Source organism: Amblyomma mixtum, chromosome 10 (genome assembly GCF_055824585.1).
Source record: "Amblyomma mixtum isolate Tamu chromosome 10, ASM5582458v1, whole genome shotgun sequence".
NCBI lineage: Eukaryota > Metazoa > Arthropoda > Arachnida > Ixodida > Ixodidae > Amblyomma > Amblyomma mixtum.
In genome coordinates, this window is record NC_143021.1 from 142177778 (window position 1) to 142296098 (window position 118321).

Here is a 118321-nt window from a genome sequence, read left to right on the forward strand (position 1 = left end):
ACGATGTCACCCGGTGGACCATTCACGGCAGTGACGGCGGCATATAGAGCACTTTACAGGAAGCAACCACACTCACCCAAAATTACGCACGGACCATTCGACTGCCTTGCTCTCCAGAGAAGTCCGAACTGCTCCTCATCCGCCCTAAGAACCACCGCTGCCCCCGCTCCCCCATTGCCATTGAACTGAATGGTGACCCGGTACCTGAGGTTGGCACCCTCCATGTATTGGGCCTGCACATTCAGAACGATGACAAGAACAGCACTACCCTGAAGAAACTTAGGCAGGTTGTAGGCGCGATATCGCGCCTCATCCGCAGGGTTTCGGGACATCATAGAGGCATGAAGGAGCGTGACCTATGTCGTCTCATTCACGCCTTTGTCCTGAGCCGTGTGCTGTACACTACCCCATACTTACAACTATTCAAACATGACCTAAACGCTTTGGATGCTTTGATTCGCAAGGCATTCAAAGTAGCACTTCATCTTCCCCTCAGCACACCCACACACAGATAACTAGGCCTGGGCCTCCACAACACGATCGGTGAACTGGTGGAGGCCCCCGACAGGCCCAATACATCAGGCTCACACAAACCTCCACAGGTCGGTATATCCTGGACTCACTCGGAATCAGAATGCCGGCCAACGACCCAACCCTCCTCGCCATCCCACGACCCCTTCCCCGGGAGCTCCTCATCAGGCCGCTCCCGAGGAATATGCACCCGTCCCACCATTAGCAGCGCCGCAGAGCCCGCGCGAAGGCACTCCATCGAGCGTGCGGCTCTGAGCCGGACGCTGTGTGGGTGGACGCTGCCTGCACGGGTGATGAAGCGACAGCAGCTGCGGTGGACTCCTCTTTATCCACCCTCCTCACAGTACCTCCCCCTCCACACACCTCCCCAGAGGCTGCATAGGAAGCCGCCATTCCACTTGCTATCACCCGCATGGAAACCCGGTACATTTTAAGTGACTCTAAAACTGCGATTCTAAATTTTGCTCGAGGCCGACTGCATGTCCCTGCTTTTGGCATACTGGACTCGCCCGATGCACCCCCACCCCGCAAAGTGGATCTGATATGGGTGCTTGTGCACTCCAGCAATCCCGGAAACGAGACCGCCAACCTTTTAGCCCCAGGTTTTTTAAACGGGGATCAGGTGGCCTCAGATGGGGGATTCACGAAGGAGCGCATGAACACATTCAGCGAGCTGACGTAGGCCTAGAGAGCCTCACGCCAGCTCTATTCCCCGCCGCACCCCTCCCTAGATAACAAACAAGCAACACTCTGGCGCAGACTACAGACACTCTCTCCCCTCACCCCTTACACTAGCCCGCTATCATCCCTCCTTCCCCAATCCGACATGCGCCCTATGCCCAGAACCCTTCGCCTCTTCCCTCCACATCCTTTCCCTCTGCCCGGCGCACCCTCCCCCGCGGGACCTAGAGAACCTCAAGACCTCGGAGGTCTGGGAGCCCCTGCTGCACTCGGAGGACCCGGCCGTGCAGACTATCGCCATCGGCCGGGCTGCCAGTGTTATGGACCTTAGGAACATAAACACTTGAGTGCAGTGGGGTCGTGCGGAGACCCTGGGGCGTGCCCCGAATTCCTTGTACAACAAATTTTTTTCTCTCTCTCGTGGGTCCCTGGGCATGCCTCGATCCCCGATAATCAGCGCGTTCATGCTCTGGCCCGAGAATTCTCCTCCCGGACTCCGGAAGATCAGGCACCCAACCCTGCGAAAGAGGCCCCATCGTTCCTCACTTATCAAATCGCAACATCGTACAAACTCAGCCGCATGACACTGCCAGCAACCCACAGTACCTTGTCGCCCTCATCCAGCGCCACATGGCGAAAATTACAGACAGGCTGTTTTATTTCTCGCCACCGTCTCTCATGCTTGCACCCCACCTTTCCTCCTGATTGTACCACCTCTCGCGTGCCCAGATGCACACTTTTCAACTACCTTTGGGAATGTCCTTCTCCAAAGGCAGTACCCCCCATCCCCAATCCCACTCATTCTTCCTGGGAGGCTACTTTACGGACCGCTCAGCCCGCCGGCGAGAAATGGCTGGTGGTTTGGGCTTTACGTGAAGCACAAGCCCGTGGACTCCTGGACCAGTAGGGGACCACCCTGGAAGATTTTTTTTTTGTGTGTAATAAAGTTGTTTCCATCCTTCGTGCTTTAAGCTACGTGGCGGTAGTGACAGATGTGCGCTGCATGCTTTGGCATTGGCAACGGTGTGCAAAAACGCTGCCATCTGCCAGGTTGGTAGGATGGGCGGAGACTTTAATGGAGATATAAAGACAAGCGGGAATTTTTTAACACTTATACGGGAGAACAACCCGTTCCTCTCGCTCGTAACGGCTCCCACAGCGGTGACAACTTCGCGAAATACTTGCGCAGACCTCGTCTTTGAGAACCAGGCATTGATGCAGCAAGTCGAGCATATATCCATCTATTTCTCCGTCTACAAAGCTTCTTTCATGACAATAAAAGAACTGTTAGTGGAGTGTTTCTAGAAGAACGAATATGTGTGAAAAATAACATGTTGTCTGTACTTGTACACAGATGTCCTGCTTGAATTCCTTGCCTCAATCTATCGAAGAGCTGAAACAGCTGATGAGCTGCTCTCAAATTTCGCATTAGGAAGTAACGTAATCGTCGCAATTTTTTGCTTCCGCTGAGAAGGGGAGAGGGGCGCTATCGCAGCCATCTCAAAACTCGACGCAACGATACGTCGAGCCTCCATCATCAGAACCTCCTCCACGACACAACATGCCTCCATCTTCACGCAATACACGGGTCTCTAGAATTTCGCCTCCACCGAAAATTTTGCTGGTGAAGAACATGTGAAATTGCACTGTTACTTCTTGGCTGTTTTTGTTCTAGGTTTTTTTTGCTTCTTCTGTATCAATTGTTTTGTTTATTGCTTTGTGCGAAGGAGTAACTTTGGCTGCGCGTCTGGTTGTGTCTCTATGTCTATACTCTGTCTATCTTCATGTATTTATGTTATGTCACGCCGTGTTTCTACCGTGACACCTATGCAACACTTATGTTTCAAGACTTCTTTCCAGCAGGAGATGGAACTGTTCATTGCGTCCAGCGTATGCGATGGTTACAATTGTGATCTCTGGTCTATGCTTGACGCGTAACGTGAGCAGGCATCGTCAGCTGCGAATGCGATAGTGTATCTGCGCTCATGTGATACGACCGTATAAAAGCTGAGTGCGATAATAAAGCGGGGCTTCTTTCTTCATCTGGGAACACGGTGTCTGGGCTGGTTCCTCGGACAGCGCTCAGGCGCGCGTTCGGCAGCGCCCGGCTTCACACGACAGTCACGAGGCCATATCAGGCATCATGTGGACGGCTTTTGCCTCGGGTATCTCACCAGATACTCCTATTCTGCTGAAAGAAATTTCTTCGTGTTGTTCTTCACGTTAGTTTCTGTACAACTGTACAACTGTTTCTCACAACTGGTTTGGAAAAATACCAATTAACGCACCACTCTAAGATTATGTTCAGGTCTTCCCAATTATTTCAACGCCGCGATCACAGATGACAACTCTATAAAGAACGAAGTCATCCGCAAAAAAACGCATTTGAGACCCTATTCCACCAGTAATGTCATTCACATAGAGAAGAACAAAACTGGCCCTAACACGGAGCCCTCGGAAACACCAAGACAACCTGCATCCTGTTCGTGCTGTGCACCACTTACAACAACAAACTGCGGCCGTAACCGCAGGTAATCCGTTACTCATGACATCACTTGAGGGTTAATGTAGGCTGTGCACCACTTACAACAACAAACTGCGGCCGTAACCGCAGGTAATTCGTTACTCATGACATCACTTGAGGGTTAATGTAGGCCACTTTATTATTTAATAAACGATGCCTCACGGTGCGAAAGAAATTTTTGAAATCCGGAAACACTGTCCATGTTCAGACGCGCGGTATCAGTGCAACCGTCAGGCTGCGGCAAATTCTGTCAACTGCGTAGTACACTCTCTCCAACACCGAACTTGAGAGAAGAATCCGGGTTTGGATAGTGCGGACTGGACTTTGCTTCTGCACACTTGGTGCGATCTTACCAAAACTATTGCCACTAGCTGCATACGAGAAGCAACTTCAAAAACATGCTGTTGTCAACGTTCAATAGCATATAGAACGATGGCCTTCAACAGTTTTCAAGTGATCTGTCGGTGTGCTTTTGTGGGTTCGGTATGGTGCGACCAGCACTGAATGTAGGAGGTAGCAGTCCAATGTCATAAGTAGTATCGAAAATTTCGTACAATGTATGTGATAGGCAAGGCAAAAAACGTCATATAAAAGTCGCGTTAACACGTTTTGGCGGGCTAGTTGGTTAAGCATCTTGAATAAACAGCGCGAACGAAGACGAGCACAAAAGACAGCGCTGTGTCGTCCATTTTCTTGTCTTTTGTGCTCGTCTTCGTTCGCGCTGTTTATTCAAGATATAAAAGTCACTACTAAGAAAATCAGGGTCAGGATGTTTCTGGCCCTGTAGAGCAGAAACCGTCAATTTGACCTCCAATGGAATAAGATGACATTGGATGACTGTACGCTGGTGATCTTGAAGTCGCGGAAACGCTTCTTTTAAGAAACTTAAATTTGACCCACTAATACGATTACTACAACCCTCTTAGACCCGATTATAATAGAAAAAAAGTCACCAAGGTGCCTGTCGTGCAGGTATCGCTTCAGTATCAAATTTCGAAAAGTGCATTGGAAAGAGCGACCTGCCTTTTATTATTAAGCTTGCGGTGAGAGGGTTGATCATTGACCCTCCGTATTTACGACCTAATCAAGGCAACCTGATAACACTTTTGGCGCAATTCATTCTAGCTCATGTAGGCTTATTTCCCAATTCATGAAGGTAAACAAGCTTCAAGGATGAGATGCGTGATGATTCATTGGCCAAATTCTTAACTTCCTGCTAACGAGGTCTTAAAGGCGCACTGAAGAGGTTTCTGAACTTGTCTTTTTGCCGCGGCAACTCGATCTACACGTTCCTAGCAATCTTATAAACTGCGACTTATTGCCCTGTGTGGCCGATTTCCCGCATTAAATCGAATTAACGTCCGGCTCCCGCCTTTATTTTTTGAATTCTCCTCGTACGTTGGGGGAGTCTACCAACGGGTGAAGTGCCTTTCAGTCAGCTCCGTGGAGGCTGTGATTTCGCTTTATTTAGTTTTTTAGGCTTCCATAAATAAATAGTTTCATTCGCAGATAATATAGCCGCAAAACAAGCCCGCAGAAATAAAAATACCCGCGGACTATTTGCTACTACGGACTACTACGTATTACTCCGCCGATGGCAGAGCGGCAAGCCGCCACGGGAGTGGGTGAAAGGCACTCTACGCGTTGGTTCACTCCGCCCACCGTACGGGGGAGAATTAATACCCCATGTAATACCCCCTCATGTAATACCCCATTCCTGGGGCATTTGAGGTATTGATAATAAAAAAAAGGCGGAAGCGGGACGTTAATTCGATTTAATTAGGGAAATCGGCCACACAGGGCAATAAATCGACGTTTCTAAGAAAGCTCGGAACGTGTAGTTTGAGTTCCCGCGGTAAAAAGACAAGTTCAGACTCCTCTTCAGTGCACCTCCGTGCTCGTGCGGTTCACGTCAGCAAGCCGAATTCCCAGTGAAGCCTCAACAACAACAAAACAGTTGATGATATAGCTGTGCGCATAATATATTTTAGGCGTCCCATAAAACAGCGTTGAGGGATTTCTTCACTGCAGCCAGGAACCAACAACTGTGGCTGTTGAGTGGCCGTGAATCTTACGTCTCAAAAGGAGCGTAGTCCAGTGCATCAAATTTCTGAGGGCCCTGCGCATGAGCAGGAAAGTTTGAAAACTCAATTAATTATTCCCGGCATGATAGCGGGAAATGTCAGTAAACGCACTCCAAGCGGGGAGAAGTCCGGAAGCCGTAAGCCGTGTCTTGAACAAACGATGCACGCTTGCTTTCACGAAAAAGTCCGTCGGTGAAAAAAATCTAGATCAGCTCGAATTCAAGGCGAAACTTTTCACAGAAAATCTACGTTATGGCATGGGCAAACAAATTACGCCAAGGCCTAAAATAAGAATGCATGCGTCTATCCAATAACGTCCGCGTAGCAAAATCAGCTAACCACTAAGGTCTGCGCTAAGTGTCTACGAGTGCCACTTTGACGAGATTGAAGGCCATGTCATTCGTGGGGCCCCGTGCTTTCTTATTCAGGGCTTTTGTTTACGGGGCCCTTCTTTTTCGCTCTTCCCCGCTTTCTCTTTGGCGTTCTTCTTCTTGGCTGCGCTCCTGTCCTGCCGCGACGCAGCGTCGGCGTCCGCCTTCTGCCCCTGGCTTTCCGGCCTAGCCTCGGCGGGGCCGGCGGTTTGCTTGCGGATAATGCGCGGCGGCCTCTTTGGAGCCGCCGCTTCGTCAGCCGGTGCCTTTGAGCGGTCACTGCCGCCCACGGTGCTGACCTCGGCGGTAACCAAGGGCGTCGACGCCTGCATCGTCTCGCTCTTCAAGGATGAGGCGCGGCTGTAATAGTCCGATGCCGCAGAAGCTGTCGAGGCCCTCTCGGCGCGTTCCGCGGCCGCTTTGTCGTACACGTCGTGGACTATGGCCACCATACACTGCGCAAAAATCAGCGCGGAAGAGGCAGCGTCAGCCAATGTAAAATGGTATGGTATTCTTGCTTAACGGTCGTGAAGCCGCACATGGGCAATGAGGGGCGACGTAGGAAAACGGTACCGATTGATTTCAAATGCAGAGAAGTATTGATCACGGTGTGCCTTCGCTAAGAACATGGGACCTTTTTGCGTTTGGCCTTTATCAATGTGCGGCCCCCTCAACCTAGATGTAAACCAAAAAATCAGGACGGAGCAACCGAGAGTCATGGCACCATAGCCACAGCAGCAGGTGTCTATGAACAGACTTTGTCAAAAGTAAACAGTCCAAAGTGTTTTCTTCAAAGCATTGCTGTGGGGCTCTTGTAACATCCTTACAAGTAGCAAGATTTTTACGCGCGAGGTCAGTTCCTATCACGTTCAACAGTTTTTTTAATGCTAGCTATGCTTACGAACCCATATTGTAAGGCCAAGAATAAAACCAATTGCGCTGAATACTTTCGACAAACGATATAGATGTGCATAGGGCCTAATTCCGTTCAGGGCTGCACCGATTAATGACGGCAGCGGTTTAGAGAAAGAATGAAGGTAAGGAAAGTGGTATCAAAGCATGCCTAAATCGAAAACTGTAGCGCTAAACGCCATAAAAGAGATTTGTCGAGTGCCGCTTACACAGAAATGAAGCGCAAGCAGGGCCCTTCGCAACCCTGACCAAGATCTGAAATGCCGAACGCTGTTTTAGTTAAGCCAGCCAGTCTACTGTGAGCTTGACTAGTTTAACTCATTTTCTGATTAAACAGACCTAGGGAGTATGATCGGCGCTGCTGGTGGACCTCAACTCAATGCGAAATGGTGATTAATGGACGAGAAACCTTCAGCGCAGTTTACATCCCTTATTTCCCCCAAAGTAAATAGTGGTAACTGGAGGGAATTCCTGGAAGTTCCACTTCTAGAACCGCATGTTTTTTTTTTTCGACAGAATTTGCATTTTATCAAAGCTTTTATCCTATGGTATTATCCGCGGTTGTTGTGCGAAACGAAAAAAAAATCAGAAAAATTTAACGACATGATTCATGATCAAAACGCTCCACGGGCGACAAAAGAAACAAAGTACAAAAGAAACAAACCGCAGGGAAATGCTAACTACCTTCTTGAAGGCGGTGCGGGTGAAAAAGGAAATAAAAAGAGAGAAAGCGGCGGGGACAAAACGATACAAAAAACGAGGGATACTGTGCGTTCATCAGATATAAGTTATGTCACGGGAAAGAGACGGAAATAAAAAAAATCATAGTAGTATAACCTTAGCACGCCATAAATCATAGCAAACTAGACGAAGCACACACGAGAAAGCATGCACCACAAGCGGTAACTCGCAAGTGAGGGTTTAATAAAAAATCCGAAGGAATAAATACAGGCAACCACCGGAAACTGGGCACGTCACGACCACGTGGAGCCAGGTAAAACACATGCAAAGAAAAAGAACCCTTGAGTAGTAAAAAAATTCGGCAGAGGTCCTTCAGAATGCTTACGTTCCAAAATGCGAAAGCATTAAAATGCTGAGTTATGCTACGTGTCACCATGACTATGAGTCATAACGGTGAGTATGAGGCATCACCATGGTTTATGTTTCTAAAGTTTTAAAGAAACTCTCACACAGCTTCCACTCTCGCCGTTCGTTGACGTTCTACGTCACATCAGCGGTAACTCAGGACGTGCTACGTCCGCCGCTTAAGAGCGTGGGTGGCGCTGGTGAACACTCTAAAGGTTAGGTTATTTGTAAACATAAATACCCCCGAAAGCAGAATTGACAGCGGTCGCCGTAGCTCAGCGGTAGAGCACCGGACGCGTAATTCGGAGGTCGTGGGTTCGGACCCCACCGGCGGCATGTGGTTGTTTTTTCTTCTGCTTTTCTATCAATTAGCTTTAAGCGATAACATATTCACTAATATTCTATATCGAAAAACAGCACAAAATAAATAAATTAAAAATCCCTCGTGTCCCTTGGTTTCTGTGGCTGTTGGCTTCTCTCACATTTGTACCCCTACGTTACCATACTTGTAAAGTACATTTCAGAATGATCATTAGTCGTGACTATGGCTACAAAGCAGAACAAGGCATATTGCTTGTGCAACTCTATACACGGTACATTGTGTCAGTTGCAGAGTGCTGAGTAATGCTGCTGAGTGATGCGTCATGACTGACTGCGCTAAGGTCTGAGTCATGCTACGTCGCAAATGGAAACCGCTAAGTCTTGCTATGTTGCGGAACCATTATTTACCTCGAGGAATTACTGACTAGGCGTCATGACTACGCATGGATTGTACAAACTCTATGGATACACCTGAAATTACGTTACTTGTAAAGCGCTGACGTAAGACAGTCTGACGGGCTAATTGGTTCATGATCTATTTTGAAAGATTGTGCGCTAAACAAACGTTCGCAAGAAAAAGTATATACGACAGAAACGAATCGCATAGACTGAAGACATAGCACAGAGCCCGTAGCAGACGATATGCGCGCAAGTAAGACTTTTGACGTGCTATTTAGCAAGCGAGCTTTTTCGAAAGGCTGCGCGCTAAGCAGACGTTCAGAGGAAAAAGTAGAGACGACAAGACAGAAGCGCGTTTCTGTCCGCTCATCTCTACTTTTTTTTCCTGTGAACGTCTCCCTTACAAAAATGCACACTGAGATGCAATTAACTGTTTATAGAGTATTTATTGAGTCAATAAAAAGTCTATTATTACTCAAATCCTAATGACTTTGGTCTATAAAAAGTCAATATGTTCTTGACTGGTATGACGCAATATAAATTTAATTGACTACAAGTGAATTAAAACTCAAGCACTAAAATTTCAATTTACAGCCCATTTCTCACCGTGTCATTAAAAAGTCAATAAGTTCTTGACTGATATGACCCAATATAAATTTAATTGACTTCAAGTGAATTAAAACTCAAGCAACAAAAATTCCATTTACAGGCCATTTCTCACGACTCATTAAAAAGTCAATATGTTATTGACTGATATGACCCAATATAAAATTAATTGAGTGCAAGTGAATTAAATCTCAAGCAAGAAAGAATCCATTTACAGACGATTTCTCACGAGTCATTAAAAAGTCAATATGTTATTGACTGATATGAGCAAATATCTATACAACTGACTACAAGTGAATTAAAACTTTAGCAACAAAAATTAAATTTGCAACAGATTTCTCACCAATTATGGAACCAACCGCAACAACAGCTCAAACGATTCCCATTTCAGCTGAACAGCCTTTATTCATATTATATCTGCTATGGGAGAGGTCATGATGTTGGAGTTGGTTGTAGGTTGTGGCTCGGAAAAACACTGCTCATGAGGTCGCCTCGCAGTGTAAAATTTAACGTACAACTGAACACAGTATTCTTTTTTTTTTGGTACCAAGTGAGAAATGTGGTATGAAACTCTCTTTAGGTTGGAATTAAATTGCACAATGTAAGGGAGAGCTAACTTGAGTTACTGATTCATAAATGTGACAGCATAATGGTGCGGAGGCAGCATTACCTGAATACCGGGCATTTCAGGACCACTTTCAAAAATTTTCAAAAATAGGCTTTTTGGGGCAAAATATCGTTTGTGCTATCACCAGTGTTTGCGGACACCAGAAAGCCGGTAAATTGTCTTAAGTAAGCTGGTTTACTAATTTTTAATAACTTTTTAACCAGTAGAGTTAGACGCCTAGTTGCAATCAGAAATTTGTAGCTGGTCGTAATAGCCATATCAGTTTTTAGACTTTGGAAAACGCGATTACCCTTGGGGCTGCGGCTCGACAAAATTTGGCTTTTTCGACTAGTTACATGCACTGGACGGCTTGCTTTGCCTGCATGCTTTCGAAAGCGAATGTATTGTCGCACGATGCAGCCAAATTTTGTCAAGCCAGAGCAGCGAGTGTAATCGCGTTTTAGAAATTCTAAGAACTGATATGGCTACTACTAACGACCGGCTACAAATCTCTAATTGCAACGAATTGCCTATCTCTGATAGTTAAAACGTTAGAAATTAGTTTACGATCTTACTACCTAAGACAATTAACCGGCTTCCCGGTGTCCAGTGATACTGGTATTAATGTGCCGCAGAAGCCATATTTTTACCCCAAAAGGCCTATTTTTGAAAATTTTTGAGTCTTCCCTGAAAAACCTGATATTTATTTTGATTGAAGATACTGTCAATCCAATTGGGGATTTTTACAGCTGTGGGTTATAAGGGCCCGTACACATTTGCTCACATAGGGAGCTTTCACACATATTGTACACGAGGGTAACTAAAGACTATTACAACAAAAAGGAGGCAAACGCATGAAATAAAATGGCATCATCTTGATTGGACCATAGAGTACAAGCATATACAGGCTGTTGAAATGCCTCGTGAGACCAGTATTCAACACACCTATTGAGAAACCAATATACAGCATATGTACCTTGCGCCCGCGCCGCGCAGACTTGCTAACGCCGTTCAAATCATGCGCGCAGGCTGGCAGGTCACGTGACAAGACGAACACATCCGGGCACCACGCGACCACGCGGGTCGTTCCGGCGTGCTGCCGATTGTGCTCGCCGCTCGGTCGTTCGGACATGTTTTGTGTTGTATTGATTTCAAAATCGCTGCTTCAAACTCGTGTTTGGGTTGACTTGGGATCGTAGCTTTCGGCACCGCTGGCAGTACAATTTCCAGCCCTTCATGTGCTTCGTGAAAAAGTGACCACGCCGGGAAACCTGCTGGCTTTTCGTCATGACAGCACGTTGGACTTCACTGATGGAAGCTGCTGCGTCTTTTATCTACCGGAACCGCCTTACAAAAGAAGAAAGCGGTTACTGGAAGGCGTCGAGTCTTCGTTTTCAGGTAAGACCTGTAATAATGCGCAGGAATACGCGCAATTTGCCACCACGCAAGTTAACCACCTAGCACTAAGGCGGGAAGAAACGGAAGAGATGAGGCGCTGCCTCCTTTGTTGACCCCCCCCCCCCCCCCCCCCGACATTGTGCACGGTTATTTCTGCGGTGGCAAAATGCACTCTACATTGAGTCACTAACTAGCTGTCCTGTCTGTGTTCACACTGTATCTGTTGCGACGCGAACGCCGTGAAAATAATCTAAAATCATTGTTCGACGTGGTTCTGCATTGCTGCCTGCACGCATGTTTTTCGTCGCTATCCGCTCGCAGCGGTTTGGCGATAGTGCACGCAACTTGACCTGTTTAGCGTTTCATTTTGTGCTGCTCGTACACACGTCGATACAATTTCTTGAAGTGCCTTCGTAATCTTTGAACACACCTATGCGAGACGATTAAACCTGCTGTCGAGCTCTAGGGGTATGCTGTGTTCGCTCTGCGTTCGACGCAGCTAACCCATAGCTGCCCGCCTTGGTGGCCGGTAGTGCGCGTCATTCGGTCTCTGGCGCTGCATACTGCGCTACGCGAGTACGCGTCAGGGCTCGGCATTTGATATACTCTGCTCGATCCGACATCGAGTCGTGTTCGCTGCAGCGGACTGTGCGGCACCAGACCCGCCGCGGTGGCTCAGTGGTTGCGGCGCTCGGCTGCGGACCCGATAGACGCGGGTTCGATACCGGCCGCGGCGCCCGAATTTCGATGGAGGCGAAATTCTAGAGGCCTGTGTACTGTGCGATGTCAGGGCACGTTAAAGACCGCAGGTGGTCGAAATTTCCGGAGCCCTTCACTACGGCGTCCCTTATAGCCTGAGTCGGTTCCCCAATAAACCAAACCAGACCAAGCGATACGCGCTACGGGCCACTGTGGCGGGCGGTTAATCGCGTTGGAATCAAAAGCAGACTGAATACGTCGTCCTCCAAGGCTGAACTCTCGGTGCTATCGCCTCGCAGTCGTGTCTTACAAGCTCAAAAAGCCACATCCAGTAACAGGCTGTATGAACGCGTATTCGCGTAAATAGAGGAGTGATGCGGCTTCCCCAATGAGAAAACTGCCTGTTCGAGCATTAGTGTAGCCGTAAAGTGCTTTTATTGGCAGGCGACCGTGAAGAAAAATCATTGTTAAATGTTGAAGAATAACCAGTCCAAAAATAGGCTCGAGCGCTTTGCAGCCTTTTCATACAGCCCTTTCAGATTAAATATTTCTGAAGAACCCTAAACAGTGGAGAGCTTATCGTGGATTCAAGTATGAGCAAGTTAACTTTTGTCTGTTTAAACTTTGCCTTGTGTTTGTGTGAAACTGGCAATACGAATTCTTACCCATTAACACAGTCATTTTGGGTACTTCATCTTCCATAGATTGGAAAGGTGAAATTCAAATTATGATGTTATGCAGGTGAAGTGCCTGCTGTCCAATGGTGAAAAGGTCTGAAGAGCGCTGTCACTGAAAAGGATGTCTCCGCTGTCCAACTGTGGGGCTGTCTTCCTTGTCTGTGCCCGTTCAATGTGTATTGCAGAACACATGTAAGTACTGAGTTTTCTAAAGTGGTTTGTTGACGGCCTGTGCTGACGGCATATGTTGGCATTTCCCTTTGAAATAGTACATGTGTGTTTCTTCTGAATAAGGCGTCATCCAATACTGGAACTTTGATTCTGGATTTGAAGTGGCGGGCTACAGAGCAGCATTTTAAGGCAATATTACAGCAGGAGGAGAGCCTTGTTATCCTTCTACTGTAATACCTGTGTCACATAGCACTCCTCCTAAACAGTTGTAGCAGTAGGATAACTTTCGTTCTTCTACTGTAACGCCAGTGTCGCATGACACTCCTCAGAGACCCATTCTAAGAGGCTGCGCAAAAGAAACCAGGATGAAAGGGAAGACACGTATACCAAAGGACGAGCGCTGAAGTACCGACTGGTAGTTCAGCGCTCGCCCAACTACCAGTTGGTAGTTCAACGCTCGTCCTGTGGTATATGTGTCCACTTTCGTCCTGGTTTCTTTTGCGCGGCCTCTTACAACGATGTTTAACCGACTAGCCCACACGAAGTTATTGATCCTCAGAGACCTTTCCAGCGAAGGCATCTGATTTCACTTGAGGGGAAAAATATGAAAGGCATTATAGTGCAGCTGAAATAGTAATTTAACTTTAAATCTTAAGATTTTTGCCATTTCAGTGAGTATACTTGCTCTAATTCACATATATTTGTCTAGGAGATTGTAGCGACCTGGTTGACTCAGATTTTTGGCTTGCTACCTGATGGCATAGCTAAACAACTCAAAAAGAATAGGATATAAGACATAAATGCATGCTGCACTAACAACTGTTTACATTATCAGTTTTCCACATTATATGGGTTGCACTGTACATACTCAGAAATAGAAAGGAGCCAAGTACAAAGAAAAGCAAACCAAACAACAAGGAGGTAAAATGCGAAATGTTACCCTCTTTTTCTGATGCACTTAGCAGCAATAGTCATAGTGAAAAATGGCATAGCAATAAAGAAGCACTTGGCTTGTAACATGCACACCTTTTTGGAAATATTAGAGTGTAGTTGTGCTTTTGCCACTCTAAGAAACTGGCTTGTCTTGCATGGCTCTGCATCTTGATGTGACTATTTGCATCATGTTTTGTTATGAAGGCTAGTGCGTTTTAGTGCTGGTTATTGCATTACTATTTCTACTTGCTTTGTCTACTAGTGAGTCGTCAATTTGTGTTACACTTCCTTCTTTATCACATTTAAATTTTTTAGGTATTGCACATTTCAGTGTTGTGTCAAGGGCATGTTGAAGAGCTGGAATAACAGAATTGCTCTTAGCAGGCCCAGCCTCTTGTGTGATATACAGGCAGTGCTCCTACGGTTGCATACTATCTTTATTTTTGAATATTTGCTATTACACACACTAATGTGTGATTTTCATCAGCATGAAATCATTTTCCTAAATGATTTGTGCAGTTAACGTTATAAAAAGGCAAATCGGAACCTACTACTATTGCATGACACCATCATTGTGAAGGTGTAAGTTTTGTGTTTATTTTAAACAACTACATGATTTCTGACTTGCATGCTTCAACAGGCATGAAAGCATAGTACCATATGACACTATGCAATCAACAAATGCAATTCGATCTTGGCCGCGCCGGTGTAATGTCGATGGAGGCAAAATCTAGAGGCCCGTGTACTGTGCGATGTCTGTGCACGTTAAAGAACCCGAGGTGGCCAAAATTTCTGGAGCCCTTCACTGCGGTGTTCCTCAAAGCCTGAGTCGCTTTGACGTTAAACCCGCAATTAACGTTTCATTCCTGGCTGTGACTATATCATAGAAATTTTATTCCTGTGTTCTGTTTCCTGCAGGTGCATTCATTTATTGTTTCGAGATTGAAAAGGCTGTGTACAAACTTTGGACGGAATCCAGAAGGATGCAATATTTCTGAAGCGGGCCACCACAACTGTGTGGTGAAAAGAAGCAATGGTACAGCGCCACTTCATTGGCAACTGCTCAGGAGGAGGATATTGGAAGGCAAGGAAAAGGCTCTACAGAAGGCACTCACGCAAGTGAAAATGGATGCACTCACAGGTGATTAATGGTTTTAGCTGGATTTAGCACAGAAGTATATATTCACTCCGTCAATTTATTCGAGAATTGCAACTCAGGATTTGTTGGTGGTTTATAAGGAAGCACAAAACAAAGGATAATAACAAATGTACGGGATGGAAGCTAGTGAACAATTCACTGTAGGTATGACATCATGTGAAGGTTTGTGTACAAGAGGTTAATTGATGGGCATAGTTCGTAGCTCATGTGAGGGACAGTATAAACAGCTTAAATGGCGAGGTTCTGTGAGCAATGGGGCAGTGCATGAGCAGAAAAACTAGCCAGGAATTAGCAACTTTTCATGAATGCTCAGCTGTCATGCTTTAGAAATAAGGCTGTTGGTATTTGGCAGCCATGTGCTGTGAAGCTCGGTATTTTAAAAGTGTTGAGGCCTAAGGGATTCTGATTCAGCGTTGGCATTCATGGGTGCTGTCACATTAGCCCTCCTCCTTTAATGCAAATAGCAGCATTTGCTAGTTGTCTTTGCAATGGGAGCATTATAGCAGTGTATATCATAATAAATATATAATTTTCTCGCTTAATCTTCAGGCACTATCGCTACACACAAATGGATTCAAGCTGCCATCAAGGCAATGAAAGATATTCGACTTTCTCGGAAAAGATGCACGCTATGACGCGAGGGGCCTCCAGTGTGACTCATTCGCTGCTTTTGTCTACTAATAAAGCTAAGGATGCTCTTAGGCGAATGTGAGCGTTTTTTTTTGCCTTATGTGATCTTCGCTTTGCCTTATGTGACCTTCACATATAATTCTTCACGGCATGACACCACGTGCTATTCCCTTTTCTACATTTTGTTTAGTAGGCACCCCACCTTGTTTTTGCACACTGCAATGCCACCTTCTCCTGTCTCCCCCGCCGCGTTAAAGAACCCCAGGCGGTCGAAATTTCCGGAGCCCTCCACTACGGCGTCTCTCATAACCTTAGTCGCTTTGGGACGTTAAACACCATAAAGCAAATCAAACCAAACCGCATACGCCCGTGATGCGATCGATCAAACCACTAAGGCGCGCCAAATAGCCCGCCATCGGGTCCAAGCATCTCTAGCGTCCAAGGAGACCGCCTACCACCGCCGACTCCGTGAAGCCAACTGCGACCCTGGATCACTCCTCCTGCTGTGGTCGCCTTCGCGTCGCGTTGGTCTCACCAAGAAACATCTTTCCCACAACAGTGGCCCTTACCGTGTGGTGCGTAGAGTGACTGACGTCAGCTATAAAATCGCTGCCCATGCGTCCTCATCATCGTCCTCTCGCCCTGTCGCCGACCTCATTCACGTCCGCCGCCTTAAACCCTACCACGTCGCTGACACTTCGGCCCGTAACGCCCGAATGGTGGTTCTGCAGCCAGGGTAATTGTAGCGGGTGACGACGACAATAAAGAGCTGCACTATGCCACGAGTAGACGAGGGAACAAAACGAAAAGAGAGAGAGAGACAGGAATTTTAATGAGGGAAAGGTGGAGAGGTTGGCCGGTGGTAACATGGCCCTGGCCTGCTACTCCACACAGGGGAAAGGGAAGAGGAGGAAAAGGAAAGTGCGAATGAAGGCTGATGATGGCATAATACAATGAGTTTTACGGGTGATGCCTACACACACACACACACCACACTGGCTGGCACTCGCATCGCGGTTAGTAGACGCACATAAAACTCATAAAACTGGTGTCTGCAACACAAACACCGACACATGTCATTAACCATGTAGGTTGTGCACTGACAGTCACAGACGAGTATTCAGGCCTGTTTCACACAAAAGTTGAGCAGAGCCTTTATCACACGCCACCAATCAGAACGTCTCGTCCTGGCGCCCAGAAGAGTTTCGTCAGAGAGAGGGCGAGAGTCCAGTTGTTTCACGGTCACCTCCAATGTTCTTCTTGCAGCAGTATAGTTCGGGGACTCGCAAAGAAGGTGTCCAATAGTCTCTGGAGTGTGGCACTCTGCGCAATTTGGGTTACTTTCGATGCCGATCTTGTGAAGATAGTGTTTGGTGTAGGCAACGCCAAGCCGTAGCCGGTGGAGTAAAGTCCCATGACGTCGCACCACCATACATGGCAAATGTAATCATGAGCCAGCGTCAAGCTTACAGACGCGGTCCTGTTGATGACTCGAATCATGCCAGTGCAACTGCATTGCCGCTTGCATTAAATGCGCCAACAAGTCTCCAATGTCTGATCTAGAAAAGGCTATCTCAATGAAAGCACCATCACTATGTTCCATTGTCACAAAATTCGGCGCATTTTTGAAGCAAACAAAGAAAAAAATTGCGCCGCGCGGACGCGTCACGCCGGCGCGGGCGGAACGGGAGAGGAGGAAACCCCGCGGAGCGCCTAGCCTGTGTGCGTGTGCTGCCTCTCCCCTCCACCACCGCTCACCGACGCGGCGTTCGCCGAGGAAATGAGTCATCCACGCCGAAGATTTCTCTCGAACATGCGAGTCGGTTCTTCTGTTAACCGGGGGAAGAGGGGGAAGTCTTGCGTGCGCTAAGACATGTCCCCCTCCTCTGCACTCGGACGTCGGCGACGCCGCCACGATGGCGCCACGCCAGAATACGCTCGAAACTTCGAGATGCGGCCCCCGACCTCTGGCCAAAGGGGACGCGCGGCCGGTGAGAAGACGGAAGGGAGACAGCACTGCCGATGCTGAGTGTATGTGCGCGCCTACTCTGGCGCGTAGAACAAACAGACGTGGAAGCGAGCCTATAAAAGAAGGCGTTGACCGCTGTCAGTCAGTCCGGACCGCCGTTTAAGCTTCATCGAAGCGCGCCCGTTCGACTCCCGGGAAAACACCACTCGGCCAGCATCGGACCAACGAGGCAACGGTCGCCAGTCTGCGGGACTGCATCGTCGTGGAACTCTGGTCGTCGGACTGCCGCAGTGCCCGGTGAACAAATTGTGTTTTGTCTGTTTGTCTCTCTCTCTTGTGTTAGTGCACTTTAGGTGCAATATTGCCTTTGTACTGTATTCTCTCTCGAGTTTAACTTTGCACGAGTTGCATTGTTCTGTTAATCACTTTGTATGTGTTTGTACTAGTGATTGTGAAATCCTCTGTATCGTCTCTTTGCTGTATAAACCTTGTTTTGTTTTGTAAACCTTTGGCTCCGACCCATTCTCTGGCTTGCGACCAGCGAAAGCTGGGCATCGAACGCCCAAAAACCTCTTGTCACTTGGTGGCTGGTCTCCGCTGAGTTTGCCACGCTGAGTCGAGGGCATCTCCTTCGAGTCCGAGGCCGCTACCCCCACCCGCTCTAAGGGTGTCTGGGAGCTTCCCACGTAAAAGTGCGCGAAGTGTGGGTGACATCCATCCGAGCCTCGGTGTCAGCACGCTCGTTTCCCGCTATGCCGCAATGGCTCGGTATCCATTGAAAGTTTATGATATGGCCGCGGTGGAAAGCTTCGGCTAACAAAAGCACAATCTGTTGAACCGGCTGCTCGCATGCACTTGGTTTTAGATAAGTTTGTACGACCTGCAACGCCGATCTCGAGTCGCAGAATATAGTCCATTGCTGCGCTGGCTGGTGACCAATATAAAGGACGGCTTCTCGTATGGCTGCCAATTCGGTTGCCGTAGAGGACGTTTTTTGCATGAGCCTGAAACGGTGACATGAGGCATTTCCTGGCACTATCACCGCTGCAGCTGAAGAAGTGGTCGTCACGGATCCGTTCACGAAAACATGCTGGGTGTTAGTATACATAGATGTAATGTATGACAGCGCCAGCTGTTTCAGTCCGACTGTTGGAATGTGCGTCTTCTTTGTTATCCCTGGGATTGTTGTCCGTATAGATGGTTTTGGTACTGCCCAAAGTGGCACCTCCGCAATCTGGTGTGGCGCGTAGTTCGAAGGCACCGCATTGCGCTGCATCCAAAGGGCTCTGGAAAAGGCTGCATCTGGACGCACCGCACTAATGTTGGTCAGGGGGTGATGACGATGCCTGGTCAGATGCCGCAAATGCACACGAAGTGGCTCCTGTTGAAAATAAATTCGTGCTGAGAAGGCGCGCGCCTCATAAAATGTGCCCCATGTAGAAGTTTTACATGGCAAACCCAGGCATAATCTTAAAGCACGAGCCTGCGCGCTTTCAAACACACGCAGGCCTGATAGTCTGACCCCCGAGAGAACGGGTGCACTGTATCTGACAAGACCGACTACCAGCGCTGGTACACGTGTAGTAAAGATCGCTCAGAGGGACCCCAACATTTTCCTACCATACACCGCACAATGCTTGCAAAGCTGTCGAGCTTTTTCTTGAACACAGAAATGTGCTTCGTCCAGCACAGGTCACGGTCTATCGTAACACCTAAGAATTTGTGATGTGTTACGTATGGAACAATTTGCCCGTCGATTGTGACCGGATACCACGCCATTAACTTGCGTGTGAAAGCCAATGTTACGCTTTTAGTTGGCGAAAGTTCAAGCCCCTGACGGCGCAAGTACGCAGACGTAATGGAAACCGAACGCTGCATTCTTGCTTGCCCTTGGGGACGCGTGACACTTGATGTCCATATGCAAATATCGTCTGCGTAGACGGATATCGAAACAGTCTTCGGTAGTTGTTTGAAAAGGCCAATGAGCACGAGATTGAAACACGTTGGACTGAGCACTCCTCCCTGAGAAACACCACAAGCAACATGATGATCTGCTGTGTCTCCTTCAAGAGTCTCCATGTAGAAAGTCCGGTTTGTCAAATAGCTTGCAATCCAATTGTGTAGACGTCCGCCTATACCACATTCATCGAGTGCATTTAGTACTGCATCATGCTGAACATTATCGAATGCGCCCTTGATGTCGAGGAAAAGAGCAGCAGTCAACCTGTGACGGCGTTTTTCATGTATACCGTTGACGCGGGATCAATTACACTGTCGATGGCAGACCGGCCTTTGCGGAAACCCGTCATTGTGGAAGGGTATAGTCCACGTTTTTCAAGGAACCATTCTAGACGGGTTAGCACCATACGCTCCATCGTCTTGCCAATACAACTTGCCAGAGCTACTGGTCTGTAGGATGTTAAGTCGAGTGGCGATTTCCCTGGTTTGAGCAAGGCCACAATGCGCCTTCTTTTCCACTGCTGTGGAACAGTGTCAGAGACCCAAGAGTGATTGAACAATGTTAAGATGGCTTCCATTACCTGTGGGCCTAGATGACGAAGCGCATTGTATGTTATTCCATCAGGTCCTGGGAACGAAGGATGCGTACAAGCAGAAAGAGCTGCTTTCAGTTCTTGAATTGTGTTGTGTCCCCTTATTGCTTTTGTGTGTGTGTTACCCCTGCAGTGTCCCGTCCGAACGGCCACTTGCCCCCCTCTTGTGTGTTACCCCTGCAGTGTCCCGTCCGAACGGCCACTTGCCCCCCTCTTGTGTGTTACCAGTGCAGTGCTCCGTCCTAACGACCACTTGCCCCCCTCTTGTGTGTTACCAGTGCAGTGCTCCGTCCTAACGACCACTTGCCCCTCGTCGCACGCTGTCGCCAGATGCCCCCCATGGTGCGCCCCCGCATCCTCCTCCTGTTTTGGGAAGCCACTCCCTCCCGTGGACGCTTGTCCGCTCCCTCCTTTCTTCGGGCGGCCAGTTCGGCTCCTGCCTCGGTCGACGCTGGTCGCACCCTCATCAGCTTTAAATAAACAAAGTCTTAAAAGTACCGTGTGCGTCTTTCGCTGCATTGAACACAGCGACCGGACACGACAGTGGCGACGAGAAAGTGGATTCGACCCGCGCTACGCAACGCTATTGACAAGCCATGGCTACGCGAGGGTTTCGCAATCAGATACTAGAATTCAACGGCTCATCGTGGTCATCGTGGGTTGGGCGCCTTCAGTTCTACTTTGAAGCTAACAACATCACAGACCCAGCCTTGAAGAGGGCCAACCTGCTGACGCTGTGCGGGGAGCAGACCTACGATACTGTCTGCGCCCTTATTCAGCCAAGCACACCAGCGGCAGTGTCTTACGACGACATCGTATCAGCACTGCAAAAGCACTACGACCCAAGGCCATCCGAGGTCTACAGCCGGGCTCGCTTCCAACGACGAGATCAACTGGGAGGAGAAACTGTGAGCGCCTACGTAGCCGCGCTCAAGAAGCTCGCTGCCGACTGCAATTTTGGAACGCTGTCGACAACAGCTACCGGGCAGGAGGGAGGCGCAGCTTCTTCTGCTAACACCACCATGCTTCCCTTGGACGTGATGTTACGCGGCAGATTTGTGTGCGGACTGAGTGACGAGTCACTGCAGGAGCGCCTGTTCGCTGAGAAGGACCTCACATTCAGCAAAGCTTACGACATCGCCGTTCGAGCGGAGAGCGCCAGTCACCAGCGGAGAGGGATTCGCCGGAACACCGAGCCGGTACACCAGACAAGCAACCAGGTGCGCAAGCCTTCTGTTGTTGTAAACTCGGTCAAAAAGGCACAACGCTGCTGGCGGTGTGACGACCAACACAACCCCCAGGGATGTCGATTCCAGTCAGCCACGTGTAATTTTTGCCACAAGCGAGGGCATATCGAAAGACCATGCATTACGAAACGGAGACTTGCCAAGATAAAGTCACCTTCCCAGCCTAATCACAGCGTCAACGCCTCAGAGAATACGCCGCTATCTGATCTCCATGGAACAACATCAGCAACACCATCTGTGTTGTACGACCTGAACACCATGAATCTCGGCACGCGACCGAAGATTTTTACAGAAGTAAGCGTACATCACCAGCTGATTAAGTTCGAGGTGGACTCCGGCGCAGCCTGTACTCTGATCAGTGAGGACACGTTCCGAACTTCATGGCCATCTGACGCACCAGCCCTGCAACAAGACGACACGCACCTGCGAACGTGGTCAGGACAGAATCTGCCACTATTGGGTTCTGCCAACGTGCAGGTTAACTACAACGGCCAGACCCATACGCTACCTCTGCTTGTTGTGAAGGGCACAGGATCAAGCCTTCTAGGGAGAAATTGGTTTTCTCCACTAGGCGTGATGATATGCGGCATACACCAGACGCCGAGCCAGAACATGGTTGAGCAACTGCAAGAGAAATACGAAAGAGTATTCTCGGAAGAGATTCCAGGAAACGAAGGGCCCCCAGTCACACTGGAGTTGTTGGACAACGCGCAACCCAAATTTCTGAAGGCCAGGCCGGTGCCGTTTGCTCTCCGAGATTCAGTTGAAAAAGAGTTGGACAAACTGGAGCAGCAAGGTGTCATCGAGCCGACGCAGCATTCAGAATGGGCCACACCACTTGTCGTAGTTCGCAAGAAGAACGGAACCATACGCCTCTGCGGAGACTACCGGAGCACCGTCAATCTTGCGACTAAAGCGTCCTCTTACCCGCTACCGACACCTGAAGAAGTATTCAGTGTACTGCGTGGCGCAAGAGTCTTCAGCACATTGGACCTCACCCAGGCGTATCAGCAGCTGAAGGTGAGCGAGTCAACTGCTGAATTATTGGCAATTAATACACTGAAAGGCTTGTACAAAGTCAAGCGACTGCCTTTTGGCGTAGCTGCAGCCCCGGCCATATTTCAAAAATTCATGGAGACAGTGCTTCAGGGCCTCCCAGGAGTTTGTGTCTACCTTGATGATGTCATCATCAGTGGCACTTCCACTGAAGAGCATGCAGTCCGCCTAGAGCTCGTTCTCGAAAGGCTAGCAAACGCAAATTTGCGCATAAGCAAAGCGAAATGCTGTTTTGCGGTGCCAGAGGTGCAATTTCTGGGACACAGAATTGATGCAGAAGGCATTCACCCTACCGAGGACAAAGTGCGAGCGATCACAGAAGCACGAGCTCCAACAAACAAGCAGGAGCTACAGGCTTTTCTCGGACTCTTGACGTTCTACGACCGGTTCTTGGAACAAAGAGCTACCGTGGCCAACGACTTATACCAACTCCTTCGGAAAGATGTGACATGGACATGGTCGCCACGCCATCAGCAGTCATTCGATGCCCTGAAAGACCTGATTCGAAGATGTACAGTCCTCCGCCACTACGACGAAAGCAAGCCTCTGCTTTTGGCTTGCGACGCATCACCGTACGGAGTCGGCGCGGTTCTATCGCAAACTGACGAGCAAGGAAGGGAAGCTCCCATCGCCTTCGCCTCACGTACGTTGTCGCAAGCAGAACGCAACTACGCGCAACTTGACAAAGAAGGGCTAGCCATCGTCTACGCGGCGACACATTTTCACCAGTACATTGCCGGCCGAAAGGTGACCTTTATAACCGATCACCGACCGCTATTGGGCATTCTGGGACCACAAAGGCCTATGCCACCAACTTTGCCTCCGCGAATGACACGTTGGTGCATCAAACTCTCAGCGTACGACTACGCTCTGGTCTACCGCAATGGGAGTAAACATCAAAACGCCGATTCGCTAAGCCGTCTGCCACTAGACGCAACTGTTGACGAACCATTTCCACCAGGAGACGTTCTGATGTTCGAAGCACTGCCAGAACCTCCGCTTACAGCAGGCACAGTTGCAGCATCTACGCAGAAGTGCGCAGCTCTCCGGCTAGTTTACACAGCTGTTCAACAAGGCAACGTGCACAAACTCAAAGGGGACAACTTCGACGCTTACCGCAGGCGAGCTACAGAGTTGAGCACCCATCGCGGCTGTATCATATTTGGGTTCCGAGTTGTGATTCCGAGAGAACTACGCGCACAAGCTATGTCTCTCATCCACGCCAGACATCGGGGCATCGTTGCAATGAAAAAGTGTGCCAGAAGCTACATGTGGTGGCCTGGCATTGACAACGACATCGAAACAGTGGTGCGAGAATGCAAGCCTTGCCGGAGCAGCCGGGGCGCCCCGTCGAAAGCTCCTGTCCCAGAATGGGAAAAGCCAGACACACCCTGGCACACATTGCACATTGATTTTGCAGAACCAATTGAGGGCTGCACTTTCCTTGTGGTCGTAGACGCCTACACAAAGTGGCTTGAGATAAGGCAAATGGGACAGACGACTTCGGCAGCAGTCATTGACAAACTCCGATCACTATTTGCAACGTTCGGCCTGCCACGCAAGGTAGTATCGGACAACGGAACACCGTTTGTGTCTGTAGAGATTCTCAAGTTTTATCGCGACAACGGGATCTCCTCAGTTACATCGGCCCCCTACCACCCAGCGACAAACGGACAAGCCGAGCGCTACGTAGCCGAGCTAAAACGCGCCCTTGAAAGAGATCAGACAGGCTCGCTGCAGCGCCGCCTTGCGCGCTTTCTTTTCAAGCAGCACACGACGGTTCAGAGCACAACAGGCGAGACCCCCTCGAAAATGATGTTCGAGCGTGAAATGTGAACCCAGCTCACAGCCATCCTCCCCGAGCCAAAGGCAGAGACGTTCCGGGAAGAAAAAGCAATTCCGCGCTGCGGCACGCTTAATGAGGGGCAGCGCGTCCTCGCCCGACAGTTTCTGAAAACGCCACGCTGGGAGGAAGCTACAATTGTCAGACGCATAGGCCTGCGCTCTTGGCTCGTCAACATACATGGCACAGTAGCACGCCGACATCTCAACCAGCTGCGTAGATTTACGACGCCGTCTGAGAGCTGTCCGCCAGCGGAGAGAACACATGCACCATCTTCCCACATAGCCTGGCACCTCTCCCCGGAAGAAGAGACTTCGCCCAGGACAGACCTAGGAGACACAGCGAACAACAGCCAGCCTACAAGTGTTTCTCCCCCGAGCGCACAAAGCCAGCGCGCCTCCACGCGTGAGCGCCGACCCCCTGCACGATACCAGGCAACTTTCTAAGGGGGAAGGAAGTGTTGTGTCCCCTTATTGCTTTTGTGTGTGTGTTACCCCTGCAGTGTCCCGTCCGAACGGCCACTTGCCCCCCTCTTGTGTGTTACCCCTGCAGTGTCCCGTCCGAACGGCCACTTGCCCCCCTCTTGTGTGTTACCAGTGCAGTGCTCCGTCCTAACGACCACTTGCCCCTCGTCGCACGCTGTCGCCAGATGCCCCCCATGGTGCGCCCCCGCATCCTCCTCCTGTTTTGGGAAGCCACTCCCTCCCGTGGACGCTTCTCCGCTTCCTCCTTTCTTCGGGCGGCCAGTTCGGCTCCTGCCTCGGTCGACGCTGGTCGCACCCTCATCAGCTTTAAATAAACAAAGTCTTAAAAGTACCGTGTGCGTCTTTCGCTGCATTGAACACAGCGACCGGACACGACAAATTGTGAAGGGGATGTCCAGTCGATCGTCCATCGTGGGGGGAGCACATCGATGCTGCCGAGGTGAAGAAGCGCTTCCGGTAATTCTCGAGCAGAAATCCTCCGCCACCTCTAGTTCTTGCCGTCTTTCATAAAGTGCCAATGCACGGAAAGGGTGTTTCTGCTGGGGAAATGTTGGCAGTGCTCGAACGACGAGCCAGATTTTGGAGAGTGGTTTGCGGGGATCCAATCTGCTGCAAAATGACCGCCACCGTTATTTGCCTAGGTTCTCCAAATAGCGCTGTATTGGCTTCTGGGCACGTCGAGAGGCACGGAGATCCGAGACATTCTTTGTCCTCCGGTATTTTCTTTCTGCGCGCCGACGAATCGCCCGAAGCTGCGCGTAGATCACATCCACTGGAGCTGTGGAATTGGGTGCTCAGATGTTGCGCGTTATATCTTGCATGGCCGAAATAATACGCTGTTCCACATCTGTTGGATCAGTGAGGTTCCCACAGATTTTTTCTAGAACAATGCGGAAAGCAGCAAAAACGAAAACGAAAAAGATCTCTCGGTCGGTCCGGCTGGCGCTGCTCTCAGCTATCCTGGCTGCTCGTCTATGTCTCCCTGTAAATACCTGTAAATATATTCTTCCCTGCTACAATATTCTTCTGGAACGCGATTTCGGGAGCATAGAATTTCGAGTCCTTGGCGATACACACACGCCGCGTACTTTAAAAGGAATCGGAAATTAGTAGGAAAAAGGAAAACAACACCATAGTATCGAGTCACCATAGTATCGAGTCATTTGTGCAAGTTACCTTGCACAAATGAGTGCCCCCAAAGTTATCTTGCATTGCTGCATTACAAACAGCACTTGTGCAACATGCCGGCCCCATATAAGACTATTTCCTTTTATTTTCTCTATTCATTCAATAGTGGCAGCGTGATTCTTGGCGCACTTCTCCGTCGAGCGTCGTTCATCGGAAGTAGCTACCCATATTGACTAAGCTAGGAAACTGGGACGTGAGCACTGACCTTTGCCGCCATGAGGCGCCCATTTAAAATCATGGCTTCTTGCGCCTGAAGCGCCCGTCCTGAGCACACGTAGCTTTCTCAGCCACTAATCGCCTCGATGGAGAAGGAAAAGCTGGAAAGTTATTTTCGTGCCGGGCAGAAAATGTTGTCTCATGGCACAGCACGTATCTTCCGGCAGTGTAACTTGCACATGGCAGCAGCACGCAAAGAACCACTTTTCAGATGTAATATGCTTTTGACAAGTCGAATAGACCTGTTCGTCATGCTTGATAACTTTACCGTCCGTTTTCATTCTCTTGTATTTTGCCCCTTAGCAAATGCTTTTTCTGCGATAAGTGCTTCGGTATTGTTAAGGACCCAAAACTTGAGAGCCACACGTTGCAAAAAGATCGAGTGCCGCTGCATAATTTCGTTAGAACACTGTGCAGTGAAAAATTTTCTAGCCTTTCATTGAAACATGCCAATGCTAAATACGCTGCAATTAAAAGAGTATGCTCTGAACCACCGTTGCCACCTATACTACTTCTGAAGCTACCGAAGCCTCCCGTTTAGTTGCCTGATACAGAAACAACGGTGCTAGTGAACGCCTCATCAACAGGGCTGCGCATTTCCACGCATCGTCACGATGTCATTTCAGCAACGCCGCTTTTCCATGAACCCAACAGCGGTTCACAAACAGCTTTTAAATCTGCACGTTTTACTGACAGGTTTCAATCCAGCGCAAAGAAACTGTCTCGACGACGAGAACGCGCTGTGGCTACCGCGGCTGCGGGAACTTCCGCCGTCCGACGTCCGCCGTGCCATCTGTCAGGCTGCTCAGTCGGATGTGGACGACGATTACTGTCTCCGGCGCATAGCGTGGCTGCACTGCTGCCTGGTACCACAGCAGTGCCTTGAGACATGGCGGCACTACCGCTTCACGGATGCGCCGTCTTGGGCGGAGTGTACCAGAGTCATCAGGCGTATTTTAGCCGCGCTGCAGTGTGGTAACCAAGGTGCAACGGTCGCTTGGAAAGTGCGCAAGGGTGCAGTTATCGTTTGTTTCTTGGTGGAAGAGCCGGAGATTCCCTCCCTGGAGCACAGTGTCGTGTACATGGTCCTCAGGCCAGGACATCCTTTGCTGGCTCTTCATTTCCTCGGGATCGCCATTCAGCAGCGAGTGATGGGCGCTCTGCACACGGCACTGGGTTACGACCCTTGGAGTCTACGCAGCGTGCTTGAAGACGACATCGACGAGGCCTTCCGCGCCGCAGACCGTGTCCTGTGGGAGCCATTGGCGCAGCTAAACCTCTCAAGTCGACTCCGACGGAACCCACATTTTTTGACGGATGCCCAGAATAGAAGTTCCGTGGCTTCTTCGGTCGAAGCAGGTAAGTATACCCTTGTAACGGAGATTTCATTCATCTGGAGGATCTTTCGGTCTTCGAAACTACTTTGAAAGTAGGCGTTTTAATATATCGCCCTTATTGCTAGAAGCGCGTTCAAATTACCATTTTTCGCTCAATTAACATTGCAGTGCCTGTCGATAAACCACCTGTAAACTTCTGGGAACTGTCCTATGAAACATTTAAGGCATAAAAGAAACATGAACGTCCAGTGCCAAATTGTGCACACAGAAGGGGATTTCAAGCTCGTCCCTTCTACAAACACATAAAAGCTTTATATCTGGGTGCATTCACTAACTTCAAGCACTACCCCGCCGCGGTGGCTCAGTGGTTACGGCGCTCGGCTGCTGGCTCGAAAGACGCGGGTTCGATCCCGGCCGCGGCGGCTGAATTTCGATGAAGGCGAAATTCTAGAGGCCCATGTGCTGCGCGATGTCAGTGCACGTTAAAGAACCCCAGGTGGTCGAAATTTCCGGAGCCCTTCACTACGGCATCCCTCATCAAACCAACCAAACTTGAAGCACTGGCAGCCTTACAATAATTTCTATGAAGCTGAATTTTTTTTTAACCTTCATAACCATTTGAATACACGCACATCCCGTAGCTACTTTTCGGCATGCAGACTGTTGCTCGTCGACGGTGAAAATCGAATTTCAAGCTGCCATTGTAAATGGCGGTGACATTTCTTCAACCCATGAACTGAACGCATTCGACAAACTCCATCGTGTGACGGCATTCATAGGATAATTAGAGAAAAGGTTCTGATCACAGAATTTCGCCATCATAATTTCTTGAGTAATTAAAAAAAAAGGAACTTGGTGTGAGCTTCTGGATTTTTATATTCTTCGCTGCTATTCAACTAGCTAACTTCGCCAGGTGTTACCCAGCCTAAAAACGAGATCTCTGTCAGAAATGTAAGAGAATGATTGGGAATTTTTTCGTGATAAGATTTTTCTGTTGTTTTGCTTTTTGCTGCAGCAGTGCAGAATTTATTTTTGTAGTTCGTTTCTGTGTCTGCAGTTCTTTAGTATCGTTTTGTAATCAGTAAACAAATTTCTGTTGTTACTACAAGTTCACACTCGAAAACGTTCAAGAAAATCTGTTGTGATGGCAAAAACTATACTGTTGTGTTTATCGACCAGGCATCAGGTAAGTTACAGAGATAGAAAAGAGCTTAGCGACAGTGATGAACAGCAGCAGGAGCAGCAAAACACTCACAAATGGTGCCCTGGTTGGTCCCGAGTACACCGATGGGGGGGTTGTCTCAGCCATTTCAGCATTTAAATAAGGGAACGAGGCGCAGGATAAGAGCGCAATACCGGACAGCCTCACAGCTTTTGCGAAAATGCTTTGACGAACAGCAGACTTCGCACAGGATGAGTCATCGTACAAGGCTAAGGTTTGTTATTTTGTGAATGCTCAGTATCCCTGGGTTCGAGTGTGTAATGTCTGCTCGTATTACGGTTGTTATACAAAAATGCTTAGCGCTTTGCAGGCGAAACTGGTGAAGCATGAGATTCTGGTCGGCACAGATTTCTTAGATCTGGTATCACTTTTCTAGCTGGCTTAAAAATGGTTGCTGCTCTTTAGCTGATGTCTAGCGTTTTTCCCGTCCGTATCTTTCTGCTGTCGCTTGCCTTTTTCTAGCGCTAGTAACCATGCTTTAGGCAGTGAATCGAAAACATTAACTGTCCCGTCTTTGTTTAATCATGCACTTTTCTCGGTTTGGCGTGTCGTATTTGGGGCGTTACGGTGACACACTGAATATAAAAGTAAGCAAGATAAGAATCTGGGGGAACAATCTGACGTGGGCTGTGACAGTACGAGCGCTTCTCGAATGGCTTCCATCTATCAACCTCGCCTCTGCACCGATGATGAGAGTGATCGCTAGTCTCGCCGCCAGTATTCATTCTTTGCAATAACGTCTCGTGTCGCCCTGTCTCTGGGCTGACAGGGCGTCAGTTGTCCTAATTATTTTCGTGCACTCTGTAATTTGAGCAGTAGCGGGACAGTGTGTGTGATTCCATGGCGCAGTTGTGGAAACTGTCGCGTAAACGGCGTGCGTAGCACAAGAAATTAATATTCGTGGCAAGAAGTCTAGAGCGCTAACAGTATGAAGAGCCAGAAAATTTTGTCAATATCTCGAGAAAGTGAATCAGCTGGTGCGTCAGCGCTTTGTAACGTAACAGAGCGGATAAACATACGAGATTAGGGGCGTTTAGAAAGGGCTCCACGCTTTCAGGGTCATTTTAAAGGGACCAACCACTTACCAAAACTTGTCATGAGATTACGTCGGTGATGAAAAGACCGTTTCTCGTATTGTAAGAACATAGTGTACTGTAAGAATGAAGCCGCCTCTTCATTCAGCTGCCCTGTTATTAGACGAACGCATGACCAACGTTTGAGCAGAGTTCTCGGTTGCTCCCGTGCATTCACCATTGAAACATCGAGATAAAAAAAAGTAACGATCATACGGATCAGTTTCGAACAAACATATATATTTCTGTATTTAATTCACCTGCAGAGGAAGCCCCAGCGTGCGCACTTGTCATGTGTGAAAACTGCGGCGTGGCCTTCTCGTCGCCGCAACAGCTGGACTGGCACCGGTGGACGAAGCATCCTGACGAAAATTTGCTGGATCGGTGCCATAGTGCTGGGAACGAGCAGTACTAGTTGAACTGTACTGGTGAGAAACAAGTGCAAAAGGTTTCTCGACACCTGTATTCAAACTCACTTTAGTATGCCACCAGTCTTTTTTACTGAATGTGACGATGATTTTTGTCTAATAAAGCTATTTTAATACCGCAACAAACAATGCCGACGTATACTCATACTTGAACATTGTACAGTGGTGAGCAGCCTTGTCTAGAGCGCTCGGGCGGTGCACTTCCTTGCCAACAAATCCAGATTTTGTGGCAGCCTCTATGGTCCAGCTGCAACGCTTGCACGAAAGTAGCGCCAGATAGCCTCGTAAACAAAGCAGGCACGAAAACTTAGCCCTGTAGTGAGGGGCTGCTCTCTAATTTCGGTTTCTGTTACCAAGTGCGCACTGCTCAAGCGCTCTAGACAAGGCTGCTCACCGCTGTACCAGCCCGCAAATAAAAGTTACACTCGACGAGGCTGACGACTTTTTACTTTCACTGCTAAATGCAAGATGCCCACAGTGTGAGTGAGAACCTTGCTCGCATCTTTTCAGATTATGACATTCATGTGGCCCACGTTCCGTCGTGCAAACTTCAGCAACGACTCTTGCGAGTCAAGGACCCTCTTGACATCGATATCTTTCTAGGGGTGGTCTACAAGATCCCCTGTCGTGATTGTGACGCTTCCTATATCCGAGAAACAGGCAAATTCACGACAAGGCTCAAGCAGCACCAAAATGACGTCGCCAAAGGAAAATCTAACTCAAACGCTTTGGCGCAACATCATCAAGAAACTGGCCATACCATCGACTGGGACGCAGCAAAGGAAAAATCATTACCGAAACGCCTTCTCATAGAATCATTGTGCATTCAATCCACGCCAAACACGATTAACCGGACCCGTGGCAATCTCCCAGAGATATACCTGCGCACCCTTCAAAAAAAAAAAAAAACCGCCCATATATAGCTCACCTGCCCGTCCTTCGCTTCTTTGTGATCAAGGCACCCGTACTAGCGCCGAAACGTCAATTCATTCTCATTTTTCTTTGAACCTTGGCGAGTGTATGTTTTCTTCGTCAGTATGAATTTTCCTCGCCAGACGGGATTCCGTCGAACCCTAGACTTCAGTATAAATGCAAGATACGTTGGATATCTGTGTTCCTTTTTCTAACATTAAAGGGCACCAGAAACCTTATAAAAATTATTTTTAATTTTAAGGCCCGTTTAGCTTGGTAACAGTGATTTAAAACTGAAGCATTTTGAATATTGCCCAAGAATTTTAAGTTCATTTCAAACGAATCATTTCTTTCATAAGATTGGATCCTGGCGATCGTGAAGAAATAAAATGCCTCCGAGAAAAACTTTCACATTTCTGCTCAGTCAGCGTTGGACTCTGACTACGTCCTGAGTGGCGACAAAACATCCATTCGATTCGAAGTGCTCGGTAGCAGCAACGTCGTTGGGTCTAGAAGGCAGCAGTGGTAACGGATTGTTTTTTGGTTACGGAAGTTAAAATCCAAAAAAAATAAAAGACTTCAGTTCGTACAATGCGCTTAAAAGCTGTTCTCTTTCGTAGTTAAATGTGTCCGTGTAATTCCAAAATGTGCCTCGCTTCACCAATGCTATTCCTCGCAAATCATGACAGAGTCAGCGTTCTAACGAACAGTTGGTATGCATATGTATAAATCCAACCTCTTCGTCTTTGCACCTTTCCTCGCCATACAAACAGAAATATATCTCTAGAAGGCAGCCACTGAGGAACTGCTCGTCTTCCAAGACGTCTCTCATTCGATTTGTCCTGCCTAAATAATCTAATTAAATAACTGTCAGAAATTTTTTACGGGTAAAAAAAATTCGCTGTGGCTTAGCTTGGTTAAGCCCGGTAATTGCGAAAGCAGTATCCGTACCTACGCCATGGTTCAGCTGGTAGTGTAGCTGGTGGTGGTGCTTGTGGTTAGACTTGTGGCGATGCATCTGTTATGCAATCCAATCCAATTCAATCCAATGCAATCCGATCCAATCCAATGCAATGCAATCTAATCTAATCTAATCTAATCTAATCCAATCCAATCCAATCCAGTACAGTACAATCCAGTCCAGTCAGGCCGCCGTTTCTGTGCACCGCCGTCGCACACGGACGGCGCGAGATCGCGAAGCAATGTTAAGCCGCTGGTGGTTGGCACAGCTACAGCATTCTAGCTACGTGAGTCGAGCCTAACCTCTTCAGAGCGCAGGAGTTAGGCGCCGGTGGTGGCACCGCCGCAGCTTGCGACGGCGCGAGTCAGTCGCCCTTCTCTTCAGCGTGATGTCACACATGACGTCACACAGAGGTCAACTAAAGGTCAATTGTGGCACCGCCGCGCCACGGCAAAGGCTGAAAGCGCAAGTAGTAAAGCTTTCGCTTTAAAAGACGCGACTGACTATCTCACTCGATGGACCTGCGAACCGCGATACTCGGCAAAGGATGAAAGCAGGTAGTGTAATGATATGGAAAAAATGCAGGCAATGTAGTGTGGGAGGCGCTTTGGTTTATTATCGAACATCTGTATCCTTTCTAGTGCGCTGAGGTCACACGACAACCTCCCATCGGAGGTGTTTGATCCGTGCTGTCAATGAACGTTCCACCTTAGGCTTACTTTACCGCGCAAACCCTGATGGAAACGAAGCCGATCAGACTGTTTCTGCCCTATTACGCCTTACCTGTTTAAGTTCCTCGCCCACGATATTTAATGGCCGCAGTCTCCACATCTATTCTCCGTGAGAAGTGGTGGATAGAGCGAATCACGAACTTTCGAAAAGTCGCAAATAACAGGACAGCGGCAATGAAGGCCTATGTCAGCTTTTATTTACTTGGCGGTTGAACTTTCGAGGAATACGAAAAAAAGAAAAAAAAACACAACAACTGAGTGCACAATGACCTTCAACGGTTTGAAGGACACATGCTTAGCCATGCTATTAGAAAAGCAAGATTAGCGCTATATTGTTGAGTCTCCATTAATCTTAGGCAAAAATAATTTTTCATAAAAGAAACATCAAGAATGCATTCCACCATAGCGTATGAAAAACTAATCTCATCCCTAAGTAATAAGTGGAGAGGTTTGCTAATCTTCCCAGAAATACGCCGCAAGGAAAGCGATTGGAGACAAAGCAGGTTTCGCCAGCCGCTTGATATGTTAAAGCGCAAACCTTTTTTGTGCCAATATTATAACAAACTTCTCAGGTTTTGAATAGCAGTGCAGACATCGAGTTGAGCCGCCTCTGCTATGGCTACTTTGGCCAGCTGGCTGTTTACTGTCGGCAACAGAAGTTTACGGCTCGCGCGTTATTGGAAAACAGCTTACTGTCGCTTTGCGTCGGGACCGACTGACCTGGAATTCTTTGCCATCGGATAGAGAATACAAGTGGCATTTCGCCTTCAGTCATTTCAAGCGATCGACTTATATGACTAACCTATATAATTTTTTTTTCTCCACGCCCGCGTCCAAATAAATGTTTGATACCGATTGTACGAGTGTAGGTACTAAGTAGTCGTGAGCCAGTGCTTCACGGCTGAAAGCCGGTCGTCGCACGGAGCCGTACCACGCAAAGTCTACGAGGTACCTCTACACTCGCTGTTGCTCCCAAGCAGGTAGCAGCAAAACTTATACTCACATCCTCTCTGACATATTATAATTGAAGCGTGGCACTGAGCAGCCCTAAGGGATTTAATAAGGTTCCATATGGTGCCTCTTGAGCAGCTCTGAACTTTCAGCGCAACCGGTCAAGTGGTAAGAGCCCCGGATATCGAATAGATTTTTGCATGTGCAGGAAAAGTTGACAGTTCTGTTCTATAATCCCGCCACTCTCAATGAAGGCTTTGAATAGAAACAAAAGTCCCAGAACGCTGCAGTCACGGATGATTTATACCACACATACGATACACGCTTGCTTTTGCGAAAAAATCCGTCTGAGAAAAAAATAACTATACATTTAGGGTATCAAGGCGCAATGTGTAATACAATACGCACGCTACGCCATCTGCAAACAAATTCTGCGCAACGACCTTAAGCACGAACCTACGCTGGTGCCTATTAGCGTTAGCAAGACGAGATCAGTACATATCGTAGGTAAGCGCCGAGTTTACGGGCGCCGCTGTAGCGATAACCACCCTGATATGATGCGCTGAAGTCCCGTGCCCTTTTTTTTCATGGCTTTTGTTTCCTAAGGATGGTCTTCTTCTTTCGCGGGGCCTTCCCTTTGGAGCTTTTGTCCTCGGCTGCGCTCCTCTCCTGCAGCAACACAGCGTCGGCGTCCACACCTCGCTCCTCGGTTCTCGAACTGTCCATTGAAGGGCCGGCGCTTTGCTTGCGTATAATGCGTGGCGATCTCTGCAAGCTTCTGGCCGTCAGCCGCAGGCTTGCAGCCGTTTGCCGCAGGCTTTGTCAGTGACGTTAGCATCACATCGTCCAAGACCGTTGTGGTGCGGCTGTAATTCTCTGACGCAGCCGTAGAGGCAATCGAGGCCTTTTCGGCGCGTTCCGCGGCAGCCTTGTCGTACACGTCCTTGATAATCGCCACCATGCACTGCACGTAAGGCGGCAAAGGAAAAGAATGCGTGAGCCGGTGCAAAATGGTGGGGTATGTGGGGTTTAAGTTCGTGAAGTTGACACCGGCTATGATAGACGTCGTACTGGAGCGTTCGAGATTAACGTATGGCACCTAGAGTTCTTGAAGAAGCACTCAAACAGCCCCCCGCCAACATTCGTTGTGTTTTGCCTCCAGATAAACTTAAAGGTGACATTGATCTATTCACAAAAGGCACCTGAAACACCAACAGCCATCTCAAAAGACGTGAATGTTGAATGTTTTGGAGCGCTCCGGTCTCATAGCGATGTAAAAGGGCAACGCGTCGCCAGCGATTAACAGGGTGCGTCACCAATGAACCATATAAGAAACAAGATAACTCTTCAGGAAATGTCTTCCACTAAAGAGCTATCGTTTCCGAAATTGGCACTGACAACAAAGGTCAGCGAAAGAAGTAAGAATGCAAATAATGAACGTTCCTTTCACGATTTGCGAGCATTATCATTGAAGATTTCGATCATTGATATCGCCACTTATGTTTTCATCCCATGTACCAAAAAGGGTGGCGCAAACTCCCTTTATATTTCACGTACTGTGCGATTTGTGTCCTCATTCTAATATGCTTTTGTGCCAGTTCATGCCACTCATCTTTACGATGTGCCACTCTGGCTCCTGCCAAACCAAAACCGACGAGGAACTGTCGGTTGGTGACATTGTTTGCGAGCAACTTGTCCCTCGCAACCCTGTCTAGCAATTTCTATGCATTCCAAGAACAAAAATTGAACCACGTGATAACTGGCGCGAAATCGAAGCCCGTCAAATAGTTTTTTTTTATACCTAGCACACAAACCGTGAATTGCATTACCTGTCCCCAGTTGCCTTGTTTGCGTTGATATGAGAGGTAGGGCAAAAAGACAATTTCAAAATTACCTGGACTTTAACGAAAATGCTCTACCGGTGGCGAACGTCCGGATGACGGAACTTAATCACAGAAGTCCTGCCCTTGTCTTTTCCTGACACGTATTAAAGAAAGAACTGTTTTTACCTATCATCGAGCCACATTACGAAGAATAACGTCCGGAACCTGCTGTGAAGCTCACGCCGCCGAAAGATCAGCAAATTTGCGATGTGCGCGAGGCGAAAGCCTTTCCACGCAACTTTGGCTGCTAACGAGACGACGGCTGCAGGCACACACGAGGCGGCTATGGGGCGACTTGGATCGGCTACTCATGGCTAACTCATGGCTAAGTTAGTCATGACTAACTTTCCATGATTACTTAATGACTAACTAGTCATGATTGACTAATGATTAAGTTACCATTTTTGGTTAATGACTAACTAGTCACGATTAATTACCTGGCTGATTAAAGGCCTGTTAGTCATGAATAATTAGTTAATGACTAACTAGTAATGGCTGGTTAATGACTAACTACTTATGGCTGGTCAGTGAGTAGTTAATCATGACTGGGTAATAAATAACTAGCTATGGTTGTTTAAAGACTACCTTGCATGACTGATTAGGTTACGGCTGGTTAATGAGTAGTTCGTCGGGACTAATCAGTTGACGGCTGGTTAATGACTTGTGACTATGACTAGCTATCACTTTCACTTCAGATGTAACGGGCGGACAGAGTCATGGCCGCGATTATGAGCCATTAAAGGCTTTCGCCTTAGCATTCAATCCGATTTATATCCGATTGTAAGAGATCTGCATTCCAGCGTCTCGAGGCGGACCCAAGCATACGTCGGCGAAATTAGCACAGGTCCACTTCGCGACAGGTCATACACTGAACCATAGATTGTTTGAAAAGTAAATAAAAGCTTGTTACGCCAAAATATATGTATTTTTTTTCGCACCTAATCTGCCTTGAATCCTAATCTCCCGGTTGAACTGGCATCACTATGCAGCAGCCTCAGTACACTTCGAACCTTCTGCGCACCAGGCTGCCAGAAGCTGCGTGTTTTGTTCAGACCCCTATCATGTGCGCCGATGACGTAGGCCAGTAAAGCTGTAATGGTACTGCAGTGTACTGCGGCAAGGAGAGACGAGGACTAAAACCAGTCAGGCCGCAACCAAATTTTCCGAGCGTTCCTACAGAACCTGACGACAAAGACGTTTCGCATTAAGGCTCATATATTATTTAGGCGTCCCCTCACTGGCAAGCGAGTATATGAGCTTTCGTCTGCAATTTTGTTCAATTTAGTTATTTTTATGCCACGAAAGTATTCGAACCCCGCCCCCCCGTCCATCCCCCCCCCCCCCCTCGCTTCTAGCTCTTTGCGAGAGCTCACTATGAACATCGTGGCGGCGTACCTACATTTTGTGCGTTAATGACGCCACCAAAAGGAGCCTTTTTTTTTCTCCACTACAGAAGAAAAAGCCCCCCCTTTTCTTGGTATCACGTTGCCACATCAGCAAAGTTCCTCCCACATGCTTCTGGGGATTAATTTCCTAGAGTTTACGTTGCTTTTTTGGCCTCTTTTTGGTGACAGATGCAGGGATGAGAGCTTGTGTGTCCTGCTGACTCGTCCACGTCTTTCGGCACTCTTTACGTCGAACGCGGTTTTCCAACTAGCCCAGACCCATACCCCAATAAGAAATCTATTACCTTGCCCGGCTACTTCTGATTGAGACCACAAGCCAGCGTCTTTTGGAAACTGGACCATGCGGTTCTGCGGAAGCGAGGAAGGCGGCCCGCGTTGCTCTGACTCCCTTTTTTAGTTTAGCTTTGCAGGGATAATGGCATTAAAACGAAGTGGTTATCAGAGGCTGCTTTTTTGAGGTTACTTCGTGAATCGGTCGCTTTTGATGATTTTTGTTTCTTGAAGTTTTCAAAAGAAAACTAAATGTGACAGTTCAATTTATCCTGGAATAAGGCTACTTAGCAATTACGAATGAGCAAAAATCGCCTCACCGTATTATAAATCTACATACAGTCAACACTATTCAGAGAAAAACTCAACCGTCTGCATGTTTATTCTGCGGAACAAGTAGTTTACACAGTATGACCCATAGGTTCAAGACATGTTACAGCTGTACACCTCAGAGCACTGTGGGGACGCACTGTTTGGAAGAGAAATTTGCCATTAATGCGTAGAATTCTCCGCATATGGAATAAGATAAAGGGATCCCAAAGAATATTGAAAAAGGGGCTGTTAACTATGAAGATATAGTTATATTTCGTAGGTCATCCTCCACGCTGCTGGCCTACCCGAGACAATTAGCGCGCTGTAAACAATCCTTACGCATGCACAACAAATGCAGCATAACTCTACTGAATTCGGTGACCATGACACTCAAAATTGCAATGACGAATGAGCACCAATTAACTGCTGTCCTTTTTCATGAGGGTAGCTGATTGGGCAAGTTGGCTGTTCATAATGGAGCCAGCAGCGCCTGCTAGTTGTGCCTGCGAAGGACGGTTGGGTGTGTACACCCCGCTCCATTTCACGCGTACCTCGGGGTGCTTGTTTTATGAATTACTGGGCTTCATGAAACAGCTTCTCCGGTTGTTCGCTGTGTGGTTCTTCGCGCTGCGGCGCGGAGGCAGTCTGTGCTTCTGGTGGTAGCAGCAGCCAGGTATAGCCACAGTGATGGTCTTCAGCACCGGGGTGGGAAGTGAAACCTGTATGTGCCGAGACAGCAGTGTGTGTGCAGACATGCCCACTAGCAAGGCTCTAGATTCCCCAAGCCGCTGTCGCTTCCGCTGCGATGTAAGGGAGAATACCTGCGCCACGGCTCGTTGTGGCCGGGTCGTTCTGGCCATAGCGAGCAGTGTCCCCGTCCTGCGCGGACTAACCTTCCTGAACTACGCCACTTCATGCCCCATGTGACATCTATATCCTCGTTTCATTCTTCTTCCATACCCCTAAGTGCGCGAAATGTGTTACTACGTTGAATTACTGTAAAGCGTGCTGAAACTGTACAGTATGCTACACTGGGCAACATCCCGCAGTGTTGAGAACCGGCCAGAATCGAAGACGCCAAAGCACGCAAAGTTAGTGCGGAAAGTCGAGCCAGCTTCGCCTTGTCTGCTTCGACGCTTTCCTGGCACTTGGCTTGCGGAGGAGAAAATGCTGAATGCGAGCGCTATACTACAAAATAAGAAGCAATTTTTCTAGCAGCTATATAACATTGCAGTATTTCTGTGATATATTACCCTTTGGTTTGCAATTCCGCTTAAACAATCTTTTCCCGGATGGAAAAGTAATGCTCGGGAGACGTCTCTTCTAGTTCTGTCGACTTCCTATTCTAAACACATGGAAACCAGCGGGCGATTATTCAGCGAAAGCATAAAAAGACTATCGAGGCGTTTTCCCCGCTTTGAGCGTCATTGTATCGCAGTGACACTCGGTCGATGCTGGTTGTATTTGTATAGAAATCGAAGCATGCGTTATCACATTCGCATGCCACGTGAATCATGGTCGTCGATGATCATGTCCTGACATGATCGTCGTCGTGATATGAGGCGTCACGTTCATATTTGCTCGTGATTGTTTTGTATAGCTGCCGTTGCCGTGTGTAACGACGACTGCGTGCATGAGCATTACAAAGTATGCTAAGCATGACACATGATGTGTGACCACGACAAGCGTGTGATGTCATGACTCATAACAGAGCGTGACATCACTTACAGGTGACGCCACCGAGCTGGAAGTGACGTTACTAAACGTCAAAAGACGCCCGGAAGTTAGCCTTTGAGCCATGAGTAGCAACAGGAAGTGTCGCCGCCAAGCCGGATGTGACGTCAACGAACCATGAGTGGCGAAGTGAAGCTACGTTGTCGAACCACAAGAGACGTTACCGAAACGGAACTGTTGCGAGGACCGTTGGACGAGTACCTTGTTTTTATTATTATTATTTACATATACTGCAGGCCAATGTTTTGGCCCGAACAGGATGGGCATACAAATTTAGAACACAAGAAGAACATATACAATGCGAGAAAGAACACATGGGAATCAACGCATTTTTTAAAAGAACAACTATATGATAAAACTAATATTGGGTAATAAATGCCAACAACACATCTCATTTATGATAAGAATGCGAATTAATGCATGACAAATAACTCTTTTGGAACGAAAACATGATATGTTAAGTACGGAAAATATGGCTTTCTAGACCTTTCACAAAATCTTTGCTTTTAAAAATGTTGCGTGGTAAAGAATTCCATTCAGTCATCGTGCGGGGGAAAAAACTATATTTAAATGTGTTAGTGCGAGCGAAGATTGGGGCTAAGGATTGTTCGTGATTATGCCGCGTTGTCCTTGTACTAGCATGTTTAACAGATTCTGGTATGGTTAAAGGGGCTGCGAAACACTGCTTGGGGGGATACCAGCTACACTCCAGGTGGATTCTTTATGTCACACAGAAGCTGACTTAAAAAGAATTACAGGAATCGATGCACAAGAACGGGAGTTATTCAATGAAGAAATTTCAAAATACAAGCAAACAAGACGCTGCCCTAAACTCGATTTTGGCGGGGCTTCCCACCCCTATTTCGCTCTCCCGATGACGGCACCTGGCGCAACCAATCAAAATAGCCTGCCAGAGCACGTCGCGGAAGTTTGCACTCCACGGTTGCCTGCTCTCTGTAACTCGTTCTTGCTGAGACTGGCAGCGTCATTTCCATGCCAGAGCCCCTGGTGGTGTATTTTTATTTTACTTGCTTTGCAGGGCTTTTATCTAAGACAAACAAGTTGTTTTTGTTGATCTAATATAAAACATACACAGGTGACAAAACGTTTCTATATTTATTCACACAATTTGCAGTATATTTACTGTTTGTACAATCATCAAGCTCGCGCCAGGTGATGTCATATCCGCTGCTGAAACCCGCCACTCTGTGGGGACACCATCAGAGCCATGAATTTGTTTTTGAAAGGACATTAAAATATTAAAAAACGGAATATACGCGGTATTACCGACGCTAATACCACCATTGTAACTTACTTTATGCGATCAATAGGCAAAATAGTCAACTAAGATAGTGTTTCGGGGCCCCTTTAACTTGAACTTTCCGGAAAGACCATTATAAAGAAATGCAAGACGGCTAACTTGCCTTCGCGCTGCGAATGTAGGGATATTATTGAGCTTCATTAAATTATAAGTGGAGTCTAAGCGTTTATATTTTCAAAAAATAAATCTAACTATCTAACTAACTTGTTGTTGTTTATTGGGTTTTATGGCACATAGGCAACTGAGGCCATCATGCGCCAAGCTCGGGGTATGAACTAACTTGTGGTATCGAAAGCAAGCCTGAGCATTGTCCGGGGTCCGTTATTTTTAACGCGATGGCTCAACGAACCCGCAGAGGCATTGCCAAAATTATTCCGGTTGCGTGACGTCACTTCCGATCACACTTTCAATTTAGTTAGGCCACTTCCTGGCTGGCGACAATAGGGAGTTTGCACGAACGCTGGCGACGCTATGCATTTTGGGTAGTCCGCCATCTTGTCGTCCTAGGCAGCAGTCGACGTAGTCACCGCACGCGCAATGCCGCCAAGTTTATACGGTCGTGTAGTGCATGCAAACGGTGCTGGCATGATGGTGTACTGTTGTGTCATGAGCTTTAACAGCCTAACCCAAAGCAAGAAAGGACGGGCAAGAAAGGAATAAGAAAGGACGGGCACATTGCGGGCTCTTCAGGATACCGAAGATACGCCTGCACGAGTGTGAGAAGGAAAACCAGCTCTCAAGGCGACGCCTACGCGAATGGCTCGCATGGATTAACAGACGCGAGATCGACGCCAGCCTGGACAAGTGCAAAGTCTGTTCATGCCACTTCGTGTCATGTGCGTAAACTATTTACGACATATGGAGAGTTTGATAGTCGATTTTTGTGCGAAGCATATTACTAGAGCTACACTACAGCCCGTCGAGCGCGGCGGTGGAGCTACCATTGACCTTTAGCGTGACCACGTGACACCACGTGACATGACGTCACAGCAGAGGAGAGATGGGCTACCGGCTCGCGCGGTCGGCTGCGGCGGTGGAGGCTCCACATCAGAGGCGCGGCAACTGACCACGTGACAACATGACGTCACAGCAGAGGAGAGATGGGCTGCCGGCTCGCGCGGTCGGCCGCGGCGGTGGAGGCTCCACATCAGAGGCGCTGCAGCTGACCACGTGACGCTACAGCAGCGGTATAAAGCTGAGCTTGCCTCGCTCTCCGGGCACTCACGAGGCGGACAGGTGTTGGGATGCCGCCTAGAAGCAGGGCTGATTTGAACGAGAAGCGAAAGCTTCAGCGTGCCACAGAGACCGATGAAGAGCGGGATGAACGTCTGGCTAAGCGGCGTGCTCAATATGCGGCTCGGCGACAACGTTCTACAACAACTGAAGAACAAAGCGAGGAACTTTACCAAGCCTAGCCATCAATATGCTTCGCATCTGACTAGGCTTAACCTTAGCTAAGCCTCAGCCATTTTTTTACAGCAGCCCCTGCGTTGTATGCTTCACAAGGCAGGTACCTGGCGACGCGTCTACCTAGATTTCGAGCCACTTGCACCGCGAATGTATACTTAAAATTTGAGAATTGCTGCCCACACCGAACATCTCTTGTTACGCGCATACATTTCTTAGATCAACCGTCGAAACGTTTCGACGATTGCAACCCCGACTGGGCCCCACCGCAGCACCTGCGCTCTGCTTCGAAATCCCCAAATCAGACGCGCTATCATCGTTGCAAAGGACGATCCCATCGCTGGCCAGCAACCAAAGTTAGTGCTGTCTATGAACGACTGTTTTTGACGTGCGTGCAAGCCATACTTTACATAAAAATGCAAGGTAGCAACATGCATGAGAACTTCGCCGTTGCCGTCCATGCAGATACAGTGCGCTGAGGAAATGCCGCCGTCGCTTTCGCGAGGACCCACACGCACACGAGTTGCTTGTTCATATTTTGCGAGTGGTTCACCTGGGCTTAAATCACAACGGCAACAAAAGGAATTTGTATCTAAGTCAATAGTATCCTTGCCTGTGTTTTGAGGATCACGGTCTCGGCCGCATCCACTGGTGAGAATGCTATGGCCTTCCAAAGCTTCCTTGTCCTTAAGTTGCTGATGAGTGACAAGACTAGTTCTCCGAACTAGAAATTCATGACTGCGGACGACGTCGACGGGTGGCCACGTGTCCAAATCCATAGTGATCCATAGTGCAGTCGTCGGCGCGTAGTGTGAATGGTTTGGTTTGGTTCATGGGAGTCTAACGTCCCAAAGCGACTCAGGCTATGAGGGACGGCGTAGTGAAGGGCTCCGGAAATTTTGACCACCTGGGGTTTTTTCACGTGCACTGACATCGCACAATACACGGGCCTCTAGAATTTCGCCTCCATCGAAATTCAGCCGCCGCGGCCGGGATCGCACCCGCGTCTTACAGCCCAGCAGCCGAGCGCCATAACCACTGAGCCACCACGACGGGGCCGTAGTGTGAATGGGTCCACGCTGCATTGCTTTGCCTTTTCCTCGTAGCGCGCCCAATCTTTTGGGCAGAGCTGCACACAACAATCTGGAACAGAAACTGCTATCTTCTATGCACGTCGGGGTGGCACACGAGCAACCCCGTGTTTGTTTGGTTGACTGTCGAAGACGACGCGGCTCTCGGTCAGTTCACTGAAGCTTGCCTGTGCGGCGTCGACTGCTGCCTAGGACGGCAAGATGGCGGATTACTCAGAATGCATAGCGCCGCTGGCATTCGTGCAAGCTCCCTATATTATGCAACTTCACACTCGCTCAGCATGCCAAGTTATGTTATGCTTGTTACGGCCCGGCATCACGTGTCATGTTAGTACTTCATGAAAGACGCAAACACCTCTTCCCAACGCCAATACAATGGCTTCCATACAAGCAGATGAGCGGCTATAATTGAATCATTTTGACTCATGCCTTTACGTGATGTCTCTCCCACACCTCATTTGTATTGTGGAAAAATTGCTTCAAAGGTTCTAAAAGTAAGTAACTATATCAGAAATATTAGTTTTTATGCCACTGGTAGAAAAATGTACTTTTTATTTTTAGGTAAGTAGATCAACAATATTATTGATTCATGAGAGAATCAAGTGAGGGGCAGAGGGGGGAAGGGGAAGCAGAACAACGTATGGCCCCCGGGGTGCTCTAGATGTCGGGCACTTTTTTATGCTTCCGCGATCTCTCGGCAATTCAGAATGATTTTTAGTGCCCAATTCGCATTACAGATATTCACCTGCGCAAGCCAAGCTCCAGGACAGTGCCGTAGCAAAACACGCGAGGCTGACTCCATCGCCCACCCTCCCGGTGCATGCGCCTAGTGTCGCCGATTCCCGCCGGTTATCGACGGCGGGCTTCGTGGAGCGTGGCGGCCACGCTGCAGGATGTTCCCCTTAATAGTGGACCGTACTGTGCAATGCATCATGTGCACTGCAATAAAATGCTTGCTTAGTATGACATCGCGTCTTGGGCTTGGGCAGGGCATTTAATGCGAAGTTACGATAACGGCTGATCCTTAAGGGTAACGGAGGGGATTCCAAGAGAAGGCAAGCGTAGTAGGGGGTGGCAGGAAGTTAGGAGGGCGGATGAGATGTAAGAAGTTTTGCGGGAATACGGTGGTCGCGACTGGCAAAGGACAGGGCTAATTAGAGAGACATGGGAGAGGTCATTACCCTGCAGGGGGCATAGTCATGGCGATGATGATGAGGCTCCCACACTGAAGCAGGTTCAAGAAAACCTCCAACAAAACGTGAACTTCCAAATATTTACGTTCCTTAGTGAGTAAACAAATTCCGACAATCCTCAGAAAAGTACCTAAAAGGTTGTAAATTAATTCCCAGAGGCTACCTTCAAATCCTCTCTGTGTGCACGAAAAACATTCCCTCAGCGCCTCGTACCAGTTCCTTGAAGGAACTAAGAAATATTTACATCGAGCCAGGGAAAATATCCTTGGCGGGCAAAAATTATACCCTATTGAAGGAATAAAGTGAATTTCCGAAATTGAATGCTCTAGAGGACAAGCGAGTTCATCCACATCTGGGCATATACCAGGTACGTTCGTGCTTAGTGCGTAGGTGGTTGTTATGCGCCGGATCTCGCAAGGTGTCGACTTGAATGTCATACCGCTAAGCTGCTCAGTTTGCGCTCCTAGTCATGCAGAGTGCGTGTTGATGGGCTTAAGATTTTCCAGGTATGCTAGGGCTTCCTTTGCGAAGCGTGTTACCCGGAGGTATGTTCTGTATACATTTTTTGTAGTGCGTATGCCATATACGCCGCTATTGGTAGTTAGCAACAGCTTACAAGATCGGCGACATGGCGTGTAAGGAAATGGGATGATTATGCTGGGCCTAGACGTCGCCTCTCAAAAAATGCACTTGACACGTGGAGTTATCTGGAAGCCGATATGGGAACACCGGCGATATGGAAAGTCGAAGGGGGCACACCGGCCGTTTATTTTGTGATTCGCAGCTGGTCGAAATCTCACAGGATTCTCCTCCACAGAGAAAATTGATTCCATGCACTACGAAAGATCGCGCGTTTTTATATAGGTCTTGACGCATACTCGTCCTTCTTATGCATTTTTCGCGAAAGCAATAGGAAGAGCTTTGCTGAGTAAGTTCTTAAATCTATAAACGGCTTCAGGACCTCGAAGAATATTCGGAATCTGCGCCATGTTAGAGCGGCACGAGGAACAGAGTTTTCTTTGTGCTCTACAGCGCGGTAGCATGATTCTCTGCAACCGCAAGTTGCAGTCCAAATGTGTTCCGTGGACCTAAGGTCGCCTTATTTTCTGCGCTTATGAACCATTTAGTATTAAATAACCAAAGCCACAAATTACTTCTGCGTTCAAGTTTCGTTCCAGTGGCTTCAACAACACCATGTCCCAACTGTACGGCTCCTCTCTGGTATTGTTTTGTTGGTCGGAACTTCTAGTTCTAATGTGTTGCTTTTCTATTCTATGCTGCGCGTGGTCGCGTCAGAAGTGTCAAACTCCACACAGTATTGTCGGATGCGCAGGTTCGCAGTGTAACTAGAGCCGAATGTATTATACCCCTGCCACACGGCAAATTTAATGTCATTCTCATCGAATGACATTTGTTCGACTTAATGTCATTTTTTCTGCGCGCTGCTACACGGCAAGAACTAACGTCTTTTGCAAATGATGGCGATTACGATGGAAAGAGAGGCCTTAGGTAGATCTTTGGTGTGCTTATTCTGTACGCTTAGGCACCATTTGTTACAAGTTACTCGGAGTAAAAAAATTCCTTCAAGTGCGAGTGCAGTTGACATGGCTCCTACAATCCAATTTCTGCATGATACTGCTTCTTTCAGACTTTACTTGCCCGTCAGCACTGGTCAATGATTATAGCTGCAGCGGCAGGCAAGCCATATAGTACAGCCTACATGATCCTTGAATAAATTATACGAGTTCTAGTCTCTTGTTCTTTCCGCTATATACCTCTGCCATAGCATATTCGCGTCAGAAAATGTAGGCATCGTTCAGCTGAAGGAGCAGTGCAGGCTGGAAGCTAAGCGGAGCCAAATGGGTTACTCACTGCGAAGAACTTCCACCAGGCCTCGACGGCAGCTGGCGTCATGTGCCGTTCATCTCTGGCCTGCATCGTATCCACCACAACCTCGCCCATCACATCAAAGTGGAGCGGCTTGACCCCCTTAGGGCGCATGTGCTCGGTGGCGTTGCGCCGCACCAGTATCTCGAAGGTGTCCGGGTCGCGCAAGCTCTCTACCATGGAGGTGATGTGGTATCCGATGGCACACCCGTGCGCCCTGAACGTTGGGTCTTCCTTGAGCGCTCCGACGGGCCTACCGCGGAAGGGCCTAAACAGTTGGATGTACTCGGGGTGCTTGAGGAACATGGAGAGGAAAAGGAGCACGCCGTACTCGGGGTTCTCGCTGCTGAATTTGTGCCATGTCTGCTGGACGAGCTGCACCTCGTGTTCAGTCAAGCCTGTGAGCTCGTCCGGCAACTCGCCAGTCTTGCGATGGATGTTGCCCATGCGCTCTTCGAAGGCTTTACGTGAAGAAAATATAAAGCCGCTGAGATTGTTGGCATGGACTGTGCGGTGCGACCAGAAGAGCGCGGTTGTTGTTGTTGTTGTTGTTGCCTTGGTGGCATGGCACATACCCACGACGGGGGATTGGCCAGGGTTCAGTGAGGAGAGCCCAAAAAAGGCAAATTGGTACCAAGCTAATGGATTACCTTTTGGGGCCAAGCTAATGATTAACTTTGGGTACGTATTGCGAGGAATTAAAGATGGAATTATGGATAAAAAGAAATTACGGGAAGAAATGAATGAAAAAAAAAAAAACCGGCATAAAGATTAGAGAACTGAATACCAGAAAAATTCTGAAGGATTTTGCAATGCGGACATTTTGGGTACCATTAGCAAGGGAACCTGCCGGTAGCAATTATGTAATTGTGGAGGAAATCGCAAACTTGATGCAATGCAAAACCTCTGGCGCTAGCACCGAAGGACAGAAGAAGCGGAACCGACAAAGTGAGTCCCATTCGAGAAATTGGAATTTCGAGATACGTCCTTCTCTGAAGTGCAAACCTCCGGCAAAAGAGTAGGAAATGCTCCAGTGTTTCCACCTCTCCGCAAGTGAACACCGATTAGGGCTTCTTCGTCTTCTTCTTCTTCTTCTGGATAAAGCGCACGGCTAGAAATTCATGCTCGCACCAAAAATGTTAAGGATTTTTTGATCCATCTCAGGAAGAAGGCACCCTTCACTGCTGTTCAGTGTAGGAGCAGGTATACCGTCGTTCTGTATTCACTGTGAGCATCATGCATGAGGCAGCACGTTTCCTCAGGAATGATATGAGATAGATATGAGTAGTTTCCTTTTTGTAGTTACCGCAAACCAGGAGCTGAAACTACATGAGAATTATTTGCAATGCAAAGAAATTGAGATACTTTAATTTCCTAAGACAAACCCAAGTTTTTACTACACAGTCCTGTACAAGTCATTGCTTTACATAAGAACACAGCACGTTATAAGCAACAGCTTGGGTACCACTAAGTTTCACTAAGTTTTATGCGAATAACAAATTTGCGCGTTTTTCCTATTTCCTCTTTAGGTGGATTTGGTTCATATCGAAAAGGAGCTGTTCAATGTTTGTTACACTAACAGTAAGTCTACGTGATTTTGCGAGTTATGATTTTATCCACATACAACGCGAGCAGAAGAAAAAGAAAAAATTAGGCTGAGCGATTGCCATCCAAATGTACTGAAAATGTTTGCTAATACTTCCGTGATATATTTTTATTTACCCCTTAGGGCAATATCCTGTAATAATCTTTTTATTTTCGAAATATTTTTGCATCATTTCAGGTTTCTTCACCAAAAAAATTCTTCACTGCCCTTGAAATACGTATAATACATTTGGCGCGCAGCGCACAGCGGCAGTGCGCCAGAAGAGCCCAAAAGACCTTGCTGCGCCGGCTTTTTATGTGCAGCGGACAGGCTCACTTTTAAGTTTTCGTGCACGGCCTTTTCTAGGAATCATGCTACATACAGTGAAGTCGTGAGTCTCCGAATCACGCATGTTAAAAAGGTTGACAGCCAATTACTGCATCGAGGAGTTCGGTTTTGTGCTCTCTGGCAAGTTATCATAGAATGAACAAGAATTTTCTGCAAGAGGTACACTGCAAACCATTTTAAGGCGGATGCCTTAATGCCTCATCGTTGTAAGCAGGAGTTGTCGACAGAAATGTCACGCTTTTCAATTGGTCTAAATGGTTGTTACGTCATAGTGCGCGAATTTATCTTACTTATCTAACCGACAGCAGTTTGTTAGTATTGACGACCATTATTCACACAGCCTGCCTGTCTCTTCTGGTGTTCCCCAAGGAAGTGTCCTCGGTCCCCTGTTATTTTTAATATATGTGAATGACATTGTAAAAGTAGTTACTCATCCCGTTCAAATCCGGCTGTTTGCAGATGACTGTGTTTTGTTTAATGTAATTACATGTCGTGAAGACCAACTATTACTCAATTTAAACCTAAACAATATTCTGGATTGGTGCAACCAGTGGGACATGAAAGTTAACGCTCAGAAAACCGTATTTATGAGATTAACCAAGAAAAAAAACAACCTTTTATACCCTTACGCTCTTCCATCATTTCCACTTTCGGAGGTAACTGAATATAAATATCTTGGCGTGACGATAACTAATAATCTAAGCTGGAACAAACACATAAGTAACGTATGTGCATCAGGGTTTCGTAAACTTTGTGTCCTCAAGCACAAACTGAAGAATGCTCCTGCGGACTTGAAATTTTTAGCCTATTCATCATTAATCAGACCCAAGTTAGAATACGCTTGCATTGTCTAGGACCCATTTATTAAAACTAACATTCAAGCGCTTGAAATGATCCAGCGCAAGGCCATTCGATTCATCTTTTCAAAATACCGTTCAACCGACTCACCTACTGCCATAATGCGAGCAAACCGAATTCAAACATGGCAGGTAAGACGTAAAATTCTATGATTAAAATTTATTTTCCTTCTCAAACATAACAAGTTGTCAATGTGCCCGGATCCCTACGTCAAGCTATTTTCCGCTCCACGACCAACAAGACATCGCCACTCTGATTCACTAACTCCATTCACCGCCAGAACTAACCTATTTAAATACTCCTTCTTCCCCCGCACCGTAACTGAATGGAATGCTTTACCTTTAACAGCACTCTGTGACATTGACTCCATTGAAGAAATAGAAGATTGACGCCATCTAACTTATTTGCTTTGTATTTCGAATTTTCTTTCATTGTTTTATTTTGTATATTCATTTTGCACTGTATTGCCCCTCCTGCTAGGGCCCAGAAGGGCCTGCAGTATTCTGTAAATAAAATAATAAAAATTTCAAACGGGGCCAATTGTACTTTGGCTAGTAATGGTTGGTTTATGGGATTTAACGCCCCAAACCTACTAAGGCTATGAGAGACGCCGTAGTGGAGGGCTCCGGAAATTTCGACCACCTGGGGTTATTTAACGTGCACTGACATCGCACAGTACACGGGCCTCTAGAATTTCTTCCAAAGAAATTCAACCGCCGCGGCCGGGATTGAACCCGCGTCTTTCTTGTCAGCAGCCGAGCACCATAACCATTGAGCCACCGCGGCGGCGCAATTCGGCTAGTAATCACGCAACCAATTAAAGGGATAGTATAGTGATGCTACCAGTGAATAAATAACTAAACAAAACCGAGCAGGAAATTGGTCAAGTTGGGGAATCGAACCAGGGTCCCCGGAGTGCGACACGAGCACGCTAACCACTCCTCCATGCCAGCTCGATGGTTTGGAATGAACAAAGGCCCGTGTAGTGAATACGATGTCTTCGTTCACTCCCATCTTCCTCTCTTTCCTTACGGCGAGGTTCGGGTGTCCACCGAGATAGGCGAGACAGATAATTTCCTTTCCTCAAAAACCAATTTACCGACAAGCGAGGCGTAGAGCCGAATGGGCGATGGCGTTCTGTGGACTCCCTGGCAGCGTTGCAAGACGCTGTAGCGTTCAACTCTTAGAGGCGAAGCTTAACACCTTAACCGCATATCAGTTACACAAGCAGCAACACCACGCTTAAGGCTTTCGACTCACCGCACTTTAGGTCAACAAAGTGCCCCCTGAATTTTTGAACCCTTAAGGGCAGAATGTCATCTATAAACCCTTAGAACACCCATGATTTTCGTGAAAAGGGTGTGGCCATAAGGTACCATCAGGGGTGTAAAATTTGTAGTTTTTTTTGCGTAGATACACCCCTTGAGATCGTTGAGGTGCAAAGTATGTGTTCAGTTTACTCACAAAAAGCAATAAACATTATAGTCATTTACCCGCAGGGTACGACCAGTATTCAGTTCGCGCCGAGCCTCGCTGCTACCTAGGTTGCGGTTGCGACTGTTAGAAGGATGAAAAGGAAAGTGCACGGGCCTGCCAACTGGCTCAAGCCGAGCCACCACCGCTGCCACGTGCAGATAGATGAGAGTTGAAAGATAAGAGGACAGAGTAAAAGACAGAGTAAAGACGCGCGTCGCAACAACCGCGTCCGCCACCTAAGCGGGCTCCACCATATGCACTGAACTGTCTCAGAACAAACAGAAGTCTGTACTGCGCACAGTGCATTGTCTGGGTTACGGCCTCTGATCTGCATTCCGTCGCCGAAGTTTGCCTTCACTCGAGAGCTGAGACCAAGTTATAGAGGTCATCCCTCGATCTGGCAGCTCAGTAGATCAGTAGGTAAGCGGGCCCCCTAGCACCCGTGGGTGGCTACTACAGATTTGTTTTGCGGAAAACGAATACGATAGAGAAGGGCTAGTATAAATTCTTTCAAAATTGCCGCTTGAGATTATTGTCATAAAGACCATTGCTGACCCTGCCAGAGCAGGCATGCGTGACTACTCCGCAACACACCTGTAGCACAGTACATTGCCTTCATCATCAGCCTCACAACGGGCACTGCAGGGAAAAGGCCTCTCCCACATCTATCCTCTTAACCCTGCCCTGTCGGCTTCCTATCGCGACACAGTTCTTAGTCTCATCCGCCCACCTAACTTTCTGTTACTCCCTGTAACACTTGCCTTCCTTGGAATCCATTCCCTCACTCTCATGGACGATCCGTTACTTTGCCTTCGCATTACACGCCTGCCCACGCCCATTTCTTCTTGATTTCGAATAGGATATTATTATCTCCCTTGAGTTCCCTGATCTTGTCCTCTTTCCCTGTCTTAACTTACACCAGTCATTCTCTGTTCAATAGCTAGCTGCGTGGTAAAAAGTTCAAGTTGAACCCTTTTCGTTATCCTCATGTTTCTGCTCAGTAGATGAGTACCGGTATGGCATAGCTTTTGTACACTTATCTCTATTTGGGTATTCGTAAACTACCATTCATGAGCTCAAAAAACCTGTCAAATGCGTTCAATTCCATCCTTGTTCTTCTCGGCATTTCCATCTCATGATCCGGATCAGCGGCCGCTGCCTGCCCTAAGTCGTCTTATACCCTTGCCGCCTCCAGCACCTCTCTACCAATTGGGAAGTATTGTTCCCTTGCTACTGTTGAAAATTACTTTGGCTTTCTCCATGTCATTTTAAAGACGTATCGTTCTCCTCTGCTTGTATAACGCATTGATCAAGCATTGCAGTTCAACTCCAGAGTGACTTAACAAGGCAATGTCAGCAGATAATAACAGAATACTGAGGTATTCCCCTTTAACTCTTAATCCCAACTGTTCCCAATCCAGCCCTCCGAATACTAAACCTGATGGCGCCACTTGAAATCAGGGGTGACGTAAACGCCAAATGCTTAGATTAAAACAACTGTTCCAACGCAGTATTCTTCCTAACTTAGGAGTGCATGTCCGCAATATAATATATTCTCCAAATACATCATGGCAGTGTTATTGGGGTAGCGAGACTTAAAAAGAAACTCTAAATAAGTACTAAAAAAAGCTATGAAAAGGAGTTGGCTGTTTTTGCAAGTATTAACTTATATCTGCGCTCCCGCTTTCAACTGTACATTTAGCGCGGTGTCACACTCTGAATACTTCTTGTTTGGTTTGCTTTTGCCGCTGTGTGCCGGTGAAGAACATTCTCAATTGTACTGTTACTTCTCGGCTGTATTTGTTCTAGGTTTTTTTTGCTTTATTCGAATCACTTGTTTTATTTATTTCTGTGTGCGAAGGAGTAGCCTTGTCTCGCTGCGCGTCTGGCTGTGTGTCTATGTCCATCGTCATGTATTTATGTTATGTCATGCCGTGTTCCTACCGTGACACTTATGCAACACTTACGTTTCGAGACTCCTTTCCAGCAAAAGATGGAACTGTTCATTGCGTGCAGCGTATGCGACGGTTACAGTGCTGGGATCTTTGGTCCATGCTAGACGCGTGACGTGAGCAGGCATCGACAGCTGCGGCTGCAATAGTGGATCTGCGGTCATGTGACACTACTGTATAGAAGCTGAGCGCGATAATAAAGGCGGGCTTCTTTCATAACCTGGGAGCACGGTGTTCGGACTTCTTCCTCGGGCAGCGCTCAGGCGTGCGTTCGGCAACGCCCACCGGCTCAACAAGACAGTTACGAGGCCATGTCAGGCGTCACGTGGGCGTCTTTTGCCTCCGATATTTCACCAAATACTCCCGTTCTGCTGAAATAAAATGTTTTGTCTTCTTCGTCGTCTTAGTTTCCTGTGAAGTTCGCATAACCGTTTTGAAAAAATTCCAATTCATGTTCCAATTAATGCACTACTCTAAGATTCTGTTCATGTCTTCCCAAACATTTCAACGCTGCGATCACAGATGAGAACTCTATAAAGAACGAAGTCATCCGAAAATAACCGTATTTGAGACCCTATTCCACCAGTAATGTCATTCACATAGAGAAGAACAAAAGTGGCCCTAACACGGAGCCCTCGTGAGCGCCACTTACAACCACAAACTGCGGTCATAACTAAAGGTAATCAGTTACCCATGACATCACTTGAGGGTTAATGTTGTAAACGGCCACTTTTTTATTTAATAAACGTTGTCTCACGGTGTGAAAGACTTTTTTGAAATCCTCAAACACTCTCTCCACGTTCACACGCCGGTCCCAGTGCCACCGTCAGGTCGTGGCAAATTCAGTCAACTGCGTAGTACACTCTCTCCAACGCCGAACTTGTGAGACTATTGTGGGTTTGGATACTTCGGGCTGGACTTTGCTTCTGTACACTTGGTGCGATCTTACCAAAACTATTGCCACTAGCTGCAGACGAGAAGAAACTTCAAAAACATGCTGCAGTCAACGTTCAAAAAGCATATCGAGCGATGCCCTTCCACAGTTTGCAACTGATCTGGAGGTGTGCTTTTGTGGGTTCAGTATGGTGAGACCAGCACTGAATGTAGGAGGTATAGAAAGCCCCCTTCATAAGCAGCACCGAAAATTTCCAACAACGCATGTGCTAGGCAAGGCAAAAAACGTCATATAAAACTCACTATTAAGACAATCAGGGTCAGGATGTTTCTGGCCCTGTAGAACAGAAACCGACAATTTGACCTGCAGTGAAATAAGAGGACCTTGCATGACTGTACGCTGCCAGTCTTCAGGTCGCGGAAACGCTCCTTTTAAGAAACTTAAATTTGACCCACTAACCTGATTACCAGTACTCTCTGAGACCCGATTATAATAGGAAAAAGTCACCAAGGTGCCTGTCGTGCAGGTAGCTTCTGTATCAAATTTCTAAAAGTCAGTTGGAAAGAGCGACCTGCCTTTTAGCATTAAATTTGCGGTGAGATGGTTGGTTATTAACGACCCTCCGTGTTTACGACCTAGTCATGGCAACCTGATATTTTATTCTGCGCTGAAGTGCTGTATCTGCATTGGCATTGTTGTCGCTAATAATGATTTAGGTGCAATTCTTCCCAGCTCATTTAGGCTTCTTTACTAATTCACGAATTTAAAGACGCTTCAGGGATGAGATGAGTGATGATGATTTAGTAGCCAAATTCTTAACTTCCTGCTAACGAGGTCTTAAGCACTCGCGCTGTTGCAGTTCATGTCAGCAAGCCGGTTTCCCAGTGAAGCCTCAACAACAACAGCAACAAAAAATGTATGAGGTAGCTCTGCGCCTAATATAATCCAGGTGTCCCATAAAACAGCGTTGAGGGGTTTCTTCACTGCAGCCAGGAACCAACAACTGCGGCTGTTGTGGCTGTGAATCTTACGTCTGAAAAGGAGCATAGTCCAGTGCATCAAATTTCTAAGGGCCCAGCGCATGAGTAGGAAAGTTTGGAAATTCAATTATATATTCCAGGCATGATAGCGGGAATTGTCACTAAACCCACTCCAAGCGGGGAGAAGTCCGTAAGCCGTAAGCATGTATGATTTATTTCGAACAAACGATACACCCTTGCTTTCACCAAAAAATCCGTCGATGAAAAAAATCTAGACTAACTCGAATTCGAGGCGAAACTTTGCACCGAAAATCTACGTAACGGAATGGGCAAACAAATTACGCCAAGGAATCAAATAGGAATCCATGCGTCTATCCAATAACGTCCGACGAGCAAAATCAGCACATCACAAAGATCTGTGCTGGCGTCTACGAGTGCCACTTCGACGAGATTGAAGCCGTGCGTGGTTCCCCGCGCTTCCTTATTCAGGGCTTTTGTTTGCGGGGCCCTTCTTTTCCACTCTTCCCCGCTTTCTCTTTGGCGCTCTTCTTCTTGGCTGCGCCCCTGTCCTGCCGCGACGCAGCGTCCGCCTTCTGCCCCTCGCTTCCCGGCCTGGCCTCGGTGGGGCCGGCGGTTTGCTTGCGGATAATGCGCGGCGGCCTCTTTGGAGCCGCCGCTTCGTCAACCGGTGCCTTTGAGCGATCACTGCCGCCCCCGGTGCTCACCGCGGCGGTAACCAAGGGCGTCGACGCCTGCATCGTCTCGCTCTTCAAGGATGAGGCGCGGCTGTAATAGTCCGATGCCGCAGAAGCAGTCGAGGCCCTCTCGGCGCGTTCCGCGGCCGCTTTGTCGTACACGTCCTGGACTATGGCCACCATGCACTGCGCGAAGATCAGAGCGGAAGAGGCAGCGTGAGCCAATGTAAAATGATATGGTATTTTGCCTTAACGGTCGTGAAGCCGCACATGGGCAATGAGGGGCGACGTAGGAAAACGGTACCGATTGATTTCAAACGCAGAGAGGTATTGATCACGGGCTCCCTTCGCTAAGAACATGGGACCTTTTTGCGTTTCGCCTTTATCAATGTGCGGCCCCCTCAACCTAGGTTTAAACCAACGAATCAGGGCGGAGCAACCGAGAGTCATACCACCATAGCCACAGCAGCAGGTGTCTATGAACAGCCTTTGTCAAAAGCAAACAGTCCAAAGTGTTTTCTTCAAAGCAGTGCTGTGGGGCTCTTGTAGCATTCTTGCAAGTAGCAAGATTTTTACGCCCGACGTCACTTCCTACCACCTTCAATAGTTTTTTTTTTAATGCTAGCAATGCTTACGAACCCACATTGTAAGGCCAAGAATAAAACCAATTGCGCTGAATACTTTCGACAAATGATATAGATGTGCAGCGGGCCTAATTCCGTTCAGGGCTGCACCGATTAACGACGGCAGCGGCTTTAGAGAAACAATGAAGGTAGGGAAAGTGGTATCAAAGCATGATTAAAGCGAAAACTCTAGTACTCAAAGCCATACACGAGATTTCTTGAGTGCCGCTCACGCAGAAATGAAGCGCAAGCAACTCGCAACTCTGTCCAAGATTTGAATAGCCGAACGCTGTTTTAGTTAAGCCAGCCAGTCTACTGTGAGCTTGACTAGTAAAAATAATTTTCTGATTACACAGGCCTAGAGAGTATGATCGGCGCTACTGGTGGACCACAACTCAATGCGAAATGGTTATTAATGGACGAGAAACCTTAAGCGCAGTTTACATCCCTTATTTCCCCCAAAGTAAATAGTGGTAACTGGAGAGAATTCCTGGAAGTTCCACTTCTAGAACCGCATTTTTTTTTCCGACAGAATTGGCATTTTATCTATGTTTTATCCTATGGTATCATCCGCGGTTTTTGTGCGAAACGAAAAAAAAATCAGAAAAATTTCACGACATGATTCATGATCAAAACGCTCCACGGGCAACAGAGTGCAAAAGAAACAAACCGCAGGCAAATGCTAACTATCTTCTTGAAGGTGGTGCGGGTGGAAAAGGAAATAAACAGAGAGAAAGCGGCGGGGACAAAACGATATAAAAAACTAGGGATACTGTGCCTTCATCAGATACAAATTATGTCATGTGAAAGAGATGGAAATAAAAAAAATCATAGCAATAAAACCTTAGCACGCCATAAATCATAGCAAACTAGACGAAGCACACACGAGAAAGCATGCACCACAAGCGGTAACTCGCAAGTGAGGGTTTAATAAAAAATCCGAAGGAATAAATACAGTCAACCACCGGAAACTGGGCACGTCACAACCACGTGGAGGCAGGTGAAACACGTGCAAAGAAAAAGCACCCTTGAGTAGTAAAAAAATTCGGCGGAGGCCCTTAAGACTGCTTACGTTCCAAAATGCGAAAGCATTAAAATGCTGAGTTATGCTACTTGTCACCATGACTATGAGTCATAACGGTGAGTATGAGGCATCACCCTGCATTATGTTTCTAAAGTTTTAAATAAACTCTGTACCCCTACTTTACCTAACTTGTAAAGTACATTTCAGAATGATCATTAGTAGTGACTATGGCCACAAAGCAGAAAAATGCATATTGTTTGTACAACTCTATACCGGTACATTGTGTCACTTGTAGAGTGCTGAGTAATACTGCTGAGTGATGCGTCATGACTGACTGTGCTTCCTGCAAGGTCTGAGTCATGCTACGTCGCAAATGGAAACCGCTAAGTCGTGCTATGTTGCGGAACCATTATTTACCTTGGGGAATGACTGACTAGGCGTCATGACTGCGCATGCATTGTACAAAATCTATGGATAAATTACGTTGCTTGTAAAGCGCTGACGTAAGACAGTCTGACGGGCTAATTGGTTCATGATCTATTTTGAAAGGCTGTGCGCTAAACACACGTTCGCAGTTAGAAAGTATATACGACAGAAACGAATCGCATAGGCTGAAGGCATAGCAAAGAGCCCGTAGCAGACGATATGTCCGCAAGTAAAACTTTTGAAGTGCTATTGAGTAAGCGATCTTTTTCGAAAGGGTGTGGGCTAAGTAGACGTTCAGAGGAAAAAGTAAAGACGACAAGACAGAAGCGCGTTTCTGTCCGCTCATCTCTAGTTTGCCCCGCTGCGGTGGCTGAGTGGTTACGGCGCTCGGCTGCTGACCCGAAAGACGAGGGTTCGATCCCGGCCGCGGCGGCTGAATTTCTTGAAAGCGAAATTCTAGAGGCCCGTGTGCTGTGCAATGTCAGTGCAGGTTAAAGAACCCCAGGTGGTCGAAATTTCCGGAGCCCTTCACTACGGCGTCTCTCATAGCCTCAGTCGCTTTGGGGCGTTAAACCCCAATAAACCAAACCATCTGTAGTTTTTTTTTTCCAGTGAACGTCTAAATAGCACATAGCCTTTCAAAGAAGGTCTTGTAAAGTCCTGAGTAGTGATACGTTTCACAATGACTCTGAGTGATGAATAACTACGAGTTATGAACATCACAGGTAGCAACAGGTTGCGCTTCATCGTTCATGATTTTGCACGCTCGCTTACATATCTTGTGACATCGCACACCGCCGTTGGGCATCGTCCTAGATTTGTTCGGAAGACCGCGCGGCAATTCGTGCAACGCACGGCGGCAGACGCCGGCTTTTCTGCTAATGGGACATGCAATGCTATCGCAATACTTACGAAAACAAAACATACACTCAGAAGCAGGACAGTATGAACAAAAAGAAATGTTTAGTTTAATTTAGTTTATGGGTTTTAACGTCCCTAAGTGACTCAGGCTTTCGGACGTCGTAGTGAAAGCCTTCGGAATTATCGACCACCTGGGGTTCTTTAACGTGCACTGACATTGCACAGCACACGCGCCTCTAGCATAAATAGAAACGTAACTAAAGCGAGCAAGGGTTTTTAAAGAGAAAACAGGTCATTTTGTGAACAAACGAAACAAAGCTATTACAAAGATGATTACACGATTACTTCCAGACAGACGAGCTAAGCTTAACTAGCATAAAATACAGCAGGCACGTTAGAGGATGAAATTCACTCTGGAGTGCTATTCAATAAGTGAATTGGGTGAGCTAGTGCAGTAACAGAAAAAAAAATATTCATCAGGAGACAACCAAAGCAGCAGCTTGAGCTTGTTGGTCATTCATCGTCAAGTAACAGCGCAAAAACAAAGTCGGGACGTATAGAACTAGAACACACAACGAGCGCTCGTTGTGGGGTCCAGTCCTATGCGTCCCGTTTTTGTTCTTGCGCTGTTACTTGAAGGAGACTTAAGTAGCCTTAAGAGTGTAATCTGATAGCGTCGATATACGATATCAGCTGGCTGCAGTGAACCCCTAAGCTAATGGACTGAATGGAAGTTCGCCGGTGGCAAAGGGTTAGCGCACCCGGCTTGCGACCCATGGGCAGCGTTCTAGTACGGCCCTACTGAAAAATCCGGTATGAATTTTAAACCGGAACCGCATACCGGGTTATTGTACAGGATTTGCGATACCGGATTACCGGAATATCCTGTATAAAACAGGACAGTCCTGTATAATACAGGACTCTCCTGTTTTGTACAGGATACTCCGGTAATCCGGTATCGCAAATCCTGTACAATAACCCGGTATGCGGTTCCGGCTTAAAATTCATACCGGATTACAGGACAGTCCTGTATTCTACAGGCTAGGCCCGTATTATACAGGAGGGCCCTGTATCACAGGACAAAGGCAGTAATAAAATGCTTCAAATATATTCCACTTGGACTAAATCTGCCCAAAAACTGGGGCCATAAGTGTACATGCCAAATGCTGCAATATACAGAGCCTCAGAAACTGGTAATCTGCGATTATCAGCGACTCGTATTGCAGTCGATGTGCAATTGTGTTATTTGCTCCCAGCTTTTACCAAGTATTGGTAGCTTGGTGAGTGTTGGTGAGGTAGCTTGCATCAAAAACTCCAAAAGATGTTTATTTTTTTCGCATGTCTTAAACCAGCTCACTGAGGTAATAATTTAACTCTTTGCGACGATCTACCGGCGCTGGGGTCTCCACAGGGTGCTGGCCAATGAAGTAGTGAAAAGCACCTGCAGAAAAGAAAATATGATTGGTAGTACATAAAGCCCCCACCTTATCATTTAAATGGGCACTGACACACAACATAATGCATTGAGCACTGTGACATGCAACTTACGGCCAATGGCTTGTAGCTTTTCAGGGGTCATTGGCTTCCTGCCCACTGTCGAGGCTTCTGACTTCAGGTTCCGATGGCAAGCTTGCCCTGTAACGCTCCTTTCCAGGACTTGTGGAGTCGTCCAAAGGCTGCGTCCTTGCAGAAACGCGAATCTTTGGGTGCCACCATAACTGCTGCCCACGTTGCCGAAGGAATAAAAATTCCATTCCCGAGGTGGACCTGTATGCAATAAATACAAATGCATATATGCATTTGCACAAACGGTAGCACAAACGGGGCTCTGAATTGCGGGCCCTCGTGGGCCCAGACAAGCCACAGACAAGCAAGGCGTCTCAAGACGCCAGGCCCTGAGCATTGGCAATGCTCAGTATCGTGAATGCACCTCACGCCTTCCATATTTGAATCAATAATGTATTGAAAATCTGCGTCGTAACATTGTTGGTGTGTAAACAGGTTGCGCGGACGATTCCGATGCTTGCGTGGTCATCCTCCATTATTTACTGCACATACCGCAGCATCGATGCGATGCTTGATGTTTGTTCAAGGGCTTGAGCCGCTCCCCCTCAGGACGCTTATCGATGATTGATGTCGCACGTGTACACCACATGCCTCTGTAAAGAAAGAATACAAACTATAAAACTAATTTTAGTCGTGTTATCATGAAGGACAAGCAATTTCGGTATGTAACTGAAAGAAAATTTTGCGCTATTCCGTCCCTCTACGCTGTGCAATCTACAAAGTTTTAGTTAAAAAGACACTGGACAGTTAGAACGTTTCTGTTGACGCCGAGCATATCCCCGAGACGGAGGCAGTAATTAAAGAACAGAGTGATTTAAAATGCGTACTTACGTCCTAGCAGCACGACGTCGCCGTCATAAAATCCGCCTTCACCGCCGTAGCCTCCACCGGTCAAATGTTCACCACTCACGTCTTTCGGAGCGAAGTCATTCATCACTGAGACAAGGATGATAGGGTTCCACCATATTTGCACTGGACGTACGCATGAAAGGCGATGTCATCTTTGATCATGGATTGATCAAGGCAACACGAAGAAAGGCGCAAAAAATTGTATAACACAAATTCAACGCCAACGAGCGAGTGCCAGCGTGTTTTCGCAGCTACCTTCATCGCTTGACACTCAATTTCCCAGCCGCAGGAGAGAAAAACCTGTTCCAAACAAACGCAGGAAAGGCGGGGGAGGACTTCTGCATAAAGTCACCGCGCTGCGACCGGGCACAGTGAACAAGCAGAATCGGAACCTCCTCGCCACTTCATGAAAGCCTCGCGGGTAGCGTGGTCGGGAGGGCGGCTTAAAATGCTCGGTCGTGGGTTGTAGAGTGAGCGCCTCCGCGCCGCTTCGGGGAACGGCACTGGAAGGGACAGGACAGAAAAGCCAGGAATGCGCAGGTTTTTTTGTTTTTTTTGCGACCGGACCCAGGAAAAGCAAAGGCGGTGAGGAGAGAAAAGAAAAAAGCTTTTAAAAAAAAATTGCGCAAAGACGGGTTACTCGTGTAAGGTTTCTACAGGTGGTTTTTGTTTTTATTTTGTTCTCTCGAGCGCTGTATCTTTTAGCTAGCACGAAGCGTCGCCCTTAAGGGAACACCCCAAGCTGCCGGCTCCGTTGAATTAACCTTTTCTTGTTCGTCGATAGAAATGTTCTGGGCGATTTGTGATTAGTATATGTTCCTGATAGAGTGAAGAGTGGGGCTGCTCGCGATGACGCTTGGACAAGTTGCGTTATCAGTGGGCGATCACTTGAAGAAGAAGTGCAAAGAATTCCTGCACGAAAACCAAGAATTTTCTTTCTTCATCGATGCGTCGCTAGAGGCTGCCGCTAGCGAACATTAAGAAAGCTGCTGCAATGAACGCGACAAACCTTTTTGAGCCTCTGGCGCAGTCACCGGAGGCTCGCCATGTTTATCAGCCAGTCTTGAAGTTCTGCACTGTGAAATCCAGAGTAATCTTCGAAGGACTTACGAAGGCTGCTGGCGGATATGTACTAGCCGGTTGCCCGCACACAGCCGCCCTGGCTTTGTCAGGGTGCTGCACGGGAAGCAGCCCCCGCCTTTCATGCACAAACTGCATGTTTTGCCACTGCGAAGCTCACGCTTAGCCCTTTTTTTTCCCTAGACCTTTCAACAAAACCGTGTATGTGTTGATTATCGCACTTATGCGCACGCTGCCCCCCCCCCCCCCCCCCCTTCCCCTAAAAAATATCTGCTGGCGTACAACAGTCAATCTGCAGACCAAGCACCAGAACCGCAGCACATATCGCTCTGAATACAGGCTGGTATGTCCGGTTTGAGCTCCGTACCGGACTCGTCTGTCCGATTTGAGCTTCGAACCGGGAATGGACTGCCCGGTATGAGCCCCGTACCGGAGCGGTCTGTCCGGTTTGGGATCGATACCGGACCGGTATGAACCGGTATAGCCATCAAACCGGACGGGTCTCGCCGGTATGAGAGTGATACCGGACCGGTATGAAACCGATATGTTCCGGTAAAATCCGGTTTGCCGCGATACCGGATTTTTCAATAGGGGGGCTCGACCATGTTTGTTTTCAGCGCAATTGTTTTCCTTTCTATTGCGAAAGCATTATAAGTGCAATCGGCACAAAAGCCGACGTCCATCGACGTGGCAGATGAGAGGATACGGCGGGTTCAGAGATCGCAACGGTTTCCCCATCCGCTCAAGGCACGACGGCTGGAAGTGGCTTCACTAAAAACAGTGGCTGGTAGGCGTGCAGTCGATGCCTCAATACGGTTTTCATCACGGTGAAGTGAACGTTTTATACAATTTTGCACTGTAATGGACAGCGACGCCTTAGTTCGATGAAAGTCAACACTCACGACAGAGCAGGCCAGGAAATGAAAACATTACCCAAATGGGCCTCTAGGCCAAGGTCGTAAACACCTCTTATTTACGTCGCGCGAGCTGTATAGAATTATACGATGTACAGCTTTGGTCGGCTGAGGGGCGAGAGGGGGGGGGGGGGGGGTGAGCTCTATCATGGAAATGGTAAAAAGAGCAAACGTTTTAGTGCGGCAGCCTGCTAGCCGCGATTTCGGGCATACAAGCCGGATTGTGGGCAACCTGCCGGGTGTGTACACCTTCCAGCAAACCATCTGGGTGAAGACCTTGAAAGTAAATATTTGCCTTTAGGGCAGGCGCATTTGTGGGACAGGCTTTTTGTCGAAGGCCGTATCTTAAAGATCTTAAAGGGCTTCAAGGGGAAGGTCTTCACTGTAAATCCATTCCGAAAAAAGGTCTTTAACGTAAACGGCTAAGGTTATTAACTTTTAGCACTTAAGGACCTTAATTGCCAACCGTAAGCAGTGATACTGCACGATGCTGGGCCGCCGTGCTAAAATTTCTTTCTTCGCCATCGAAAATTGATTCATATAATTTAAAGTCCACATATCTTTACAAGGCTGTTGAGCCACTCGGTCTTGTTCAAACCTTTCTCACTGAAGTATACCGAAAAACATTAGTGAATGAATTCATGGAATCGCAAAGTGGCTTCTAGGCCTTCCTTGTTAATTCTTTAAAATTTGTGACGCGCAGAAATGGCCGAGGACACTTAATAGCGTTTTCACTCTGCAGCCAAGTGTCGTTACTTCTAAGTATCCTGGTTTCACAAATCGGAGGTCTTTGGTGTGCTTATTCTGCACGCTTAGGAACCATTTGTAACAAGTTACTCTGAGTAACAAAATTCCTTCCAGTGCGAGTGCAGTTGACATGGCTTCTACAATCCAATTTCTGGATGATACCGCTTCTTTCAGACTTTACTTGCCCGTCAGCACTGGTCAATGTTTATAGCTGCAGCGGCAGGCAAGCCATATAGTACAGCCTACATGATCCTTGAATAAATTATACGAGTTCTAGTCTGTTGTTCTTTCGTAGCTCATTCGCGTCAGAAAATGTCGGCATCGTTCAGCTGAAGGAGCAGTGCTGGCTGGAAGCTAAGCGGAGCCAAATGGGTTACTCACTGCGAAGAACTTCCGCCAGGCCTCGACGGCAGCTGGCGTCATGTGGCGTTCATCTCTGGCCTGCATCGTATCCACCACAACCTCGCCCATCACATCAAAGTGGAGCGGCTTGACCCCCTTACGGCGCATGTGCTCGGTGGCGTTGCGCCGCACCAGTATCTCGAAGGTGTCCGGGTCGCGCAAGCTCTCTACCATGGAGGTGATGTGGTATCCGATGGCACACCCGTGCGCCCTGAACGTTGGGTCTTCCTTGAGCGCTCCGACGGGCCTACCGCGAAAGGGGTTGAACAGTTGAATGTACTCGGGGTGCCTGATGAACAAGGAGACGAAAAGGAGTACGCCGTAATCGGGGTTCTCTCTGGTGAATTTGCGCCACGTCTGCTGGACGAGCTGCACCTCGTGTTCCGTCAAGCCTGTGAGTTCATCCGGCAACTCGCCAGTCTTGCGGTGGATGTTGCCCATTCCCTCGTCGAAGGCTTTACGTGAAGAAAAGGCAGGCTCGCTGCCCCGGCTGGCAAGGACTGCGTTGTCTGAGAAGAGGGACGTGGTTGAAATGGCGTCTCGCGGCTTCTTCTTCAAAACAAAGAGCACTGCTAGGAGATCCATGTTGTTGTTATGCGCCAACAATGTTGCGGATTTTTTGCCCTACCCAAAAAGCATGTAGTCATAACACCAGATATTTTTCGGCGCGTGATCATCCTTTCTTTTCTCTACTGGCGCGCGAAATTGCGACAATACTTTTGACAAGAGGGGAGATCAAAAAATGATTTACTGAAAGAAGTCCATGAAGGAAGAATAAGATGGCGCTTTTTCATGTGGACAAGAAGAAGAAGAAGAAGATGAAGAGCAGTTATTTTTATTTTCTCGGGCCAGTTGACTGTGCCTCCAATAGTGATCACCTTACGATCAGTTTCCAAGTTATGTGCCAGTTGACATCTCCTAACAGCACACGGCGCACATTCATAAATTACGGCAGTCTCAAAAATGCCCTCAAAGCAGACCTTCAGGAATTATCTCATTCCAACAGTGGAGGTAATGCCATCCGCATTTGTTCAATTTTGGATGGAGCTCGTAAAAAAATTGGAGTTCTTGGTTCAGGCACATAAGGGAACATCGCCGTGCCTTTGGTGGAACCCAGAGTGCACTCGAGATTATAGGCGCCGAAAGGCTGCTTGGAAGAAACCTCTCCACAATCAGTGTCCCAGAAACTGTATCGATTATAAGTTTGTTGCAGCTACGTTTAAGCGCACCGTATCTCGTGCAAAGGAGTTGCACGATACTGAACGCTACGAATTCCTTTCAAAATCTGGTAATAGGCGCGCTTTATTCAATTACCTGAAATCCAGGAAACTAATCTCGTCCACCATGAACGCTGTCTCCCTAGTTCAGTCACCGGCTGAACTTGCACAGTCCCTGGAAGATATAGGCAGAGGCCTTGAGCGCCGGTTTACGGCTCTTCTTCCTTCTCCTCAGAGATTTCTTGCCACATTGGGCGATTTCGAGGAAGCCACCCTCACTGAGCTCTCGAACACTGTATCCCGCCTTCCACCCGCGGCCTCTGGCCCTGATGGTGTGACATCTTCTATGATTAAAATTTTGTTCGAGGAATCTCCCACCGACTTACTGGCACTTATAAATTACTCTCTTAAGGGGCCATGGATTCCAAATGAGTGGCGTCTAGCAAAGATTATCCCGTTGCTTAAAAAGCAGGGAGATGGTTATGTGTTAGACAATATAAGGCCAATTTTTTTAACTTCGAATCTCGTTAAGTTAATTGAGAGGGTGTTGCATGGTAGAATAATATCCGTTATTTCAGAGACTGGGTTGTTGAACCCTTGCCAGGTTGGTTTCAGACCAGGATGCTCTATATGGTGTGCCCATACCGATCTGGAGAGCCGCATACAGTTAGCTCGTCGCCGAAAGCAATACGCAGCGCTTGTTACTTTAGATGTATCTAAAGCTTATGACAGCGTTGAGCACAGGACGCTCTTGCAAAGACTACAGGCAGTAGGACTTCCGAGATACTTTGTGGCTTGCGTTGCTGAATTCCTTGCTTACAGGGAATTTTACTGCTTCCAGAACGGTGTTTCATCAAGCAAATTTCGACAAGCGAGAGGAGTGCCCCAAGGGGCGGTCCTCTCCCCTTTGCTTTTCAACATCTTACTCAGCGGTATTACCTGCAGTCCTCAGGTGTCCACCTATGTGTATGCTGATGACATCGCCTTTTTTGCTTCAGAGAACGACATTTCCTCTTTGTTCCAGTCCTTACAGTCCTACCTGAATGTCCTAGACCAATGGTTAGGAGACATTAATCTGTCCTTTAATGTCAATAAATGTGCTTTATTGGTTTTTCCGCTCTCTTGTCCAGTTAATATATCTATTGTTTACCGGCACCAGACAAAGTGACAAATACCCTCAAGTGCAAAGTGACAAATACCCTTGAGTAATTAACGATCCTTCTCTTTCCTGGGGGGCCCATATCGAGCAGATCACTGCGAAAGGAGTCCGAGCAGTCGGTATGCTGCGCAGGCTGAGCAGTGTTCGTTCTGGCATGAGAAGGCACTCACTTCTTATTATTTATAGAATGTACGTCCGTCCAGTCTTAGAGTTAGGTTGTGTTTTATTCTCTGGTGCGCCAGCGTATAAACTTGGCCCCTTGATTCTCTTGGAGCGGGAGGCGTTGCGCCTTTGGTTGGGCCTTCCAAAATTTGTGGCGAATTCCGTTTTGTACCTGGAAGCGCGTATTCCATCATTGGCTTCTAGATTTCGGCTCTTAACAGTGAAAACGTTCGTAAGAATGTGCGATTCTTCGCTTCATGCCTCCAATTTGATCTTCCTTCGTCAGCCTCGGCCATTTTTCAACGAAACCTGGTCTCGTTTCCGTACCCCTCAGATATGTTTTGTGCAATCCCTCTTTGACCCCTTAAACGTCCGCATTTCGGAAATCCGTCCGGTATGCACCAACTCTTCATCTATTCAGATTGTCTTCGATGACATCTTTCCAAAACATGCAAAGTTAACGCCTTTTCATTTGCTCAGCGGTTTATTGCAGGATTACCTGCTGTGCTTTAAATCTCATGTGCTCAGAGCGACAGATGCCTCACAGTGTGAAGCAAAGGCCGGTGTTGGCATTTTCTCCATCTCCCTTGACTGGTCATTCTCACTCCGCCTTCCCGATTACACCCCTATTTATTTGGCCGAATTTCTAGCAGTAGCCTAAGCGTTGCGCCAATTAAACAGCTCCTTGTCTTCTGTCATAATTATGACGGATTCATTATCGTTGTGTTCCTCTGTCACCGCGCCTACAACATGTCAGGCACTTCGGTTACTCAAATGCTTGGTTCCACCCCTCGTGTGTTCATTACGGTTGGTCGGGGTGCCTGCGCACAGAGGAATCCATATGAATGAGGTTGCCGATACCCTGGCGAAGGCATCTCTTCAAGGCCCAGTCGTATCTGTGCTTCCACCCAGCGCATATATTACGGCGGCCAGGTTTCCCAGGTATCTGCTCTTGAAAGAATTCGCAGCATCAGCTCTCACCTCCTCTCCCGAATTTCGGCATTTCCTTTACCCGTGGTGCAGTAAAGGATGGCGATCACGCAAGCTTGAGGTTTCCTTCACGCGTCTACGTTGTCGCGTGCCTCACTTAAACTTCTACATTTATAGATCTGGTCTGGCGGTCTCCCCATTGTGCCCGTTCTGCGGAGAACCCGAAACGATAGATCATTTCTTGTTGACCTGCCGCCGTTTCTCCTCTTTACGGAGCCGCCTGCTGGAGCTTCGTTAAGACAGCTAGGTCTAAGTCTGTCAGCTGGGGTTTCTCTGTCTCTTGGGGCTTCCTCCCTTGGGCACAGCAACTGGAATGTGCTCTCCGCCATGCAAAACTTTCTTACAGACACTAAACGGCTGCCGTCTTAAGCTCTGCTCTTTCTCATGATCAATATTTCTCTGGAACGAAAGCTTTCTGAAACATGGAATATTTAGCCCCGTTCTCTATTTCAGTCACCGATCTCACAGCATTTGTTTAGCCTATTTCAATTACACACCTGAGTTTCTTTCATTTATTTCCTAATTGCTATTATTATCATAATTATTTTATTTTTCCCCACCATTATTTTCTTGTTTAACATTTTCTGCACCTATCAGTTGCCGCATGTGTCTTGGCCAATCCCCCGCAGTGGGTACGCGCCATTATCTAGAGGACAACAACAACAACAACAACGACCACCGCAGCGCGAGGTACTGCTGTAGTACTGCAATGGGGACGCCCAGACCTCCCTGGTAATCCCCACCATGCGGAAGACTTTCTGCAGGTTTTGAGTTCAATAATCGATTAGAGTGGAATTAATTGCATCTGGCAGTTTCATATGTCGCATGGTTGATTGGAAATCATTGCTTGGAAAGACAAAACTTGTTAATGCAGCAGAACTGCAGGGAAAAACCATCCTTGCATCGTAATTGACCCAGAGCCAAAGGTAGCCAAGATGAAACTGCTCTGACCATCTGAAGGATGTGGACGTTCATTCGGAACGACCTATGATCTTCCGACAGAGTGGCATCACCCGCGGCTGGAAACTTGAGGGTGACGAAAATGGAGGAATAGCGGTCCTTGAATTGGGGGATCGGTAGACACTGGCTCATGGTGTCACTGTCAGCGATGTTGCCCATCTTTTAGTGAGTGTGGAATTTAGTGTTTTATTGAGATTACTGGAAGGCTATCATTGTTTCTACGGGCCACAAAGCGGGTCATGCTTCTTGTCGCTGCCCTACATCACTGTTATCATTGCTTATGTTTTGGCCACTCTGTGTAGAAGTGCGCAGTGTCCCATTCTGACAAACTGCAGGATGGTACCCATACGACGGATTACACCCTGTAGGAACATTGCGTGAATGCAACCGAAGCTCTCGATGCGTATGGCGCGCTTCAGCCCCTATACCTATCGAAAGAAGAAATGATATTTGTCGTACGACGATAGCACGGTTTCTGACTCTCAGCCTGTTGCGCATGCGCTTGCTGTGCCTCAGTGTGCTCGGAGAGAGCAGCTGCCTGCCTACATCGAGCCTACAGCTGATACCTCTGTAGACGAAGTGCCTGTCGCGCGCACTTTCCCAAAAACACATCGGGATTCAGAGTGATGGCTTTGTGGCTACCAAGACGTTCCATAGCGCTTGTCCTGCAGACGAAGATGCTGGCGTGAGTGGGTATGCCGTGTAACACCCAAAGGGCCATTGTCTGTTCCACATCCAGGCTAGCGTACACGTGCTGGGCAGGCATGGTTGCCAACGGCTGCACAGAGCCTAGTTCTGTGTCATCCGAGGAGATGGAGAAGGTTCTTTGGGAAAGGTGGTAGAAGTTTTCGCTGGCAGGGCAATTTCTTGTTAATAAATGCATGAAAAATCGCTTATGTTTTGACACAAGAGTTACTGAAAAATAGCCAAAAAGGTTAAGGGGGGCACTTTGCTGACTTAAAGTGAGGTGAGGCAAAAGCCTATAGCGCGGTGCTCATACTTGTGTCACTGATGTGTGGTTAAGATGTTAATTAAGTACACAATTGTTTCTGAATCTTAAATGCTGGAGACACTGGAGGGCGTTTGATAGGCACCCGTCCAACTCGAAGCCTTTCTGCAAACACTCTCCAGCGTCCTAGACAAGAAGCACGCATTCATCGGCAGGAAGTAGCGCAGCCAGTAGCATGCTCGGCTGCGGAACGAAAGGATGGTGGTTCAAATCCCATCGTGCACAAAGGTTTTTCTTGTGGTCTAACTACAAAAAGCGTGACACCTTTGCTCATAACCTCCTGAAAACCTTCTCTCGACAACGATGAGGAATTAAAGGCTTTCGCCTTAGAAACAAAAACGTGTATTCGGTATCAAATAAATGCTAACAATACAGCAGATGTAATCACAGTTGAACACTGTCTTGAACATCAAGGAATCTAAATACGATGTAAAAATATATATAGTGTCAGAAAAGACACGAACAGTGGGAACACAAAAATGTAAAGAGTAGTACACGAAAAGCTCTCTTTATAATTTTGCATATCGCTCGGCATCCATGCGTTCAGCATCACACATACCAGCCAAGAAATAAGATGACATGAAATAAGGATAAATAATTTATTCACGCAGTATATTTAGTACACGGCTAAATGATAACACACGGCACTAATTAATGTTGGCAGGTATTAGAGAAACCATGACTGTTTGTTTGCAATTATTAGTGCGCGAATTTGGTCTGCGCTGCAAAGTTGGTGATATTATCAATATTAACCAAGCTGACAGCAGGGATTTCATTTATTGTTATATTTTTGCGTTAACGTTTTACAGGGCTTTCTTAGCACACTTTTGTCATTTTAGGGGATGAAATGACGTTGGAGCCCCTACGGTGCCTGATAGGCTCTACACTTCCCTGTCGTCCAGCACCTTAGCTTCTTCAAGCGTCGGTGAAACCGCATAAACGCGGCCAGGTTGTTCAGTTTGTTCTGCTCTTGACGTGTTTCAGTCGGTTGTGAGCGAAGGTCGTCCTTCCTCTCGCGTGTGGTATCATCGCTAGTGCTGCTGCTGCTACTCTCCAGACTGTGACTATGTTCGCAGCGGTGCGTAAGCACCAGACTTTTTGCATTGCTTGCTGTAAACGCTAGCGCAAATCTTCTCAGCCACCGCATCCTCAGTATGCGTCCGCATCCGTGAACAAAAAATCTCGGATTTTTCTATTTCTGTCGGAGACGATAGTGTGTGTCATCCTCTTACGCTTACGTCGGCGCTTGCTTTTCGTCAGTGTCCAGCCGGATTTCCTCTCCGCCATGCTCTGCAACACCTCCCGGTTTTGGCACGCTAGAAGATTCGCTTTCCGATAACTCTACTCGGATTATAATGGGCGAGACCGCGGTAATTGCATCTTTCGATGCAGCGGCTACCGCAACCGAAGATACAGGTACCGTTTCCTTACTTGGCGGACGAGGGGCATCTTCCCCTGTCAGAACACTATCTGCATAAGCAAATGACGAGCTATCTTCCTCCGTGGCTCAAGGACAGAGCTGCTTCGCAGCTACGCATTTTACCACCGTGTCTACAACGTCTGCGGCTTCCTCACTGTCAAGCCAGTCGAAAATATCGGCTTTCAGCTAATAGCGCATAGCTAAGTGCGAATGTTGACTCTTCTTTTCGCACTGGCTATATTTCTTTTATCTCCATACGTGATAGGCGATACATGCTAAAAACAATACCTTTGAGCTCATCCTAGATGCCTACACCACCGTCTAACATGTTCTTTATCACATAAAACGCTTCCCTAGAAAGGAGGGTTAGCAACGACTGTGCCTAACAAACCTGCTTGACGCACTTTCTCTCACAGACTCGATCTAACTCGGCTAGGTATCGGGTCATATCCTCAGCGACGAAAGGCGGCCGACGTTTGTCCCGTAATGTGGGACCGTTAGCCTGGAGTATAGCAATTAATGCTTAACGCCTCTCTAAATCAATCTATTAGTGAAAAAAATGGATTGAAAGCACTGAATCAGTCAAGCCATGAAGAATGACGTTTCGGAACCGCTACGGGTTCCTTGTTCACAATGAGGCGGACAAAGCAAGTACGCGTAATTTAAGCGCGAAATTTGTGACGTAATGACTGGTAATAGGTTAGTGGCAAGCTTCCTGCAGTGCGGTACATGGTCCCAGTTGTCAAATGGAAGAATGATAGTTCAAGGGGAAGCCGCGTTGTCAATTTTCGTTTTTTTTGGGTAAAATTGCTGTGTTGTCCCAGTCGATCTGATGTCCTGACTCGTGTGCGCGCTCAGGAAGTGCACTGGAAGCGATATCCTCGTTTTTGATTTCGCGCTGGTGCTCCTTGAGTCACCGCGTGAACTTGCCCGTCTCGCCGACGTAGGCCTGGCTGCAGCCGCCACAGGAATCCGGTAAACAACACCAAGGCAGTTGATAACTAGTAGCCGGTCTTTAACATTGACGAGCATGTTGCGTAGCTTGCTGGTTGGCACGTGCCCAATGCGCAAATCATACTTTGCAAATACGCCGGACAGAACTTCGCTTATCCCGCGAACATATGCAATGCCTGCGCTGGCGGAATTTTTTTTTTTTGAAGAAGTGCCCTCGTTTGCAATGCTTTCCTTTCAATTATTGCAAAAAAAATGGGCAGGGCAGCCATTTCCCAGAAGTTCCCGCCACACCACTTTAAGCAGGGATTCTAGGCGCTCTTTCTCAGTGCAGATCCGCGTGGCACGTGTCAATAGAGACGAAGTAACCGACTTCTTGTGAGCCGCAGGATGATTTGATTTAAAATCAAGGTAACGGCCAGTGTTTGTAGGGTTGCGGTACACGGTGCATGAGGACATTAAGTAAAGGCAGGCAGTCTTCTTTTTCAATCTCCACAGTGAATTCCAAACTGGGGTTTACCGCATTCAGTTCTTGTAGAAGCTTAGATGTGTCTTCTCTTTGTGAAATACAAAAACCTACATCCACATACCGGCTTAATTTCCAGGCTCTTGGTGTGAAACCTGCGAGGACTTTCGCTTCCAGAGCCTCTATTACCAGGCTGCCAGTTGCGACCATATGAACGCGCCCATCTCACCTTCAACCAGACTTGCGAGATGGAAAACTTGGTTCCAAAGTTTCTTCATCTCAAGACACCCACGCGGTTTCGTGGGGCCATCAGGTCGTGCGACAAGCCGAGAAGAAGCTAGTACAAGGTCGTGTACAGGAGTGCCGCCACAAGATCAAGAGTTTTGAGATGGATGCATTTTTTTCCGTCGCCAGATAGAATATGTCGTCCAAAACTATTTCGTGGACGTACATCTACGCGCTAACTTCACTGCAAGCGTAAGGGAGCGACAGTGCAAAGCGTCCCAAGAAAGCAAGCTTCAAGCTTTACGCCCGAACGGAACAACAAATGTCAGAATGAATCTGGTAAACTTGTCTTCCTACCCGCCCACACCCACTGAGGTCACGGTCCTTTCCCGCGGGTTGAATTTCAACGTGGATCGTGCACCGGACAAGAGGAAGGCTATTTGCGCCGTAGAAAAGGCCGTCCATCAGCTGCCACAGCCTCTACGGGAAGAAGCACGTACCAGGGCCACCGGAGTGCTGTCAGGATGGCGAAATGAAGCTAGGCTGCCTGCATTAGAAAGGCGAGCCATAAGGAGCCTGCGCTGTGACGAATACGTTGCGGTTCTGCCTGCCGACAAAGGGAACGCAACCTTGCTACTTGACAGAGGCGACTATGATCGGAAAATGTTGGACTTGCTGGAAGACCAGAAGACCTACGTTCCTTTGTCTTACGATCCGACCAGCAGGCTGCAAAGGAAACTCCAAGAACTTCTGGCCGACCTGTTCAAGCTCTTTCCCCCGGAAAAGAAGAGGTTGTAATACCACCTTCTCAGCACCAACGGCTCAGCCCCCGCAATTTAGGGCTTACCCTAGATCCATAAGACCGGCGTACCCTTGCGACCCATAGTGGACTCCACATGTCTCCACTTCCCAAATTATCAGGATATCTGCAAGGAGTACTGAGCCACTCATCCGGCAAATCGGGTACGCATGTTGCAAATTCTTCGGACTTTGTTGATAAGCTCCGCAACCTGAAATTGGATTCAGGAGACGTGATGGTGTCGTTGGACGTCGTGTTGCTGTTCACCAGTGTTCCCATCGACCTTGCCGTCAGCACGTGTGAAGATGTCTTAAAAGGGACCCTGCTCTCGCTGGAATAACGCCGTTTGACGTTGGTGACATTTGCACGTTGCTGCAATTTATAATTTATAAGCAATTTATAAGCAGACACACGGCACCGCTATGGGAGCGCCCATATCGTCACAACTTCCAACCTGGTAATGAGGGCTCTGGAAGTGAAAGTCTTCGCAGGTTTAACATCAAGACCCTAGAAATTGTACCGGTATGTGGACATCTGTTTTTGTATTTTACAAAGAGAAGACACATCTAGGCTTCTACAGGAGCTGAATGCGGTAAATCCCAGATTGCAATTAACTGTGGAGGTTGAAAAAGACGACTGCCTGCCGTTTCTTGACGTCCTCGTGCACCGCAAAGGGAGCGACCTGTACTTCACATTGTACCGCAAGCCTACACACACAGGCCGCTACCTTTGTTTTAAATGAAATCATCCTTTGGCTCACAAGAATTCGGTTGCTTCGTCTCTACTGACACGTGCCACGCGGATCTGCCCTGAGAAAGAGCGCCTAGAATCCGAGCTTAAAGTGATGAGCGGGGAACTTTCGGGAAATGATTACCTGGCCCATTTTGTTGCAAGAATTGAAAAGAAAGCATTGCAAACGAGGGCAACTATTGGAAAAAGTTTTGCGCCAGCGCAGTTACGCACATGTTCGCAGGATAAGCGATGTTCTGTCCTGCGTACTTGCAAAGTATGATTTGCGCATTGGGCACGTGCCAACCGGGAAACTATGGAATATGATCATCAACGTTAAGGACCAGCTACCACGTATCAACTTCCCTGGTGTTGTTGATTGCGACCAAGCATTCCTTCAAGAGACCCTTAACCGCATTCGAGCGTGGTGTAATGGCTAGTTGAGGACCCTAAAGCCCACTAAATGCACGCTCATGACTTCTCATCCTTGTCGCAACCCGTATTTATTGATGAAGACAATTTTTGATCTTCCTATTGCACTTGTTCGATCATATACATACCTAAGCATCGCTATCAGAAGTGATCTGTCATGGCGCAAGCATGTAACAAATCTTACCTCATCTCCCAATAAAAAACTGGACTTCCTTCAACGTCACCTGCACCACGCTCCTCAAGACGTAAAGCTGCTTGCTTACAAATCATTATTCCAGTCGAAACTTGGGTACGCATCCGCTCTTTGGAACCAACTGCAAGCATACCCGATTGAATCTTTAGAAGCGGTGCAAAACAGAGCTGTCTGTTTCATTCATTGCTCATGCTCATACGATATCAACGTCTCATCTCTCAAACAGCAGTCCTAATTACCAAGCCTTTCCGTCCATCTCCACATTTCTAGCCTGTGCCTGTTTCATAAATTTTTGTTATTCCGATCTCAAGCAGCAACCGTACATCTGCGTACCACCATTACGCACGTCTCACCGCACCGGTCATCCCTTCGAAGTTTAATGCCAACGTGCTTGTATGACTACTCTTTCGAAGCAATTTCTCCTGCAAACAGCAAGTCACTGGAACAACCTTCCCCACGAAATCACAGCCATCACCTGTCCATCATCATTCCTAGACGAAGTCACTTCGCACTTGCCATCTTGATAGTATGTTATATGCACTTATCTTAACCCTACCCTTATGTAACAGCCCCCGAAGGGCGAAGGGGGTCTTCAAGGAAATAAAAGTGAAATGAAATGAAATGCACGAGTAACAGAAGACAGGGACAACCCTTTCGCGCCACCAACAGAGGAAAGTTATGGCATGAGTGAGAAAAAAATTGTACTCTAGTTGTACCTGAGGACTATCAGGACTAGTGTGGCTTGTTTTGGTGTATGTGGGGTATATTTGTAGTGTTGCTGGAGGTACGCCCCTTGTATGGTATGGCAGGTCAAGATAGATTCTTGTAAAATAACGCCATCTACGAGGCACTAGAACAAAAAGCAGACGGGATAGCGCTCGTCCCGTGTCCTTGCTTTCATCCCTCGTAGTTCATGCTCTATTACAAGAATACGAACCCCCCCCCCCCCCCCCCCCTAATTGAAAGTTCTGCTTGGCAGGTCAAGGCATGCGACATCATTTACTGAGACCATACAGTCACGGAATCTTAACTTGACGATGGTGGTGAAGTCTCTCTTAGTTTGGCAATACTCTCGCAGTGCCAGGTCTGGACTTATGAAGAGATATGAGTTTTATGAAGCCCTGCAAGCTATTTCTTCATTCACTGCGTTGAAAGTGCCAAAAGTAACTTTTTAAAAGTTTCGTGGCGCCGACTGTCATGACCTAAACATACAGTTCTAGCAGGGAAGAGGTTTTATTACGTGCCACACAAAGCTCCTGCTGCGAATCTTTAAAAAAACAGGCAACACGAATAAATAATTCACAAGACGCGAATCATGGAGATCGCCTAGATTGAAAACACGGTTTCGGGTTTTTTACTATGCCACAAATTCAGATAGACTAAAAAATTTTTCTGTGTAGGCTCATCTTATGCTGCTTGAATGCTTCAAGAGAAGCAAGCTTTCCGCATATAAAAAAAAAACAAAATTTTCATTTATTCGGCCAAGAGTAAACGTATGGAAAGAGCTCACTTCGTCGTCTGTAACATGTAAGTCGTCAGGTACCCGGTTATAGAGATGCACCTCTTGGCAAAGCAGACCTGTTGAAACAAGAGCAAAGTAATATTTTAGCTTTCTACGGAATATGCATCCTTGCGTTATAGCCAATGAATAATTTTTTATAGTTTTACGCAAATAAGAAGTCTATGAAAACAACGGCGTTTAGCACAGGCCTCGGGAGGAGCTCTTTATCATTTTTATAAAACTATGATGCTGCTTCTGCACCCCTGTCAAAGGGTGTTTCAGGGCGCAAAGCTCTGAACACGCATTTTATGAGGCAGTGGCGCAATAATTTTATTGGTCGAGTACAGATGAATGGCGTAACAAAACAGCCGTGGTGGACAAGCACTCGTGGCCGAAAACGGATGGAATACAAGAGATAGATATTCGATATCATTTTCGATTGCACCGCGTGTGAGTCTTGACAGCATAAAATATATTGCATGCAGCACTAAACTTATGCACCTTACTTCGCTATACAAGGTGTTGTAAGATTTATAGTAGATTTCTAATCGGGTTTGCAATCGCATTTCAACAGCGAACTAGTCATGCTATCAAATACCGGAAATATTTGTGTTCAGGATGTCATGGTGTCTAAAAGCAAAGGTGATACAGCAGATTTAGTTACTCGGCTATATCTGCTATGTATTATTGAGTATAGTGCAACGCTATAAAACGTTCCTGAGTTATCGTGGCTTCTAGTTATCTGCTAAAAGTACAGGACAATGCATATGGTAATCGCAAGGACATGGCAATGGCAAGAACTAGCGGTCTGTGATGTATGAACTGATATATAGGAATAAAAATGCAAATAATCTAAAAGGGGACCAAGCACAAAATGAATACAAAAAAAGGAGTTAGCGAAAAAAAAGGCAGTGGTTTAGCTCTGGTTAAACCTGGAGGATTGCGAAAGCAACCAGGAGAGAGAGAGAGAGAGGTGATGGAGAGCGCGCGGCGGCGGCCCCGGCACGCCAGCTATGAGCCGCTACTGCGCATGCGCTATTGGCGATCGCGGCGGCGGCACCTCTGAGTCACCAGCGCAGCGACGGCGGCAGCGCCCCAGCTGTGCGCGGTGTGATGTCGCTGCTCGTCGCGCATGCGCAGAATGGCCTTTCATCAGCTCGGCGAAATGGCTCGGCGACTCGCGTGGTGTTGAACAAAAATCCCCACTCTGCCTTCAACGGCGCACAAACTATCCGTTTCGCATTCTTTGTTGCAGTGATACATTTTGAAGTTCCGCCTGAAGTTTAGTGAAACACTCTGTGTGGGTTTAGTGTTTAGTGAAACACTCTGTGTGGGATCTATGGTAACAATACGGTTCTACAACCGCGAAAGGAAAATTAATGCTTTCTATATATTCGTCAAGGTGAGTACCGGTAAGATACAGCTGTTGTATACTTTTTTCTTGAGGGATATTGGTAAACTACCATTCAGGATCTGAGAGAACCTGCCATATGCGCTCCACCCCATTTTATTCTTCTAGTTATTTCCCTCTCATGATCCGGATCTGCGGTTACCACCTGCCCTAAGTAGATATATTATCTTGCTACTTCCCTGACCTCGCTACCAACTGCGAACTGCTGTTCCCTTGCTAGGCTGTTGATTATTACTTTGGTTTTCTGCTCCTATTATCTCTCGTTATCTGATTTTGGCTCCTAGAGTAGGATACATCTTAAAACAACAGCAGTTGCTACAATTGGGCCGTGGCGTCCTGTATTACTCCGCTGGCCAGTCGCAACAGTAAACGAAACCAGCTTTTTAATGTTTGGCTATATCAAACAATCCACGCATCAAAATTCTAGAGCTCGTAATTTTTTTCTTGTGATAATCTTCTTGTTTACAAAAAAAGAAACGCTTAAGCAGTGGACTACTTTTTTGTCGTAGATGATTTCTCTGCGCGGAGGCTCAGTGTAGTCGGAGCTTCACTGCAGACTTAATTTGTGTCCGACTTTACCCACCACCGCTGTCCTTTGAACCAGGGTGTGCATTCTTTCCAGTTCCTACAATGCAGAGAAAGATTTACTTGGCGTAAATTTCTTCGGCGTAGATTTTCCACTTTAGTACTGAGTTCTCGGAGCCGATCGTTATGGTAAGGGCCCGTTTGTACAATGCAGCATTACGCGCAGCTTAACGGGGTTTCATAGAAAACACTTTTGGTACATGTTACGAAAGAAGATTGGTGTTTTTTGATGCATTATGTTCTCTGTACACAGTATTTATTTATTTATGTCAAAATACTGCAGGCCTATGTGGCCCAAGCAAGAGGGGCAAACAACATGACAACACACAAAAGAAACGAAAAAACAACACACAGCATCATTCGGCGATAAAAAAGGGAAGATAAAAAGAACAGCATTAAAAAAATACAAAATGAGACAGCTTAACCAAAGAAATGTTCTTCCAATGCGTTGCTAAAATTACTATTTTGAAAAACGGATTCTGGGAGCAAGTTCCAATCGGAGATTGTTCGGGGGAAGAAGCTATACTTGAATGAATTTGTTCGTGCAAAGATAGGCGGCAGTGCGTGTTCCTTAGTGTGTCGTGCACGCCTGGTGGTAGAAGGTTGAACATAGCTAGGCATTGGAATGTTTACCTCGTGTGAAAGTATCTTACGAAGGAACAAAATTCGGTTTATTTTGAGGTGGTCTGAAAGAAATGGGATTTTATTTTCTGCCGCTAGCTTTGTGGGAGAATCAAATCTGCTGTATTTGCGGAAAATAAACCTGTCTGCTTTCCTTTTAATGATTTCAAGGGAGTTAATGTTCTTTTTCGTATGCGGACCCTAAATGATGGATATTCGAGCTTCGTCTGAAGAAAAGTGTTATATGCCGAAAGCCTAATATTAGAGGGAGCGGAACTGAGTTTTCGTTTTAGGAAAAAATATTTGAGTAAACAGAGTTTCCATGTTTTAGCTGTGTTGACCCTCCTGAAGAACGCATCTTGGAATAAAACAGTCTAGTATTCCTCGGACAGCTACTGGCATTAGTCTCTTGGGGAACGGTCCGCAATTAAAGCATATATCTACGCTGGCACATCACCAGCGGGGACAAGTATCGAAGTTTAGAGCTTACTGCATGGCGTTACTGCACTTTAAGATAAGCTGAGCGCCAGCCCATGGGAAAGCTTGTACACGTTAGAAAACTGGTGGGCACTAGGCGGCACTGGGGACCAAACCCCTACGTCTCGTATGCGAGGCGCATGACCAAACTGCAGGGAGCTACGGGACGTTTCAAGGCGCTCCGTTCTACCAAACAGGCAGGGACCTCCTCCGCCCTTTCCCTTTGTCGCAGGGCAGCAATAAGTAGACCATAGTTTCTACAGACAATTGGACTCACTAAGATGAGACAAAGGCGAACCCTCGTCGCACAGCTTCCGATGGCGCGGAGTTTTTAAGGCTGAAACCTTTAATGCCTCATCGTTGTAAGCAGGCGTTGTCGACAACCATGTCACGCTTGGTTTCCTCTCCTGATGCGCTGTATATCCTTGCCGGCCTTTTTGTTCTGTTATGTTTTCTATCAAGTTTGTGCCACGTAGCGCCTACCTAGGTGCTCTGTAAATAGTTTCTTTTGTGTGTATACACACACGCACATATACATAACCATGTAGAATAACCATGTAGTACAATAAATACCAAGAAAGAAAAAAAAAAACCGGGCGTACCATAGTGGTTAGAACGCTCGGTTATGGAATGGAAGAATGGTGGTTGGATTCTCGCCGTGCACAAGATTTTAGAATTTTTTTTCTGGTTAATGACTAATTAGTCATGACTTGTGACTAGTAATGACTTTCACTTCAGATGTGACGGAGAGACAGACAGAGTCATGGCCGCGAGCCATTAAAGGTTTTCGCCTTGAAAACTGAGGAGGGTGCGTGACGCTAGGGTCTCTAGCATAGTCCTAGAAATACTAGTCTGGCGTCCGCCGCAGTGGCGCTGCGAGCAACCGGTGCGCCATGCCAGCAGTAAACGCCTGCAGTAGACGCGCGCGTTTCGCCCAGTGAAACGAATTGGTTGCGCGTTATCAGATGTCTTGCGATTGCACTCTTTTTTTAGAGCGCAGCTCTTTGGCGTCCGTTCCTGGGTTTCGCGTCGTCGTCGGCGTCGGCCTCGTAACCAGCTCCGCCCCCAATGTCACGCTTTTCAATTGGTCGAAATGCTCGTGACGTCACAGTGCGCGAATTTCAAATGGGGCCAATTGTACTTTGGCTATTAACCATGCAACCAATGAAAGGGATCGTATAGTGATGCTACAACTAAGTTGGACTGAGTGTAGTTAATTGCTTAATTTATCAATTAGCCTAATTAATATAGAGGAGAATGAAGAGGTCAGAAGAAAAGAAAAGAAAGACGCGCGCCGCAGCGACAACAGCGTCCGCGGAAAAAGACGCTGCTGAAAAAAACATAAGTACGAAGCCGCGTTCCCTCCACCACCACGCACTTCCCCACTCAGTAAGACGTTGCTCGTTTCATATACGTTGTGTCGAACATCCTAGACAGTTCAAACAATTGACAGGTTAATGACAGAACACGATGGATAGAAATGCAATAATATAAATATGAAATAGCCTAATTAACCTTTCTAGTTAGACCGCATAAATCAATAAAACCGAGAACGAAATTGGTCGAGTTGGGGAATCGAACCAGGGTCTCCGGAGTGCGATACGAGCACGCTAGCCAATCCGTAATGCCGCTGAATGGTTTGAAATGAACAAAGGCGCGTCTAGCTAATACGGCGTCTTCGTTCACTCCCATCTTCCCCCTTTCCCTTACGGCGAGGTGCAGGTGTCCACCTAGATATGCGAGAGAGATACATTTCCTTTCCTCAAAAAATAAATTTACCGTCCAGCAAGGCGTACAGCTGAATTGGCGATGGCGTTCTGTGGACTCCCTGGCAGCGTTGCAAGACGCTGTCGCGTTCCACTCTTACAGGCGAAGCTTAACATGTTAACCACACATCAGTAACACACGCAGACAGCCAATGGACGCGTCATTCGCTGGCAGCACTTGATTCATCATTCACAACCACATTCTTAACGTACGCTCCCTTGCCGCACATGCCAAGGACGTACACAACGATCACATTCTGCGCCATTCCTCTGTACTTTGCTTTGCTGAAACCTGGATGGATCCCGAAGAGCCTCTCCAAATCATACATTTCCTATACTGCTGTGGTGCTCGCAGAGACCACAACAGAGCGGCGGGAGTCGCTATCTACTTGCGCACAGGTCTCTCTGCAATACCAGTCGAAATGTTTGGCACGTCACATGAAGTTGGCGAACTGTGCGCCGCAAAGTTGCCCAACGGCTTGGCTTGCTGGTAGTAGCTGCCTACTTCGCCCCTACCGCACTCACGAAAGACGTCGTGCACTTCCTGCAACTCGCATTAACCGTCCATCGATCCACACCGATGTTAGTAGTGGGGGACTTTAATGTTGACATAAAGACAAACATCAATTTCCTAACACTTATGCGGGAGAACATCCCGTTCCTCTCGCTCGTAACGCGTCCCACGGCTGTGACAACCTCGCGAGGCACTTGTATAAATCTCGTCTTTGACAATCAAGCATTGGTGTACCAAGTCGAACATATATCAGTCTATTTCTCCGACCACAAAGCTTCCTTCATGACTGTCAAGAACTGTTAGTGGAATCTTTGTTAAAGGAATACGTGTGAAAAATAAAAAAAACTCTGTGATAGCGCATACATGTGTTGCTCGATTTCTTTGCCTCAATCTATCGAAAAGGTGAAACAGCTTATTTGCTGCGCTCAAATTTCGAATTAGGAAGTAGCGTAATCATCGGTAAATTTTTCTTTAATTTAGGTTAGTCATGGTATTTCAATAACCACCTCAGCTATCAACGTAGCGACGCAAACATTTTTTTTTTTTTTGCGAACGAATTTTATGCACCTGCTGCCGAGTCGAAGGCGAAACAACCCGTTTATTTTTGTTGCGAAAGCAGCACTACGCCCACCGTTTCGCCTCTTCAGCGCGGCCGCATTTCCACCATGGCGGCGACTCCACGAATGACCTTGAGAGAGAGACAGAGAGAAAAGCTTTATTTGAAGAGGAATTCGGGGCACGCCCCAGGGTCCCCGCAGGACCCCACTGCACTCAAGTGTTTATGTTCCCGAGGTCCATAACACTGGCAGCCCGGCCGGTGGCGATGGTCTGCACGGCCAGGTCCTCCGAGCGCAGCAGGCTCTCCCAGTCCTCCCAGGTCTTCTAGGTTCTCTAGGTCCCGCGGGGGAGGGTCCGCCGGGCAGCGTGAAAGGATGTGGAGGGAAGAGGCGAAGGGTTCTGGGCATAGGGCGCATGCCGGATTGGGGAAGGATGGATTATAGTGGGCTAGGGTAAGGGGTGAGGGGAGAGAGTGTGTCTGTAGTCTGCGCCAGAGTGTTGCTTGTTTGTTAACTATGAGGGAGGGGTGCGGCGGGGGGTAGAGCTGGCGTGAGGCTCTGTAGGCCTGCGTCAGCTCGCTGAATGAGTGCATGCGCTCCTTCGTGAATCCCCGATCCGAGGCCACCTGAGCCCGGTTTAAAGAACCTCGGGCTAAAAGGTTGGCGGCCTCGTTTCCGGGATTCCCGGAGTGCGCAGGCACCCACATCAGCTCCACTTACCTTGAGCCGGCGCTCGCTTCGCCAGTTGTACGCAGTAGAGGGGGGGGGGGAGGTGTCGCCTAACCACAAGCGACTCCTAAGCGTAGCCAGACAGCCGTTGCTTTCGCAACGCAACCAGGTTTAACCAGAGCTCAACCACTGCCATTTTATACCCTATTCTCCTCTCTGAATACTGCCGTCATGCCCTATCGTAATACCGTCTACTGAGAAATTTTAATAAAAACACTCTTGCATCAAGAACATTACCCTAGGTTATTCTAAACCCCACGACCATGTATGTGCAACAGCAGCGTTTTCATTCATGCTATTAACCTCATCTCAACTTCTACACACTTTGAATGAAGGTAGAACACAGACTGAACACTGGAAACTTCTAGATGCACGCACAGTTAAAGCATACAAGATGAGAACCTGAGGCCTGTAAATCACAATGTGCTTTAGGCGCACTGCGGGTATGCATTCTTTAGTGCTCAAGCAACCGAGTTATCGAAGTAATGAACGCAATCATGCATTCTAAGTAGCTTCTTTGAATTCCGTGCTGGGTAAAATAGCATCATTAAGGCGTAAGCATTTAATGTCTCATCGTTGTAAGCAGCAGTTGTTGACAGAAAATGTCACGCTTTTCAATTGGTGGAAACAGTCGTGACGTCACAGTGCACGAATTTCAAACGGGGCGAATTGTACTTTGGCTAGTAACCATGCAGCCAATTGATGCTCCAAGTAAGTGGGACTGAGCTTAGTTAATTGCTTAATTACCCAATTAGCCTAATTAGCTTTACTAGTCAGGCCATACAAATAAATAAAACCGATTAAGAAATTGATCGAGCTCAGGAATCGAACCCCGGTCTTCGGCGTGAGAGACGAGCATGCTATCCACTCCGCCATGCCAGCTCGATGGTTTGGAATGAACAAAGGCGCATCTAGTGAATACGGTGTCTTCACTCACTCTCATCCTCCTCCATTCCCTTCCGGCGAGGTTTAGGTGTCCACCGACAAATGAGAGACAGATACATTTCCTTTCCTCAAAAACCAATTTACCGACGAGCGAGGCGTAGAACCGAATGACCGATGGCGTTCTATGGACTCCTTGGCAGCGTTGCAAGACGTTGTCGCGTTCCACTCTTAGGGGCGAAGCTTAACATCTTAACCACACATCAGTGACCACACTTAGGTCAAAAAAGTGCCCCTCTGAATTTTGTGACACAGTTACTGCGGATTTCCTTTCCTCAAATACAATTTTCATTTTCTTCATTTAGGCTCCTCTTTATCTATCTTCTTTCACTCCCACTTCCTCCCTTCCTCTACGGTGTGGTTCGGGTGTCCACCGAGATGACAGAGAATTACTGCACCATTTCCTTTCCTCAAAAAGCGTTGCGTTCAAAGGGCAAGGCATCGCGCCGAACGGGTGGTGGCGTTCCGTGGACTCCCTGGCAGCACTACAACGCGCTGTCGCGTTCCACTCCTAAAGGCGAAGCTTAAGCGTCATTAATTAGCAGTTAATTAGTATTCAAGTATTAATCACTAATTAACCATTAATTAGTGATTTGTCATCACTTAATAATTAGTACTCAATTACATGTGACGTCACCAGTGCCACAGAAACAGCGAAGGTGGTGCGGAAAACGCTTCCGCCTCTACCCACTTTAGACAGTCAAAGTGCCCCCTGAATTTTTTTTAGCGCTTGCAATGTAGATCACACGTACGGTCAGGGGAAAAGTACCGAAGGATCAGGAATTTGTGGCATCAAATAAAAACCGTTGTTAGCCACATTCATTTCCGTTACTTTGCACTTAGTGTTAGGCTGCTCACATTTTTTTTGCAACACCTACTGGCATGTTCTCATATCTTTACCTGCTTCAGCTGCTCCTTCTTGGCAGCCCTCTCAACATTGATTGACGTCGCTTAGAATCGCAGGCGAAGCATAATGTATAGATTTCAATTATGCAATTAACAATTTCACTCCAGCCGCCGCAGTGGCTCAGTGGTTATGGTGCTCGGTTTCTGGCCCGAAAGACGCGGGTTCGATCTTCGCAGCGGCGGCTGAATTTCTTTGGAGCAGAAATTCTAGAGGCCCGTCTACAGTGCGATTTTAATGCACGTTAAAGAACCCCAGGTGGTCGAAATTTCAGGAGCCCTCCTCAACGGCGTCTCTCATAGCCTGAGTCGCTTTGGGAGGTTAAACCCTATAAACCAAACCAATTTCACTCCATGTTTCACGCAGGCCAGAGCCAGAAAATCTATGTGTTACAATACCTGCGAAGTCAACAATTTTGTTCTCGTGCAACTTATTCAAACTAAAATTGAGGGGGCACTTTGACTGTCTAAAGTGGGTAGAGGCGGAAGCGTTTTCCGCACCACCTTCGCTGTTTCTGTGGCACTGGTGGCGTCACATATAATTGAGTACTAATTACTAAGTGATGACAAATCATTAATTAATGGTTAATTACTGATTAATGCCTGAATACTAATTAACTGCTAATTAATGACGCTTAAGCTTCGCCTTTAGGAGTGGAACGCGACAGCGCGTTGTAGCGCTGCCAGGGAGTCCACGGAACGCCACCACCCGTTCGGCGCGATGCCTTACCCTTTGAACGCAACGCTTTTTGAGGAAATGAAATGGCGCAGTAATTCTCTGTCATCTCGGTGGACACCTGAACCGCACCGTAGAGTAAGGGAGGAATTGGGAGTGAAAGAAGATAGATAAAGAGGAGCCGTAATGAAGAAAATGAAAATTGTATTTGAGGAAAGGAAATTACGCAGTAACTGTCTCACAAAATTCAGGGGGGCACTTTCTTGACCTAAAGTGTGGTCACTGATGTGTGGTTAATATGTTAAACTTCGCCCCTAAGAGTGGAACGCGACAGCGTCTTGCAACGCTGCCAAGGAGTCCATAGAACGCCATCGCCCATTCGGTTCTACGCCTCGCTCGTCGGTAAATTGGTTTTTGAGGAAAGGAAATGTATCTGTCTCTCATTTGTCGGTGGACACCTAAACCTCGCCGGAAGGGAATGGAGGAGGATGGGAGTGAGTGAAGACACCGTATTCACTAGACGCGCCTTTGTTTATTCCAAACCATCGAGCTGGCATGGCGGATTAAGAGTCTCATGCTCTACCGACTGAACTAGCCAAAAAAAAAACAGCTGGCATGGCGGAGTGGATAGCATGCTCGTCTCTCACGCCGAAGACCGGGGTTCGATTCCTGAGCTCGACCAATTTCTTAATCGATTTTATTTGTTTATATGGCCTGACTAGTAAAGCTATTTAGGCTAATTGGGCAATTAATCAATTAACTAAGCTCAGTCCCACTTGGAGCATCACTATACGATCCCTTCAATTGGTTGCATGGTTACTAGCCAAAGTACAATTGGCCCCGTTTGAAATTCGCGCACTGTGACGTCACGACCGTTTCCCCCAATTGAAAAGCGTGACATTTTCTGTCGACAACTGCTGCTTACAACGATGACACATTAAAGGCTTCCGCCTTAAAATGAATGGTGAAGCTGTCTTCAAAGACGGTGATAATTTTCTTCAAGGGGACAGAGGAATACAGCAATCCGCCATTACCAAAGTCTGCAGTGAAAGCTGCAGCGTAATCATTTTCTGTTGACGCTGCTTTTTCGGTCATCAAGGCTGACGCACAGTCTATAGGCACTCGCTCTTTTCAGTGCTTTTCTAGCTATGTAGCTCGACATATGATAAAACATCCCGTGGCTTTTTCCTGTCATAAAGAGACTTATACATGGAGCACAAGAGACCATTAACAGTTTCTGCATCAGTAAGCGCTCCTTTATCAATAAGGTTATCGAAATAGCGAACATATTCTCGCTGCATGGCTGTTTCTTAGGCACCGGAAGTAATGAAGTGACCACTTCTGGTGCAGTTTCCCGATGGTGGGTGTTTCGCAAGATTGTGAAATGAGAGTGCATTAACAGTAACCAAAAACGGAGCGGCATTCGTCAATAGTTGCTGACGACTACCGAACGATGCTAAGTAGGCTTTTAAGCCCGTCTTGGCTCAAGTTTGCCACCAAACACAAGTATTGCAAAAAAAAAGTAAGCTGCGGTTCAACTGCTGCTGAACCTGGTTAGAGAGCGAAAGCAATGGCGTATCGGGCAACAGTACGTGGCTTGGCGTCTGTAACGTTTGGTCTCCTCAATTTGGCTGCACTTTCTGCACCAGTTCAGGCGGTGCTGCACTAGCGTCCTCGATTTGCCAGTGCAGCTAGCGCCACCTGCACTCGGGCACTCGATTTGGCGTAGTGCAAATTAGTGCAAGTAGTGCAAGGTGCTTGGCGCGCTCCGTAGTAGACGGCTCCGTGGCCATGCTTGTTTTAGTGAGCGGCGTTGAGACCATGGTTGAGACGGCTGCATACCCGTGCTAGACGCGGCATTTGCACCGCGCCATCACTAAACAGCTGAAATGACGGTACGCGCACGTTCGTGTGTGTATGCGCGCGTGTGCGTGCGTGTCTGCACTACTTGCGTAAGCGACTGGCTGGCGTGGCGCAGTGGGTATGGGTTCTCATCTTTCTGCCCAGCCTCGCACGTTGCTTTACACCATCTCTATTTTGTGTGTAAATATTATTACGCGCAACATGATGGAGTATTTGCATAAGTGGCAGATGGTGAGATGTTTTTTAATACGTGGATGATCGCAACGTTTGTACAGACTCCTCCGCTTGCAGCAGCGATCGACTGGCCGACTGGCATTGAGGTCGCCGTCAGCCCACACCTTTGCCTGCCAGTTAGTCTCCGATAGTCGCTCCGCCGTCACCGGCCGCCGGCAGTGAACGCGAGTTGTTGAGTTCAGATATAGTCCGAGTTATCAGGCATTTGGATTGGAAAACGTTTATTGTCAGCACTGAGCCCTAGTGGGCATTATACTAGGTGGCTTCGAGCCCATGGCTCTTGGCAACCTTGTGAGCCCACTCAGTGGCCCGGACTTGCGTCAACGGGTCTGAGCTGGCCAGTATAGCCTCCCACCGCTCTAGAGAAGGGACTGGTAGTAGGTCCGCCGGTGGCGGCGCCTTTTTGCAGCTCCATAAAATGTGGTCATATCCGGCTATCTCGCCGCATTGTTTGCAAGTAGCGTTGTATTGTGTTGGATACATGTGTGCTAGTCTCGACGGGCTAACACTCTTTCCTTCTGTAACTGCGGCAGTCACTTTCCTATAGAACGACAACAGCCCGGATCACGTGTATGAACTGTCAAACGTCGTCTAGAGCGCAAGTCTGAGTAACCTCTCGAATTCAAAAGTTTGTTGCCTCTTCAAAGTACCCGTTGAATCGGTGACGATCGACCGGCCTGCGCCACTTTGCACAATGCAACGGAAAGGATGGTGTCAAATTCTTCACCACTTTTGAAATTAACAAATTTTTGAGCCACTCCACGAGATGCGCCACTTCGATGAAATGCGCACTGTTCAATAGAGCTAGCACAATCCCGCGCATATGTCAAACCACGCGGCAAACACCAACACACGGCCGCAGCAGACGAACGTTTCTGCACTTTTGCACTCGATTTGGCCGCTGCACCGACAGCACTAGTGCCAGGCTACACTCGCGCCGCAAGAACTGGCACTGCACTGGCACGGCAGTTTTGTGAACTAGCGCAGAAAGTGCAGCCAAATCGAGGAGACCTGTTCAGTGCGTTCCGGACACTGAATAGGCAGCGCACCCACCGTGCCACCCTGGCAGGTGGCAGTTCATGGCTGATCGCGAGAGTTTGCTCACCCAATGAACGCTGCGACCTATTGCAGCAGTGCCGGTGCCTGCCACAACGTTGTCAGCGCTAACGCATGCAGCCCACATCTCTCTCTCATCCCCCCACGTACTTATAAGCGCGATTCAGGCATCCACTGACCCAGGGAGCCTGTTATGTGCACTTCCTTTTCTTAAAATGATCGGAGTGTAAAACTTTGTCAACGCCAACGAACACATGAATGCCGACGGCCAATGGCTTCAGTGCCGCGTATCTGGTACAACGTTGTCAATGCCAACGCATGCAACGCACATCAGTTATGCGTCTTTCTTTTGCTCTCCAAGCTCCCTCTCCATTGGTGTTATAGCTTAAAGCCCGAATAAGGTGCCCACTGTCTCAGGAGGCCAGTTATGCGCCTTTCCTTTGCTTTCGAAGCTCAATGTCATTTGAAGATGAGAACTGGTCGTACGTCGAAGGCTTGTGTTCACTGCCTTGAAGCATGCACTGTGATTTTCATGCCTTGCTATATTATTTCAATGCAGCGGAGCATCAGTGCGCAGATATTTTGTGCACAAACTTCCTCTTATAGCTGCAGTATTGGAGCCAGCCACTGAGTGGCCATTACAAGAGGAAGTGCTCGACAACATGCCTGTGCATCTCAAGGCGTACACAAGGGTGCGTGGTGTTGTTGACTGCACTGAAATTCCTGATGAGAGGTCAGGGTGCGTTACATACCGTTTACTGACGTATTCGCAGTGCAAGTGAACTTATACAACAAAGTTTCTCGTTTGTGTTAGTCCTGGAGGGACTATTACCTTCACAAGCAAAGCGTTTGGTGGCCTTGCCTCTCATAAGGCTATAGCCACAAAGCTCTAAGAAAAATTTGACTCTTTCACCGATGACATAATGGTCGACAAGTGCTTTTCCATTGACGACATGCGCACATGCCGGGCAATTGGTATCGTTAAGCGCCCATTTTCAGGCAGGGCAAGCCAGTTTCAATCTCTTGAGGCCATGAAAACAGTTGAGATATCTAGGGCTCGTGTTCACGTGGAAAGAGCCATTCAGGAAAGCAAATTATTCAAATCTTCGGGTCTACAAAAATGTGGGAGATGCTGCCACAGGTTGATCACCTCTTCACAGTGGCCTGTAGAATTACAAATACTGGCGGACGACAATTTTTTTTTGAGTACTCTACAAAGCTAGTCACCTTCTTTTCCGGAGCACTTGCAAAATTTACAGACAATCACATATGAAAATTTGTCGTATTATGTCCTGTTTTAAGGCGGAAGCCTTTAATGCCTCATCGTTGTAAGCAGGAGCTGTCGACAGAAAATGTCACGCTTTTCAGTTGGTCGAAACAGTCGTCACGTCACAGTGCGCGAATTTCAAACGGGGCCAATTGTACTTTGGCTACTTACCATGCAACCAACTAAAGGGATCGTATAGTGATGCTCCAAGTAAGTTTGACTGAGTTTAGTTAATTGCTTACTTAACCAATTAGTTCAATTAACCTTTCTAGTCAGACCAGATAAATAAATAAAACCGAGTAAGAAATTGGCCGAGCTTGGGAATCGAACCCCGGTCTCCTGAGTGCGAGTCGAGCACGCTACCACTCCGCCATGCCAACTCGATGGTTTGGAATGAACAAAGGTGCGTCTAGTGAATACAGTGTCTTCGTTCACTCCCATCTTCCTCCCTTCCCGTTACGGCGAGGTTTAGGTGTCCACCGAGATATGAGAGACAGATACATTTCCTTTCCTCAAAAACCAATTTACCGACGAGCAAGGCGTATTTGTCCGCGTTCCAGATTGGTCCAAATTGTCGTGACGTCACCACGCGCGAATTTTGACGGGTGTCCACCGAAATATGTGCGACAGTTACTGCGCAACTTCCTTTCCTCAAATACAATTTGCGACTAGTGTCTACTGAGATATGTGAGACAGTTAATGCGTAATTTCCTTTCCTCAAATAGAATTTTCATTTTCTTCACTACTGCCCCTCTTTCTTCTTTCACTTCACTTCCTCCCTTCCTGCACCATGCGGCTCAAATGTCCACCGAGATGACAGAGAATTACTGCGCCCTCTCGTTTCCTTAAAAAGCGTTGCGTTCAAAGGGCCGCGCATCGTGCCGAACGGGTGGTGGCGTTCAATGGACTCCGTGGCAGCGCTACAACACGCTGTCGTGTTCCACTCCTAAAGGCGAAGCTTAAGCGTCATTAATTGGCAGTTAATTAATACACCAACAAAATGTGAAGTGAACAATCGCGTAGCAGAATGCAGCACTCAGGCTTTCGCCTTTCACCACTTTAGCCGCTAAAGTTCCTCGTAATTTTTTTTTCATCATAAGGACAAACTGCCCCTCGAAATTCCAATCATACTGTGCAGAATATCCATTTAACAAGCCCATGCATTCTGAACGAGCTGTATTGGCAATCCATAAACGAAATTGCCACTTTTTATGAACCTTTCAAACGTTTGAGTGTTGTCTGTTTGTTCAGATCAGCAAACGGTCATTTTGTCACATCAGTGCTTATGTTTGAATGCATGTTGTAGGTCTGAGCTCGTTAAAATTGACTTACTTGAAGTTAGTGCCCATCTTGTCGTGTGTGTTGCTGGTTTTCATTTGAGTAGGGTATATGTGCAGTTTAAACCGTTCACCGTTTTTATGCGCATTTTGCACCGAAACCACTTTTGTAAACATGACCGGTATTTATTGACTTACAAACTATTGTACTATACAAAAACAAAACTCCTCACTAACATCGCACTTTGCGGGAACAAACATCTTGAATTTCTGTTTTTCACCTGCAACATAAATAAGTGGAAGTAGGGCCTATCAAGCATTCATGACTTAGGACAGGTCATTCACTGACTAGACGTGTTTGGTACAACTTTGTGCTTTTTATTATGTCCTTCTTGTGACAATGCTCCTACCAGGGCCTTTCACTGATCCAGCAGCTCGTCTAAATGAATATAATGTAGCCCAGCGAAAAGATGGTTTTGAAGAATACGTAGTTGCGTATGCGAGTCGCGTGCTTACCAAAGCAGAATCCAACTATTCCGTTACGGAGAAGGAATGCTCATCTATTGTATGGGCGCTAACGAAATTCCGACCCTATCTATACTGCCGCCGGTTTGACGTCGTCACGGACCACCATGCGCTCTGCTGGTTATCGTTGCTTAAAGATCCATCCGGTCGCCTCGCTCGGTGGGCTCTTCGCCTTCAAGAGGTTGACATTCACGTCGTCTACCGTTCCGGCCGTAAGCACATGGAAGCCGATGCTTTGTCTCGGTCTCCCCTTCCCAGCGACGCTGCCTGCTCTTCGGCGACCGATCCCGTACTTTCGTCTCTTACCATCTATGATATGCCTGCGGAGCAGCGGAAAGACCCGTGGCTTGCGTCCCTCACCTCGATTTTGGCGGGGCTTCCCACTCCTATTTCGCTCTCCCAATGACGACACCTGGCGCAACCAATCAAAACAGCCTGCCAGAGCACGTCGCGAAAGTTTGCACACCATGGTTACCTGCTCTCTGTAACTCGTTCTTGCTGAGACTGGCAGTGTCGTTTCCATGCCAGAGCCCCTGGTGGTGTATTTTTATTTTACTTGCTTTGCAGGGCATTTATCTAAGACAAACAAGTTGTTTTTGTAGATCTAATATAAAACACCGACAGGTGACAAAATGTGTACCTATTTATTCACACAATTTGCAGTATATTTACTGTTTGTCCAATCATCAAGCTCGCGCCAGATGATGTCAGTAGTAGTAGTAGTAAAGACTTTTAATCGACCATAATTTACAGGCCGAGCATTTCGACCGCCTGGGCGACCAGAAGCCGCTGTTCTTCTTCCCCTTCAGCGCCAAGCCAGTCGAGCCAGGTGGTGATGGATAGAGAGGGTGGGGGGAAGGAACCCGACTGCTGAGCAGCCGGGCAATAGAAGAGGCAATGGGCCAGGTCCGCATAGATACAGGGGCAGTTGGGACAGGAAGGGTCCGATCGATAGCGATAGAGGAAGAGGCAGGACGGGGTGATAACTGCGTTCATCTGAATGTGCCGAAGAAGGCGAGACTCCGGCACCGTGAGTGATGGATGAGGGGGAGGGTAAAGGCGTTTGACGAGGCGGAGCTCAAGGTAGACCTCTTTTATGGTGCGGCGAAGGGTGAGTCTCCCACCGTCCTCCGAGGGCTTGGGCCAGGGGATCAACGGTGCCCGCAAAAGTGTGTCGCGGGCGAGCTGATGGGCCAGCTCATTGCCGTCAATCCCTGAATGCCCAGGGACCCAGCGGAGGAAAACGATGGAAGGCTGCAGTGCGGAGACAGCTCGTTCGACCTCCTGTTGGAGAGAAGGGGTCAGGGTGCGTTGCTGTATGTGGTGTATAGCGGCTTGTGAGTCCGAATAGACTGTGTACTCTTGGAGAGAGGGAAGGAGGGAAAATGACTGGAGGGCATGCGCAATGGCGAGGACCTCGAGGGACAATGCGTCTGGAGGGTGTAGATACGGCCCGCTGGTGTGGGTTTCAGGAGCAGGGAGGTGTGGATGGTACAGGGCGTAGCCGCAGGAACCTCGAGAAGCCACGAAGGAGGCATCCGTGTAAGCTACACCCTGGGTATCAAAGAGAGGGGAATGGTGCTGTGCGGCCGCATGGCGACGTCCGGCGTGCAGGACGGGGGACATGTTGGTAGGGAGGGGAAGGATACGAAGATTGGGGGCGGGGGTGGGTAAAGGAGAGGTAAACGGGGAGATTGGAATGGGCGAGATACCCGCTTGAGTCAATAACCACTGACCCTGACGGGTAAGGGAAAGCCGGGCAAGCTGCGAGTCACGATGGAGACTGAGAAGAGAACGAAGAGGATGGAAGAGGCCTGTGGCAAAGAGCTTAGTGGTAGAGGTAGTGATAGGGAGGTTGAGAGCTGCCTTGTAGAGGCCCACAAGGGCAGCCTCGAGAGCGTTAAGTTGAGTCTGAGTGAAGGAAGCGTAGGGTGCAAAGTACAAGACCTTGTTGAGGGCCAGCGCGTGGGCAACTCGGCACGCGTAAGCCTCGTGGAGACCTGAGCGTCGAGTGACCACGCGCCGCAGGAGGTGAGTTACAGAGTGGCAGGTGGTGACAGCGCGGTGAAGGGATTGCACATTCTTAGCCGCATGCAAAGGGAAGCCAAGAACTTTGCACTGTGTGACGACAGGAATGGGAGAGCCAGAAAGGTGGAGAGAGACGAAGTGGTTGTGTGAGCGCTGGTAGGAGGAATGGTTGAGAAGGAGAAGCTCGGATTTCTCAGGAGCAGGAGAGAGGCCAGCGGTGGTGAGAAAGGAGTCGATGAGATCTAGGCCACGTTGCAGGGTGTCCTGTACGTGACCGGGAGAGCCAGATGAACACCAGAGAGTGATGTCATCGGCGTAAAATATATGATGAAGGTCGGGAATTTCAGCTAGCTGGGAGGCGAGAGGGGCCATAGCGAGATTGAAAAGGGTAGGAGAGAGAACAGCACCTTGAGGAGTGCCACGGGTGAGGTGGTGTGGGTTAGACATGTGGGTATCTACTCGAAAGCGAGCCACACGTTTACAGAGGAATGAGCGGATATAGGAGTACATGCGGGAGCCACAATCCAAAGAGGCGAGTTGAGAAAGGATGTGATCGTGGCAAACACCGTCAAAGGCCTTGCGAACATCGACGGTCACAAGTGCGTAAATTTGAATAGGTGTAGGGGACAGGAACGTTTGCTGGAGAATCAGAAACATGTCCTGTGCACAGACGCGGCGTCGGAAGTCAATGAGAGAATGGGGGAAGAACTCCCGTGCCTCAAGAAAATCAGAGAGGCGAGTCAGAGCCATTCGCTCAAGGGTCTTACCAACGCACGACGTCAGGGAGATTGGGCGGAGGTTAGCGAGAGAGGGAGGTTTGCCCGGTTTTGGAATCATAGAAATAAGGGAGGATGTCCAGGAGCTCGGCAAGCAGCCGCTCTCCCAGGCATCATTGTAGGTTTGAAGGAGGAATTCTTTGGCGCAGTCAGGAAGGTTGCGAAGTGTGGTGTATGTAATGGCATCCTCACCGGGAGCCGAGCGTGTAGAATTAGCAGCCAGAGCAGATTCGAGCTCCCGGAGAGTGAAGCATTGGTCCAGATCGGGGTTAGGTCCACCTGAGTACACCGGGTAGGAGGGTGCCAGAGGGGGCGGGAGGTAGAGAGAGGCGAGTTGATCAAAAACTTCGGAGGGAGTTCCCTGAGTGAGGGCTTTAGCTAGAGTGGCAGCAAGGGCCGGCTTAGTGCCAAGGAGGGATTTAAAGAGAGACCATGCGGATCGCGAGTGCAATGCAGAATCAAGGCCATCACAAAGAGCACTCCAACGAGAGTGCTCGAGGGAGGCGCAGTGGGCGACGATCTCGGCCCGCAAAGCAGTGATCCGGGAGGAAAGTTGGGAATTGTGTGGTTGGGAGCGAAAGGAGCGTTGAAGACGTTTACGGCGACGCCATAAACGGAGAAGGTGAGGATCTGGGTCTTGGATTGGGTAACGAGAGCGAACGCGACGGCTACTGGACGTGAGCGCTGCAGAGATGCGCGACGTCCAGTCGTCGTAGGATTGAAAGGAGTCGGAGGCGAGATTAGTGCGAAAAGCATGCCAGTCAGTGTGAATAATCGGATGACAGCGAGGGATGTGGGAGAGAGAGGTGGTGATATGGATGAGAAAGTGGTCACTTAGAAGAGTTTCGGCTGTCACCTGCCAGTGAAAGGAAAGTGAACCCCGAGAGAAAGTGAGGTCGGGTGTCGTAGGGCGTTGTGAGGCAGTGCCCGCTCGAGTAGGAGAGCCAGGAGTATTAAGAAGGGTGAGGTGGCGTTCCTGTACCAGACAATGGAGGAGCCGGCCGGGTTTGAGGGTTTGTGGGTAGCCCCAGAGTGTGTGAGGGGCATTAAAGTCACCACCAAAGACGAGATGGGAGGTAGAAAAAAGAGAGTGAAGGAATTTGCCCAGAGCAGAGAATAAAGAGGAAGTGACAGGGGGGTTGTAAAAAGACAAAAGGACGAGTGAGATGCGGGAAGAAGGGTGGTAATAAACCACACCAACTAAATATTTAAGGAGGGTGGAGGGGATGTCAATTTGCTCTACGAGCACGTCACTGCGTACATAAATAGACGCAAGTGGTGTGGCCGTAGTAGCATGGTAGGCGCGGTAGCCTGGGACATTGCGGGCCGTCCGGGTCTCCTGGAGAAGGAGAAAATGAGGTAGGGAGGGGCGGGTGAGTAGATACTGGTGGAGGGGGGTCTTATTGTGGCAAAGATTTCGGCAGTTCCACTGCACAATCTCGAGGTCCTCGCCAAACGCCATTATGATAGTGGAGAGGAACGCGATGGTACGCGTTCCTTCTTTTTTGCCGGGGGCAGTGACTCATGGACGGATTGGAGCATAGATGCGAAGGATTCCAATTGCTTTGATTGTGCTTGGAGGGTGGTAAGGATCTGGAGAACCGAAGTTTCCAGCTGAACCAAGCGAGTGTGATGTGCATGTGTGGTGGTTTCTACAAGGTCAGCCAAAGGGGCGACCTGGGCGCTGGAGGAAGGAGTGGTGAACGTGGCAAGGTGCTCATTTAGCTTGCTAAGCTGGGAGGTAAGAGAGGAGGTGGTTGTCTGGAGGGTTTGAGTCAAGGCATGTATCTGCTGTTGTAGATCGTGGGAAATGCGCTGCTGCTCTCGCTGCTGGCGTTCCAGCATTGCGAGCCGGAGGTCGAAGGAGCGGTTCTCGTCAGTCAAGGATGGAGAGGGTGGTGTAGTGGAAGAGAGGGACGCTGCACCGAGGATCTTTTAACTATGGCGGCGTAGGAACCTGGTGGTGACCTGATCGGAGATGATGGAGATTCATGATTAGAGGAGGAGGCGGGGGAGGAGGAAGGGGTGGTGGGTTGAGTGGCCCGGCGCAAAGCTAGGCGTCGGAGGTATGCAGCTTTAGCACACTCGCGTTGCTTAGCAAGGATGAAGGGGCAAGTGGGGTCGAGGGAGGGGTGGGTGTTCACCTGGCAATGAACGCACCAGGGCTGGGCACACACATGAGCGGAAGGGTCAGCGGGTAGAGGAGCAGCACAGCGACAGCACTTGGCCGGAACGCTGTGCTGGGGGCATTGGTGGGCGCGATGGCCTAGAGTGAGACAACGGGTGCAGGTGGCAGGCTTAGGTTTATGAGGACGGCACCGGAAGGCAACGCGTTTGAAATAAACAAAGTGGGGGATGATGGTACCAGCGAACGTTATGAGCACTGATTGAGTGGATCCCATCATGCGAGCAGCGAGAATATCTGTTTTGAAAGATTCCAGGTCATGCATGAGGTCATCAGGAGTGAAGTGGCCCCCGACGTTATGGATGACGCCGAGGCATGAGATGGGAGGATGGGGGGTGTAAGTTTTGATGGTGACAGGCTTACCATGAAGCTGAAGATGCGTGACAGAGAGCAGGAGGTGGGCGGTGAGAGGAGAATGAGTCTTTAGAAACACAAGGCTTTGGGCTGGCCTGGCCTGAAGGGTGATGTCGGCACTGGTCTTCGAGGAAAGTTGTGCAGCGGAGGCGACTGCGGCGAGTACGTCGTAGAGAGGTAGCTGGGGGGTGAGGGTTCCAGGGGGAAGCTGGATGGCAACTGTGATGAGCTCGGCGCGGGGTCTTGCTGCGGTGGCAGGCTTACGGTTGGCACCGATGGTGGTCCAGCCGATTTCCTGGGAAGGAGTGTCGTCTGCCGGGGACGTCGTAAGGTCCATGTTTGAGTCCTCAGCCGGAGTCTCAATGTGCGACGCGGGTGCCGGGCTGGAGGTCTTGGTGTCAGTGGGACCTTTGGCTGGAGTAGGTGCAGCGGCTCCAGCGGCGGCGACGAACGCAGCCGGCTGCGACGCGTCTGTGGCCCCGAAGCTCTTGGCGTCCCTTAGAGCGTGGAGTTGGCTAAGTGTGGACGCTGCGCCGACGACGAACGCTGCCGGCTGCGCCGCGGCCGTCGATCCGGTGCTCCCAGCGTCGCTCAAGGCGTGCAGTGCGGCAGGAATGTGCTCGGTTGCGTGGGCGGCGTTGAACGTACCCGTTTGAGAGACGGCTGTCGACGTGGTTGGAACAGGCACCGCGGTGGCGGCATCGATGGGTCTGGGCTGCAGGGGCTTGGTCAGACGCTGCATTGCGGCGGTGGAGGCGCGGCGCGTTAGGTTTAGCGAGGCGCCGCGCCGCTTCACAGTTTTGGAGACGCTTGGAGGGCCAGTTCGGCAGCGGGCCGTGATGCCGATGGTTTCCACGTGCTTCGGGAGCCTTCCTGAAGCGATGGAGTGTAAATCCAGGGGCGGGCGAGGCCCTGGACTAGGCCAGGGGCAGGTTAAAGCAGAGCGCGGTAGGCAGCCAGCTAACCAGGGCGGCGCCACCTAGCGGATCCCCGATGATGTCATATCCGCTGCTGAAACCCGCCACTGTGTGGGGACACCATCAGAGCCATGAATTGGTTTTTGGCAGGATATTAAAATATTTAAAAAACGGAATATACGCGGTATTACCGACGCTAACAGCACCATTGTAACTCACTGTATGCGATCAACAGGTAAAACAGTCAACTAAGATTGTGTTTCGGGGCCCCTTTAAAGATCCATCCGGTCGCCTCGCTCGGTGGGCTCTTCGCCTTCAAGAGGTTGACATTCACGTCGTCTACCCTTCCGGCCGTAAGCACATGGACGCCGATGCTTTGTCTCGGTCTCCCCTTCCCAGCGACGCTGCCTGCTCTTCGGCGACCGATCCCGTACTTTCGTCTCTTACCATCTATGATATGCCTGCGGAGCAGCGGAAAGACCCGTGGCTTGCGTCCCTCATAGACGCCGTGTCTTCATCACAAAACGTTGCGCCTTCTAGAACCTTACGGCGTCAAGCTCCGCTCTTTGCCCTCCGGGACGGCCTTCTATACCGCCGCAACTACATGCCTGATGGTCGGCGGTGGCTCCTCGCGATTCCACGCCATTTAAGATCCCAAATTTGCGCATCTTACCACGCTGACCCTCAGTGTGCGCACGCTGGTGTGTTGAAAACATTCAAACGAATTTCTCAGCGTTACTATTGGCGCGGCATGTACGCCTATGTTCGAAACTACGTCCGATCTTGCATCGCCTGTCAGCGGCGGAAGACTTCCACTCTCCGTGTGACCGGCCCTTTGCAACCACTCCCATGCCCAGCACGTCCTTTCGATCGCGTTGGCGTCGACCTTTACGGCTCGCTTCCTTGTACGGTCTCTGGGAACCGTTGGATTATCGTCGGCGTCGACCACATCACCCGGTATGCCGAGACAGCCGCCCTTCCTGCTGCTACTAGCCGCGAAGTTGCTATGTTCCTGCTGTACCATTTTGTCCTTCGCCACGGCGCGCAGCGCGAGCTCCTCAGTGACAGAGGCCGCGCCTTCCTTTCACACGTCGTTGACGCTCTGCTTACCGAATGTCGCATCGTACATCGGACCACCACGGCCTACCATCCTTAAACTAACGGGCTCACCGAGCGCTTCAACCGTTCTCTCGGAGAAATGCTCACGATGTACGTCGCAGCTGATCAGAACAACTGGGATGCCGTCCTTCCTTTCGTGACATACGCGTACAACACCGTCCACGGTGGACACCATATTACCTTATACTCCTGACGCCTGCGAGTGGACGCCTCTCTCCAAAGTCGCAAAGCATGAAGAAGACTGCCGCCAGTTGGCGCGCTCTTTTACCTCTGAATCCCAAGGCCGCCAAAAGCATCGCCACGATAACGTTAACAGGCAACACGTTTTTCCGGCTGGATCCCTAGTTTGGCTCTGGGTTCCTGGCACACCACCAGGATTGTCATCAAAATTTCGCATGGAATACCACGGGCCTTATCGCGTAGTCCAGCAAACGTCGCCTGTCAATTACATCGTGGAGCCGCTCAACCCCTCTTCGGACCTGCGCCATCGCGGCCGGGAAACCGTCCACGTCAGCCGCCTGAAGACTTACTACAACCCGCTCTCTTGACCTCGCCGTAAGTCGCCAGGCTGGCTCCTCTTCGTTCCCGGGGCAAATGTAGCCAACCACGACGGCCGCGCCTGATACCGCCTAGGCCGATCGCTGCCGGAGCGCCGACGACGACGAAGTGCCGCCGCGCTGCACCAGATCGCTTGGGTTGGACTGGCCGTCTCCTGCGCTGCCCGCCGTTCTGCTCGCCGTTTTGTGTCGCCCGCTGTGAACACCACGCCTTGCACCATTTGTACAGAAACCCCCTTTCAGTAAATAGATACGCTGCTATTCTACCTTGCTAATTTGTACAAGCTTGGCAAGCACTTTCTTGAAGTAATTATATTGCAGTCGGCCCAACAGGTCCCGCATGTGCTGTTGGTCTCGTTTTATTTCCACAGTCAACCTTTTAACCTCTGAATACAAAAATAAGTGGCGAATTTCAGCATGAAACAGCACCAGCCCAAGCTGGATTTATGAGTAATAGCTGTGGTAGGTCCTCAGCTTGTAGTTCTGCCCCTCCACAGTCATAAAGCTTAGCTTTTTATTCTCTAGCAGGGTGGCGATGCTTAGAGATTTGCCAAGCACAGAGCGCTTCACTGCGATTAAAATCTTTTTGCCCCCCTGCGTGATGATTCCATCAGGGTTGTATCCAAGCCACGGTACTTGCGGAGGAACAACAAGCCCTAGCCTGCTGACTTTTGCTCCTTGTAACCTCTCATATTCCCTCAGAGCAAGAGGCTCTTTGTCCTTGCCGTAGGCAACTGCCTCATTACCTTTGAAACTATGCAATATAGCCAGTCCAGTTCGGCTGCCCATGTACGCTTTTCAGTCTCATGAAAAGTGTGCGGTTCACGGCAGATACCGCCGGTCATCTTTTTTTTTTTCGTTCTATTTGCCAGAGTGTGCATGACTGTGTCACTGTGGACCTGTAGATCTCCTTTCCCCTTAGTGGCTTATGCATACATTGGTGTCAGATTTTTGTGTTTTCATTCTCTATTAACTTGTGCAAAGAAAATCTTTTAAGCAACAGCATGCTTTCCTTTTAGATGCATTCAAAGAAGGCGTATTCAGCGTGATGGCTGAACACAAGATTAATTTATTGTTGTTTAAATAATGTGCCTGTTACCACACAAATATTACCATCAACTATGGTAATTGCTGGCTTCTGCTTCCGGCTTTTGTGTTTGGGCAGAGCAGAATTCGGTGCTGCTGCAATCAGCTCCTTTCGCATCCTGTCCTGCCCTTCTTTTGGCAAACATATATGTGCAGGCCGTTTCACATGGCAGAAGGTGTGGACTGGGCGTAGTTCGTAGAGGGCCGAAGCCCTGAGATGTTTTCATTGCTGCTGAGTGTCCGTGCAGGGGAGCATGTCAAGACTCTCTTCACTTGTGCTGAATATGAGAATAAAACTGCAGTTCACAACCACTCTTGTACGCCGTGCAGTGTGTACTAATGTGAAAACAAGATATATTTAATGAATAATTAAGCGGAAATGTGCAAGAGAATATACGGCCACTCCATTTTGAGCAAGTGTTCTAGCGAGAAGGACTTCAGAGCAGGAAAAAGTTATTTACACTGGTCATCCTACAAATCCATGTCTTAACATGGACAGCGCATGCAAGCCGTCTACTCAAACGGTATCAATCTAGTTTGTGTGCTATAATTTAAAAACGCGTTTAAAAGTTGCGTGTGATACATGCTACTTGTGCGATTACGGTATTGTTGAGGTGTCCTTGTAGCTACCACGGAAAAAAGCAACGCTAGTTTGTCATCATCAGTCGTGTTTCAAGTGTCCGTACAGCAGTGCGCACGGACGCGACCAACAACATGAGCCGCAGTACGAGAAACGTTGCGAGGGAGCAGTGTAACACAAGAAAAATTTCTCCAGAAGGTTACTTACCCTGACGGAATTTTTTTCTGCGGCCGATCTCCACGGTCAATGAGTGTTGGGCCTTTCAGCGCACTTGTTTGTAGGCATAGCGACTCTACTCAAAGGTCGGTGTCCGCCATCGTTTTGATGCCGCAGCATATTGCATGGCCAGCATTAAATGTTGCCTCCACCTCCACGACGCACATTTGCGTTTCTTTTCAGAGTGACAAAATTGTTTCAATAGACACAATCGGGCCGGGAGCTGCACGCTCCTTTATACGTGCGCACTCTCGTGACACCTCCATCACCGCGGCGTTCGCCATGACGGTGACACCGTCGCGCCGCCTGTAGGCGCTGAAAACTGCGAATATAGTTATTTTTATAGCAAGCCCCGGGTTCCTTGTTGTGCCCAACCTTCAGAGGCTCTGGCTACCTTTATATTAGACCTTCGTTGGTTATCGAAGACTAGGGCGGGCCTTCAGGCATGACAGCCCTAACTGCTTTGTGAAACGTATAAAAGTGAAAGAATAAGTTAGAAACCAGTCTTCTCTAGTCTAGTAAGAGGTTCCGTGCTTAGCACATAGTTAAAGAATTCCTAGTCTTTAACCGAGACCTCAGGTCGATAAGTAAGGTAGTCGAGTGGTGTTTCTTTGTGTGAGATCACTTCCTTTAAGTTACACTTATTGAATTTGTCTTTGTGACTTCTTTTCTGCAACTTGCAGTTATCAATCTTGCAAATTTCTGTATATATATTTTCTCTTCCGCTTTCGGCGATCGTCGTCTCCTTCCTCATTGCCGAATAACCACGTTTGAAGAGGCCTGTGCCACTGCAAAGAAAGGGAGAGAGCACTTCTATATTTACTCCCGCTTGAAACATTTATATCTTTTTCTCCCTGGATGTTTGCCGTGCTCAGTAGTTGTTTCCAAGCGGCATCGAGCGTACTTAATTGCACGCCAATCCTCTTCCTTATATTTCAAATTCGGCAGGTATATCTGAAGCAGATAATGTACATTTATTTCAGCAGTCGGCGAATGCAATAAATATATAAATAATGCTCCTGTCAATGGTACCTTGATTGCCACCTAGGCCGCGATTGATATCTGCATCGAACTCTGAGTTAACAGCACTGTGTTCGGTTTTTTCCCGAGTGCAATTCACTTGCTTCAATTTCTGGTTCACGTGCAGGCAACGGTACTGGCTTCTCTTTAGGGAAAATGTCGCTTAACGGCCAGTCTTCCGAAAATAAAAATGTCACTTTCTCCCACAATGGTACTGCAAACATCTAGCTGCTTAAAGCAAATAATGAAGACAGTTCGCCCAAGCGTTTGCTTTGCAAGTAGGTATAAATTATCCACTTTTGCTTCATGCACTCCAGTACCAGCCTTCATTCCTCTCTAATGACATTCTTGACTAACAAATGAAGATTCTCGCAGTTGATGCGTAGGAGCTAATTTATGTGACACTTAAAAAAATAGATTACCACCATCTTGGAGGGCATCTGGTCCTTGTATTTTATTAACATTGGCCGTTTAAAATAGGTCTCTGTTTGCGTAGCTCATTTGTGGAAACGAAATTTGGGATTAGCAACGATGTACAATAATTTTCAGAATTGATGGACGTAGAGATTAAGCCAAGCCGTTTTAAAATGTGTTCGTACATGCTCGTCACGTGCGTGCAAGGGGCACAAAACGCCATGCAGTGATACGAGCATCATTACCAGACACTGTTTCTGTCACTTGTAAGAAAATATAACACCAGCAAGCATAGATGCGCCAAAACAGAAATTACCTCAATCATGGAACTCACATGCCACCGGCAAACATTACTGGGTTTTTATTAGTCTGGTGGAACAATGAATGCATCCATTCATCAATTGCACGCTAGTTCAACACCACGTTATCCAAACCTTCACCGCATAAAACAGGCGCAGCATACAAAAGTACATTGTAGTATTATTTGAGACACAATACAGTTCTTACTTTCAGACATGTAAGTATGGTATGCACGAACTTAACACTGCGTAATTGTGCCCGACGCTACCACGCACATCCTGCTAACCTCCGCCCTGTACCTTGTTTCGGCGACGCCGAGCAGACGGCTGCCGACCCAAACGTCGAACAGGCATGTTCTGGAGCGGCACTGCTTCGCTTAGAAACCACCGCCTTTTCCATCCTGTCAGGAATCATCCTTCGGTAGCTTCACAGGTGATACGTGCGCGTACATAAATGAGCACCGCTACTTTGGCCGCACTCACCGGACAGTTCAGAGACAACTCCATGGACGAAATCTTGTTCCCTGAAATGTTCGCCGCACACACGAGAATGAACACTCGCATCTTTTCCCTTTCGCAGCTTGACTAACCAAGCTTCAAGCAGCTTCCAGTCTTTCAGACAGAAGTGAAAGCCTGGTTCCGCCGCGTAAGTCCGGCATTGAGACACAGAGCAGTAAGCTACCATGGCAAAAAGTTAAATAAACTGTAGCAGTATACCTGCGACGACGCACGATCAAAGCAAGCACTGCTGGCACTGACTCACTAACGAAAGACGCACAATAACGCGTATTTTAGCATTTGAAATGCGTAGATTCCCTCCAGCCTCCATCTCTGTAACGGCAAGAGGAGACATGTGATCCCACTTGCTGCGCAAGTTCGACGCCGTTCGCTTCGGTGAGCTCGCGCCCAATAGCAAGCTCACGAAAATTTGAGTGACGTGGTAGCGAACCAGCTTGGGAAGTTCTCATAAACGTGATAGTCTGCAGATGGGCGCCATGATCAAAACAAAAAGGCGGGAGAAACAATAATGTAAATTAAAACGGCCAACAAAAACCTCTAATAGCAGCAGGCGTTGAGGAAGAAATAGTGAAACGCCCTTTTGGCGCTGGTCAGCCAAATTTGCATGGCATGCTTGTGTGCTTCTGAATGCAGACAAATGCGGCAAAACTTTTGGATGATATAGGCTTGTAGAGTAGCGGCCACAGTAATGCGAAGTTCCGACGATGGGACTCCTCCCCTGCAATAACGAGCAAAACTGAAAGGTGTTCGTTAGTTCCGTAGGAAAGTGTCGCTTGTATGCTGTCGCATAAAGGCAACTAACCGCCCCCCCCCCTATTTCCTCTACGCAAGGAGACAGTAGTATGATCATGCTCAGCGTTATCGTGCCCGAGATTATAACAACGCGGGAAATGGAACGTACTACATCCTGCGATTGGGCTTCCCAGCCTGTCCCTTCCAAATTCTGCGGTTCAATGAAAAGGCGCACGTCATTTGGTGTACAAACAAGAGGAACTAGGCAAATGCAGCGAGCTGCCAGTGGAAATGCATTTCACCCGCAAGGATCACAACGCACGAGTCATCATTTCAAACGCAGCGCGTACTTCAATTGCAATTTCCATTTATTTTTCTGATAAGAAATATTGAGGTAGACGACATGACTGGACGCTGCTCACTACAGACTGAGCAAGGAAAGTCTACAGCGGCCGCGACAAACACCGGGCAAATCATGATTTCACTTGCGGTTGCTCGCCTTCACCAGGAAAATGAACGTACTATCGCACTCAGTATGAGCTACACCGCGAAGGCGCGTGGCCAAGCGCTCTCCAAAGTTCCACAGTGGCGCCGATTCCGACGTGTTTCGGAGGGATCGCGATATAGTTTGGCTGTTCCAGCGAGCGCGCTGGAAGTCCTCGGCCCCGTTTATCTGAAGGACGTTGCTGTCATTTTTTATTGTTCATTTTGTTTTCTCAGAAGAAGAAACTGCAAGATGATACAGCATATTTGCCACCTATAAGATATGTCGTGCGAAAGTTATCAAGGAATGAGTGCTTAATCCTTTCCTGCCAGAAGGGCTATGCGATTGCTTTCGACGACTTCAGCAGTATTGGGAACCTGGGGTATGCTGCTAGCTGACGAACGTGTTGATCTTTATTCTGGCCCCTACAAGCAGCCACTTCCATGCACATTACCCTACGGCGCTTATTCCAGCATACCCCGTTCAGTAAAATGATGAAGCGCAAAGTGGCACACTAAATATCACCAATTGTGTGAATCGAGGCTGGCCCGAGCACGAAGTTTGGGCGTCAGGCGACGGCTACCGTTATCATTTTGGAAACTGATATCAGAACTGTAAGCGAGGGTGAAGGGGAAAGCAAGCAAGTGGACGTGATGCGTGCTTGCAACAACAGCTACACTGTCCAAATACCTCGGATACACTGCACGATCGGTGCCACTGTGCAACCTTGCTGTGTGCCTGGCCAGCGCTCGCGCGTTGTAGCTCATACTGAGCGATATAGTACTTGGGCAGCAGCCGACGCAGGGACGGTCTTTCCGCAAGATGCCTTCGGAGCACCGCTGCTTACCATTGCTCAGCTGGGTTCTGGTCTGGCGTCGCTGGCAGGTCCACGCAATCACCTTCACCCTGGATAGTGTGTCCACATAGTTTGCGTGCAGCCTCTGCAGCTGTGGAAGCGCGGCCTCCATGAGCTTGACGAAGGCCTCAGCTGAGCTGCGGAGGGAAAACGCCTCCGACAGAATGCACAGTTCGCGCAAGCTGTAGATCTCTGCCAGCGCCATCGAGAACGCGTTGCACCCGTGCGGCATACTGCGAGCCGATGTCGTCACCACTCGCCGATGCATATTAGCGCGCAGTGGTTGGCTCTGAGTGCGAAAGATGTCATCCGCAGGGGTCGTCTCCAACGGTAGAGTGTCCAGACCGATAAGTAGTTCAACAACTTAACACTGTCGCAAGAAGGCTAGGGACTTCAACTGCACTGTCGCATCCAGCCTCAGCATCCTGAGTTGGCTCTGAGAACCCTTCCAGTATCTCGAAGGTGTCATCGGCTAGTTCCAGCGGATTGCAACAGGATTGGCATGAAAAGTCGTACTCCCGACGAACGTCCAGCTCTACCAGATTCTTGCAGCCATGAACCATTAACTTCAGCGAGTCGGCCTTATTAACGGTGCTGGGAGCGAGCGCCAGTGACCTCAGGTGTGGTAACGCCGAGCCCACATCAAGCCAGCCGATCCAGTCGCTGGCGAAATGGAAGAACGTCATGTTCAGCTCGGTGACACGGTATAAGCAAGTAGCCAAGAACAGCTGAAGAGGCTGCACATAAGAATGATTAGCGCTCAATAGTGATGGGAGGATATAGCTGTGCGTTGAGGTTAGAAGTATCGAGACAAACTTGACGTCCAGCCACTATTCAGGCTTCGAGACAGCTTGGAGAATGTGGCTGCGTTATTGCTCGTCGGCTTTTACGGCTACGATGCTGCTCAGGTGCTTCGAAGCCTAATGTCTTGTTATAACAGCTCGGAAAGGCACACAAAGTTGAAGGCTGGTTCCGGCTTGATGGTATATAGCAGAGTTTGACACAAACAACGTCACTAGCCTGATAAAAGGGGTAGCCCAGACAGCCCCCGGCATTGTGCTGAATTTCTGCGGCCGGAACCCGCTCGCAAGAGAAATTAAATGTCCTGAGATCGTTTGTTCATGCTTGACGCGTGACGTCAGCAGGCATCGGCAGCTTCGACTGCGATTGTGGATCTGCGGTCATGTGATGCGAATGTAGAAAGCTGAGTGCTACAATAAAGGGGGGCTTCTTTCATCACCTGGGAATACGGTGTCTGGACTGCTTCCTCGGAGAGCACTCAGGCGCGCGTTCGACAACACCCCCAGGCTTAAACCGACAGTAAACGTTGTCAACGCCGGTCCGGGCCGCATGAGCTGTGTGCACGCTTGGACGCCCGGTAGACCTTCCACCTCTTTGCGGTCGGCATGAAGGTGGAGGCGCTGCAGCGCGCGGCACCTGTTCATGAAGAGCTTGAAGAACGCGATGCTTACAGGTATGGCTGCGACTTCGATGTACATTTCTTCCGAGCTCAGTTGGGACGACGCTGTCCCGACTTCCATCTGCACACCGGCTTTGTCCAGCCAAGATTCATAGAAGCGTTCCTCGTAGAGGGTCCATTCTAGCTTCCGCACCCCTGCGAAGTTCAGTGCGAGAAACTCAATCAACGGTACGGGCTCGACGACGCAGCCTGCAAAGCTCAATTCTCGGACGTTGTTGCAGGTTTCGACGAAGCTAAGGATGGCTCTAGATGGAAGGACTAAGCAGTTGGTGAAGCGTAGTGCTTGCACATGGCGGGACAGACGACGCCGATGGAATTCGTCCTGGGTCCGCTTGTCCGTGTCAATGGCGAACGTCAGTGTGCGGACGTGTCTGGGCTGCAGGGCTGCGCTCTCGAGGCTGGGAGCTGCTTGGGCAAAGGAAAGCAGGGAGGCTCCGTCTGAGGAAGCTGTATCATTTCATGACTGGCCTTAGTGAAAACGTGTACGTAGCCAGGGAACATTGCACGAACGGCTTTATTCAGCGAGTGTTTTTATAGCGCACTCGGTGTGTAAGAGGGCGAGTGAGTTATCGTGCATCAGAAAGCGGCGTGGTCCCCACAGCTAGCCGCTGACGTGCGTCACCAACTGAAGATCCGATACAGAAGCTGAACATTTCGTCCCATATCACTTCAGGCAGACAGTCGATGCAGGCCATGGCACAACACAAAAGTCGTGTGCCGAGGTAGTTCTTGCCTCGAGGGTCCTTCGAACAAGAAAGATGCGTAGAATTCTTTGCGGCGACAACCGGCCTCTGGAGTACAATATGCTTGAGGGAAGAATGTTAAATAGCAAGGAGTCTGCCCATTCGGATGAGAGGAGCTTTTTTCGCACTGAATGCTAATACAGCTGCGAAATACACGCGTTGACTGCAGAGCAGGAAACTGGCTATCCGGGCTCGAAGTCTCACTTTTTATAGCGTTCAAGCACGTGGGATGGGTCCGATGAGACAGGAGTGTGAGGAAATACGTGAAAAGAAGGAACAAAGGCTTCTTCAAGACATAACTCAAGCAGCCACGACGGTAGTGCGCATGCGCGCAGAACGCAAGCGCGAGCCCTGCATCTCGCGTCCGTACGCAAGCCAGCGGACTTCGCCTTGTGTGACTGCGCTGTCATCCCGAGCTGTTGTGGTTGCTGAGTCAGCAGGCCTGAGTTCGCTATCGGTGACTGGGGGAGTGCGTGTGCTGACGGCACTGGCGGTGATGCTATGAACTCTGACGTTGCATTCCCTCCCATTTGAGGCGGGTGGCTGTTGTGTTGGGGAGGTACGGATTTCATTCCCCGGACATCGGTCGCTGCTGACGACGGGCGTCCCCGTTTGACCGCTCTCTCTCCCTGCTGGCGGGGTGAGGATGCTTTTGAATAGGCCTTCCCCTTCTGACGCCACGAATACACGATGTCTTGGTTCCGTGGCACCCTCGGAACGCCTAAAAAAGGCTCGACCAATGTAGCTATCAGCGCAGCAACGCTTCGACTTCTCTTGGCACGATAGTGTAAACCATCCTGGGTCAGGCGCCCTTCACCTTGGACAGTCTGTGTGAGGTCCAGAAACGTTTTTCCGGGGGCTTCAGAAGCGGCGCAGAGCGCTCGTAGCTGCGAGTTCAACATCGTTGCTTGAGTTTGCGCCTCTTTCGCACTTGTGGGCACTTCAGGCACAGAACAGATCATTAGCCTTGTTGCATGCGGGACAATCTGCACTCTGATGGCCTGAACAACAGTTTCAGGATGTGCACCTTGGATCACATCAGTGGCTCCTGCATGTATGACTACCACCTTAGCTCGACGTCCTGTGCCATCCAGATATTGACATAGAAGCTCGCGCATGGTGGCAATCGTGGCGTCTCGGACGGAGCGGCTGACAAGTTTAGTGCCTTTGAATTGACGACGCAGGGCCTTTGCTACCCACCAGGAGTTTCCATCGCCGCAGACCAGAACGTCACACACTTTATGGGCAAGATTGTCATTGCGCTGCGCCTTTTTTTTTCGCCTTTGCCACGTTGCCAATTGTGCTAGCGCTGTAGCGGTCGAGCAGAGTCGCCATCTTGCGGCGCTGCGACGAACCCTCATCTGTGTGGGAGGGGCAGGCTACGTTCTCCAGCCGGCAGTGTTCGCATATACGCGTAGTCCCCATCAAGACCTACTGGACTACAGACCTGCACAAATGGCCCTTCTCCAGCGCGCATGTTCTAGTTCATGCCTTTTGCCGCTAGGATACAAACATTACTGGTGGCGTGGCGCTAATATATACCTGTTGAGAAAATGGCCTCCTCCGTCATTTTGTTTCAAAAAGGGCAGTTTTGTCGTTCGTCCACGTAATCATTATCATCCATTTATCTATGCTAGGCACGGCCACCGTGCCGACGAAAAGAAAGCAGACAAAAAGGAAGACGTTTTTTATACTCTTCGAGAGCGAAAAGTCGGTTTTATAGCTGTTTTCATTGCTGATGTTAAGATAGCAGAGAAAGACAAAACAAATGTATTAAATAGCATGCACAAAATGGCAAACTATGATGATGATTAAGGCTCCGTGCGCTGCAGTTTGTGGAGAGCGCGTGGCGCCATCTGGTTAACAGAGGGGGCGAAAGGTGGGGGCAAAAGGTGGATGCAACTCTCGTTCAGTTTGCAGACCGCGATAGTCAACGGTAGCGATAGCATGAAAGGACATGGGGAGCTTTGTACATTATTTACAAATTGCCTTTGGGCGTTCATTTAATCAATGCTTTCAGGAAATAGCTGAAATAAAAAATGCTTCGTCCAGCTCCAACTCCTGTCAAGCTAATTTTTCCATCTTCTTTCCTGCCTCGTCATGTGGAGGTTGGAACAGAACTGCATCGCATCTTGCAAAGACACTACTGCAAGTGTTATGAACCACTTGAGGAAATTTGTATGCCACTTTCTTTGCAAGGTTTGTTTTGCAGTGAAAGCTCTCCTTCCTGGATGACACTCTCGCAGTCTTGGCGGAAACGAAAAGCGGCAGGCATCTCTTTACGGTGCATTCACATTTGCGAGTCGCTCTTCAAGGCTGAAGCGTGAAGAATGGCCCGAAACGAGTCATACTGGAAAAGCAAGGCGCTGGACTATCCCCTTCACCTTCTATTTTACTCATAAATGGGTGGTAGTCAAGCCAAGTACCCTTTGGCGACCCCTCCCTGAGTCATCTTGCAGTCTACTGGAAACATTCCTAAGTTAACATTGAAGGAGAAACTCGCCTTTTTTTCGTTTCTTCGAATAATACGAGTCTCATCGGGGAACGAGACCTTTCGGTTGAAAAAAAAAGAAGACTTGTAAAGAAGCTGAAGGGATTACAACAATTTAAACAGTTTAAACCGTTGTACAGCACATTTTCAGTGGCCAAATACATTAAGCAGGCCACGAAGCCTACCGTACGAAGTTGCAGCACTACAGAACATCCTTAGTGACGTAAGGACATGGCTAAATACTGGAAGTCGGCAGTTCTTGTTTTTATGCGGTGTGCTGTCGAACTGCTTACGCGCACTTTTCGTTCTTGGTGCCACCTTCATCGATTCATAACTTCTGCTCAGGACCATAAATAAAAGCAATCCGAACAGAAACGAACCGTTGAACTGCTGCCAGGCCTTTTGTAATAAGGGCAATTTCGATTATCTCATCAAGATCTTCTTGGACGACCTTTTTGTAGAAGAACATCGCTCTTTTGTCCAATGCATGCTCTATTTCCCGCCTTCTCATTTTCAGCGGGAAATGGTCTGTAATTTCGAACATTGCACAAATCCGCATAAAAGCAGGTCTCCCGCCGAGGTGCCATTCTCGCAACGATGTCACTGCGCGTCTGCTATGCGGACGGGTTGACGGAAACACACTGCGCATCCATTTAACGCGGGGAGTGCCGTGCGGGGCGCTGGCGATGTGTTCGCTGGTGGCTCCACCATACCAGCGCACGGAGCCTATGGAACAGGTCAACCGAGCGCCCTCAACGGCCAAAAGGCTAACGAATGTTGGCGCACGCTGCTCCATAGGGCCCCGCCATATGTGCAGGTCTGTAGTTCATTAGGTCTTGGTCCCCATATTCCTGGCGACTGTATTTTGTTTTGCAGTTTGAGTGCGTTCCAGTTCTAGCCTCCTTGGGCTTTCTTCACTTGCACCTCAAAGACATTGGCAACAGCATCGGTCGCCGAGCCGAAGCAAAAGGAAGGGAGTGAAGTTCACGGTGCCGCGCATTGTCCGGGTTCGCGATAGAAGAATGCCGATTGCGTCTTTTTCTTCTGCCCTCTTCCGAAAAAACGGGAGAGGACAAACCACCTCCGGGAACGCATACGTCAGGTCGCACCCGTTGTGCACGTTCTCGCGGCGAGGCGGATCCTCGTCGCGTCGCGTGTCTTTTGTCCCATGTCTACAGCGGCGCGTGTTGACAGCTTGAGGCGCGGTCAACAGGACATTGCAGCAGGCTTGAAGACAGTTTGTAAGTGACAGTATTGAACAGATGGGTCTTGAGGTGACTGTCCTCGAACCAGGGTCATACGGAGGCTGATATAACTTGCACCATGAGAAAGCGAGAATGTTCGCGAAGCTCACGGGAGGAAGGTAGAATCCTCCGAAGCCGTGATGGTGGAAAGTGTACATATTTATACAGTGTTTGTCGAGATGAGTTATCCTCTTTCCCCAATCATTGATTGGCTGTCTTGTCCGTTCCCAATTGATGACTGATTATGTTTTCCTTTCCCCAATGATTTATTGGGGGGATGTTTGTAGAGTTACCTGATTTGTTACAGTCCCCATCGAGGGCGGGGACATTGCGTTCAAAACCAGCTATTTCGGCAGGACCGAGGGCTGGTTTCGTCACGTAAAACTACGAGTTAGCCAAGTGTAAATAAGTTTTCTATTAGCTTGTATATGCACGCCAAATGCACGCTCCAGCGATACATGGGACCAACCCCAACGTCATCAGGGATAAGCTCTGGGGTTCAAGAGAGGCTGGTGCAGGAAGCTTCGATGCTGAGCAGCAAGCAGCACATGGCGTCTCTAATAATAGACGAGGCTGCTATAAAGCCCAAATGTCTTTATGACAGAGAGTCTGATGCAGTCTTTGGCTTCAAAGACAGACCGAACGAAAACGTGCCATCCAACTCGAAGGCAACTCTAGCAAACCGAGTCTTGTGTTTTGTACTTCACGGTGTCACAAGCAACTATAAAATACCGTGCGCTTACTATTTCACCAGACAGCTGAGCGGAAGAGACTTGTTTGCATGGACGAAAGAGGTGATATCGGCTGTAGAGTCATGTGGATTCACTATTGTCCGCATCATGACCGACAATTACTCTGCGAACACCACGATGTTCAAGCACTTCGGTAACGGGTGCCTTTCGACGGTAGTGGAACACCCCATGATAAGGAGCGAATTTTTTTTTGAGTTTTGATCCATGCCATGTGCTCAAGAATGTTCGCAGTCAGTTTCTGGAGCGTGAGCTGACGGACGGCGCAGGGATCGTCAGCGGTGTGTTTGTGCAAAAACTCTATGAGTACCAAAAAAACATGACTGTAAAATTGGCAAGGAATTTAACCAGAAAGCATGTCTATCCCTCGAATTTGGAAAAGATGAATGTATTACGAGCTGTGCAGATATTTTCACCACAAGTAATTGCAGCGTTGGAGCACCTTCAAGAAAACTCACGCAGTGATGGCGCTCTCTTCATTTTCAAGGATGCAAGCTCTTCGATTCACTTCATGAAAGTCATCAAAAAATTGTTTGATATTCATGATACAACTCTGACAGGAACTGGCCAAAAGTTGCCGATTTCTAAAGAAAATGACCTACGTTTGCTGTGGCTTGAAGATGAATTTCCCAGCTACATAGAAAGCATGCAAAAACTTTCCATGGCCTCGGGAAAGGATGCTTTCACCAATGAGACATTCTAAGCCCTGCTATTCACATCAAAGTCAACTGTGGAGACAGTGCGGTACCTGTTGAAAAAAGGTGTGAACTACGTGCTGACAAAAAAATTTAACAGTGACCCCGTTGAAGCACTTTTCGGCAGGCTAAGATCAATGTGTGGTGGCAACGATATGCTGGACGCGAGGGCCGTTACGGCAGCACTTGATCATATTGTGAAAGAAGATATCCCGCGTCCAAAAGACGTCAAGGTGCTCGAAGTTGACGCACAGGAAGTGGCTGCAACACTGTCACCAGCTCTGCTAGAAAACCTCAAGAGCGTGACAGATGATGATTCAGCTGTTCCGACACCCTCCGTGACATGCTCGGGCCTCGTATATGTAGGAGGGTATATAGCTAAGCTCATCGCTGACTTCGGGTGTGATGCCTGCACTCTTCTTGTGACAACTAGTAATTGAAGTGATCCCATTTACAAGCTTCTGCAGAGTCAGGACAGGAGTGGACTTTATTATCCAAAGCCGGAGCTGTTAGCTCTTTTGGATAAAATTGTGAACATCTTCGAAAAGGCTGTGGAGCAGTTGCCCCGCACAAACGTTCTTGAGGTGCTTCAGACTGTAATTTAGCCACAGCTTGAAAAGTCAGCTGTACTCAGATGCCCAGAAGGGGTGGACAATAGCCATGCTAAAAGGTCAGCGTGCTTAATTGCTGAGAAATTTGTAAGGATATTGCTGGTCAATTACACAAAAAAGTTCACTGACCAGAATGATAGGACATTGTGGGATCGTCATCACCCAGCTTGACGGTGTGCTAATTAGGTAGCACTTCGCCCACATATCGCGGGTTCGGGCCGGAGCAAGCTCAGGGCACTGCCAGTGTTTGGTGCGCGCCTGCGCTCTCGGTGCGAAGGAAAGAAGGCGCAGTTATTTGAGAGCACAAGTGTTTATTACACAGAAAGCTGCATTACATAACACTGCACTAATCCCCAGACCTCGGTACAACCCATAGCCCCGCCGCAGCACCCGAAAGCGGACCCGCGGAGCCGTGCGCGCAAAGCAAAGACTACATACGCGCGTGACAGCACAGCTAAGGGCGATCGCATGCCGCGAGGCCAACCAAAGGGCTAAATCACGCGCAGCGCAACACGAGGAAGGATGGGGTATACGCGGAGCACATCTTGACGACGCAGGTCGCACATCGATGGCTCATCGCGCGTCGTCACCGGCAATGGCCGGCGATGACGGAGAACCAGCCAGATCAGGCCCTCCCGAATCCGGAGCGCGTTGGCGCCGCACAGGCGGGCTACACGACTCCGGAGGTTCGGGCCTGGACTCAAGCATACATACTAGGCGCGCACGTTAAAGCACCCGCGTTCTTGGGCCCCCGGCAAAGGCCGGGGCACCCGGGAGCCAAACTCTACGCACCTTTCTGCTGCCCGAGTCGATGGCGATCTCTCCGTTCATTTCCCGCTCGGGACCTCTCGCCGAAACAACGCCCCCAACTGTCACTCGGAGTGACCCAATGGGGACGCGAGGTCGAAGCGGGAAGAACGGAAGGGAGGGTGATTTACTGCGGTTCTCGGAAGAGCTTCCCTTGCAAGGGAGGACAAGCAGCGCGGCTGCCCGCATTCCGCTCGCGGACACCCCACGGGGGGTCCCTCTAACGAACGAAACGGCGGAAGCGGGCGCACACTCGGTTAGCCCAAGAAGCTCAATCCCCACATCCCCCTCTTCTTAAATGCCCCTGTCCCTCTGAAAACAGAGCGACGGTCATTACACACAGCACAGAATTCCTTTCGCTAGCATCAATGAGCTACCAGCCTTTCGCCATTCCTCCAGCCCTTAAACACACCCATACAACAACATTACTGAGAATTCTAATCACAAAACATCAGGCATGCGACACTACGCAATAAAGGCACAAAAGTATTCGCGCCTTACAAAATTACGAATGCGGTCACTCGAACATCACATAATCAATGCACTCTGTGTACATCAATCATAGCTATACATCATTACATAAGTTAAAATCTGGCATATATATACGTGCGTCCATGCTGTCACAATGATCAGAACGCGCACGACAGGGCGCCCGAAAACTTTCCACACAACTAGCCGCCGGAGCCGATATCTCCGACGGAATCGGTCGGTCCTGATGAACGGCAACCGATATGCTCCGGAAGCAGCTCACCCCGGCGTCGTCGCGCCGCGATGGCGGTCCTCTCCAGGCACCCGATGCTCTGAAGACGGCGTCCCAGCAGTGCCACGGTGCGGACAGCCCCGCACAGGTTGCCTCTGAAGTTCCGCTGATTCGGCCTTGGCACATACCGCCGAGCCTGGGACTCGCGCACACGCACTCAAGGAACCAGGAAGCGGCGACAGGCGTCCCTAAACTAAAGCATAAACATGGCAACTCCATGGCCCTTGTACACTGCAAGTCTCCTGACGGGCAATAATGCCACTGAACAAGGAAAAGTATTTACAAACAAACACAATTTCCCCCACCCCAGCGGGCGAGCGCCCGACGACGCTACAATGGTCCGGGGTAAGGAGGATTGCGAGCAACTTAGACACTAACTGCGAGCACACACACATTCGGAAACGTCGCTAACAAGCACACCACTCGGCGGCTTCTCGGCATGCTCTTTTTTTTTTACTTTCTCTTCCAACATCTGGGCCCCGGTCGACGGATTCGTGTGCGGGCCTCTCCGACATCTCTAGAAACACTTGGCCAGCGAGAGGAGCAAACGGCAGCAGCTACGCGCGACCAGGCACAGTGGAAAGGAGGAAGGCACCGGCCCACGCATGGAGGAAAAGAAAGCTTTTCACCCCCCCAGCAACAGGCCCTCCCGGCTCTTCCGGGAAAAAAGGCACCCCGCGCACGACCCTTCGCGCCACAATGAGACAAAGAAGGGCCTCTTCCGAAGTGAACAGAAATGCGATTGCTTATCTACAATACTACACTGTACATATGCGAGAAAATAAATCACTTCAAAACTCATTATACAGAGGGGAACATTTAGCACGAAAATACACTTTGAAACATTCATAGCACCGCACAGAAAAGAAACATGCATTCTTCCACTCACATATCGGGCTGAAGGCTCAGCGAAGTAGCTCGCTCCGGGAACGCCGCGGAACGGCCTCGCCACGGCGAAGGCCGGTAAAAGTCCGAGCTCAGCTCTCAACCGAAGATGTCCGATATCAAGCACGGGACAAAACACAAAAGTGAATGTTGTCTGAGGAGGCACCGAAGAGACAACCGAAAGCGATCGTATGCTTCGGTCGTGCCCGCTTGCCAAAACGTGAAATCAATGGACCTCGGCGTCACCTATCTCGCTCACAACAGTAAGCGATCAAGTCGGCAGCATAACCCGACTTCTTCGTGCGCTACAGAGGGCGCGAACAAGACGGGAGAAAAACTGCGCGTAGAAAGGAAAGATCATTTCGCGCCATCTTGACCCTGTCTCTCGCCGCGGAACAAAGGTTCGCGGGTATCGCTAGGGCTGGACTCGGCGGATCGGCTCTCAACACCTCGAAAGCGAGAACGAGTGCCTTCCCGCGGTAAATCTGCGTTACTGACCATCAACAGCCGTGGGTCGTGACGGAACTTCGTTAATTTAGAAAGAGATGCTGCGATGCTGTTGGGTGGACTCGATATTCCAGCACGAGCCGTCATGACCCAGCAGGGCAAGCCCCGGGGACGCCATTTCAGTCTGGCTTCGGCCCCTCGGCGCACGCTGCAATACAAGCTAGGGTTCCGGCGCCAGGCCTCTCTCAAGAGACAGAATTCCACGGCCTCATGCGCGCGACGCAATACCAGCGACTTTCCGACGCATTGTCTCCCTGAGACTACCGTGAATTCTAAACGCGAAAGGGGTCACCGCGCTGGGCCCTGAAAAGCTCTTTGGGCTGGAGATAATCCTAGCTGCTCCCAAGGAGTCAGGCCAGTTTTGCCGCCCTTACACAGCGTCCTACGAAGCCAGGCCTTTGCTGTGCCACTCCTCGGCGCGGTGCGGGGATGCTCGTACGCGTAGTCCCCTTCGGCGCCAGCGCGATAGCAACCACGCAAAAGGCGGCTGACTGAATTGCTTTAGTTCCGAATAAAGGTTCCTTTCTCACGCATTCATCGACCAGAAATTACGAATTCGCAAGTTTGCTAACAGATCCTAACTACCCGCAACGGAGGATAGAAAGGCTTCTCATGCGCGTTACCACCTGGCTTCCCTGAAGCTTGCAACAGAATGCAGTAACTACAAAGGCAGGAACTGCTCCACGTTGATGCGCCAGTTATGTGGGTTCGTCAACACCGGAGTGACGGTGTGCTAATTAAGAAGCACTTCGCCCACATATCGCGGGTTCGGGCCGGAGCAAGCTCAGGGCACTGCCAGTGTTTGTTGCGCGCCTGCGCTCTCGGTCCGAAGGAAGGAAAGCGCAGTTATTTGAGAGAACAAGTGTTTATTACACAGAAAGCTGCATTACATAACACTGCACTAATCCCCAGACCTCGGTGCAACCCATAGCCCCGCCGCAGCACCCGAAAGCGGGCCCGCGGAGCCGCGCGCGGAAGGCAAATACTACATACGCGCGTGACAGCACAGCTAAGGGCGATCGCACGCCGCGCGGCCAACCAAAGGGTTAAATCGCGCGCAGCGCAACACGAGGCAGGATAGGGTATACGCGGAGCACATCTTGACGACGCAGGTCGCACATCGATGGCTCATCGCGCGTCGTCACCGGCAATGGCCGGCGATGACGGAGAACCAGCCAAATCAGGCCCTCCCGAATCCGGAGTGCATCGGCGCCGCACAGGCGGGCTACACGACTCCGGAGGTTCGGGCCTGGACTCAAGCATACATACTAGATTCGCACGTTAAAGCACCCGCGTTCTTGGGCCCCCGGCAAAGGCCGGGGCACCCGGGAGCCAAACTCTACGCACCTTTCTGCTGTCCGAGTCGGTGGCGATCTCCCCGCTCATTTCCCGCTCGGGACCTCTCGCCGAAACAACGCCCCCCAACTGTCACTCGGTGTGACCCAATGGGGAAGCGAGGTCGAAGCGTTGGGAAGAACGGAAGGGAGGGTGATTTACTGCGGTTCTCGGAAGAGCTTCCCTTGCAAGGGAGGACAAGCAGCGCGGCTGCCCCCATTCCGCTCGCGGACACCCCACGGGGGGTCTTTCTAACGAACGAAACGGCAGAAGCGGGCGCACACTCGGGTAGGCCAAGAAGCTCAATCCCCACATCATGTACTTATGTTCACAAGCCTTCAAGGAAACATTTCAGGCTCTGATGCTGCGTAAGCGAGAGGTATTGCTGTTTCTGTGCTAGATGCTATAACAATGTGCAGCTTAGTGTTATGAAAGCATTATTCGTACTTACTTTGACGGCAAATTTTTGAATCAGTAACAGAGTTTCTAGCATTTAAAAACGATAATGAGT

The 118321-nt window shown here is 48.6% G+C and overlaps 3 protein-coding genes and 1 pseudogene across 3 annotated transcripts; 1 reads left to right on the forward strand and 3 right to left on the reverse strand.

Moving 5' to 3' along the window:
- Positions 1 to 6244: 6244 nt before the first annotated feature.
- Positions 6245 to 46911, reverse strand: LOC149327142 (globin-like). Its single transcript, XM_089564089.1, has 2 exons — positions 46450 to 46911; positions 6245 to 6646 (listed from the first exon to the last, which is right to left on the reverse strand). The coding sequence occupies exons 1-2, from the start codon at positions 46909 to 46911 to the stop codon at positions 6245 to 6247; spliced, it is 864 nt and encodes a 287-aa protein (XP_089420215.1).
- An 8132-nt stretch (positions 46912 to 55043) lies between these two features.
- On the reverse strand, positions 55044 to 64331 carry LOC149327143 (uncharacterized). Its single transcript, XM_089564042.1, has 2 exons — positions 63725 to 64331; positions 55044 to 55439 (listed from the first exon to the last, which is right to left on the reverse strand). The coding sequence occupies exons 1-2, from the start codon at positions 64328 to 64330 to the stop codon at positions 55044 to 55046; spliced, it is 1002 nt and encodes a 333-aa protein (XP_089420168.1). The 5' UTR covers position 64331.
- An 8636-nt stretch (positions 64332 to 72967) lies between these two features.
- LOC149327144 (uncharacterized) lies at positions 72968 to 89565 on the forward strand (annotated as a pseudogene).
- A 13346-nt stretch (positions 89566 to 102911) lies between these two features.
- LOC149327145 (uncharacterized) lies at positions 102912 to 107773 on the reverse strand. The gene is made up of 2 exons (XM_089562425.1): positions 105495 to 107773; positions 102912 to 103436 (listed from the first exon to the last, which is right to left on the reverse strand). Exons 1-2 carry the CDS (start codon positions 105769 to 105771, stop codon positions 103324 to 103326), a joined length of 390 nt encoding a protein of 129 aa, XP_089418551.1. The 5' UTR covers positions 105772 to 107773; the 3' UTR covers positions 102912 to 103323.
- Positions 107774 to 118321: the final 10548 nt, after the last annotated feature.

Excerpts from the sequence above, each read along its gene's own strand:
- LOC149327145 (XM_089562425.1), bottom strand. The coding sequence starts at position 105,771 with ATGCATCGGCGAGTGGTGACGACATCGGCTCGCAGTATGCCGCACGGG. Across the intron at positions 103,437-105,494 it reads CAGAACCCAGCTGAGCAATG|GGAACAAGATTTCGTCCATG; the intron begins GTAAGCAGCGGT and ends CGAACATTTCAG.
- LOC149327143 (XM_089564042.1), bottom strand. The coding sequence starts at position 64,330 with ATGGATCTCCTAGCAGTGCTCTTTGTTTTGAAGAAGAAGCCGCGAGAC. Across the intron at positions 55,440-63,724 it reads CCTGGCGGAAGTTCTTCGCA|TGCATGGTGGCCATAGTCCA; the intron begins GTGAGTAACCCA and ends ATCTTCGCGCAG.
- LOC149327142 (XM_089564089.1), bottom strand. The coding sequence starts at position 46,911 with ATGGGCAACATCCATCGCAAGACTGGCGAGTTGCCGGACGAGCTCACA. Across the intron at positions 6,647-46,449 it reads CCTGGTGGAAGTTCTTCGCA|TGTATGGTGGCCATAGTCCA; the intron begins GTGAGTAACCCA and ends ATTTTTGCGCAG.